This window comes from Schistocerca gregaria, chromosome 3 (assembly GCF_023897955.1).
Source record: "Schistocerca gregaria isolate iqSchGreg1 chromosome 3, iqSchGreg1.2, whole genome shotgun sequence".
NCBI lineage: Eukaryota > Metazoa > Arthropoda > Insecta > Orthoptera > Acrididae > Schistocerca > Schistocerca gregaria.
In genome coordinates this window covers 944,941,179-945,081,435 of record NC_064922.1, presented here as the reverse complement: position 1 = coordinate 945,081,435, position 140,257 = coordinate 944,941,179, and the positions used below count along the sequence as shown (strand labels likewise).

The following is a 140,257-nucleotide window of genomic DNA, read 5'->3' as shown; positions in this document are numbered from 1 at the left end:
GCATAGGCGTAGCCTACACGGCGCGCATGAGTGTTGATAATGCGGAAGCCGAATGATCGCAATAGAGTTCTTACGCTCGTGATGCATACACAGATATTTGGTACCAGTCCTCCTTGACAACAGTAATAAATGTTAACACTGTTCACAAAGTTGAATTTACAGTCCACAGTTCTCAATTGTACGAGCGTGAGCGTAACCGTCACGGCGCGGTTGATTGTTGATGACGCGAACGTGATGACCGAATGCATGTTCTCACGCTCGCTACAAGACACTGGCACTTAAATGCTCTCTTTTGTGGTAAATAGTATTACTGATTCACATTAGTTCATTCAGGGGGACCGAACACGGCGCGGACGATTGATGAACGGTGTGACACGCAATGAGACGGTACATAAATACGTTATCAACAGCACTGCTCACTTTCAATTACATCATTACGCACTTTGGATCGCTTCCATATTCCATCACTTTACTGTAATAGCACTTGCAGCAACACTTGAGCTTTCATAATAACAATGCTTCTTGCATGCAGAGCTACCCACAACACAACACAACATTTCCGTGTCACATGCTCGACTCTGCAAACGCGCTGCCCGCAAAGGTACTCCGCAAACAATCCAGCGATATGACAGTACGCTTACATTATTTCTACGGCGGTTTGAAAGTTAAATTTTAATTATAATTACCCTGTATATTAGAAAAGACCGTGTCAGCGTCCGATGGGTAACATCATTGAAATGACCACCTCATCTCTTTCTTCGTCTTTTCCTGTGACACCACTGCTGTTAACTGGAGAGACCGCTTTAGTCGGAAGCTTCGATTTAGTCACCAGTTAACCGGCTCTGCTGCACTCAAAATTTACACACAGATGTAAAAGTCACATATCACCCTTTCAAGTAAAACACTGCATTTTGAAACTGAACGAATTTTATACACGCGAAGTGCGGTAACTTGGGTGCCTGAGCCATACATATAGCCGTACTGCAAGCGCGACCACAACGCAGCGGAGAGAGCCCAGACTAACCCGACGTTACTAAAATGAGGCAGCTGCGTTTAAATAGTTACTTGGGCAACAGGTTGGACTGAAAACGAGGACAGGCTACAGCTGTTATTTTTCCTGAGGGCATGCAATTTTAGTGGCCAACACAGATAGCATCCTCTTTGGTAAAACAATCCAGAGGTGTGTTTTTAATGCATAACCCTTTTTACGAGTAAATTAAATTAAATATAATATAATGTAATATGACATAATTAATTCGTAAAATAGGCTATGTAATAAAAACATACCAAGTGCACTCAATGTATCCACTTGTTACTAATGTTATTTGAACAAGCAAAATAATTTTTTTCTGATAGCCTTTTATGAACACTAGCAAATTTGGGAATTTACTTAGAGCAATAGATGATTTGTTCGTGTGTCCGTGTGTGCAAGTGAGTTTGACTGCACAAGAAAGACACACACTCACATGTAGAGAGAGAGGAGGGAGGGGAGAGAGAGAGAGAGAGAGAGAGAGAGAGAGAGAGAGAGAGAGAGAGAGAGAGGAAGAAAGGAGAAAGAGAGATAGATATACAGAGAGAGAGAAAGAGAAAGACAGAGGGAGACAGACAGAGACAGACAGAGATCGAGGAAGAGATACTGGCAGAGAAGGAGGATAGACAGAGACAAATAGAGATACAGAGACAGAAAGAGACAGGTAGAGAAAGAGACATATGGAGAGACAGATAGAGAGAGATACAGACAGAGACATAGATAGATAGACAGAGAGAGAGAGAGTGGCAGACAGAGGGAGAAAGGCAAACAGAGACATAGAAAGAGAAATACACAGATAGAGAGACGGACAGACAGCGAGAGAGACAGATGGAGAGACAGACAGAGTGAGAGAGACAGACAGTGATAGACAAAGGGAGAGAAACAGAGACAGATAGTCAGTAAGGGAGAGACAAAGAGAGAGGCAAGACAGAGACAGAGATTCCTCCACAGCTTCACTGTCTGAGTGGGGAGTGGATGTAAATGTAATATAGAATGAAGCTTTCATAGGATACAAGATAATTATTTCATTATTTCTATGCTGACTTCAGAAACTATATTTCTGTGGTTCAGTATCTTTATTTTGTAAATTTGTTGTTATGTATTAAATAAATTAGCTATATATTAGACAACAGTAGATTTCACACAATTTTACACATTTAACCTAATCTATGATCTAAGTATCCAATGTGTATGTATAACAATTGCACAATAAAAATTCTCTTGCAAATCTTCAGGACACACACTTACTATAGAACGTGGAATAATATTATGCTAATTACTGTGTCTAACATTAACTAAATCATTAATATACACCAAGTATTGTGGTAATTTGTGTATGAAAGGAAATGTATTAGAGTTCTTTCGTATGCAAAAGGAATATTTCATTGCATTTATTAATACAACTGACGCACATGTGATTCTCTTTGTCAAAATATTTGACCTCTCTTTCACTTACAAAGTTAAGTACAGCAATAATGGTGAATCCACATACACAGAACAGCGTAACTTGTATACTAATATAAGACTATGTAAATATAAATGAATTTTAAAATTCATATATTGATTAAATAATTTTAAGTGAGACATCTAATTTCACTGTGGAATTATGCAACAACCCTATGATATATAAACTGTATCAGTCGCAAAAGTAAAACAACTGTAAAATATAGACTTGTGCATAGCTCTTGTGTGGGTATCAGCAACGATTAAGTAACTGAGTAATTCAGCAGTCGTACTGGAAAGAGTAAGCATTCAGTTATCTGAACCTGCTATTCACTTCACAGGGTTTCCAGAGAATAGTGATAGATGAGCTCTCGGAAAAGACATATTCAGATATATTCTCATGGTGCACCTAACACTTTTTGACTGCCCTGTATTCTTGCTTTTAATCCTATGAACATATAAAGGATGAACGAATAACCTTTGAGCTCAAGTCACAGGTGAAACAGTAACGTTTTCCGATTTCTGTCACTACAATGACATCCTCTATCTTTTTCAGTTAAATGAATATTCCAAGGAGAAATTAATTCTTGCCACAGTTTGTGTTTATGGCGCTATGGAACTTCGTGCTAACTTCAAGTGTCCTATGAAGGGTTGACATATTTGTGCATGTCTGTGTATTCTAATATCAAGTTTTTATGTCTTTTACAGAATTGTCACTGTTATAATCCGTGTTGTATTCACTATCGCTTTGAAATTTACTTTATGCTAAAGGTTGCTAACGTCAGGGAATTTCCGAGGAGTAGATTCTGTGTAGCTGAAGATTCTGTTAATCACATATGCTGAGGTAGATTGGCTTTTAAAATTTCATTTAAATTTGTGACTCTTTATTAGGTAACTGTTGCGTGTAGAATCAAAAGTAATGAGCTCATTCATGAACAGTCGCATATCATTTAATAATGTAATTTGTCTACTGTGTATAATTTATTAACCAGTCATAGTCTGAACCCTGCTTTTACGAAATAAATTCACACACAGAGAATCATAAGTGCCCAAAGGACACCATCATCGAGGCTGAGATTACGGCATGTATGCATGTTGCTGGCATCTGATGATTGTAAAGTGAACCAGCTTTATCTACGTGTGTAGCCCTACTGTGGTAATAGTAGGAATAGCTCACTAGGCAGTTCAGCTGAAAAAGAATGGATTTCTCTAAAAAGGACAGTTACAGAAGTAGGGAAGAAAAATACAGATGCAAAGGTACAAATAAGGTAACTGCGAAGAAATCATGGGTAGCACAAGAAATAATACAGTTGATCGATAAAAGAAGGAAGTACAAAAATCATCAGGGAATTCAGGAATACAGAAATACAAATCACTCAGGAATGAAGTAAATAGGAAGTGCAGGGAGTATAAGGCGGAATAACTGCAAGAAAATATTTTTAAAAATCGTAAAAAAATTATAGTCGGAAGGACTGACGCGGCAGACAGAAAAGTGAAAAGAAGAAGGAACAAGAAGAAACACGAGTCGAATTAGGAGAGATCAGGAATACAATATTAGAATCAGAATTGAAAAGAGTTTAGGAACAGTTTAGATCAAATAAGGCAGAAGGGATACAAGACAATATTCCATGAAAATTCTTAAATCATTGGGGAGATGCCACCAAAACGACTATTCACGTTGGTCTGTAGAATATGAGTCTGGTGTTATACCGTATGGCTTTCGAAAAAACTTCATCCACACAATTCTGAAGACTGCGAGAGCTGACAAGTGCTATAATTATCGCACAATTAGCTTAACAGCTCATGCATCCACGTTTCCTGGCAAGAATAATTTACAGAAGAATGGAAAAGTAGATTGAGGATGTTTTAGACGACGGTAAGTTTAGCTTTAGGAGAGCTAAAGGCACTAGAGAGAAAGTTCTGACGTTGCAAGACTAAAGAAAAATCAAGACACGTTCATAGTATTTGTCGACCTGGAGAATTTGTTCAAAAATGTCAAATGGTGCAAGATTTTTGAAATTTTGAGGAAATTAGGGGTAAGCTATAGGAAGAGAGGGGTAATCTACAACACATGCAAGAGCCAAGAGAGAATAATAAGAGTGGAAGACCAAGAACGAAGAACATGTACAAGAGCCAAGGAAGAATAGTAAGAGTGGAAGACCAAGAATAAAGTGCTCGGATTAAAAAGGTTGTAAGACAGAGATGTAGTGTCTCTGCCTTACTATTGAATCTATAGACAGAAGAGGCAATGATGGAGATAAAAAAAGGTTCAGGAGTGCGATTAAAATTCAAGTTGAAAGGATTTCAATGATACGATTCGGAAATGTCGGTGCTGTTCTCAGTGAATGTTAAGAAGAATTACATGACATGCTGAGTGGAATTAACAGCCTAATGAGCAAATAATATGCACTGAGAGGAAATAGAAGAAAGAAGAGAGTAATGAGTTATGAGAAGTGGTTCATTCTCTAAGTAGCCACACATAAATTCTAATCTGTGCTCTAATGACCAGTTGGGAGGAAAAGAATGAGAGAATTGATAAAGCCACGCTTGTGGATGAAAATCTTTGCTGGAATTCGTAAATGTTTTCAATTTACATGTAGTAATAAACAGCTTATAGTCAAAATCATCGTGTCGGCGAGTCGCATATCGGTCATTGTAACGTCGTGTCGGCGGTTCCATCTCAAAATTCGGTGCACCTTGCCAATTTCTTTCATAATTTCCGAAATGCCCTGTGTTATTATTTTGTGGCTGTTCCGTATTTCTATGTCCCTCTTCCCGTATTGGAGCGCGAGTGTTCTCTGAAATATGTAATTCTTGTATTACCTGTGTCAACTGATCTTGTACTTCCCCTATTAATTTGATTCTGATTTTGTTTGAATTTCCTAATTTGTTCGTACTCTTCTGTGTCAGTGAAGGCTACGGGTCTTGTGTCATTCAGATTATCATCTACCTTTGTAGATAAGTTAGTGAACTGATCCGAAAGTTCGGCTACTTTCTCCGATAGTGAACTTATTTCGTCAGTGTGTTTTTCTGAACCAAGTTTCAGAGTGTCCATTTGTGTTGAAATCGTATCTACTATGTAATTTAAGTTTTCCTGAGTTTTTGCAAGTTGCGTAACCAAATCGGTAGATGCAGCTGAGTCAATTTTATCCCGCAAGGTCTCGTGATTTTCATGAACAATAGTTTGCAGTTCATTTATGGCTACTTCATGATTCTGTAATGCATTTTCATCCCGCAAAAAAAATAGGCTGAAAATGTTTACTAATTTGTGTTTTTACGTCATTACAGACTTTTTGACATTTCGATTCGATGTTATGTAACTCAGTAGTTAAATCTTCACGTGGTGTCTACCTTTTGAAGTTGTTGCTGCATTTGTCTCTGATTTTGTTACATTGTGTCTATCCTTTGAAGCTTTTGTCCCATTTGTTGCACTAATTGTAATAACAATGCACTGGTGTGTGAAACATGTTCCGCAATGCTATTCGGCAGTGCATTTGAACCAGCAATATTCGCATTTTGAAAAGCAGAAAATGCGTCTTGACTTATTTGAGAAAGCGGTGAGGACCCAAAACCTGAATTTACAGTATTTGCGAGTTTGTGTCCTGTCATTTCGGATGCCTGAGGCGAGCTGTTGCCGACCGATCGATCGATAATGCCTCCCTGTTCACTAATTATTTCACTGTCTACACCATATTTGCAGCCCGCTCCATTTCTCTATATACAATTACCAGATTACTAGTTTGGACATTAGTTAATTCATTACACAGTGGTGCTGATAAGCTATGCTCGTCGTCACTATTATTTCTCAGTTTACTTTGGAGCCTAGTGTTACGTTTTTCACACGCCATTATTGTCACAAAATTTCACACGATAACACAGAAAAGCACAAGTTGAAGAGCAAAATACGAAAACACATTAACATAGCACTGAAAATAATATATCGTTAATTGCAAGCGCAGCTGCGAAATTCCTGGTGCAAATCTACGTCCATGCCACAACTGTTTTACTGTACAACAATGAAAAACTACAAGTACAAAGGAAATTCTCTCTATAATTACGCGCTAGCAATAAACAATAGCTACACTAATTACACAAACTACAAGAAAAAATCAGAAGATTACAGTGAGGTATCCTCGGCTAAGGGCCGACATATGAAACGTCCTCTAAGAAAAATTAATGAATTACTGTGCTGATAAACCTCTTACATTATTTGATTTTCAAATAGCTGAACAGAACTGAACGTACTCAGACATTTCGCTCTTTAGCTATTCTGATCAACACTAAACTGACACACAATATTTTTTAGCGCAACGCAATATGACTTTCAATAATCCCTACAAAAGAATGGCCCTGACGAACATTAACCTTTACCTTTCGCAAATCACATACCTCACAAAAATCTTCGTTACTCGAACTACTGCAATACAGCGATCGCCACTACTGCCAGTTAAATAAAAGATTCTAACTATTGAAGTCACTAACTACTGATAGGCATAGTTAGCAAAGGAAAGATTTTGATAAAGAACAAACAATGTATTTACCTTAATAGTGTTCAAAAGTCATTATATATATATATATATATATATATATACTCCTGGAAATTGAAATAAGAAAACCGTGAATTCATTGTCCCAGGAAGGGGAAACTATATTGACACATTCCTGGGATCAGATACATCACATGATCACACTGACAGAACCACAGGCACATAGACACAGGCAACAGAGCATGCACAACGTCGGCACTAGTACAGTGTATATCCACCTTTCGCAGCAATGCAGGCTGCTATTCTCCCATGGAGACGATCGTAGAGATGCTGGATGTAGTCCTGTGGAACGGCTTGCCATTCCATTTCCATCTGGCGCCTCAGTTGGACCAGCGTTCGTGCTGGACGTGCAGACCGCGTGAGACGACGCTTCATCCAGTCCCAAACATGCTCAATGGGGGACAGATCCGGAGATCTTGCTGGCCAGGGTAGATGACTTACACCTTCTAGAGCACGTTGGGTGGCACGGGATACATGCGGACGTGCATTGTCCTGTTGGAACAGCAAGTTCCCTTGCCGGTCTAGGAATGGTAGAACGATGGGTTCGATGACGGTTTGGATGTACCGTGCACTATTCAGTGTCCCCTCGACGATCACCAGAGGTGTACGGCCAGTGTAGGAGATCGCTCCCCACACCATGATGCCGGGTGTTGGCCCTGTGTGCCTCGGTCGTATGCAGTCCTGATTGTGGCGCTCACCTGCACGGCGCCAAACACGCATACGACCATCATTGGCACCAAGGCAGAAGCGACTCTCATCGCTGAAGACGACACGTCTCCATTCGTCCCTCCATTCACGCCTGTCGCGACACCACTGGAGGCGGGCTGCACAATGTTGGGGCGTGAGCGGAAGACGGCCTAACGGTGTGCGGGACCGTAGCCCAGCTTCATGGAGACGGTTGCGAATGGTCCTCGCCGATACCCCAGGAGCAACAGTGTCCCTAATTTGCTGGGAAGTGGCGGTGCAGTCCCCTACGGCACTGTGTAGGATCCTACGGTCTTGGCGTGCATCCGTGCGTCGCTGCGGTCCGGTCCCAGGTCGACGGGCACGTGCACCTTCCGCCGACCACTGGCGACAACATCGATGTACTGTGGAGACCTGACGCCCCACGTGTTGAGCAATTCGGCGGTACGTCCACCCGGCCTCCCGCATGCCCACTATACGCCCTCGCTCAAAGTCCGTCAACTGCATATACGGTTCACGTCCACGCTGCCGCGGCATGCTACCAGTGTTAAAGACTGCGATGGAGCTCCGTATGCCACGGCAAACTGGCTGACACTGGCGGCGGCGGTGCACAAATGCTGCGCAGCTAACGCCATTCGACGGCCAACACCGCGGTTCCTTGTGTGTCCGCTGTGCCGTGCGTCTCGTCATTGCTTGTACAGCCCTCTCGCAGTGTCCGGAGCAAGTATGTGGGTCTGACACACCGGTGTCATTGTGTTCTTTTTTCCATTTCCAGGAGTATATATATATATATATATATATATATATATATATATATATATATATATATATATATATATATATATATAATCAGTTCATGCCATCCAGTCTTACAAATTTACTGTCTCTGATCGACACACGTCCAGAACTCCACCATTTCTCTCCCCACATCCACCACTGCTGGCGGCTCACCTCCAACTGTGCAATTCTACGCGCTGTTAACATACAACTGCCCAACACTACAATACCGAACAACAATGCAAACCTGTCACAGACTGCACACAGCACAGCCAGTGATTTTAATACAGAGCGCTACGTGGCGTTACCAACATAAAAACCTAAACAGCCTACTTACAGAAGTAGCAGAAATGAGTACCATGAGAAGTTTATCATTAGGAATGATGGTAACGAAGTAGATGAAGTTAAGCAATTCTGCTATCTCGGCAGCAAAATAACCCATGACAGAGGACATAGAAGTCAGACTACCACTAACAAATAGGTCACATCCGGCCAAGTCAAGTCTACTAGCATCAACCACAGGCTTTAATTTAAGGAAGAAATTTCCGAGAATGTGCATTTCGAACATAGCATTGTATGGTAGTGAAACATGGACTGTGAAAAACCAGAAAAGAATATAAGCATTTGATAAGTGCGACTCCAAAAGAATGTCGATAGTTAGGTGGTCTGATAAGGTAAGGAATGAGGCGAGGTAAGGAATATATGGAAAACACTAGTAAGAAGATGGGACAAGATGGTGGACCGTCTGCTAAGACATCACGAATTAACTACTATAGTCTGTCGGTAAATTCAAGAACTAGCGTTTCTAAGGGTTGTTTCACAACGTAGTAATGGACGCGGCGCGCACTTTAAATCTGTGGCGACGCCATGTATAGATACGTCCTATGAGCTTTTATTTTTAGATAAATGCGTTAAGACAATAAGGCATACAAAAGACGATAGCTTCTTCCGAAACACAACATTATAGTGTAAATAATATTAACATAGGAACGGAAATGAGAATTCTACTCAAACGTAAGGCCGGATGCCTGTTCATCTGAATGTATGTTCCTCTGTATAAACCTCATATAGTGCTGTTAATCTGTAGAATTTAAGGCTTGTTCATGTGTTCCTACTAATAGGTGGAAGTTTTCTTTGAAGGGCTGCGTTCAAACTTAGCGATTCTTGTAACGCGAAGACTGTTTAAAAAGCAAATAAACATTTATAATAATTTCGCGTTTGTATTAGACCGATTCGCACAATTTTTTTTTGTCGCTGTCTTCGTAAACATATCTGAAATATATCTCTATAATGTTATGCATTTTCTGTATTTTGTCTATCGTTAAAAGGCCTATATGTGTTTCGGTACTATAAACGATTATTTGTTTTGTATATAAATAGATTAGAAAATCTGTATTAAGTTTTGTTGTAACAACGGAATAAAGTGTAATCAAATTTTTAGGAATGTTAAATACTAGTTTTGACGAGTCTGCTATGAGTAAAACAAGGACTTACAAGTAGTATAAACATTACAGAGCAGACCTTAAAGGGCAGCGCTTTTGCAAGCGTAGATGAGATCAAAAATGCAAAGTTAAGAGAGCTATAAAGTATCCCGAAGAAACAAATCCGAAAGTGTTTTGGGTATTGGAAAAAGCACTGATGTAAGTGTATAATATGTAATGGGGAATATTTTCAAGAGCTTAACATTGCTATATATTATCAAATAAAGTTATTACAAAAAAAGACACATGTCGTATGTCAAGCTTTCTACTTAGAGATCCAGAATCGATAGGTATGTGTCGAAGGAAATTTCAGAACTGTTTAGAACAGATATTGCGTGTATGTGTTAAGAAATATATCTTCGAAATTGGTGACTAGTAAATGAGATAGAGATTTAGTGACAGAATACATTCAAATGGTGCTATTCGATAAGCATAAAAGGCTTCACCTCATTGAATCATATTTTATTAGCGAAAAATTAATTAATTTTACTATGAAGTTCTTAAATTATTGCTAATTTTGTACAACAAGTAATACAAATATTTATTGCTTATACCACATTTGACTGCATTTATCTTGGAAAACTATTTAACATTTTTCCTAGCACATAGTACATTTCTACCAAAACAAACCTTATAGTGTGTGAACGTAGCCAGGTTTAAAAGCATACACAATGTATCTTTAAGAAATTATTCATTGCCTATTTACATAGATCATGTTTTAGAGGTCATCATCAACAGTGTCACTGTCATTATAGTCGGCGTCGTAGTCACTTTGTAAATTATTAACTATGACGTCTATTATGTCTTCAACAGTCCCATTCTTAACCCAGTACTCTCTTTCAAGTTTCTCTGTGTGGAGGCAGTACGCACTGCAGACATCTTGAGTTATAGTTTCGAAAGCTGTAGCAAATTGCACAAGTGTTTGCATATGCTGTTTTCGGTTACTGCAAAGTTTAGTATGGAATAAAAAACAGAAAGTCAGAAGATTCCTTCAGACCTTCTTTCACCATCTACAGTAAATGTCTCCAAGAATATTTCTGCCTCTGACGATATTTTTGAGTTTTCCCATAGTGGTTCAATTGGATTTAAGTCACAGTAACAGCAGGATTGTGTGTCCATGAGCTTCAAGTATTTTATTAAGGGAGGATGTAATGGATTTTGGTCCAAAAAGTGGACTTTAAAAAAATTTTTTTTGATCAGTGGAGATACTAAAAGGTATCAGATAGATTACATAATGGTAAGACAGAGATTTAGGAATCAAGTTTTAAATTGTAAGATATTTCCAGGGGCAGATATGGACTCTGACCACAATCTATTGGTTATGAACTGTAAATTAAAACTGAAGAAACTACAAAAAGGTGCTAAATTAAGGGGATGGGACCTGGATAGACTGAAAGAACCAGAGGTTGTAAGGTGTTTCAGGGAAAGCATAAGGGAACAATTGACAGGAATGGGGGAAAGAAATATATTAGAAGAAGAATGGTTAGCTTTGAGAGATGAAGTAGTGAAGGCTGCAGACGATCAAGTAGGTAAAAAGACGAGGGCTAATAGAAATCCTTGGGTAACAGAAGGAATATTGAATTTAATTGATGAAAGGAGAAAATATAAAAACTCAGTAAATGAAGCAGGCAAAAAGGAATACAAACGTCTCAAAAATGAGATCGACAGGAAGTGCAAAATGGCTAAGCAGGGATGGCTAGAGGACAAATGTAAGGATGTAGAGGCTTATCTCACTAGGGGTAAGGTAGATACTGTCTACAGGAAAATTAAAGAGACCTTTGGAGAGAAGAGAACCACTTGTATGAATATCAAGAGCTCAGATGGAAACCCAGTTCTAAGCAAAGAAGGGAAGGCGGAAAGGTGGAAGGAGTATATATAGGGTTTATACATGGGCAATGTACTTGAGGACAATATTATGGAATTATACAGGTTGCAGTAAGTACTGGGAGATGAAGAAGCTTGCACAGGATAGAGTAGCATGGAGAGCTGCATCAAACCAGTCTCAGCACTGAAGACCACAACAACAACAACAGCAACAACAACAACACAGTTTAATCCATGTTTTGTGTGCATTTTATCTTGATAGCAGCTTTAGAAATGCCTTTAAATTGTTAACCTGATTAACTCTACACTGGCGGCCACTCCCACCTTTTCCAACATTTGGGAAACCGAAATTTTTGTCTGTGTGAAGGCTATTTTCCTTTGATATCCTTGGCTCACATCTATATCTCTGGCTGACATCTATATCTTTGTAGTTGCAGGGGCAACAGTCTGGATGATTGACTGATCTGGGCCTGCAACACTAACCAAAACGGCCTTGCTGCTAAGGTACTGCGAACGGCTGAGAGCAAGGGGAAACTACAGCCGTGATTTTTCCCGGGGGCATGCAGCTTCACTGTATGATTAAATGATGATGGCGTCCTCTTTGGTAAAATATTCTGGAGATGAAATAGTCCCTCATTCGGATCTCTGGGCGGGGACTACTCAAGAGGATGTCGTTATCAGAGGAAAGAAAACTGGCATTCTACGGATCTGAGCATTGAATGTCAGATCCCTTAATCAGGCAGGTAATTTAAAAAGGGAAATGGATAGGTTAAAGTTAGATTTAGTGGGAATTAGTGAAGTTCGGTGTCAGGGGAAACAAGACTTCCAGTCAGTTGAATACAGGGTTATAAATACAAAATCAAATAGGGGTAATGCAGGAGTAGCTTTAAAAATGAACAAAAAATTGGAGTGCTGGTAAGCTACTACAAACAGCATAGTGAACACATTATTGTGGCCAAGATAGACACGAACCCACGCCTACTACAGTAGTACAAGTTTATGTACCAACTAGATCTGCAGATGATGAAGAAATTGAAGAAATGTATGATGAGATAAAAGAAATTATTCAGGTAATGAAGAGGGACGAAAATTTAATAGTCATGGGTGATTGGAATTCGACAGTAGGAAAAGGAAGAGAAGGAAACGTAGTAGGTGATTATGGGGGTAAGAAATGAAAGACGAAGCCACCTGGTAAAATTTTTCACAGAGCATAATTTAATCATAGCTAACACTTGGTTCAATAATCATGAAAGAACGTTGTATACATGGAAGAACCCTGGAGATACTAGAAGGTTTCAGATAAAATATACCTGTTTAATGGTAAGACAGAGATTGAGGAACCAGATTTTAAATTGTAAGACATTTCCAGGAGCAGATGTGGACTATGACAACAATATATTGTTTATGAACTGTAGATTAAAACTGAAGAAACTGCAAAAATGTGTGAATTTAAGGAGATGGGACCTGGATAAACTGAAATAACCAGAGGTTATTCAGAATATCAGGGAGAGCATAAGGTAACAATTGACCGGAACAGGGGAAAGAAATACAGTAGAAGAAGAATGGGTAGCTTCGAGGAATGAAATTGTGAAGGCAGCAGAGGATCAAGTAGGTAAAAAGACGAGGGCTAGTAGGAATCCTTGGGTAACAGAAGAGATACTGAATTTAATTTATGAAAGGAGACAATACAAAAATGCAGTAAGTGAAGCAGGCAAGAAGGAATACAAACGTCTCAAAATGAGATCGACAGGAAGGCCAAAATGGCTAAGCAGGGATGGCTAGAGGACAAATGTAAGGATGTAGAGGCTTTTCCCACATGGGGTAAGATAGATACTGCCTACAGGAAAATTAAAGAGACCTTTGGACAAAAAAGAACCACTTCTACGAATATCAAGGGCTCAGACGGAAACCCAGTTCTAAGCAAAGAAGGGAAAGCCGAAAGTTGGAAGGAGTATATAGTGGGTCTATACAAGAGCGATGTACTAGAGGACAATATTATGGAAATGGAAGAGGATGCAGATGAAGATGAAATAGGCGATATGATAATGCGTGAAGAGTTTGACAGACCACTGAAAAACCTGAGTCAAAACACGGCCGCAGGAGTAGACAATATTCCATTAGAACTACTGACAGCCTTGGGAGAGCCAGTACTGATAAAACTTCACCATCTGGCGAGCAAGATGTATGAGACAGGCGAAATTCCCTCAGACTTATAGAAAAATTTAATAATTCCAATCCCAAAGGAAGCAGATGTTGACAGATGTGAAAATTACCAAACTATCAGTTTAATAAGACATAGCTGCAAAATAGTAACGCGAATTCTTTACAGACGAATGGAAAAACTGGTAGAAGCCGACCTTGAGGAGGTCAGTTAGGATTCCGTAGAAATGTTGGAACATGTGAGTTAATACTGACCCTACGACTTATCTTAGAAGAAAGATTGAGTAAAAACAAACCTAAGTTTGTAGACTTGTTGACTGGAATACTCTCTTTAAAATTCTGAAGATGGCAGGGGTAAAGTACAGGGAGTGGAAGGCTATTTACAATTTGAACAGAAACCAGATGGCAGTTACAAGAGTCTAGAGACATGAAAGGGAAGCAGTGGTTGGGAAGGGAGTGAGAGAGGTTTGTAGACTCTTCCCGATGCTATTCAATCTGTATATTCAGCAAGCAGTAAAGGAAACAAACGAAAAGTTCGAAGTAGGAATTAAAATCCATGGAGAAGAAATAAAAACTTTGAGGTTCGGGGATGACATTGCAATTCTGTCAGAGACAGCAAAGGACTTGCAACAGCAGTTGAACGGAATGGACAGTGTCTTGAAAGGAGGATATAAGATGAACATCAACAAAAGCAAATCGAGCATAATGGAATGTAGTCAAATTAAATCGGGTGATGCTGAGGGAATTAGATTAGGAAATGAGACACTTATAGTAGTAAAGGAGTTTTGCTATTTGGGGAGCAAAATAACTGATGATGGTCGAAGTAGAGAGGATATAAAATGTAGACTGGCAATGGGAAGGAAAGCGTTTTTGAAAAAGAGAAAATTGTTAACATCGAGTATAGATTTAAGTGTCAGGAAGCCGTTTCTGAAAGTATTTGTATGGAGTGTAGCCATGTATGGAAGTGAAACATGGACGATAAGTAGTTTAGACAAGAAGAGAATAGAAGATTTCGAAATGTGGTGCTACAGAAGAATGCTGAAGATTAGATGGGTGGATCACATAACTAATGAGGAGGTATTGAATAGAATTGCGGAGAAGAGGAGTTTGTGGCACAACTTGACAGAAAGAAGGGACCGTTTCGTAGGACATGTTCTGAGGCATCAAGGGATCACAAATTTAGCATTGGAGGGGGGCGTGGAGGGTAAAAATCGTAGAGGGAGACCAAGAGATGAATACACTAAGCAGAATCAGATGGATGTGCAGTATGTACTGGGAGATGAAGAAGCTTGCACAGGATAGAGTAGCATGGAGAGCTGCATCAAACCAATCTCAGGACTGAAGACCACAACAACAACAACAACAACAACAAATGGGAAGCAGCTCGAAATGAAGAACATAATTCCACAGCTTCAGCATCAACACTTGGCACAGGGAAAGTGTACAGATGTGTGAATGTTGATATGGATTCCACTTACTGATTTAGAGCTCCTCTGTGAGGCTATAACTTTTCATGTTCATATGTTAGCTGTAAAAATATTGATTGATTGATTGTTGTTGAAAAAAGAAAAATTGGGATAGCTTTGTTATTTTGTCTATGAATTTTGATTTTTCTCCTCAAACAAAAATGAAACTGGTACCTGTGAAAGCAATTTTTGGTTACCACATACTCTAAGATGCCTTGGACAGTGTGGGGAAGGAGATAATTTATTGTGTGGTTATCCGAACATGTCTCCACTTTGTGCAAAGTTCGAAAAAACAAAGAAATGTCTGATGCTGTTCGTAAAAATACCAAAGTTTCTATGAAGAAAGCAGTGGAGGACTGGTGGAAACAAACCAAAAATATTTAGATCATGGGGCAGGTATTCATGACAGTGAATCTCCTACAAATGTTACTGACTTGTGTGTGCCTGTAGGTGGCATCTGGATGACAAAGGGTCACACATCTCTGTATGGAGTTACATCTGTTATTGGTATTCACTCTGGTAAAGTTTTAGATGTAGAAATTACGTGTACATATTGCCACCAGTGTGCAACAAGGAAAATGTCCAACAATGAAGACAGTGATAAACTGTGGCGAAAAAGCATGCAGTAGCAAGCTCTAAAAATTATAGTGGCTCACTTGGGGGCATGGAGGCTGCTGCAGTTGTGAGTATGTTCTCCAGATCTGAGGACCAGTATGGTGTTAGATATACTAAATATCTTGGTGATGGGGACTCCTTTTCGTTCAGAGATGTAACTGATAAAAATTCGTACAATACAACAATAGAAAAGTTTGAATGTATTGGCCACATCGAAAAGAGGGTTGGTGGTAGGCTTTGCCGCATGGTGGATGAGAGGAAACGTGAAGTACTTGAGGATGGAAAACCACTAGGTGGAGAAGGCAAGCTTATTCTGAAAGAAATTGATTCTCTTCAGTTATTTTATGGGGGAGCTATCGGGAAAAACACACATAATTTGGAGACAATGATGCGTGATTTGTGGGAAGTTTTTTTCTACACACTATCCACTGACCAAACACCAATGCACAATCTGTATGCGAAAGACGATTGGTGTAAGTTCAACGACAGAAATGAGACGTATTCACATAAACACTCATTAACAGAACCTGTATAAATGCAATTAAGCCCACATTCAGGTTTCTTGCAAACACTGATTTATTGTGGAAGTTTCTTCATGGAAAGACATAAAATGCAAATGAGAGCCTCAATGATTTAATGTGGATAGATGCTCAAAAAGGACATTCTGTGTACTTAAAGTACTCAACATAGGTGTCTATGGTGCAGCTTTATGTTACAAGAAGGGAAATAACGGCAGAACTGAAGTGCTGAAGAGAGTTGGTATAGATCCTGCTGTGTTTGTAACAAAAGAATTTTACACCATCGACGAGAGAAGGGTTAAGAAAGCTAACAGATCGGTGTCTTACTTGCAAATACAGGCCAGGCAGATTTGAAGAGGAGAGAAGAGAAACCTAGAGGATGAGAAGTATTAGTATGAAGGATTTTAAAACTGAGGTAAGCTTATTATGTGTAGAAGTATGAGAAGAATATCTTCGATCCTCATTATCTCTAATTTAAATTTTTTGCAATATTAGAAGCCTTTTCTCAAAAGGTATATGCGCTTAATGCTATGAAATTTTCAGTAACTGTTCCTAGTGGTTTGTTGTCTCCTGGGAACTAAAAAATACGAGATTCTACAATTACTTTCTGATTTTTAGGTGATTGTATGTAGAAAAGAAGTTAATTTTGGATGTGGAAAATTAAAAATTCTGTTAATGATACAATTTGTACGATAAATTAATAACTGTAGTTCATTGGTCTTATAACCATCTCAGGACATTACAATAAAATTTTCAGATTAATTGCATGATTAGAATTTGAATTATGACTTTTTATGAAAAAGACAATAAAAATTAAAAATTCAAATTTTTGGTAAAATAGTTATCCTGCATATTTTATGATCGTTTTCCGTTAAAACACAGCTCTTCAGCTTTACACATGCAAAATGTTAGATTTGCACATTAATAAACATGGCTGTAATGATTTTTTAAATAAATATTTGCATTTTCCGTTACATCTACCCTTACTTTAAACACTTTTTCTACCGGTTTATGCTGTTTAATTCGATCAAATAATTTTGTTTTTCTCATTGACAAATCAACTTCCACCTTATTTTTTAATAACCACTCAATCATTTACCTTTTATTTGAGGACCTTGCTGGTATTTTGTTATACTCCTTGCTGTGGTATGAAGCGTTGTCCATAACAATAGGACAGTTCGACGCAGATTTGGAATTACTTTAGTCGATATCCAGTTTGAAAAATTTTCGTATTTTATTTGCCCATGGTAGTCTCATTTCGCACATCGCGCTTCATGAATTAACTGTGTGCTGGGTAAAAATGCATCTTTTAATCTAATATTGACCAAAATAACCCTATTGCTTCCACTAATGTTGCCCATAATGCCATCAGTGCCAGGACTTTGTCAACATAACGTATAAGTAACGTTGTTGTTCACCCAACTTGCATCAATGTAATAGACGAAATTTCTACCTCGCTCCCTTAATTTCCTCGCCAGGATCAGGCGCTGACGTAGCCAGTCAATTATATCCGTTGTATCTATAAGAGTATGTCGTTTACTTACAGATCTCTTCCAGGTCACTCTCATTTCGCGCACCGTCTTGCGTAAAACGTCTTTCTGCTAAGTAAAATGGATTTTTTTGTTTTACAGCAGTAAGCAATTTACGTAACGTTGGGACTATTTTTCGATTTATGTAAAAGTACTCTATTGTTTGTTGAATGACAGATTTTGTGGAACTTTCTATAACGATGGATTTCCTCCCAAAATTATTAGTTTTCCTTCATGGCGATTCCAGTAAACCATTGAATTAATTTGTTATGTGTCCTGTTGTGGCGAGGCTGACGTTTGCATAAATTGCAACCCTTTGTTTCTGACTGGAAATATTAGCCAACAGTTTGTTTTGTTTTGTATGTCGTCTCTTTAACACATGATGTAATACATCAGAGTCGATCGAAAGCTCGTTACTCCGCAAATACCTCCTCTTCTTTGTATCCTGCACGTTTACTTGTAGTGAATGGCGATTATCCATCACTTCCAGATACCGAAGTATATCAGTAAGTATACAAAGTTAACTGTCTGGCGCTGGCTACTAAGATCCCACGAGCAGAAACGACGCACATCATTACACACCGACCTACACCGATAAACAGGTAACGGGCAACTGATTTTGGGTGCCCCTGTAGGCCAGTGGCAGGATTCTTCCGGAAAAGGCCAATTCCCCCGCCAAAAGGGGTGCTCGCTCTTTCGTTTACAGACTACAGAGGGAGTTGTAGAGAGAAAAAACTGTAGAGGAAGGCAGAGATTGGAAAACATCTAGCATGTAAAGGAGAAGGGGGTTGCAAGTGCTACTCTGGGATGAAGAGGTTGGCACAGGAGAGAAATTCTGGCGGGCAGCATCATACCAGACAGAAAACTGATGACTCAAAAAAAGGAAAGTAGCCCTACGCGGTATACATGAACATTCAAAAAAAGCTCACCCACCGATTTCTGAGATATTCATTTCCATGTGGGCCCAAACCACAAAGTATAATTTTGTTGCTCTGCGCTGTTCAGTTAACTCTTAGGTTTGACAGCATAATTCATTGGCCACGTCGTATACCTACCAATAATACTCCATAATCGGTGATGTATCGCCAGTTTTATCTGAACCCCAAGCCACAGAATGTGCGTAATGAAAATTATGATAATGAGTACTGTGAAAGTTTTGAATAGGACGTAATTGTGTGTGGAGAACTTGACATATGTTATTTATGTTCTGATTCCAGTTTCAGATAAATTACAAACTATACAACAATGAAAAGATGCTATTGTCACTAGCCTACACGTGGAAATTTTGTGAGTCATTATTAATAATAAATATAGTCTTAAATATTAATTAATATTCCATGTTTTCATAGGAAGTTCAGGAACTTGAGACATGGTTAAAAAACAACTCAGACCTATGAAAGTGGGGTTTTATGTATCAATACGAATTGCCCAATCATCTATTTCTCTAAAAACTTTGTTCTTGTGATTTGGTCCTTTAAGGTTCTCAGTCCTTCAAATTAGTGAATTGATGGGACTGAAACAAGTTGGCACATCACTGACAATGAAAGTTTGATTTGGGTCTGGAGATGTGCTCACATAGCCCAGTTGTGCGAAATGTAGTCTTACTTTAGAAGAAAGAATAAACCAGTATGCCGCAAACACCACTGAAAGAACCGCTGCAGTTGGCCGCAACTGTACTATAAAAAGGGAACAGACACCAGCTTCAAAATAAGGAAACAGAAAGCACTGGTATACACTAACAGTGAGCAAAGACATGGACATCACGTAGTAAGACTGTGTCGCTTCATATTCATTGTGTAATTTTGTTATTGTATTCGACAATTTTTTTATTACTTTTATTGTTATTTGACGCCATTAGGGTTGTACGCATCACGTTGCTGCTCTTCAGCATCAACACCAATAAAATATGTACACAGTTTACAACAGTCTAAAAATACAAAATATGTTCGTCTTTGTAAAGTATTAAAACAAGCAATTGTACATTTCAGATTGTAAGTAAAATATTGTCGTCTATTTAAAAACATATAATATAAAAACCGAGGACTTCATTTCACTAAAGGTACGGGAACAGTGGTTGAGGGAAAAGACTGTTTTCAAAAGAATGGGAGTGAAAGGCAGGGGAGGAGGACTCATGAAAGTGGTGGGGGGTTGCCAGCTGTAGCCCAGACACGACGAGCAGGAAGAGGGTTCTGCTAGAGCTAGAAGGATGGATAGATTTCGCAGTGAAGTTGTGGGAGGTGATTACGTCTTGTTGGAATAGGACATGGTAAACATGTAGGTATAAATAACAGGCGGGGCGGGGGTAGAGAGGGTAGTGCGCGTATACAGAGCACGAGGCCCGTTGCGTATAATTTTTTTTTTTGGGGGGGGGGTGTTAAAGGTATGGGTGCGAGGTGGGTGTGAATCCAGACAATTTTAGGATAAGAGGATTACTCGTCAAATTAAGGCTTTGTTAGGAGGACAGAATGTACATTTAATCTATTGTGAGACTTCTCTTTGGAGAGCCCTGTAGGAGCGGTATCCATTTTAGTTTATTTTGGTGTGTGCCGTTTACTGGACAGGACGGTCATAAATGGTTAGACAGAAACCGGAAACCATGAGGATGGACGCTGCAGGTATTTCGTCCTATAATTATTAACTGCGTCTTGAAAAAACTGAGGAGTCACGAGTTGCACCAGTGAGAAATTTATAATCTGCTCCAGGTCAGCCTTAGTTTTCGTGCTAGTGTTCACAAATCAGAAATACAGCAGAAAGTACACTGTTAATCACCCATAGCAGACCGAGCAATTCCTGTGCACCGTCAGAAAACAAAAGTCGAAGATTGCAACCGTCACCTTAATAATCCTTCTAAACTAAAAGGAACTTCTGGAACTCTTTTATCCCTTGGCGTACTCTGGTGTTGGTTTGGGTTTCCAGCTCCAGTAGCGCTGTCCTCTGCCAAAGACGGCACCGTCCCGTAACGTCTCCGGTAATCGCTGCAGCGCAGATTCCGGCAGGAACGACACGGAAAACGCTACCACAAAGTTGAGAGCTTCGAGGATGGCGAAGGGAAGTCGCTTGTCATCCTGCGGAAGGAAATCACAGTTGTAAATAGTGTGAATAAAAGACACCAACCACAGACATGTCTCCACCTGAATCAATACGAATCTAAAACCCCTTGCCAAGCATCCAACAGTAAGTCCACACCAGGCTGAAACTACGAAACCCACTAACTGGGCGAACGTGGGGGTTGCGCCCCTGAACTGTCCTCCACATGTACCATGATACGAACTGTCGTCTGTATGGCAGTGTTGAATGGTTGTACTCTCCACCAACGTTCTATTACTCTCTCTAAATCTTTGAACATCCCTGTAAGGTGTCGGATAAATCCAACACCTTCCATGAAAACCCTGACATGATAAGCAAATCCAGTAGTATGTCACATAGCTCTGAATAAATCGTCGTGACATTAAATTAACCAAAGTAATACAAGTAACGAGAGAGAAAATGGAATAACACAGACTAACAGAATGCCTAAATGCATGTCACACCTTCCCACTGTGAGACAGACGCACTTCTGAGGGGAGAAACGAGAACAGAAGCTGAGAGCAGAACCGTGTTAAGCTAGAAGGCCCTACGATAAGGGACGGACACTCACGTCGCCAGCGAACCACCAGGACCACCCCTCAGCCCATGTTTAAAGCTAGAGCCCTCCAGAAGAACAGTATAGATCTTACGATAACACTAAAAGGGCCACACCAGCCGCAAGTTTTAGCTTGAGAATTTTTCGCGTCTCTGTTACGTTGTAAACTTTAAAAACATTGCCCCACCACGAAAAGTATAACGTTTCTCATTGGATAGACAGAATTTTTGTAGGTAGAGCTTAAGGGTAACATTGAGACCCTGACTGGTCAGATGAAAATACAGTCAGATAGTTTTTTTTTTAAACCATCTTCGGTAATATGTAATAAGGAGAACTTAGGAAGGAGTTGCTTCTGAGACGGAGAGCTGTATGGAGCTGCGCCGGCCGCCACCCCCTGAAGGACACCGACAAGGTAATGAACGCACGCGATGCCGCATTTTTGAGTGCATAACGCTTCACTCAGATCTGCAGAACTCTCATCTGTTACATCCCCTTTTTACGTAATACTAGTGTCGATCGTCAATTGAAGCTCATGGAATTGACATTTGCTACGTAAGTTAAAATCTGAAACGCAATGATTTTTCTGTTATACAATTATTGAAAAGCCACATCAGCCACTGTAATTTACAACAAGTTAGATAAGTAATTAAAGATAATTGAGGGTCACTGTAGATCATTTTGATAGTTTTCACTTTTGTGAAACTTAATTTTAACCTAGATTATAGATGTGATAAGGCATAGGTCATCCTTCGATCCATTGTAGAACTTGGAAACCCACTCAGGGAATATTCGTTCACATTTTTGTTGAGCGCAGTTGGATTTTATCATCCTGTATTAAAACATTTCCTTTTATCAATAATGCAATTTATAAACAATATTTTGTGAGTAGAACAAAATTTCCAATGGTAAACTTAACTGCTTTTTCGACGTTATTTTACCAGCTAACTAAAAATAGGAAAGCCTTGAACCCCTTCCACTAAATGTAGTTAGTATTAAGATTCTTTTACAGGGAGTGCACTGGAGCTGACGCTGAAATCGTTAAGTATTTGGTTATATCATCGCTAGTCTCACTGAATTCTTCTGAAGTCTACATGTCATGTGTGGTCTGGGGTCTCCTTACCAGCAACAGGTCCCAGGTACAAACTAGTAAATTCCCTAAAAAACACGCTCAGAGCGTCGTTGCGCGAAAGTGGTAGGGACACACGACATAAAACAACAGACACCACGCAGAATGTTAGATCCCTCATCTGGATCCTTTACCCCCTCATCAAATTCCACACCTCTCCCGACACAAAAAGGGACACAGATCCTACAGTGCCTGCAAACTCGATTTCAGCATTTATATTCCCCCCTCTCTAACTCGCAGACCCAGTACATCCCTAGACCGACATTCAGTGCGATCGATATAAACCTGAAATCTTTTAATGAGTCATAACATTTGAACCAATAATGGGACACATTTGCAATTTTTGGAGATAAGATACAAGTGAGAGATTACATACACACATACATGCACACATATAAAGTCCTAACAGCAAACGCTGGAAGTGCCCTTCACCAGCGTTGATGCTCAACTGTACTCGTTTCACCATATCCTGCGTGGTACTGTGACTTCCATCCTCGCCAGTGTTGCTTATTTCGTGCGAAAAGGCCTTACGAAGTTCTGCAGTTGTCCGTGGTCTGCTCTTGTACACACAGCTTTCGCGATGCCCCACATTAAAATATCTGGGGGGGGGGGGGGAGGGGGAGTGGTTAGTCAGGTGACTGCTCATTGGGGAGTTGGCGATGGGCAGAAATTTTTTGAAATTATTTGGTCACAATAGAAACTTGTTACAAGTTGCATGAAAGCGCTAGATGTCTGACACGTTGCTCCATCGTGTTGTAAATAATCTTCTGCGAGTTCGAAGTCACCCACCTGCTCCAAAAATCTATTGAAGATGCCATGTAGACTGTAGTGTCTACGGAAAATGGGAACAACAATCCTGGAAGCTGGCATCATGCAATGATGTTTCACGAATTATATGAGGGCTTACACCAGCCCATTATCTCCTGTTTGGTGTGTTTATCTGACAGATGGAACCATGCATCATCTGTAAACTAAGCCATGGAGAGATTTTTGAATAACAAACCCCCAAAACCATCGACAGTAACGTTCCTCTTCCTCATGAGCTGTATCACATGCACTCTGTATGGTCGCAGTGTCGATTTCATCGGAGCTCTCTGACACGTGCCAGCCATGTCATATGCCTGTCTCCTGGCGCAATCGACGCAACGATTTCCTTGGAGAGTATTTCAAGCGCCTCCGAACATTATCAATGACATCTACACTCGATGATTGTCTATGTTTACAACTGTGACCGTTTAGTTCAACAGTTGTCTACTACTTTCTAACAATTGATGAAAGTTTTTAGTTTTGTTGGAACATCGCGCACTTTGAATCCTCCCTGGAATGTCCGTCGTGCCGTAACCAATGAGTCTATCCTCCAGTGTGTTTTCACAATAAAAACCTGCTCTCTAAGTGTGTACTGAATGTTTATACCAGCTAAAGACTGCTAACGAATCACTAATTTGCTCGTTATTGTCGCGCGACCTGAACTACACACTCACAGCGGCCAACGAGGCTATATACTTGTGCTAACATGAGCCGAGTAAGCGTGGCAAAGGGCAACATGCGCAGAAACAAGAGTCAACTTGCTAGCATCGAGCAGTACTTCAAGTTGTCCCAGAGGCGTTCAGATCATTAAAACAACTTCCCCGTATCTACGAACTTCCAGACGAAGACCAGGTGTATATGAATCGCTCTGTATTTCATAACAACATAGCCCCATATCCATTCCCAAACAAATTTTCGAGGCAATCTCTCTCTCTCTCCCAGAAAATAAAACCTGCCACTAATATTTATCCGACCTAACAGCTACAATTCTTCCGACATATCGCACCCCACATGAGGGCTCCGCCTACTTGGTTCTGTATCTTTCCCTACCCCTTCTCCTTTTCATACTATGGCCCTACCGACGCCTCATGCTCCTCCTCTTTGCCTGTCTTCCGCCCGTCCAACGCAACACTTACCTTCCCCTCCATAGACGCCATCAAATGGTAAGTTATTCTTACAGGCATACCTACAACTGAACAGAGCATCTAAAATTCTCCTCTCTAAAAGATTATTCATGGTTCACATTTTTCAACTTTTTAGTGAGAGTGCAGTACTCATTGTTAATATCTTCACCTGTCATCAAATATTACCGTTGTTAAATTTTGTTATAATGATTTTTCCAATGGCAGGTATTTTAGATTTTTAAGTTTTGTTCCATAACCATTATTTTTGAATTTATTTCCTTTTTTAACTTGTGTTACTATGTTTTAAATTTATTCTTTCATTAATACCCTCATTACCCCTGTATTTATTCTTTTATTCATACGCTCATTACTACTGTATTTACGTTACTGTTGCCATTTTCTTCTTCTGTACATTCAGAGTCTGTAATGAAATGTTCTATTTTTCATTCATTTGCTGTAGACAACAGTGTGTAGCAAACATTTGTCAAAGAGCAGTCGTTCGTTTTCATTCAGTGTTACATCTATAAGATTCACCACCTTTAGATACAAATCATGTGTTAAATGTGTTTGTTGTTATGTGGTTTTGCATGGTGCAGCATGAGATTTGCAGTATTTATATAATGCTTTAATGACACAATAATATAATTTTGAAATCAATCAAGAATACTACATACAAAAAAGTTTACCTATGGCTTCATCTAATTAAGGGGCAATGGCCAACATTCACATGCCTCCCAAAGAGAAATTAGTATTTCAAGATGTAATAATAATAATCTGCTAGTACAGATATGTGGACAACACAATAAGCATGGTAATTGAGCCTAAAAATACAATACATAAACTACATCAAGACACAAATACTGCATACAAAAACATAAATCTCACAACAGAAGGAGAACAACAAAGCTCACGCAACTCTCTAGACATAACCATTAGAAAACACAACATCAAACACACATTTGACATATGCAAAAAAACCACAACAAGTGACGACAGAACGAGAATATATGTATTTCGTTGGAACAGAAGTATGGGACTGTGAGTTCGCTTGAAGCAAAACACCTTTCTTATTTACTTATTAACTCCCAAACTATTTTTAGCGACAATATCGCCATCATCAGTGGGTTCTTTGATTCTAAAACATGCAAAAATAGTATACTTATAAATCTTGTGAAACATTACTACACGTGTTCTGTTTGGCTCTAAATACTGTTTCAGTGTATAATATTTCCTTTGTGCGATATGTTTATATATTGGAATAAAGTATACAGTTTTTATTATGGGCGGTCGAAAACTTTTTACCGACAGCGTAGTTTCAGAATAAATTCCAGTTCATGCACTAATAGTCAATGCTATGCAGGTTCTGGATTCCTGCTTTGCTATAGACAACAGCACCATCTGCAGACAGCTTCAAAGAGGTTCCTATGTTGTCCTCTAAAACATTTATACACATTGAAAGGAGTAATGGCTCTATAACACTAGGTACTCCAGAAATTACTTTTCCATTTAGGTCTATTTTGTCCTCTTAAGAACCATATGCTGAGTACAACTTGCAAGTCCTGAATTAGGTCACAAAACTGGTGCTATACCCGGTAAGCTCGTTTTGTTGTTCACGATAAGACATTGCGGACATATATAGAGTGCCTTGTAGAAATCAGTGAAATGGGCTCAACCTAGACACTCTGGATTTCATGACGGAACAGAGTGTGCTGTGTCTCGCAAGATGTCCACTTACGGAATATACGTTCATTTTTAATCAGCAGAGTTTTGTTCTCCATAAACGTCAAAATGTGCAAGGATGAAATGTGATTTACAGTGGTGCAATAGACTGCCGTCAGCAATATAGCACTATAAATTTCTCGTGATCGTTTATGCGAAAGTGGAGCGTGGGTAACTTTAGATGATTTTTGCTTACAAGCAAGCCTTTGATTGGTTACCAGAGGTATTCTTGAAAGATAATATGCCAGACGGAATGAACATGCGCCAACGGCAAGCTCACACATCGTTAAGAATGGTGCGTACCATTCCAGTTTTTGTACTAGTGTACAACTTTTTAAACTAGTCTCTCTTACACAGAAAATTTTCCAGATATGATTCGCTTCTAGTGGGTAGTTACTCATCTTACGACAGATGGACATTTCATGGATCATACTTATAGTATGAGGCTAGGGGTATTCGGAGACACCAATCACAGGAAAAACATTTTCAGCCTCTACTTTTGCACGACATGCTCGGTATCACAGTGTACCAGACAGAACCGATGGACGAGCTTTCAACCTGAGTAACATTCAGTTTAAGAGAACTAAAGGCAGAACTAAGTTTCAACTTCTGCGGCGGTTTAGCTGTTGTAACCTCTGGCAAGTGAAGTGACATTCCACGTTCGAGGTCATTGAATTCTTCTGACAGTACGGTTCTGCTGATCTTGCTTCTCTACTGTAAACACAAAAACTCCCACCTCGTTTAACACTGGATCGTCCGTCTCTCTTGATATCTAGTGGTCAATTTCGCATTACAGAGGGGTGTCGCGATAGTTCAGGTAGTGTCTGACGGAGGAACTAGCATTGTACTTGGTGCTTCTTCGATCGTGTGCTCTCAAAATTCTAACAGTATATCTCTATTTGATTCAAAATACCTCTCCTGCACCATCTGGGACTGAACTTGGATGAGCAAGTTTGTAATAGATCAATAGTGTTTTTTTACAGCTACTGATGTGCTACACCTTACATTTCACGTACCATCAACGCCAAGTAGGGCAGAGCAGACATGACAACCCCGGCGACAGCCCATTCGACACTGGTTGCGATCTGGCGAAGGCACGTGGGGTGCAGCTCGATGCTCTGCAGGTTGGTCATGCTCATGTTGGCAGTGGTGCTGAACTGCATCAGCAAGGTCCCCACCACGACGGGTGCGCCCTCGACGTGTGCTGTGCAGAAAGAGGATTTTTGTACATTCAGTTCTGAGAAAGAGACTGTAAAAGGTCCATGAATAAGGCATTTATTGCTAGCGCACTCGAGCAGATGTAACTTCGATGGAAAGCTCACGCGCTGCCTGCGATATGTAAGCTACAATAGAATCGCTGACCAGAGAGCAGTGTCGGCAGCAGTACGAGAAGTAGCTCGCAGTCGGGAGAGCGATGGCGCCGCCTGGGCGATGTAAAACCAAGAATTACTATTCATAGCCGTGAGCATATGTAATTTGTAACAACTGATTTTGTACTATTGTCATATCAAGTCCCATTTAAATGATTTTAAAAAATCTTTTAATAATAATCTTTCTTACAAAAATAACTTTTGACCATCATTCATCTCAATTTAAAGATTTTACTAATTTCTCTTGCCCATGGTCATCCCGACTATCGTAAATAAAAAACGGTTGTTTCTTTTTATACATGACAAATCTAGGGGTCAGCATTGCACTGGGCTGTGCCAGTAAAATTTCTTATACGAGCAGGTATATACGCGTTATTCGACGACTTCATTGAGGAAAGGACTTTCAATTTATTCAGAATGATCTTCCAGGGCCATGACGCAGCACTGCTGATGTCCAAAATTTGCCAGTTTAAATTCACAGTCAGTTAATTATTGAAAGGTTACATGTGAGCCACAATTTTTATTGAGAAGTTAGTCACATTTTATTATTCTGAGGTTACGGAAGTAAACTGTTGGGAGGTTACAAGACATACATTCTGCTATGGTTCAGAGTCAGGCTCTGGCATGCCAGTCGAGAACGATACACCAGAGATGGCTGTGAGAACACGTCAGCCAACACCATGCTGACCGACCCGTGTCCAACATGACAACGTGACAGCAGCGGTCTCTATGTGAAGAGGACATAAGTGCCGCACCCGACTGGTGACGGCCATTTCAGTAACGGCTTAGAGATTAGCAACTTGAACAGAAGTGTTAACGCTCATTACTTGTTCACTCTATGTAGCAAAGACTTGGGACTGTTTGTACTGAAGAAGACTGTTTATTTTGTATATCGCTTCAGTAACGGCTTAGAGATTAGCAACTTGAACAGAAGTGTTAACGCTCATTACTTGTTCACTCTATGTAGCAAAGACTTGGGACTGTTTGTACTGAAGAAGACTGTTTATTTTGTATATCGCTCTTAGCATGTGACTCATCTGTTTGATTGTCAGAGTTAAGTGTTGTCCTTTACTTTTTGTAATAAAACTCATTAATGCGATTTGTTTGAATGTTTATCTAACGAACTGAGGACGCAGGTTTCCTAGACACCCCATATTTGACGACGAGCATAGAGAGATAATACATTCAAATGCAGCAATAGAGCGAGCTATCACATTAACGTTTAGATCCTTCCCTGGAAAAGCGATTTATCTGGAACACCACAATCTTACTCTAGTAAAGTAGGAGACATGTCATTTACACCATTGTGAGAACTTTGGAGACTTTGTTTGTGCAATTACGTTTTTAGCTTTTTGTGTTGCTCTATTTCTAATGTAGATGTGTAAATCTGCCCTGGCATAAACATACACAAGTGTGAAGAAATAGCTGAAAATTGCACTCACACTGTAATTCATGATGTATGTAAGTCTTCTTGACCCTTTATTTCACTTTTCTACAGTTTATGATGTATGTTCATAATTTAATGATAACAACTGAAATATGATCATTACAGATTTGTTAAACAAATTTCATATCTAAGATTCCATAGTTCGTTAAATGGCTGCATTCCTTTGTTGATGTAATACATCACATCTTAATTCACTTTGCTTGAAATTCTCCAATTTTTTTTTTTTACATTTATATTATATTGTGTCTGTGGCATTGGCAGTCATAGTGGAGACTGTTTCCTAAAAAACTTAAAATTAAAGCAGGTGTTCCCTTTCACTTCTTCTCCATTTTTACTTCAACCAATACATCTCTGTTTTTACTTCAACCAATAAACTAAGTTATTTAATTCTATCAAGAGCTCCAAACTCTGAGCTAAAAAGACATAATTATCTAAAATAAATATTGTGTTCATTGAACTACGCAATTAATTTGTAAGTATAAAACCTATAAATTTATTATATTTGTATTTCAATGCATAATAAAGTTTAAAAAATTGTAATAACAGTGACTGGAAGAAACTATCTTTAAATGTATTTCTGACAAGTGTTATTACAATGTGAATAAATAAACCTATGATCGAATGATGTAGGAATAACATATAATCTGCATAGATTCTAAAGCATTTTTAATATTAAAAATAGGTACAAAGGAACGAATTGTAACATTTAGTTCTTGTAATTTTATTGTGTTGTTCTCCCATATTTGATAACAATTTTTTGTTTCAGCTCACATAGTGAGAATGAGCCTCTATAAATCTAATGGCTTAGTGTGATGTAATACACAATGGATATTTTGCATCTTTTAAACATAAATTACCTTTATACTTTTATTAACTAAAGTGTATTCTAAAATAAAATAGGTTCCAATGTTGAGAAGTTAGCTGAGAAAATTTATTACTTTCGAGTATGTATATAATTGATTGTCATAGCAAGTTGGATGTGGTAGTCGTTATTTTCAAGCAGATGCATATTACGTGAAAGGTTAATGCTATATGTGAGCATTTATTCTTGGTGATAAGCAAACCACTGCTTAACTCGTAAAGTAGAATAACTGTTGTTCATCGCATCAAATAGAATTTCTTACTGTTTCTTAAACAACCATTTTATGTATAGTTATAACAAGCGTCCTCAGCAGCTTACAACAGAAGTAACTTAAAATTATTCGTTTTTGTACAATTTCTCAGCAAGGATTTTTGGGTTGAACCCATGGTTCTGGGTTTCACTTTAATTATAAGCTGAGGATGGTCTCTACTTTTAATACTTGTTAGATTTTGCAGCTACAAATTGTGCTCACGTCAAACAGTTACTTTCACAAACGCCATGCTCCCCTGACAATGGACTAGAAAATTATAGGGCTGATTATGGTAAATTATGCTGTTAATTCAAATAAATCGTATTAATGAGTTTTATTACAAAAAGATTTCGTTTCATGTACAAGAATATCTGTGTGCACAACAGCAGGCAACAAGCAGAAATTGTAAAGCACTAAGACTAACATCTAGCACCACAAAATGGCCTTTTTCCATAACTGGTATGTTTTTACTTTTATTTTTTTGCCGTATGGTTGTTCTCAACAAAGTGGCCGAATACTGACGTAGCACTTACTTGCACTTGCAATTTAGATCAAATCTCAGCAGCTTGTCTTTATTTCACTGTTGATCATATTGTCGGCATTTCGGCCGTCCTACTCGTGCTGATTAAATGTATGGATTAGCTGTAGAACTGTACACTGCATTTATCAGCATATTTGAGTATTTATTGTGTCCATTTAAGGCAGTATATCGTTTTCTCACTTGTATTGTATCCTGCCTCCTCCATCCCCTAAAGATCTGCTATCCCATTCATGATCAAGCCAGTTACTCACAATGAATTATTCCTCTAAATAGGAAACTAAGTGTATTACTCTTTGCTGAGAGCAGAATAGGTTTCTCCACTACGCTATTATGCCAAGCAGGATGAAAGACAGGAGAAACCTTCCACCTTACCAAATTTGTGCAGGGGTTGGCATACTAAACCTTCGATTATGTAACAGTGTACATTAATCATGACCACACGTTACTGTACTTGGCCATTTATAATTGAATTCTGTCAGTGTCTAACGTCTGGCATTAGTTGTTGTCACAGTCTAAGAGCAACAAAAAAGCGAACATTGTCTAAAAACAAAGGAATCTGTTCATTTCTCTTTCCGTTTTACCAACCTCCAATCTGTCATTATCACTCCATCACAGGTTCTACACAAGATGGTTGTATGTTGTCTTTTCTCCACCTCTCCTCAGCTCATTGTTGACCCAGCTGGTTACCACGGCAGTCCAGTCTGAATGTTAGACCACTAACTAACTGTAATCTCTTACGATTTTCATCCAATTTTTAGATAAGATAGAGGCTAAATCAGCAGAGACACATGGACGCGGCTCACCAGTGAACAGGCAGAAGATGAGGACACAGGCCAGTGCGGCCAAGAGTGCACTGGCTGCACTGGGCCAACGGCGACCGAACCTCGCTCCAAAGTAGTTCACCACGTAGAAGGCAGCGAAAACGGCCGCCCCTTGAGCCACTATCCCCAGGAAAGGGTTCGCGCTCAGTTGGCTCACCGCTATCACTGGTGAGAACATAGTCAGCAGGTACACCGACCTAATAACAACAAGAAATGCGCACATGATATCCACTTACAACTATCAACATGCACAGACCCCTTTAAATGGACTTATGACACATTATTTAATGTAAAGTCTGGTTAAAAATTGTCATTAAGCTATAATTGTATAAAAATTGAACTTAAATATACGATTTTACCACCATCATACAAAGAAAATTGGGAAGCTTCTACACTGATTTTAGATGCAGGTCCAGGTATAATATGACAGACAGATAGAAATAATGAGATTTTCACTCTGCAGCGGAATGTGCGCTGATATGAAACTTCCTAGCAGATTAAAACTGTGTGCCGGACCAAGACTCGAACTCGGGACCTTTGCCTTGGCGGGCAAGTGCTCTACCACCTGGGCTACCCAAGCACAACTTACGCCCCGTTCTCACAGCTTTACTTCTGCCAGTTCCTAGTCTCCTATCTTCCAAACTTTACAGAAGCTCTCCTGCTCAGTTGGTAGAGCACTTGCCTGTGAAAAGCAAAGGTCCCGACATCAAGTCTTGGTCCGGCACACAGTTTTAATCTGCCAGGAAGTTTCAGACAGATCGCCAGTCTGAAACTTTTTTCTGAACAAGCCCTCTTAATTTGATGTTCTTCGTAGCTACAGTAATGTGGATGATCAGTTCTATTAATTTAAAGCTGCTCCATTTCCTTCTATTTATATATACATTAGTTAAGTTTGTGACGGAATTCAGCTTTCGCTTCCAGACTATTTTCAAGTGGATCTGAAAGTCGCGTTGCTGTAAAACAGCTTCAAGCATGCAGCATGAAGTATTCTTCGAACATAGAGAAGCTAATACTCATCGCTTCTGGCAGTGTGACGTCGGAAGGTGGAATCTCTACCTTGACACTGCCCTATTGGAAGAAATCGCATACTGCACGACTGTGATTAGGTTGTCCATGGTCAGGAAATGTTGTGTGTAGCTGATAACTGATCGGTTCATCAGCCTTGCAGGTGATAACGTGATGGGAACCTATCGTGTCTCAAATGAGCCCCTTCTTTTTCTTCTTCAGAGCAAGTTATATCACCTAGTAGTCCTCCAGTATGATTACATACACATATCTCATTAGTGTCCCTGATGACAAAAGAGATGGGACATGCATGCTGTTGTATCCCAGATGGACTCGGACAGGAATTAATAATGTCGGGTTGAGTGAAAGACCATCATGGTGGTTAATGTAATACGTCGCGCATACCGAGCCAGCAGTAGAGGGACACGTGCCCAGATGCTAAGTCCTATCCATGTACTGGCTGCTTTAGCTAAAAGTCCCTGTTTACCACTGATAGGCTATGTTGATGCTATTTTTTGATGCCATTTTCATTTACTGGTCATTGCTCACAGACCGATTTTTGGTCATTTTTGTTACCATGAGTAATTTCTTTCTAGTTGTCCTAGTACGAATGACCATTTAGTGTAGTTGATTTTATTAAACAAATTATTAGGTTGACATCTTGGATATTCGAGAATTCAGCCGAATATTCACGTCGCTCTCGCACGATATTTCAACAGCGTGCCTCGCTGTCTCCTTCGGGTGCTATCTGAGACTGGTCTTTGGGTCGATCGAATGCAGTATTTATGCCTGGAAGGAGCTGGGCGTTCCGTCTTCGGTCCGCGCCGAGTCGAGTGTTCCCTCTGTGGTCCGCGCCCGCCAGACTCGCCTTCAACGGACCCCCGCAGTCGCCGGTGTTCCGACCGCCGTCCGCGCCCGTCCAGGCCGTCTTCTGAAGAGGAATTCATGAGCTGGGGTGTGTCAGATCTGGTCTCTAATGTCCGACACCTTGTCTCACGGCTGTTCTCTCGGTCTCCGCTTCTATTTCTTGTAGAATCTCAGAGTGTCCTGCATTGAGTTTTCACAAGCTCAATTGCTGTATTCCAGGCAATGCTGATTTTGTATCCTGAGTCACGGTTGATTTGATTGTCTGTGGCCTTAATTTCAATGGCTTCTTTAATGACACTGTCCCCAAGTCTTGAGGTCTGTGTCACAATCTTGGTGTCATTGCAATCCACTGAGTGACCAAGTTCCAGACAATGCTCTGCTATGGTTGACTTAGTTGTCTGTCTGAGTCTGGTGTGTCTTTGGTGCTCTTTTCACCTGATGGCCACAGTTCTGGTGGTCTGGCCAGTGTATGACATCCCACACTGGCATGGTATGTTGTAAATACCTGGCTTGCGTAGCCCCAGGTCATTTTTTACATTCCCCAGCATAGCCCCAATTTTGGTGGGTGGGCAAAATATGTTCTTGATGTCATATTTCTGGAGAATCCTGCTGATTTTGGCAGAGATAGGTCCGGCGTGTGGCAGGTATGCCATCTTCATTGCCTCTTCTGGTTCTTCTTCTTGATCCTTTGGCTGATTGGCAGGTTGAACTGCCTTCTGGATATCTCTAGAGGAGTACCCATTCCTGCTGAACACTGATCATAAGTGTTCTATTTCTGTGGTCAAATTATCAGGATCTGACAGAGTTTGTGCTCTGTGGACCAATGTTTTGAGCACTCCATTCTTCTGTGCCAGATGGTGGCAACTGCTGCCTTGTAGGTATAAGTCAGTGTGCATAGATTTGCGGTACACACTGTGTCCAAATGTGCCATCTGCCTTTCTCTTCACTAGAACATTTAAGAATGGAAGTAGTCCACCCTTCTCCACTTTCGTTGTGAGCTGACTATTAGGATGGCAAGAGTTCAGATGTAGCAGGAATTAATCTAACTTCTCTTTACCATGGGGACAGATGACAAAAGTATCATCATAAAAAAGCACTAGGGTTATATGTGGCTGAAGAGAGTGCCTCCTCTTCAAACCTTTACATAAATAGGTTGGCCACCACTGATGATAGCGAGCTGCACAATGCCACCCCTTCTGTTTGTTCGTAAACTGGACCCCCATATAGGAAGTATGTCAAGGTCAGCACATGACTGTATAAGTGAAGGAGAGCCCCACCTAACTTCTCTCCAATAAGCTCAAATGACTCCTTCAGTGGTACCCATGTGAAGAGAGACACCACATCGAACCTAACCATGATGTCTGTGTCTGTGATGTGTTGCTGGCTCAGCCACTGCTGCAAATCCTCTGAGTTCCGGACATGATGTGCACATTTACCGACATGTGGTGTCAACATCTTCATCAGGTATTTCGCAGTAGGGTAGGTTGCTGCGCCAATATTGCTGACAATAGGTCGCAGAGGAACCCCATCTTTGTGAACCTTGGGGAGTATATAGAGTCAAGGTGGTGCTGGCGCTTTGGGGTGCAGCTTCTTGGTGACTTGTTCAGGCAGGCCCATCTCCTTCAACAGAGCCCTGGTCTTTTTGTCCACTTTCTCTGTAGGGTCGCTTGCTATTGACCTGTATGCAGGATCATCCAGAAGGTGTTGCACCTTTGTGCCACATTTTGTTTTCTTTAGGATGACTGTAGAGTTCCCCTTGTCTGCGGGCATCACCACAATGCTGTCATCCTCCCGGAGTCGCCTCAGGCCACCCTTTCATCACCTGAAATGTTGGATTTGGATGGCTTGGTCTTGGTGAGCGCCCTGCAGGTCTCTTTCGGATCTCTTCAACCACACTAGAAGGTAGCATGTTGGCCATTTGCTCAACTGCACTGACGAAGGCTGCGACAGGCACGTTTCTAGGTATCACTGGGAAATTGAGGCTCTTACTTCGTACTTTTAAGGTGGTCTCATCAAGCTGCTTGTCACTAAGATTTACCACTGTGCATGTGTCCCCACTCTGTTGCACCTCTGTTGCACCTTGTTGTTGAGGCGCTCTAACTTCGCTAGTTGGCATGGTATTGACTTCTTTCTTGTGGATTCTGCTAGAGACCAGAAGGAATCGTCAACCTGGTGCCAGTCTTGAGCGGTCAAGGAAGCTGCTATAGTTAGGTGAAGATACAGCAAATTCCTGGACTTCACATCCAGTCGGTGGCGCAAGTCGCGCACTATCTCTCTAACCAGAGGAAGACTAGCTCGGTGTTTGATCCTGTGTGCTGCTCTGGAGTTAACGTGATGCTTGATCCTGGCAAACACTGGAGCTACTTGCCGCTCTCGGCATCTCAGGAGGAAACTGAGAGAACTCAACACCCTCCCTTTCCTTTGTCGAAGCTTATCTAGCTTCTTGATGTTGCGGTACATCTCCTCTCCACAGACTATTCTGATGTAATTCTTCATGCTTTCCCGGCGGTCTGTTGACATCTTGGACACTCGGAGATCCAGCCGGATACTCGCGTCGTTGTCGCACGATATTTCAACAGCGATCAGAAAGGGCCAAAATAGCCGCGTCTGGTGGGCGCGGACCGCAGACAGAACATATGACACACTGAGGACCGATTATGGAGCGCCCAGCACGAAACGGAAGTGGAAATCATAGTATAAGTCATGAGACAGAGTACCCAACATCTCAGATCGGGTCTGCCACACCACAGATGACGTCCACAACCGTTGGGGATGGCCAAAACGGGCGCGGACGGCAGTCGGAACATCAGCGACTGGAGAGGTCCATTGAAGCCGAGTCTGGCGGGCGCAGACCTCAGAGGGAACACTCGACTCGGCGCGGACCGAAGACGGAACGCCCAGCTCCTCCCAGGCATAAATACTTGATTCGATCGACCCAAAGACCAGTCTCAGGTAGCACCTGAAGAAGAGAAATACCGTGCGAGACCGACGCAAGTATCCGGCTGGATTCCCGAATATCTAAGATGTCAAAAGATCGCTGAGAAAGCATGAAGATTAAAAATTATTAAGTTGTTTGTAGTTGTTTTTATTTGCAAGAAGGTAGGCGAGTTATAGTCATTAGTACCTGACCTAACTGGCACACTGTCACAACCAAAGGCAGAAAAAATAATCATAAACTTTCCGTAATTCGGTAGCGTCATTTACATCACTGTAAGTGTGCAACCCCCCCCTCCCCCCCCCCCCCCCTCCCCATGAACAACGGACCTTGCCGTTGGTGGGGAGGCTTGCGTGCCTCAGCGATACAGATGGCCGTACCGTAGGTGCAACCACAATGGAGGGGTATCTGTTGAGAGGCCAGACAAACATGTGGTTCCTGAAGAGGGGCAGCAGCCTTTTCAGTAGGTTGCAGGGGCAACAGTCTGGGTGATTGACTGATCTGGCCTTGCAACATTAACCAAAACGGCCTTGCTGTGCTGGTACTGTGAACGGCTGAAAGCAAGGGGAAACTACAGCCGTAATTTTTCCCGAGGACATGCAGCTTTACTGTATGATTAAATGATGATGGCGTCCTCTTGGGTAAAATATTCCGGAGGTAAAATAGTCCCCCATTCGGATCTCCGGGAGGGGACTACTCAGGAGGACGTCGTTATCAGGAGAAAGAAAACTGGCGTTCTCCGGATCGGAGCGTGGAATGTCAGATCCCTTAATCGGGCAGGTAGGTTAGAAAATTTAAAAAGGGAAATGGATAGGTTAATGTTAGATATAGTGGGAATTAGTGAAGTTCGGTGGCAGCAGGAACAAGACCTCTGGTCAGGTGACTACAGGGTTATAAACACAAAATCAAATGGGGGTAATGCAGGAGTAGGTTTAATAATGAATAGGAAAATAGGAATGCGGGTAAGCTACTACAAACAGCAAAGTGAACGCATTATTGTGGCCAAGATAGATACGAAGCCCACACCTACTACAATAGTACAAGTTTATATGCCAACTAGATCTGCAGATGACGAAGAAATTGAAGAAATGTATGATGAAATAAAAGAAATTATTCAGATAGTGAAGGGAGACGAAAATTTAATAGTCATGGGTGACTGGAATTCGAGTGTAGGAAAAGGGAGAGAAGGAAACATAGTAGGTGAATATGGATTGGGGCTAAGAAATGAAAGAGGAAGCCACCTGGTAGAATTTCGCACAGAGCACAACTTAATCATAGCTAACACTTGGTTCAAGAATCATAAAAGAAGGTTATATACATGGAAGAATCCTGGAGATACTAAAAGGTATAAGATAGATTATATAATGGTAAGACAGAGATTTCGGAATCAGGTTTTAAATTGTAGGACATTCCCAGGGGCAGATGTGGACTCTGACCACAATCTATTGGTTATGACCTGTAGGTTAAAACTGAAGAAACTGCAAAAATGTGGGAATTTAAGGACATGGGATCTGGATAAGTTGAAAGAACCAGAGGTTGTACAGAGTTTCAAGGAGAGCATAAGGGAACAATTGACAGGAATGGAGGAAAGAAACACAGTAGAAGAAGAATGGGTAGCTCTGAGCGATGAAGTAGTGAAGGCAGCAGAGGATAAAGTAGATAAAAAGACGAGGGCTGCTAGAAATCCTTGCGTAACAGAAGAAATATTGAATTTAATTGATGAAAGGAGAAAATATAAAAATGCAGTAAATGAAGCAGGCAAAAAGGAATACAAACGTCTCAAAAATGAGATCGACAGGAAGTGCAAAATGGCTAAGCAGGGATGGCTAGAGGACAAATGGAAGGATGTAAAAGCTTATCTCACTAGGGGTAAGATAGATACTGCCTACAGGAAAATTAAAGAGACCTTTGGAGGGAATAGAAATACGTGTATGAATAACAAGAGCTCAGATGGAAACCCAGTTCTAAGCAAAGAAGGGAAGGCAGAAAGGTGGAAGGAGTATATAGAAGGTTTATACAAGGGCGATGTACTTGAGGACAATATTATGGAAATGAAAGAGGATGTAGATGAAGACGAAATGGGAGATACGATACTGCGTGAAGAGTTTGACAGAGCACTGAAAGACCTGAGTCGAAACAAGGCCCCCGGAGTAGACAACATTCCATTAGAACTACTGACGGCCTTGGGAGAGCCAGTCATGACAAAACTCTACCAGCTGGTGAGCAAGATGTATGAGACAGGCGAACTATCCTCAGACTTCAAGAAGAATATAATTATTCCAATCCCAAAGGAAGCAGGTGCTGACAGATGTGAAAATTACCGAACTATTAGTTTAATAAGTCACAGCTGCAAAATACTAACGCGAAATCTTTACAGACGAATGGAAAAACTGGTAGATGCGGACCTCGGGGAGGATCAGTTTGGATTCCGTCGAAATGTTGGAACACGTGAGGCAATACTGACCTTACGACTTATCTTAGAAGAAAGATTAAGAAAAGGCAAACCTACGTTTCTAGCATTTGTATACTTAGAGAAAGCTTTTGACAATGTTGACTGGAACACTCTCTATAAAATTCTGAAGGTGGCAGGGGTAAAATACAGGGAGCGAAAGGCTATTTACAATTTGTACAGAAACCAGATGGCAGTTATAAGAGTCGAGAGGCATAAAAGGGGAGCAGTGGTTGGGAAGGGAGTGAGACAGGGTTGTAGCCTTTCCCCGATGTTATTCAATCAGTATATTGAGCAAGCAGTAAAGGAAACAAAAGATAAATTTGGAGTAGGTATTAAAATTCATGGAGAAGAAGTAAAAACTTTGAGGTTCGCCGATGACATTGTAATTCTGTCAGAGACGGCAAAGGACTTGGAAGAGCAGTTGAACGGAATGGACAGTGTCTTGAAAGGAGGATATAAGATGAACATCAACAAAAGCAAAACGAGGATAATGGAATGTAGTCAAATTAAATCGGGTGATGCTGAGGGAATTAGATTAGGAAATGAGACACTTAAAGTAGTAATGGAATTTTGCTATTTAGGAAGTAAAATAACTGATGATGGTCGAAGTAGAGAGGATATAAAATGTAGACTGGCAATGGCAAGGAAAGCGTTTCTCAAGAAGAGAAATTTGTTAACATCGAGTATAGATTTAAGTGTCAGGTAGTCGTTTCTGAAAGTATTTGTTTGGAGTGTAGCCATGTATGGAAGTGAAACATGGACGATAACTAGTTTGGGCAAGAAGACAATAGAAGCTTTCGAAATATGGTGCTACAGAAGAATGCTGAAGATAAGGTGGATAGATCACGTAACTAATGATGAGGTATTGAATAGGATTGGGGAGAAGAGAAGTTTGTGGCACAACTTGACTAGAAGAAGGGATCGGTTGGTAGGACATGTTTTGAGGCATCAAGGGATCACAAATTTAGCATTGGAGGGCAGCGTGGAGGGTAAAAATCGTAGAGGGAGACCAAGAGATGAATACACTAAGCAGATTCAGGAGGATGTAGGTTGCAGTATGTACTGGGAGATGAAGAAGCTTGCACATGATAGAGTAGCATGGAGAGCTGCATCAAACCAGTCTCAGGACTGAAGACAACAACAACAACAAGTGTGGAACGTTGTTCAATTCTACTACGACAGCAGTTACATATTAAAATCACAGACGTACATCGTACAAACTCACACTCCATGGGCTTGGCGAATTATTACCAAAGGTTTGCACATACATTTTCGGAAATAGCACAAATATTCATTAAGAAAGGAGTGAATTTTAAGTGGTCACTGGAGTGGGTAGTTGCTGTTGTTTTTGCTAACTGAACATAGCGATTAGATTGATAAATTATTGAAGCTGTCTGGCAGCTGTTTCACAGTCAACTAGAACACGTGGCCTCACCTCATTCATTGCTGCTGTCTTGACTGTGGACGGCAAGGGACTCACATTTCGTATATCGGGGTGTTCTGATGTCTAAAAAGAGCATTTATAGGAGGCAGGAGGGGAATTCAGAAGACGGGAAGTGATGCAGATCAGGTAAAAATATAAATACATTGTTCCAAAAACACAAAGAAATCGTAGTTAGCCCGTTAGAATAAAAAAAAGGTTACTCCAATCGTAATTAAGTCAAACCTGGCATAAAAATGTCTTGCTGGTAGGTCAAGAAGAAAAACAAGTTATTAAACGTAAACGATTGTTTGAGTAAGTCCTCCTGCTGTTTAGAGGGAGAGGGACAGAGAGAGATAGAGTGCATTGAGAGTTATGTTAAAAATATAAGTGGCCAAGAGGACTGAGTTGGCTGAGGGCCAGCCAGATAGGGGCTGCACAAATTATTTATAGCGGAGGCATGCTTAATGTTTCTTGCCTACCACGTGGGATGCTAACAGTAGTATCTCTACGCAATCACAACCGAAATACTTCTAACTGTATTACTGATCAAAGTTGCACCAACACGTACTGTGCATTCTATAGCTGCTACCAAGCACAAGAGGCATGTGTACAGACATGAAAACGGCGGGAACTGCGCTAGTGAGAAAAACGACATGCTGCAACCTTTTGCGTAGCTAAGTAACTTCGTAGCGTTCTTTCATTAGTTTCATAAACACAACAGACACACTTAACAGAGAGTTTAGTCATCAATAATATATTCTTATTCGCTATTTACAACAGTCTGCGGACGCTGGGGTAATATTACGATTACGTGTATGTAGAAATAACGTGGTTTCGAGGCGATCGTGTAAGCATATTGACATATCGCTGGCTTAGTTGTGGAGTATCTTTGCGGGCAGCCGCGTCTGTAGTGAGTCGAGCACGGGACACGAAACTGTTATGTTGTGTAGTGTGTAGCCGTGCATGTAGAAGCATTGGCAGTACTCAGGTTGAAGTGTTGCTACAAGTGCTATTATAGTAAAGTGATGACATATGGAAATGGTTCAGAGGAAAGTGCGTCAAGAAGTAATTGAAAATGAGCAGTGGCGTTACTAACGTGTTTATGTATCCCCTCGTAGTATCGATCATCCACGCCGTGTTCGGTCTCCAAAAATGAACAAATGTGAATCAGTAATACTATTTACCATAAAAGAGTGCAGTCAAGTGCTAGTGATTTGTAGCGAGCGTGAGAAGGTGCGTTCGATCATCGCGTTCCGCATCATCAACAATCAGCCGCGCCGTGACGGTTACTCGCACGCTCGTACAAGTGAGAACTGTGAACTGTAAATTAAACTTTACGAACAGTGTTATAGCATTACTAGTGACAAGGAGGCCTATGACCTGATATCTGTATTTGTGACGAGCATAAGAACTTTAGTTCGATCGTTCGGCTTCCGCATCGTGTCGGTTACTCGTACGTTCGTCTGAGTTATATTTTGGACTGTTAATCATCAAGATTGTTAATTGGGATAAACATTTACGATTTAGAGTGTAAATAGTGCAACCTGTGGTTTCCATATAGTCTCAGAATATAGATGTCCATACCAGACATAGGGCAGTGTTGTGTTCAAACGTTGAGTGGCACCCCTAAACCCGCTTGCATTTTTTCTATAGATAATTTCAGGCAAGCCAACAGCCAGCTGTGGAGCAGAACAGTACGACAGCCGTGGGATTTTCAGGTACGTGGTGTGGACAGGGCGCGCGGCACGAAATGAGAAGTCAGTATAAGGTACCCACCCATTCGTACTCCCGTGCATGTTACAAATGGTAAGCCGTGTTAGGAGAGCGTTTTCATCCGGATAGGAAGTTCTCTGAAGGTTCTTCGATAAAAAGCAGAAGAGTTGAAAATCTGAGGCTGCGAGATCAGGCAAATAATGTGTGTGTGGAATGATTTCTCAACCCACCTCCTGTATATTTTTTCTTGTCAGTCTAGCAGAACGAGGGCAGGCGTCATCTTGGAGTAACATAACTCCACGCAGTCTTCCTGGTCGTTGTTTTTGGACTTCGTCTGCTGGACATCTCAGTTGTTAACAGCAAATGTCAGCAGTGATGGTTACGCGTCGGGGAAGCAATTCGCAGTACACCACACCGTCGCTGTTCCTCCGGATGCATAACGTTATCTTTGGTGAATACGCGTACGTCTTTGTATCGGGCGTTACTGCTTTCTTTGGCCTCGGCCATCCCTTTATTTTCCTTCTGTTAGCGTAAAGACACCACTTCTCGTCATCAGTAGCGATGCAAGGTAGGAATGGTCGGTGTCGTTCACGTCTCAGCTAATGACGAGGAAGCAGAGATACACATTATCTCTACGGAGGTCGGCGTCAGTAAAAATGTTCACATTCAGAGAAGAAAGTTGGTGATTGAAAATTCAAGAGAATATCCTACCGCAAGGAGACCCGCCTTTCTTTTAACGATGTGTATCCCAAATCCTGTATCATGTCCATGACACTCTCTCTCCTATGTCTTGATAATAAGAAACGTGCTTCTCTTCTTCGAACTTTCTCCATGTTCTCCGTTAATCCTGTTTGGTAAGGACCCCACACCGCCCAGCAATACTCCAAAAGAGAACAGACGAGCGTAGTGTGGGCATTCTCTTTAGCAAAAAATGGTTCAAATGGCTCTAACCATGTGAGGTCATCAGTCCCCTAGACCTGGGGTGAACTACTTAAACCTGACTAACCTAAGGACATCACACACATCCATGCCCGAGGCAGGATTAGAACCTGCGACCGCAGCAGCAGCGCGGTTCCGGACTGTAGCGCCTAGAACCGCGCGGCCACAGCGGCAGGCCTCCCTTTAGCAGATCTGTGGTATCTTCTAAGTGTTCTGCCAATAAAAGGCAGTCTTTGGTTCGAGTAACCCACGTTTTCTGTGTGTTCTTTCCAACTTGAATTGTTCGTGAAACTTCCTGGCACATTAAAACTGTGTGCCGGACCGAGACTCGAAATGGGGACCGTTGCCTTTTGCGGGCAAGTGCTCTACCAACTGAGCTACCCAAGCATGACTGACGCCCCGTCCTCACAGTTTTACTTCAGTCAGTACTTCGTCTCTTACCTTCCAAACTTTACAGAAGCTCTCCTGCGAATGGCAAAAGTCCCGAGTTCGTTCTCGGTCTGGCACACAGTTTTAATCTGCCAGGAAGTTTCATATCAGCGCACACTCCACTGCAGAGTAAAAATCTCATTCTGGAAACATCCCCGAGGCTGTGGCTAAGCCATGTCTCCGCAATATCCTTTCTTTCAGGAGTGCTAGTAGTTCTGCAAGGTTCGCAGGAGAGCTTCCGTAAAGTTTGGAAGGTACGAGACGAGGTACTGGCAGAAGTAAAGCTGTGTGGATGGGGCGTGAGTCGTGCTTGGGTAGCTCAGATGGCAGTCTGCTTTCGGCTGCGGTGGGGCGAGGACGTTCGCTGGGCCCCGCCGTGCGCGACCGTGAGCGCTTGCTTGTGTTTACCTTCTCGCGGCGCGAGTTGTATTGGTTCCAAGTTCAATGCGACTATGGCACACACATGGCGCCACGATACGATCAAAATTACTTTCCAACCAGATCACGCGCGTCCTCGAGCCTATGAAATAGAACAGTTCACACTCGACGATCTACGTTTGGATCCGGCGACTGTCGTCGGAATACATTTTTCTATAACGGCGATCGTGGTTTAAGTTAAAATGACCAGTGCAGAGGTCTGCGCGATAGTGGTGTCTAAATACTCGAACTCTTTCAGATTCAAACATTCTGATGGGCATATTGGTGCAGTGACGGTGGGTCGTGCAGGCATGGGCCTAAGGACTGTAAGGGTTTTTGAGCTCCCCTTCAAGGTCCCAGAGGAAGTTGTCAAGGACGCCTTCCGACCATATGGCAATGTTATCAGCCACGTTGCAGAAAATTGGCAAACTTTTTCGACATTTAAGATCTACAATGGTGTGCGCCAAATTAAACCTTAGCTCAAGGAACATGTGCCGTCCTATTTGAACATCGGTGGCTGTCGCGCAATCATCTTGTACGACGGTCAACCGCGTACCTGTTCCGGATGTGGGCAGGTAGGCCATGTTCGATCGAGCTGCTTACAACGTCGAATTACGCAGATACCAGTGGGAGACTCCGTTTCCCCGACGGGGACGACAATCCTGCCCCTCACGTACGATCAGACGACGATGCGCATCATAGTTGAGGACGAAACGTGCGTTCAGACACACCCATCGACGCCAGAAGTACCAAGGGAGGAAGAGGAAGGACCCCCGATGCCAACCCATATGTCGCCCCCTCCACAGCAACAACAGCAGCAACAGTCTCACGGACTCCAAACGCAACGTAACATTCTGAACGCGATGGACGTGGACGCGGACATTGTCCCGACTGCAGCTTTCCTAGCGGAAGGTGATACGACGCTGGATTGCCTCCCACATTCGGATACGGATGTCCACGTTCGAAAGCAACGTTCGCCTCGACGACGGAAGCGACGTCGGTGGACCCCTTCTAACGATTGCCTCCTACACACGGCCAGTCAAGAAGGCGACGTCTCATCAGACGGCATGGATGCTGCGCGTGCTGAGGATCTAAGTGGTGTAGACGGTTCACTTGACCATACCACGAGTGCTCAGTTACTTCTTGCGCCACAGATGCAGCAGGTCGCGTCGGTGGATGGCGCTCCGTCTACCTCTATCAAAGACGACGTACGTGAGACAGATTTAGGTGCCGATCAGCTACACAGCATCATGTTGCCGCCATTGTGGTCGGACGATGTTGAGGAACTTCCTGAAGAGGGCACGAGTGACAGGGGAGGGGGTGGCATTGGAGATGCCACTCCTAGCGTGAAAGACTCATAATTTGTAACGGGTTTGATGGATCCGACATCTCTTGCGGTTAGCTTTGATTGCCATGGCGGTCTACCCTAGGTGAAGAGGCTAGGCAGCACACCTTTCGCCTTGTCACAATCAATATCAACGCGATGAGGGCACCACACAAACTGACAATGCTACAACGCATGCTCGATGCAGCGGACGTCGACGTGGCCCTCTTACAGGAAGCATGTGTCGCTAGTTTCCCTGATTTCAATGGATATACCGCCCACATCTCCCACACCTCTTCTACCGATTGTGGTGTGGCTGTTCTGCTACGGGACGGTTTGGCGGCTATGGACGTACTGTACTTACCGAGTGCAAGAGCCATGGCAGTAACTGTCAACGGTGTACGACTCATCAATGTATATGCCCCTTCAGGATCAGGGAGACGGAGAGATCGGGCCCGCTTTTTTTTCGGAAGATATTACGCCTCTATTTATGGGCCGCATATACGATATGGTGATCGGAGGAGATTTTAACTGTACATTATCTTCGTCTCATCAGCAGCCACATTACGTCCCTTGTGCGGAGTTGGAAATGCTAGTGCGTGACCTCCACCTGATTGACACGTGGTGCCACATCCAAGGCCCAGCTCCTGGATACACCCATTATACAAGTCATTCATCAAGTCGGTTAGACAGGATTTACGTCACAAGCACCCTTTCGATGGCGACGAGAGGAGCAGAGCTCTGACCCACTGCATTCACCGACCACACAGCCTATATTTGCACCATTGCCCTCCAACCTGCACGTGTGTGGCGCAGTAGGCCCCCATGGAAACTGAACGTCGCCCATCTGGACGAGCCGGCATGTAAAGGTGCTATCGAAGAGTCGTGGAACGCGTCCTTACAGCGTCATGGTTGTTACCGATCGACCCTCAGTTGGTGGATTGAATGTGCGAAGCCTTCATGGCTTACGGCCGGGAAGCGGCGGCATGGAGGAGGAGCACCGAAAACTTTTATTACACCGTCCTACGGGAACGTCTTGCTATGGAGCTCTTACCTGACCGGCAGATCACAGTCAATCGCGCGAAAGCGCAGCTCGTCTCCTTAGCACTCCATCATTTACAAGGCGCTGTTATACGGTTGCGTGCTCCAGACCTGATACAATCAGAAAGGCCATCTATGCACCACGAGCTCCTAGAACGCAGGAGGCGCCGTAGGGCACTGATAACCGACATGATAACGGACAACGGACAACACGTGGCAGAACAAGCAGATATAGCAGAAACCTTCTATGGGCATTACGCTCAACTTTATTCAGCAGTGCTCCTTGATCTGGCGACGGTAGACACCGTTTCAGCACATGTCGACGGTACAGTTCCACCAGACATGCTATCGACCTTACTGGGAGAAGTGACAGAAGAGGAAGTGCTCGACACCATTGGTAAAGGTGCTCCCCATAAATCACCAGGAATCGATGGGTTACCATTAGAGTTCTGTCGAGCATTTAAACAACTGTTGCTACCGTGTTGGCTTGAAATTTGTCAGGAATTGGTGTCCCTGGGTATACCGTTGCCTGCACCGTTCTTGGAAGGACTGATTGTCCCCATCCATAAGCCGAAGGGGCGGAATCATGTCCGCGATTATCGCCCCTTAACGTTATTGAACAGCGACTTCAAGATCTTTTCAAGGCTGCTATCAGAAAGTCTTCGAGGTACACTATTGCACCTCCTGTCCAGCGATCAGATGTCCTGGGGGGGGGGGGGGGGGGGGGGCAACAACATCAGAACTGCGTTATGTCGTTACAGAGATCTCATCTCCCTTGACGGGCGAGACGTTTGCCGGCAGCCCTGGCGTCTATCGACTTTAACCAGGCTTTTGACCATGTGGCCACACTTTCCTCACGGTCGTTCTACGGCGCATGGAATACCCCGACCAATTTATCACAGTGTTGACACTCCTTCTGCATGGAGCTACTTCTCGAGTTCTTGTTAATGGAAGACTGACAGCACCCATGCCGATCCGCCGATCAGTACGACAGGGATGTCCATTATCAACATTGTTATTTGCGTTGGCCTTAGAACCTTTGTTGTGTGGTCTCCGAGACAGGCTCGCTGGGATACAGTTCGGCGCCTCCATCTATCGCCGCACCGCATATGCGGATGTTTTGATGATCGTCATACGAGGAGCTGACGATATGGCCGCAGCGTTGGACTGGATTGCAACCTACGGTACAGCTTCTGGTAGCCAAATCAACGTTGACAAGCGTTGAGCATCGGGATTGGGCTACCGCAGGAACACATTGCCCCCTTACGCTTCAGTGATACTGTCCGCTGCTTGGGCTTAGATTTGATGAACGACATGCGACGCGCGACGACGCTCAATTATCGACGCCTTCTTCACCAAATTAGGGCCGGAATTGCAAATTTGCGCTTGCGATCCCTCAACATCGTTCAGCGGGCGTATTATGCCAACGTATACCTTGCGTCCCGCATACCGCATGTCGCCCAAACGCTACCCATTCCGAAACCCTTAGCTCGTAGCATTATGGCAACGCTGAGATACTTCGTCACCGCTGGTATGTTACTGAAGATCAGATACGTATCTCTTACCCTCCCCAAGGAGAAAGATGGTCTCGGCCTAGTCTACGTCCATGATAGGGCCATTGCCCTCTATGTTAGCTCACATTTATGTCTGCTGCGCCGTTGTCCTACGAGCCTCACGAGTCTGCTTCTGACGGCGCTACGACCTGCTTCACTAAGAGCGCCGGTGCCACTACAGGACGTCCCAGCGCCCCTCTTTTATATAGGACGTTTCTATTTAGAACAAAGTTATTGCAGTGTAGCGCTCACGACACCACAAATGGTCACGACTCGACGTCTATATCACGACATGCCGCAACGCCGCCCCCTAAATGTGGTCGAACTAAAATATCCTGACGTACGGTGGCGCGTGGTGTGGAAGACTGTACACGATGCCATGCTTGATTCCGACATTGTTTCCCAATTGTATGTAGTCGTTAATGGGAAGCTGGTGACGCAAGAACGTCTCTACAATATCCACATGGCAGAATCTCCCAATTGTGTGGGTTGTAACACAGTAGACTCTGACGAGTACCGCCTCAGCTGTCGGAACCGGTTTGGCACCTAGTGCGGCAGATGCTGGCTTGTCTCCTGCGAGTTAGGCCGGAGCATATATCTGCGCGCACTTTATTGTTTCCGAATGAGACATTTTACCCCAAGACTCGAACCAACTCCGTCACCTGGATACGTGGACATGAGGTCCATTACCTCTGTCGTGACGGACACAAGAATTTCCTTGACTTCTGGCTCTATTTGCAAGAAAGACATCATGCTATTTCCGGGCATACCACATATCGACAATGCTTCGCAAACTACCTATGGACTGCTTTTCACAGCCCTCCGTGCAGCTGGAATGTTCCAGGCAGTGGCAGGTGAGGTCAGAACGAACTGCAAACGAGCATATATTGAACACTCTTTATCAGTGGGCTCAGTCGCTGGGAAGCCTAACTACGACGTGGTAGCTTTCTTTTCATGTTATTTATGTTTAATATCTTCGATGGTGTCTTCAGTCTGTTTTAGTTTTCCAGGCTTGATTAACTATGACTGTTCGCACATTGATATCTATATAAATAGAAAAAGTGGGCAGGAGACCTGCGTTCGAATCCAAATAAATACACAAATATATATATATATATATATATATATAAGTTGGCAGAGCACTTAAAAGGAGTGCAAAAAAAGAAAAAACATAAAAAAGAAAAAAGTAAAAAAAATGGTAGAGCATTTGACTGCGAAAAGCAAAGGTCCCAAGTTCGAATCTCGGTTAGGCATACAATTTTAATCTGCCAGGAAGTTTCATATCAGCGCACACTCCGCTGCACAGTGAAAATCTCATTCTGAATTGTTCGTAATTGTAATTCCTAGGTATTTAGTTGAATTTACGACCTTAAGAATGGACTGATTTATCGTGAAACTGAACTTTAACGGATTTGTTTTAGCACTCACTCGGATGACCTCACACTTTTCATTATTTAGGGTCAATTTTGAATTTTCGTACCACACAGATATCTTTTCCAAAGTGTTTTGAAATATGTTATGATCTTCTTTACTAGACAATAAACGACTGCATCATCTGCAGGCAACCTAAGGCGGCTGATCAAATTCTCCTAAATCGTTTATACCGGGTGATTCACGAAGATATGCGAATATTTTAGTATGTTATTCTACAAGTAAAACTAGAGAAGAAAGTTCATATAAACATACGTCCGCAAAAGTTTAGTTACGAAGTTACGGCTAATAAAAGATTTTGCCTGAAATTTAGCAACTTCGCTAACATGAAGCCATCGCAAAACTGTACGAGGTTAAAGTGAAGCACGATTTCCATATATCTTGTTGCCATTGATCCAGTGAATCTAATAAAATATATCCCAGACGTATATCTGCAGTTGTTCTCCAGGACCTCCAGAGAAGCAAAGACGTAATTTCGTAACATTTTTCATTTGTTATCTACTTGGCCCAATTTATTTTTTAAATTGCACACAATTGCACAAAATTTTCAACAGAAGTTATAGAGAATAAAATTTTTGTACCGCTGCCAAGGCTATGTTGAACTGCATGCATAATCTCCTCAACATCGTCTTCAGGTATCGAGAGCTCGTACTGATTATGAACGCTAGGCAGAGAACCTGTCTGCCGTAACATTCGAAAGACTCCGCTAATGGTTCGTGAATTCGGAATCCTCGCAGTTTGATAACGTACGCGATATTCGTTAACTGCAGCCTTAGCATTACCATCACATTTGCCATAAATAAACACCACAGCCGCGTATTCCTCCGTCGAAAATTTGAAAGGCATCCTTATTTCATAAATAATCTGCAAACTACTATAGTTACTGTGTAGTTTCCCTTAAATACACTGTTGTTATGATGCTTTTTCACTAAAAAATGCAGAAAACTAACTCATTTCAAAGTCATTAAATGACAAACAACTCACTAACGGTTGCCAACAATGACATAAACATTTCAACATTGTTAATGGAAAGTAAACAAATTTACTAGTATAACAATCTTTGCTTATATGGATATTCTGGAAAACTAATGGCAGATACACGTCTGGGATAAGTATTATTAGATTCACCAGATCAATGACAACAAAATAAATGGAAATCGTGCTTTACTTTAATCTTGTACAGTTTTGCGATGGCTTCATATTATCGAAGTTGCTAAGTTTCAGGCAAAATCTTTGATTAGCCGTAACTCCTTAATTAAACATTTGCGGACCTATGTTTATATGAACCGCGGGACTGCCACGGTCGCAGGTTCGAATCCTGCCTCGGGCATGGATGTGGGTGATGTCCTTAGGTTATTTAGGTTTAAGTAGCTCTAAGTTCTAGGGGACTGATGACCTTAGATGTTAAGTTCCATAGTGCTCAGAGCCATTTTTATGTTTATATGAACTTGTAGAATAACATATTAAAATATTTCCATATCTTCTTGAATCTCCATGTATAGAGGAGGAACAGTAAAGGGCCTATAACACTACATTGGGGAACGTCAGAAATCGATGACTTTCAGTCAGTTATTACTAAACTGCGACCGCTCGGACAGGAAATCACGAATCCAGTCACAGAACTGAGACGGTATTCCATACGCACGCAGTTTGATTACAAGCCGCGTGTGAGTTACAGTGTCAGAAGCCTTCTGGCAAACTAGAAGTACGGAATCAACTTGAAACCCCATGTCAACATTTCGTGTGAGTAAAGGGGTGCTGGGGTGCTTTTAGGTGTGGAGACGCACTAACAAGGTTATAAAATGGATGAAGACAGAGTACTCCATCTCATTCGTTGCTCAGTCACGCCTCATTCCATCCTCGTTCGTTTCTCACGGCTTATTCGTCTTGTGTTTATGGGAACGTTGGCGTGACAGAGTGCAGCCGTGCTACGAACAGCTTGCTAACCTCCATTACCTTTTCAGTTAGACTTGTAGGGTTCAGCTTTGCTTTTAATTTCATCACATCATGAGAATATGCTATAGACGGACGTCAGAGTTTAGGCCACAGCGCCTGGCGTCAATGCTACGAGTTGCTGTCGAAAAGGTGGTGAGCGCTACGGTCTATGGAGCTCCTGAAAGGAATCTCTAGAATTCTCGTGGCTACTTAATTCCCTTGACCCCTTAGTGCATTTGAAATTCGAACGTGTTCCTTGTTTCCTACAAAAGCAAGGTAGGCAGCTTTACCTGCTACCATCTTGTCATTCCATTTTAAAATGCTACGTGTTGCAATAAGCGAACTTGTCTGTTTCTTTAAAACTTTTTCAGTTCAAATATTTTCGGGTGCGCAGCAGGGCTACTTCCATTGACAACGCAGCACTGTGGATTAGTCGCTCCCATAATTGAAACACTGCCTCAAATTTCATTTGTGTTGAAGAATATATCTAAGTTAAAAGTTTCGTAACTGTTTCCTGCACGTAATTCCAGCCCGTAACCGTGCAACCTCTCCCAATACATTTGTACAGCACGCTTTGGCATAAACACTCGCAGTACGACGAGAATTCCAACGCTTCCAGAGTTACGGAAGTAAGAAATTATTTACCTGAGAGTTTTGAAATGGCCTGGGAGTCGGGACAGGTTCCATCAGACTGGACAAAAGCAGTAATCACACCAATCTTTAAACATGGAAACAGAAAAGATTGTAACAATTACAGAGGTATCTCTTTAATCAGCGTTGTGGTAAAATCTTCTCAGGTATTGCTGAAAGGAAAGTGCGAAAATTAGTTGAGGGCCAATTGGATGAAAATCAGTGTGGGTTTAGGCCTCGTAGAGGTTGTCAGGACCAGATCTTTAGCTTACGGCAAATAATGGAGAAGTGTTATGAGTGGAACAGGGAATTGTACCTATGCTTTATAGATCTAGAAAAGGCATATGACCGGGTTCCTAGAAGGAAGTTATTGTCTGTTCTAAGAGATTATGGAATAGGAGGCAAACTTTGGCAAGCAATTAAAGGTCTAGAGTTGACGGTAAATTGAGTTCATGGTTCAGAGTAGTTTCAGGGGTAAGACAAGGCTGCAACCTGTCTCCACTGTTGTTAACATTATTTATGGATCATATGTTGAAAACAATAGACTGGCTGGGTGAGATCAAGATATGTGAACACAAAATAAGCAGTCTTGCATATGCGGATGACTTAGTTGTGATGGCAGATTCGATTGAAAGTTTGCAAAGTAATATTTCAGAGCTAGATCAGAAATGTAAGGACTATGGTATGAAGATTAGCATCTCCAAAACTAAAGTAACGTCAGTGGTAAAGAGTGGTAAAGAGATTGAGTGCCAAATAGGAGGAACAAAGTTAGAACAGTAGGACGGTTTCAAGTACTTAGGATGCATATTCTCACAGGATGGCAACATAGTGAAGAAACTGGATGGTTCAAATGGCTATGAGCACTATGGGACTTAACATCTATGGTCATGAGTCCCCTAGAACTTAGAACTACTTAAACCTAACTAACCTAAGGACATCACACAACACGCAGCCATCACGAGGCAGAGAAAATCCCTGACCCGCCGGGAATCGAACCCGTGAACCCGGGCGTGGGAAGCGAGAACGCTACCGCAAGACCTCGAGATGCGGTCAAAGAACTGGAAGCGAGGTGTAGCAAAGCTAATGCAGTGAGCGCTCAGCTACGATCTACTCTCTTCTGCAAGAAGGAAGTGAGTACCAAGACTAAGTTATCTGTGCACCGTTCAATCTTTCGACCAACTTTGTTGTACGGGAGCGAAAGCTGGGTGGATTCAGGTTACCTTATCAACAAGGTTGAGATTACGGATATGAAAGTAGCTAGGATGATTGCAGATACTAGTAGATGGGAACAATGGCAGGATGATGTCCACAACGAGGAAATAAAAAAAACTGGGAATGAACTATATAGATGTAGCAGTCAGGGCGAACAGGCTTAGATGGTGGGGTCCTGTTACACGCATGGGAGAAGCAAGGGTACCCAAGAGACTCATGGGTTCAGCAGTAGAGGGTAGGAGGAGTCGGGGCAGACCAAGGAGAAGGTACCTGGATTCGGTTAAGAATGATTTTGAAGTAATAGGTTTAACATCAGAAGAGGCACCAACGTTAGCACTGAACAGGGGATCATGGAGGAATTTTATAAGGGGGGCTATGCTCCAGACTGAACGCTGAAAGGCATAATCAGTCTTAAATGATGATGATGATGATGATGAGAGTTGGTCTGGAAGCGATAGTTAAGAAAAGACTAAACACCCGTCTTGCAACTTCATTTTCAGGTGACTCATCGACATGTTAAGGCACATGAAAATTCCAGTAGTTTTAGTAGGAAGGTATGTATGAACGATGTGAGGGTATGGCTTTTGCAGAATGACAAAAGGCACAAGCTGCTGAAGTGGACAGCCAGCTATTTGCAGCGCAACCACTGTACACTGGGCGTGAAAAGTCATATGTAAAGAAACAAAACTCGGACCTTGTATTGTGGTACCAGTCACGCGTGGAATGAACTGTATAAAGGAAGCGCATGATTTTGTGATGGCCGGACGCTGAGCCTGTACAACAAAAAGGTGACGTATAGCCCAACAGCACCGGTGGTGGACACATAGACAGGACGTGTTGCAGTATGTGAGGAACTGTGTACCATGCATACTTCAGGCCGATGCAGTCATCATAGTATTCTGTTGCGGAGACTTTAGTTACAGACTAAGGTACTATATTCAAGTTCGAATTAATAAAACATCTTGGTCATTAATTACGAATGGCACCAATTATGGACAAGCGTTGAACACCAACAAGTAAACTGCAGAAGATGACAAATTTCTTATTGTTCTATGGACCTGACATAACGATAGGGAAGATGCTGAGTAATAATGTCACAATAATTACTGGAATACTCTGGTGCCTTACGCAGAAGCGGCATACATTTCGAAGGCACACGAGTGCATCAAGTTCTCGGCATACTAGATAGCTGAACTGGAAGATATTATCACCATTTGAGGAAGCTGTAGGAGGTAAAAACGGAGCAACAGTGCGAAATTTTACGGAAACCATTTCTTACATCCAGGAAGGGAAAACGAAAAAGAGATTTATGCCCGTTACCAGGGCCAGCAGCAAGTAAAAGTTGCAGCATCCTACTCGTAACACAGTTGCCCACATTGCTCTTATTCGAACATTCCACGGCAGGCCAGTCTTTACCACCTGTACAGGTTTCGATCTCTAACTGCTGACGGAGAGGGGGGCGGGCGATAGAGAGGGGAGTGGGGAGGAAGAAGTGGGATGGCAAGAAGTAAAACGTTACCACTTCTGTGTATCCACCAACATCGAGAAATAGACGGGTGTAAAGGAGATAGGAGGGTGATAGGTGTTTACCTTGTTTGGGTATCAATGGTACCTAAGTTGGCCGGAAGGAGCGTCGCCATAGAGGTGATGATGCTACGCCTCTGCAGCCACGGATGGATGGACTCCCTGAGGGGGCGACCAATCGACCACGGAATCCTGGCGGGAAAATGACGTCATGATAGGTCACTAGTGGACATTAAAACAGACGAGCGCCTGCTCATTCTGTGCTAGTCACCACGGACTGTGGGAAACGCGTGCCAGCTTATCTAACGGGGTCTGTTAGGAGAGCTTGTGAACCCTGCAGCCCGTTACCCCAGACCTGCCGTGGTGGCCGAGCGGATATAGGCGCTTCTGTTTGGAACCGCGCGACCGCTACCGTCGCAGTTACGAATCTTGCCTCGGGCACGGATGTGTGTGATGTCCTTACATTGGTTAGATTTGAGTAGTTCTAAGTTCTAGCGGACTGATGACCTCAGATATTAAATCCCATAGTGCTCAGAACCATTTGAAGCGTTACCTCACGTATATTTCAGCAACTTGATTTCTCGAGTTCATAACCGTTTTTTCTGTAGATACATGTCTTGATGAATTTTGTCAGTAATTAGTGTTTATGAAAATGAAAGGGTCTAGTGAAGCAGTGGATACAACCCGTCGACTTTGACCAATGACGTCTTACATTATTCATAGATAATAATGTCTTAACTTTCGGCCATAGGTAATAAAACAGTTCTGTGTTCCAGATAAGCGCTATCATTGTACATTAAAATAAATGAATGTGATTTTAAAAGAGATCGCCACATATTGCTCAAAACATTCTTGGTGTGCATTTATTTAAATAATTGTTTGTTTGCAGTTCATTCCGTACTTACTTTCATTCTTAGTGATATTGAGGTAATTTGGAATATTAGTTTCTTATTTTAGGACAATTTTTAGTATCTCATTTTCCTTTGTAGTTATTGATTTATCTGTTCCTATGAACACAGATGATTTGAGAGAAGCTATGGGTGTAGACATGTTGGCCACGATTCGTTTTTTACGAATGTGTAGTCTCGCTGCCGAGTATGTTCGATGTCGTTAGAGCGGCGAACATATGCGCCTCACAAGTGTATCTCCTCGCCGTACTTACGACTTATTCGTATGGCGCTACAGGAAAGGTCGGTTGTGGCGGTCCATTAGACGAGGGACGTGGTTAGAAAAATCTAAGCTCGCCTTGAGAGACATTATGAAAATCACGTACTGATGGTGTTTGAGATATCCTGTGTGGCTGTGTGTCCATGAATGTTGTGTGAGTTAGCGTACAGTTGTGGATTGGTACTCTTTTTGCAGGGAATACACGAGATATAGGGGGCCGTGTGTTATGGTCTAAAATGACGAGTAGCATTTTGGCAAAAGGAAGTACAACAGGGGGGAACCTCTGGCTGGCTGTAGATTCAGGTTGTGAGGATGGGGTGTTGAAAGTAATACCGGTACCCGTATGTTAGCTAATTTCACATTAGGATGGGGGTAGGGAGAATGTGTGTGTGTGTGTGTGTGTGTGTGTGTGAGAGCGTTTTCGTAATGTTTTGCTTGTTGTGTATGTGGGTATGTGATTTTTGTTGACGTCTTTCGAGGCGAGCTGAGCTTTGGTTCTTTTAAGAAGTTCCCGTCTGGTAAGTTCAGTTTTCTACTTCTTTCTTTTGCTGCATTTGACTGTTTTGACTGATTTCATTTTTTTTATTACGCCATTACTTATGTTATCGTGTACTCCACTACCTAATACAAATTTCGCAGCTGTCGCTTTTCTTTCGTTTCCCAGCCCTGCTATCAGTACAAGTTTTCCGGATCTGTGCTAGCAATACTAAAGGCGAAAGGCCCGACACAACTAAAATTTGTACCCCGTCCTTCAGTTGACGTTTACACTGACGCTACCTATTCGAAAAGAACTACGTATGTAACACTGATGAGGTTTACCTATGTATGTCAACTGGAAGAGCAGGATACAAATGTTGTGTATAGCTATACAGCTCAACTGCAGAATGGGATACTATTGTCACTGCTGTGATCAAAACTATAACTTTCACTTGATACTATTAGCATTAAAGGCGAAAAACAACTGTACCCCTCAGTGAAGTAAGGGATACAAATTCTGTGTTTGTAGTCTTATTGCCTCTTCGTATAGTTCAACTGAGGTACAGGGTGCAAATGTAACGTACGTCCATTTCCACGTTTTCGTTAGCAGTGTACATATATATAGGTCAACGAAAGTATGGGGTACAAATATTATGGACGTTGCTCGTTTTGCCATCGGTAGAACTCATATCTACGTAACAACAGACTGATAGCGGAGGCGAAAGAAACAACACATGTAAAATTTGTATCCCGTGCTTCAGTTGACCTATATAGTTCAACTGAACAACAGAATTAATGCTAATGAGAACGAAGAAATCGACGTACATTAAACTTGTATCCCGTACTGCAGTTAACCAATACAGTTCGAATGAGGTTCGAGATACAACCCACATATATATATATATATGACGTGAGGTACGAATTCTATGCGACCAATATTGCCATACATTTTTCCCCTTCATTTTCCACAGAAATAATACGATACAAACACCCTATATCCTTAACGTGAAAATACTACTTGCCTTGATATATGTCAACTATATTTTTCTACTGTCGTATTCCTTTGTTTCTGAACATTTGTCAGCTCTTTCATCTGTGTAATACATGCTCTCTGGCTAATTCTGACGTCATTGGTTATACCCGCTGCTTCACTAGACCCAAATGTAACGTACTTTCATAGGACAAGTGAGAATTATTCATGTCAAATCATTGTTGTAAATAGGTCGGACACGTCAGGGAAGTTTTTATTGAATATACCATAGAGAATATCTTTAGTGTGAAAATAGCATCGTTGGCGAGAGTGCGTGCAATCGCAGAGTTGAAAACAGAGAATTAGTTGCAAAGCATCTGTAGTGTGGCACAGACGCATGTGTTGGCGTGCAAATACCAGAGTGTTTTGCGTAAAAAATGTTGTAATATGTGGCCATGCAAATTATAAGCGTATCTGCAAGTATGTGGGCAAAGCACATAGTCGCAAGAAGATTTTGGAACTAATTAAGTATATTGTGTGGCCGAAATTAATTAAAGCTACTCGATAATCAAGAAGAACCTCATAGATCTCATGATAAGCACTACTTCGAGACACAAGCAATGCATCGCAAAGTAAGATCCTGCCAGTATCTTGTAGTTGTGTAATCTTAGTAACTTTTTGGAACATTTTACTGTGTTTAGTCAAAGAACAAACTTGTCTGGATAACCTTTACTTACGCGACACGTTAACCTTCAGCAAGATGCTATGCTTTCACCGTAAATTCCGAGAAAGTCGCAAGTGAAACAAATGGTCAAAAGAAGCCAACTCTAAACAAATTTGTAGTTCATTTTCAACTTGTTATAAAAGGCAGTAGTAACTACAGCTTCTAATATACTATTGCACTACTACTGCAGACAGTCAGCTCAAATTAAAAGTGATTTAAAATTAAATTCGTATTCTATGATAGAAGTATGCTGGCTTTCATGTGGTCAAAGTAGTTTTAAAACTGTATGTCGTGTTTTGTAAATGATATTAAAGTTCATATGTTACACTCATTGGTAGTGAAAAATAGTTGTTGCAGTGAATGAAAGTTTTTGCGGCATCTATTTGAAAAGGAATCAGGTGCATAATAACAAGGAAAGAATAATAATCAGTTTTTGTCACCATTAAGGATCTTTTCAGACAGCGTTATCGTAACGTAACAGTTACATAATACAGTACAGTTTCCATAAAGAGTAGCTAGTCATTACTTGTGGTTCGTGATCATTATGGTAACTGAGGTCATTGGATTCCAAATTAACGTCTTTTGTCTTCATGTCAACGTGTCTTTTACATGTAAGCAAGTGCTCCTGCATTTTGTCAAGTTACTCCTTTGTCTTTGTCACGCGATATTCACATCGCGTCTAAGTCATTACAGTCATTTACTAAAATTAACTTTCGCTCGTTTTTGGTGCTGGCGACCATTTTATTCTTCAGTTTAGATTCATTAAATTCTTTCAGACCATATTTTAGCATTCATAATTACGACTACCTACAGAGAGATTTTAATTTATCACCATTTTTTTTTACATTTAGATACTTGTACGTTGTAACAAACACTCATGCGATAGCGATCAGGTTGTAACTATCCGTATTAAACCGGTAAGTACTGATCGTTGGATTCGATACTTTGTTTCCACCTACAGCGGAATCTTAGGAACACGTGTCGCAATTGAAATGTTACAGACACGTAAAGTATAACTAGTTATAGGCTGACACAGCTCTTACATACTGAGCAAGGTCGCTCGCGCAGTCATCTGCTGTTCCGCGTTCCATCGCTACACACTGTCTGTGAGACAGTGGCCGCACCACGGCATTGCCAACCGTATTGCTGTACGTAGGCATCAATCAAAAAATGAAGTGTAGTTAGCTCTGGACGTTCCTAATTCCAAGCCCGCCACAGTACGGGAAGAAACATCCCACACGCAGCACTGGAGTTGGAAGTTGTCACCCGGTGACACAACAGTTCCGGTCATTTTTTACTCTGAACAGACTGCAAGGAAATTAAGAAGGTTTCGTGTGTTTCATGACACCGTAGTACTCCCCTTGAAGCAGCAAATTGGAAAGACTGCAGATAATGTGTGCTAGCCATTAGCTGCTAGGTTCTAGTAGAACATAGAGGAGTCAGAAAGTTATTTGGTAAGCACCTGGCAACGATGAGGATTACTGTGTTCCTGATGACGTTCCAGCTGGAGAAGGTGCACAGGAAGCCCCTCCTGTCTGTCTTGCTCTTGCCCACGGTCTGGATCACCTGCAGGGCGAACGGGGGCACCGTGGAGCCGTTGGTGGCTGCTATGCGACGCACAACGGCCAGCGCCTCCTGCTCGCGACCCCTGCACGCCAGCCAGCGTGGAGACTCGGGGAACCACCTGTCACAAAAAAGTACAAGTCTCCTGTAAGTACTAATCACAGTAGTAGTAGTGGAACATTTGTCCACTGGTCAGTTTTACAACAATATTAAATGTGTCAGTTTAATACTGATAGTGACCGGGCCAAATATCTCACGAAATAAGCATCAAACGTAAAAACTACAAAGAACGAAACTCGTCTAGCTTGAAGGGGGAACCCAGATGCCGCTGTGGTTGGCCCGCTAGATGGCGCTGCCAAAAGGTCGAACGGATATCAACTGCGGTTTATTTTTTAAATAGGAACCCTCATTTTCTATTACATGTTCGTGTAGTACGTAAAGAAATATGAATGTTTTAGTTGGACCACTTTTTTCGCTGTGTGATAGATGGCACTGTAATAGTCACAAACGTATCAGTACGTGGTATCGCGTAACATTCCGCCAGTGCGGACGGTATTTGCTTCGTGATACATCACCAGTGTTAAAATGGACCGTTTACCAATTACGGAAGAGGCCGATATCGTGTTGATGTACGGCTGTTGTGATCAAAATGCCCAACGTGCATGTGCTATATGTGTTGCTCGGTATCCTGGACAACATCATCCAAGTGTCCGGACCGTTCGCCGGATAGTTAGGATATTTAAGGAAACAGGAAGTGTTCAGACACATGTGAAACGTCAAGCACGACGTGCAACGAATGATGATGCCCAAGTAGGTGGTTTAGCTGCTCTCGCTGCTAATCCGCACATTAGTAGCAGACAAATTGCGCGAGAATCGGGAATCTCGAAAACGTCGGTGTTGACAATGCTACAATAACATCGATTGCACCAGGAATTGCATGGCGACGACTTTGAACCTCGTGTATAGTTCTGCCACTGGGCACAAGAGAAGTTACGGGACGATGACAGATTTTTTGCACGCGTTCTATTTAGCAACGAAGCGTCATTCACCAACAGCGGTAACGTCAACTGGCATAATATGCACTACTGGACAACGGAAAATCCACGATGGCTGCGACAAGTGGAACGTCAGCGACCTTGGAGGGTTAATGTATGGTGCGGCACTGTGGGTGGAAGGATAATTGGCCCCCATTTTATGGATGACAATCTAAATGGTGCAATATATGCTGATTTCCTACGTAATGTTCTACCGATGTTGTTACAAGATGTTTCACTGCGTGACAGAGTGGCGATGTACTTCCAACATGATGGATGTCCGGCACATAGCTCGCGTGCGGTTGAAGCCGTATTGAATAGCATATTTCATGATAGGTGGATTGGTCGTCGAAGCACCATGCCATGGCCCGCACGTTCATCGGATTTGACGTCCCCGTATTTCTCTCTGTGGGGAACGTTGAAGGATATTTGCTATCGTGATCCACCGACAACGCCTGACAACATGCCTCAGCGCATTGTGAATGCATGTGCGAACATTACGGATGGCGAACTACTCGCTGTTGAGAAGAATGTCGTTACACGTATTGCCAAATGCATTGAGGTTGACGAACATCATTTTGAGCATTTATTGCATTGATGTGGCATTTACAGGTAATCACGCCATAACAGCATGCGTTCTCAGAAACGATAAGTTCACAAAGGTACATGTATCACATTGGAACAACCGAAATAAAATGTTCTGTATTTTAATTTAAAAACCTACCTGTTACTAACTGTTTGTCTAAAGTTGTGAACCATATGTTTGTGACTATTACAGCGCCATCTATCACAAAGCGAAAATCGTGGTCCAACTAAAACATTCATATTTCTTAACGTACTACACGAATATGTAATAAAAATGGGGGTTTCCTCTTTGAAAAACCGCAGCTGATATCAGTTTGACCTATGGCAGCGCCATCTAGCGGGCCAACCGTAGCGCCATCTGGTTTCCCCCTTCAAGCTAGACAAGTTTCGTTCTTTGTAGTTTTTTCGTTTGACGCTTATTTCGTCAGATATTTGGCCCGGTCACGCTCAATGGACCACCCTGTATATACACTCATTCGCCTGACAATTAACATTTTTCCTATGGACTTCAATCTTTGTAACTCTGAAAAATTGTGTAGACATTCGTCAGTAACAAACTTTACGTTGAGCTCAGGATTTACTGACAGAAACAATTGAATAAAAGGAATCAATTCACTTGGTTGTTGGAAAAAGATGCATTCCGTTTTGAGCTCGAATATTCCATCGTTTTGCCATTGTTAAACCTTTATTGTTGACTGCACTCTATTGTCGCTTGTCGTTACCGTTATTGCCTTTCCAGTATTTGCTTTTTATTGGGTACCATTAACTAACTATTGGTTTGGCTCTTCATCAGTGTTTACAAAGAGGCGTTTTCTTAATTGTGAGTTTTGTGTTTGGATCAGAATTCCGAAATGCTCAATGACATGGGGTTGGAATAAACTATATGAGTGGGTAGAAAATGATCTTCAAGACAAACTCAATACCATTTAAAGTATCTGCACAGATAATTCATATTGTGAATCTATATTGATTTAAAAGAATTCGAACAAATTTAACAAATATTTTTCGCAAAAAAAGCCTCAGACGAGAGTCTATATATGTTCCAAAAACAAGTGGTTATGTACCAAACAATTTACAAAATTGTATCTTATATGCTTTATGTTCACATCACCTTAGCGGAGATAGAGAGAGAGAGAGAGAGAGAGAGAGACAGACAGAGAGAGTTTCAATAAATTTGAATACAAAAGCGATTGTTAATTTGTTTCAATACAAATTTATAATGTGTCACCAGTCATTAACCGTTTAAAACCTACCAAAATATCCATGGTTAATGGCATAAAAACGAAAATTAAGTATTTAAGTAAATAAATACTCCAGTCTTAGACATACACTTTTTATTCACCTCTGCTTGAGATAAGGTGCGATATTTGTCTCTATAATAGTTGGCAAGACTAGTAATGAATCATGAGTAATCGAAAATACTGATAAAGTACACACGTGAAATCTCTCAAACCCAGAGACTGAGTAAAAACGTTAATATGACTGGTGTCCCCCCCCCCCCCCCCCAAGAACCATGGACCTTGCCGTTGGTGGGGAGGCTTGCGTGCCTCAGCGATACAGATAGCCGTACCGTAGGTTCAACCACAACGGATGGGTATCTGTTGAGAGGCCAGACAAACGTGTGGTTCCTGAAGAGGGGCAGCAGCCTTTTCAGTAGTTGCAACGGCAACAGTCTGGATGATTGACTGATCTGGCCTTGTAACAATAACCAAAACGACCGTGCTGTGCTGGTAGTGCGAATGGCTGAAAGCAAGGGGAAACTACAGCCGTAATCTTTCCCAAGGGCATGCAGCTTTACTGTATGATTAAATGATGGTGGCGTCCTCTTGGGTAAAATATTCCGGAGGTAAAATAGTCCCCCATTCGGATCTCCGGGTGGGGACTACTCAAGAGGATGTCGTTATCAGGAGAAAGAAAACTGGCATTCTATGGATCGGAGCGTGGAATGTCAGATCCCTTAATCGGGCAGGTAGGTTAGAAAATTTAAAAAGGGAAATGGATATGTTAAAGTTAGATATAGTGGCAATTAGTGAAGTTCGGTGGCAGGAGGAACAAGACTTTTGGTCAGGTGACTACAGGGTTATAAACATAAAATCAAATAGGGGTAATGCAGGAGTAGGTTTAATAATGAATAGGAAAATAGGAATGCATGTAAGCTACTACAAACAACATAGTGAACGCATTATTGTGGCCAAGATAGATACGAAGCCCACACCTACTACAGTAGTACATGTTTATATGCCAACTAGCTCTGCAGATGACGAAGAAATTGAAGAAATGTATGATGAGATAGAAGAAATTATTCAAGTAGTGAAGGGAGACGAAATTTAATAGTCATGGGTGACTGGAATTCGTCAGTAGGAAAAGGGAGAGAAGGAAACATAGTAGGTGATTATGGATTGGGGCTAAGAAATGAAAGAGGAAGCCGTCTGGTAGAATTTTGCACAGAGCATAACTTAATCATAGCTAACACTTGGTTCAAGAATCATAAAGGAAGGCTGTATTCATGGAAGAAGACTGGAGATACTGACAGGTTTCAGATAGATTATATAATGGTACGACAGAGATTTAGGAACCAGGTTCTAAATTGTAAGACATTTCCAGGGCAGATGTGGACTCTGACCACAATCTATTGGTTATGAACTGTAGATTAAAACTGAAGAAACTGCAAAAAGGTGGGAATTTAAGGAGTGGGACCTGGATAAACTGACCAAACCAGAGGTTGTACAGAGTTTCAGGGAGAGCGTAAGAGAACAATTGACAGGAATGGGGGAAAGAAACACAGTAGAAGAAGAATGGGTAGCTTTGAGGGATGAAGTAGTGAAGGCAGCAGAGGATCAAGGAGGTAAAAAGACGAGGGCTAGTAGAAATCCTTGGGTAACAGAAAAAATATTGAATTTAATTGATGAAAGGAGAAAATACAAAAATGCAGTAAATGAAGCAGGCAAAAAGGAATACAAACATCTCAAAAATGAGATCGACAGGAAGTGCAAAATGGCTAAGCAGGGATGGCTAGAGGACAAATGTAAGGATGTAGAAGCTTATCTCACTACGGGTAAGATAGATACCGCCTACAGGAAAATTAAAGAGACCTTTGGAGAGAAGAGAACCACTTGTATGATTATCAAGAGCTCAGATGGAAACCCAGTTCTAAGCAAAGAAGGGAAGGTGGAAAGGTGGAAGGAGTATATAGAGAGTTTATAGGCTCTATATTCTTATATTATATATGCTTATTTCATCTTTCTGCCCTCTTCCAGTTAGGTATGATTTAAACCATTTGAGCGCTGTCCCATTCATACCACAGTACTTGACCTCATCTAGAAGTATTCCATAAAGTACACAATCGAAAACCTTTGAGAGATCACAAAAAATCCCAACGGGTGACTTCCGGTTACTCAGAGCATTTTATATTTCATTAGTGAAAGTATGTATAGCATTTTCCGTTGAAAAACCTTTCTGGAAACCAAACTGTCATTTTGTTAAAACTTTATTTGTACAAAGGTGCGAAGCTACTGTACGATACATTACTTTTTCAAGAATTTTAGATAAGGCAGTCACAAGGGAGACTGGGCGGTGGCTGTTGACATCAGCCGTCAGTCAGTGAGTTTCCAGGCCGTGGACGAGTCCGGACAGCGGTGGGCTACCAGCCTGAGTGTCACCCACCACAAGGGCGGACCATCACGACTGCAATTTCTTTTCATAGGGGGACCACTTTGGTTGCCATCCTTGGCACCCTTAGAGCACGGCAGTACTTCGACGATATCCTACGCCCCCTCCTATCGCCCTCTATGGCAAGCCATCCTAGGCTTACACTTGAAACGTCCCCTTAGAAAAATTTATACAAGACTGTGCTTAAACTGAAACACAATATTTTTGGCGCAACGCAATCTGACTTCCAAAAATCCCTACAAAAGAATGGCCCTGACTAACAATAACCTATACCTTTCACAAATTACTTACCTCACAAAAATCTTCGTTACTCGAACTACTGCAATACAGCGAGCGCCACTACTGCCAGCTAACTAAAAGTTTCAAACTACGGAAGTCACTAACTAATGATAGGCACAGTTAGCAAATGAAAGATTTTAATAGACAACAAACAATGTATTTACCTTTATAGTCACAATATATATATCAGTTCATGACACCAATTCTTACAAATTTCAAAACTCCGCCATCTCTCTCCCCACGTCCACCACTGCTGGCGGCTCACCTCCAACTGCGCAACGCTACGCGCTGTTAGCATCCAGCTGCCGCTGCCCAACACTACAATGGCAGACAACAATGCAAACCAGCCACAGACTGCACACAGCACAGCCAGTGATTTTCATACCGAGCGCTAAGCGGCGTTACCAATAAGAAAACCTAAACAGCCTACTTACAACTGGCGTATTACCCGGCGCGATGGTAAGGGGTGCCACTGGTTACACGTCTCGGTCACCTCTTGGTCACACTGACGGCACTTTGAACAGTGGACGATACATTTCAGATGTGTTACGACCTGTGGCTCTACCCTTCATTTGATCCCTTCGAAACCCTATATTTCATCAGGAGATTGCACGATCGCATGTAGCTGGTCCTGTACCGGCCTTTCTGGATACAGAAAATGTTCGACTGCTGCCCTGACTAGCACATTCTCCAGATCTCTCACCAATAGAAAACGTCTGGCCGAGCAACTGGCTCACCTCAATACGCCAGTCACTACTCTTGGTGAACTGTGGTATTCCTTTGAAGCTGCATGGGCAGCTGTACCTGTCCATGCCATCCAAGCTCTGTTTGACTCAATGCCCAGGCGTATCAAGGCCGTTATTACGGCCAGAAGTGGTTGTTCTGGGTACTGATTTCTCAGGAGCTATGCACCGAAACTGCTTGAAAATGTAATCACATGTCTGTTGTAGTATAATATATTTGTCCAATGAATACCTGTTTATCATCTGCATTTGTTCTTAGTGTAGCAATTGTAATAGCCAGTAGTGTAAATAAGCACATGTGTGGTGTTCGAGGCATTGTTCTGGCAACCCTCAAATCTTATTTGGAAGACAAAGGGCAGATTGTATCAGTCCAGGGGACACTATCACATGAACGGGAGTTGGAATACGGGATCGGTAATAGCCCCCCTCCTGTTCCTAGTATTTGTAAGTGACTTAAGCTCTCATGAAAAGCACTTGCATTTTACAGATGACCCAACTCTGTCCTCGAAAGGCGTTGATGCCAGCAAGGCTCAAGAAGAAGGAAGTACTTTGTGTAATGGTACAAAGGAAACGTTTGATATAAAGGGCGTGACAATAAATAAGAAAAAAAGCAAAAAATGGTATGTAGTTTCAGAGACAATGGATTCCTAAATAGAGCAGGTGCTGTGAAGCTTCAGGGGTTGATGGCGGATAGTAAACTCACTTGGCAAAAACACACTGCACATGTGTTTGACCAACTGTCACGAGTTATGCACCTTCAGACGAAACAGAAGCGTGTGGTAACTGATCAGTATCTGGTGACGGTATATTATTCATCGTTGCACAGCCGCATGAGCTATGGCTTGTTACTATGGGGTTACTCTAAAGGTTGCAAGAAAATACTACTACTACAAAAAAGGCAATAAGGATCATAACATCAAGCAGAAAACTGCACCACTACAAACCCATTTTCCCACGTCTAGGAGTGATGACAATTTTCAGTCAGTATATCTTCACTTGTCTCATTTATGTGAAAGAAAATCATGAAACATTCACCAAAAGGAAAAACGTCCACAGTTATAACACACACAATAATTAAAACACAGACATCCCAAGCTGTCGACCCTCCTTGACACGGGATGGTTTTCCAACAGTAGCTAGTAAAGTGTTCAACCATCTAAATGCTCAAAAACAGTCTTTTAAACTGGTGAAAGTTTTGCAAAAGATATAACAAAAACTACGCCAAAAGCCACGGATCAGTTTAAATAAGTTGTTTGACAATCAGACAGCAAACTGGCTCCCTCAATTACACACTGCTATACCAAATGAAGTGAAAATGAACTTGTTCAAATTTCTCATTCTGTATATCATCAAGTGTTATACTGTACTACTTAAGCAACTTTGTTCTTGTAGTTTTATGCACACTTACCTTATTTCTGTTCTTCATTTATTATGCTTGTGCAATCTTAACCTTGTAACACTGTCTTATCTTGACTGGCGAATGACGTAGCTTTGATAATAAGTGGTAATAACCAGACTGTGACGGGTAGCACTCAGTTCTCAAGGCTTCATGCATCCATGACGTCATTTTAACGCCACGTGCGGTATCGAAGACAGCAAGAACAGCTATCGGCTTTCATTAGCGTGTAACACCCCACCTGTCACTTATCTGGTTTTGGTGTGCGTTCACCCCAGGTAATTGACTAACAGATCTATAGAGAGTGCAAAACTGCCGCAATGTCGGATAACGCAAAGAAAGTAATAAGGCCCTCTGACTCCTGATTGAACTGCAGTGGTAGTGTTGACATTAACTGATTCAGAATTTATGCCTTTTAATTAAAAGGAGTGCACATTGTTGTTATATTCAGCTATTGAACACCAGATGCAAATGTTAAACATAAAATTAATTAAGAAAGTGACTTGGTATTTGAAGTACTTGATTGAAAACAGATGCAGTCGATTAGCACAGACTTATTTTAATTCATAGACTTCAATCATCACATTACATGACTCTCCTAACAGTCAGTGGTAATAAATTGCTTTTGCATGGAGTAATTTAATCAGTGGCCGGAGCGGGCGCAATATCACCGAATTCAGCGTGGCGGAGCGGTGTCGTTGTGAGGATGTTGGCCAGCCTCATGGTGCTGCAAGGCTGCGCTCGTCTATTAACTCCTAGCTATCTTGCTCAGTACATAGCTGAACCAAAACTTCCTATCTCCAAGCTCAATCGTTCCATTTGCTAAGTCCTAAAGTGCAGAGATGCTCACTCTTTCTCAGGCAAGCTGAGTAAAGAGCACCACGTCTGCACTCTAGGCAAGCTGGGAATGGAAGACCTCTACGGGGACTTCTGCCAGTCCACTCTTGGCCTCGGTTTTCCCTCCAGCAAAATCACTTACGCCAATTGCAGCGCAAGTCGCAATAATTATGTGTCGCTTCCCAGCGCTGACCAATGCCTGCTCTGGGAAGTGAACAATTTCCCACAAAATTTCCCTTCCTCTCAACTTCTGCTATTTAGCTCCACCCAGGCCACCCATGAAGGTTAGTGTCTGCACAAAACACCAATTTTTCCGGAATTCTGACTCCCAGGAGAGTACTTCACATTCCTCGGTCCTATGTTCCCATTGGAGGCTGGCGTATTTCATTCTGTCGCTCTTCACCTGATTTACTTCAGACTCTGTGGACCGTGAATTCAGCGTGAAGTTGCTATAGTCATGAACACGCATATTTTGATCTCTGTTGACCGCTCCACCGTAGCTTTGTGCGGCTTTCTCGCATGTTTCACTGAAAAATGGACGAGGGACATTTATCAACAGGTGTATAAGTTCTCCGTCTGCTTTCCGGTACACCAGCATGGGGTCAACCATCCCCTCTCACTGTCACTCATCTTAAGGCAGCTGGAGGCCGCACCCTGTTACTGCTTTCTCAAGAGTTTGAGCCGCCCTAAGCTGCCTATTGTCGCTTCCCTTTGCTGCTCCCCAGCCGCGTGCCGTTGTCAATTCTGAGTACTTCCCTGGGGTAAACTAGCCTCTAGTAAATCGACGTGTCTTCACAAAGTTGTCATGTCGTGTGAATTACTTAAAAACTGACACCCGACATTAATTTTTCCAATACGTCCACACTATACCCTCTACAAGATGCATTGTGCCTTGTCAGTCATTTTTGTTCAGCCATAATAATCGCTCAACGTGAGTTAGGTGATCTTTAATGACTTCATGTAAGGGGCATAGTTCTTGCCATCTTACAAGCGTACGATGTGGGATGCTTGGGAGTCACAGTATTGGATCTTGTAATTGATAATTTCCGTATCATAACTTGCGAGTTATGAAAGTAAGACGTTTCAAGGCAGCGGCACACAAAAGATTTACAAAATCACGTCGTTCTTGTAACGATTTGTTGGAATTAAATGTCACACAACGACATACCGATGGTTAAAACTAGTGCGGAGTTATGAAGTATGAAGTAGCTTGTTCGCGTCCAGCGGTTTCCAAACTGAAATATTGTGGAACTTCTTTATTAATTTAACGGAAGTACATTCTGCTTTATTTGCTGTTATATACGTGCAAGAGTGCTCTCTCAGGAGTTAGTTGTCATTGTCAGTTATTTGATAATTAACAATGAAACACGCAAGTGCGAATAAATATTCAAAACGCGTTGATCATCAGGCGAAGTAAATTACCATTCACAATCAAAAGCATAGAAAAAGACTGACACGCTTCCAAAAGAATTAGAAGGCAACTTAGTCTCAGGTATCTACAAAGTGAGCTAGTTTTTTTAGGACACGTCTTGCCAAAGAAGAATGCATTCGATTAAAGTTAATATTTATCCACCAGTAAGACATTTTTCGTCGTTCTACTACAACGAATTGTGCCAATACCGATGCATTTTCATGAGACCATCAGTTTGCTGGTATTTCGAAAAAGCCTTTACTCATAGAGCAGAAGTGAAATGACCTGCCGCTCTAATTCGTCTACTATAACGGCTCGTCACATTTTTAGTTACAGACCTACACCTCAAACTAGTTTCCAGAGTTCGTAGCAGAAACCTACAATGTTGAAATACGTTAATGAGCAGTGTGGAATATATACATTAAATGAATTCAATACTGGCTCGCTTCAGCTTGTTTTTTGCTTGTAGCTCTCACTTTCGGGGTTGATGAAGGGGTATTAAGTTTTTCAGTAAGTTTCGGAATTGTTCCTGCAAACTTTTAATCTCTCCCTTAACCTCAGCTCAGTGCACATAAATGCAGAACATTACACAGTTATAGATATATAAAAATGTAACTTCGTTGTTTTTGTACTCTTCATTAAAGAGGAAGTGTAACTTCCAGCTCTCTCTAATTAGGCAAATATTATTGTTTTGAAAGTGATGTTCGCCTCACTTGTTGTGAACCGAACGATCACGAAAGTCGACGGACAGCTCTTCCCGTCTGCGATACAGACCGTGACGTCAAAATTACGCCACGTGTGCATGAAGTCCTGTGAACTTAGTGTTACCTGACTGTGATGTATTGTCGGTGTCGTACCGCCTTTTATTTATAGCGGAATTCTGCTTTCTGTGGCCGCTGTGCCTTTTGGATCTCTTTCTTTTTACAGAACCATAATGTTATTCCTTGAAACGAACGCTGTCTCAATTTTTTCCAGCTCAGGTGGATTAGGTGGCCAGCTAGATCTTAATGCAAATGTTAATAAATCGACTTTTGGCCTCCATGCCTTTTTTAACTTGAACTCTCCATATGGTTTATTAGGGTTCAGAAGTATTCATTTCGATAGACTCATTAATTACGCTGTCCCAGGCATACTTTGAAGTAAACGATCTAGAGCACGCCAAGCCCTGACTGATGTGCGTCTACTGTTACTACAACATTACAATAATACCCTTAGCTTGTGGCAGACGGAACCCGCAGAGTCTCCGAAAATCTTAAAGATGTTAGTTGGGCATGTCAGATGTCTAGCGGATGTTATGAGCTCTTAGGCATTCTGAGCGTGATTAGATCCGTGCACCAAGCTTTGTGGACCAAAAAAAAAAAAAAAAATGGAAATTTGTGGTAAGGTTTTATGAGACCAAACTGCTGTTGTCATCGGTCCCTAAGCTTACACATTACTTAATCTGACTTAAAGTAACTTACGCCAAGGACGATACACAGACCCATGCCCGAGGGAGAAAAATGTTCAAATGTGTGTGAAATCTTATGGGACTTAACTGCTAAGGTCATCAGTTCCTACGCTTACACACTACTTAAGCTAAATTATCCTAAAGACAAACACACGCACCCATGCCCGAGGGAGAACTCGAACCTCTGACAGGGGCTTTATGGACGGTTTGCCTCAATCAGACGCACTTAATAATTGTACTTTATTGAGAAGAAGGAAGTTTAGCATTTATTCTAATTGGGAAGGGAACTACTTTCTGTACTGAGACGGTGGCGCAAGCAACGTGTGTTTGGAGAGGACCAGTCACGCGATTCTCGCTCTCTTTCAGTTGAGAGCAGTCCCGGAGTGCAGCCACTGCACAAGTAAACTGCGTCATATGTTTTAACTATGACTTTGTTTTGTCGAGCTAGCCGCAAAGACTTGGAAAGGCCTCGAAAACACGATAACTGATACTGAACGATAGATCATCTCTTAGACCTCAAGACTTTGAGTCAGTAGATAGTTATGTTTCTTTATCGTGATGGATAAGAAGTGCCAGGCACGTCTTAATACGTGGGCTACACATTTGTAATCTGACCTTACGGAACGAAAAATCCTTGAAGAGGTCCTGGAACATTTAAATTCCGTTCCTCCTGATACGAAATTGAAAAAGCTGGCCAGCTATCTTTACTGGGTGTTTTAGTGAAGACAAGACCGCACGGATGCCTGTTTCACAGCATCTACAGAAAACCTCTCAAGCCATTTCCATTCGTCTCAGGACCAAAGTAAGGACTCTTGCCCATTAAGCTCGACAGCAGTGAGACAGGGAGAGCGTCATAGAAGAAATATACCTACCTATTGTTCCGAAGGAATGGATACACAGAGTGTGAAATTGAGCCTGTGTTGCAATCAAAAATCAAGAAACCTGAGAAACAGGTTGAGACTGAGACACAGGAAAAGAACCCAAGGATCGCTTATCTACCTTATGCTGGCCCGATATCCGCAAAGGTTGGTGAGCTCCTTCGGAAACACGGTGTTCAGTGTATTACGTTCCCGTCAACAAAGATAAAGGGCATTCTTTGCGCTGGCCGCTGTGGCTGAACGGTTCTACGCGCTTCAGGCCCGAACCGCGCTGCTGCTGCGATCGCAGGTTCGAACCCTGCCTCGGGTGTTGATTTTATTTTTATTATTTATTTATTGTTCCGTGGAACCAAATTACGGAGAAGTCTCTATGGTCATGGAATGAGTCAATACATGAAATTGTAACACGATAGTAGAAACAGATAAAATGAAATACAAGAAACTTATTCAGGCGACAAATCGTAATTTTAAATAAAGAAAATCAACAATGTAACACTGGAATTTGCTTAATTTTTCAGTTCTTCCAGGAGCTCCTCGACAGAATAGAAGGAGTGAGCCATGAGAAAACTCTTCAGTTTAGACTTAAAAGCGTTTGGGCTACTGCTAACGTTTTTGAGCTCTTGTGGTAACTTATTGAAAATGGATACAGCAGAATAGTGCACTCCTTTGTGCACAAGAGTCAAGGAAGTGCATTCCACATGCAGATTTGATTTCTGCCTAGTATTAACTGAATGAAAGCTGCTAACTCTTGGGAATAAGCTAATATTGCTAACAACAAACGACATTAAAGAAAATACTGTGAGGGCAATGTCAGAATTCCCAGACTATTGAATAGGGGTCGACAAGAGGTTCTCGAACTTACACCACATATAGCTCGAACAGCCCGATTTTGAGCCAAAAATACCCTTTTTGAATTAGAAGAATTACCCCAAAAAATAATACCATATGATTTAAACGTATGAAAATATTCTTAGTAGACAACTTTTCGTGTTCAACTGTCACTTATTTCAGATACTGTTCTAATGGTAAATAAAGCAGCATTTAGTTTCTGAACAAGATCCTGAACATGGGCTTTCCACAACAGCTTACTATCTATCCGAACGCATAGGAACTTGAACTGTTCCGTCTCGCTTGTAATATGTCCATTCTGTCTGATCTAAATATCGGTTCTTCTTGAATTGTGAGTTAGAAACTGTAAAAACTGAGTCTTACAGTGATTTAGCTTCAAATTATTTTCACAAGCTACAAACTTATTTCATGAAGTACATTATTTGATAATGTTTGAATATTACACACAACATCCTTCAGTACCAAGCTGGTATCATCAGCAAACAGAAATATTTTTGAATCACCTGTAATACTAGAAATACCAGAAAGCACATTATTTATATAAATAAGAAACAGCAGTGGCCCCAGCACTGACCCTTGGGGAACGTCCCACTTAACAGTGCCCCATTGGGACTGAACATCACTACCACTCTCAATATTGCGGAGAATGTGTGCGATGTTCTGAGGTTAGTTAGGTTAAAGTACTTCTAAGTTCTAGGAGACTGATGACCTCAGACGTTAAGTCCCATAGTGCTCAGAGCCATTTGAACCATTTTTGAATCAACATTAATATTGCGGTGCAATACCACTCACTGGTAAAATATGCCTGCGGCTCTTGTTGTCGCAATAAACCGAAGGTAATGGATGAGTGCGACTTGAGCAGACGTAAAGGATGCCTCACAGGCGCATGTGGGAACTGTACCGTTAAATCAGTGGGTCTGGAAGATTGCGTATTATCGGCGTGAGAGAATGTGATTCATCCATTCGGGATATTGCTGCTCGTGTGGGACGAAGTGTTTCGGCAGTGCAGCCCCGAATGGTTCACTGAAGGCCGTAGAACAGGACGAGATGAGTTAGGTCGCGACATCCAGACCATCCCACCGAGAAGGTCGATAACTCAAAAGCTGAAAAAGCATGCGAAGTTCAGAAGAACGCGAAATCCCGAAGATTGGCTAAAATTTACTTGGCACGGACTTCAATGCGCAATGCTCTTAATAGGTTCCACAACGAAACATTGTCTCGAAATTTGGTAGAAAATCCGAAGAAATTCTGGCCGTATGTAAAGTACACAAGCGGCAAGACGCAGTCAATACCTTCGCTGCGCAGTGCCGATGGTACTGTTACCGACGACTGTGCCGCTAAAGTGGAGTTATTGAACGCAGTTTTCAGAAATTCCTTCACCAAAGAAGACGAATGGAATATTCCAGAATTTGAAACACGAACAGCTGCTAGCATGAGTTTCTTAGAAGTAGAACCCTTAGGGGTTGCGAAGCAACTCAAATTGCTTGATACGGGCAAGTCTTCAGGTCCAGATTGTATACCGATTAGGTTCCTTTCAGATTACGCTGATACAATAGCTCCCTACTTAGCACTCAAATACAACCGCTCGCTCACCGATAGATCTGTACCTACAGATTGGAAAATTGCGCAGGTCGCACCAGTGTTTAAGAAGGGTAGTAGGAGTAAGCCATCTAACTACAGACCTATATCAATGCCGTCGGTTTGCAGTATGGTTTTGGAGCATATGTATTCAAACATTATGAATCACCTCGAAGGAAACGATCTATTGATAGGTAATCAGCACGGTTTCAGAAAACATCGCTCTTGTGCAACGCAGCTAGCTCTTTATTCGCATGAGGTAATGACCGCTATCGACAGGGGATCTCAAGTTGATTCCGTATTTCTAGATTTCCGGAAAGCTTTTGACACCGTTCCTCCCAAGCTACTTCTAATCAAGCTGCGGGCCTATGGGGTATCGTCTCAGTTGTGCGACTGGATTCGTGATTTCCTGTCGGGAAGGTCGCAGTTCGTAGTTGTTGTTGTTGTTGTTGTCATCAGTCCTGAGACTGGTTTGATGCAGCTCGCCATGCTACTCTATCCTGTGCAAGCTGCTTCATCTCCCAGTACCTACTGCAACCTACATCCTTCTGAATCTGCTTAGTGTACTCATCTCTCGGTCTCCCTCTACGATTTTTACCCTCCACGCTACCTTCTAACGCTAAATTTGTGATCCCTTGATGCCTCAAAACATGTCCTACCAACCGATCCCTTCTTCTAGTCAAGTTGTGCCACAAACTTCTCTTCTCCCCAATCCTATTCAATACCTCCTCATTAGTTACGTGATCTATCCACCTTATCTTCAGTATTCTTCTGTAGCACCACATTTCGAAAGCTTCTATTCTCTTCTTGTCCAAACTAGTTATCGTCCATGTTTCACTTCCATACATGGCTACACTCCTAACCTAATTTTCTCAGCATCACCCGATTTAATTTGACTACATTCCATTATCCTCGTTTTGCTTTTGTTAATGTTCATCTTATATCCTCCTTTCAAGACACTGTCCATTCCGTCCAACTGCTCTTCCAAGTCCTTTGCCGTCTCTGACAGAATTACAATGTCATCGGCGAACCTCAAAGTTTTTACTTCGTCTCCATGAATTTTAATACCTACTCCAAATTTTTCTTTTGTTTCCTTTACTGCTTGCTCAATATACAGATTGAATAACATCGGGGAGAGGCTACAACCCTGTCTCACTCCTTTCCCAACCACTGCTTCCCTTTCATGCCCCTCGACTCTTATGACTGCCATCTGGTTTCTGTACAAATTATAAATAGCCTTTCGCTCCCTGTATTTTACCCCTGCCACCTTTAGAATTTGAAAAAGAGTATTCCAGTCAACATTGTCAAAAGCTTTCTCTAAGTCTACAAATGCTAGAAACGTAGGTTTGCCTTTTCTTAATCTTTCTTCTAAGATAAGTCGTAAGGTCAGTATTGCCTCACGTGTTCCAACATTTCGACGGAATCCAAACTGATCCTCCCCGAGGTCTGCATCTACCAGTTTTTCCATTCGTCTGTAAAGAATTCGCGTTAGTATTTTGCAGCCGTGGCTTATTAAACTGATAGTTCGGTAATTTTCACATCTGTCAGCACCTGCTTTCTTTGGGATTGGAATTATTATATTCTTCTTGAAGTCTGAGGGTATTTCGCCTGTCTCATACATCTTGCTCACCAGCTGGTAGAGTTTTGTCATGACTGGCTCTCCCAAGGCCGTCAGTAGTTCTAATGGAATGTTGTCTACTCCGGGGGCCTTGTTTCGACTCAGGTCTTTCAGTGCTCTGTCAAACTCTTCACGCATTATCGTATCTCCCATTTCGTCTTCATCTACATCCTCTTCTATTTCCATAATATAATCCTCAAGTACATCGCCCTTGTATAAACCTTCTATATACTCCTTCCACCTTTCTGCCTTCCCTTCTTTGCTTAGAACTGGGCTGCCATCTGAGCTCTTGATATTCATACACGTGGTTCTCTTCTCTCCAAAGGTCTCTTTAATTTTCCTGTAGGCAGTATCTATCTTACCCCTAGTGAGATAAGCTTCTACATCCTTACATTTGTCCTCTAGCCATCCCTGTTTAGCCATTTTGCACTTCCTGTCGATCTCATTTTTGAGACGTTTGTATTCCTTTTTGCCTGCTTCATTTACTGCATTTTTATATTTTCTCCTTTCATCAATTAAATTCAATATTTCTTCTGTTACCCAAGGATTTCTAGCAGCCCTCGTCTTTGTACCTACTTTATCCTCTGCTGCCTTCACTACTACATCCCTCAGAGCTACCCATTCTTCTTCTACTGTACTTCTTTCCCCTATTCCTGTCAATTGTTCCCTTATGCTCTCTCTGAAACTCTGTACAACCTCTGGTTCTTTCAGTTTATCCAGGTCCCATCTCCTTAATTTCCCACATTTTTGCAGTTTCTTCAGTTTTAATCTACAGGTCATAAGCAATAGATTGTGGTCAGAGTCCACATCTGCCCCTGGAAATGTCTTACAACTTAAAACCTGGTTCCTAAATCTCTGTCTTACCATTATATAATCTGTTTGATACCTTTTAGTATCTCCAGGGTTCTTCCACGTATACAACCTTCTTTCATGATTCTTAAACCAAGTGTTAGCTATGATTAAGTTGTGCTCCGTGCAAAATTCTACTAGGCGGCTTCCTCTTTCATTTCTTAGCCCCAATCCATATTCACCTACTATGTTTCCTTCTCTCCCTTTTCCTACACTCGAATTCCAGTCACCCATTACTATTAAATTTTCGCCTCCCTTCACTATCTGAATAATTTCTTTTATTTCATCGTACATTTCTTCAATTTCTTCATCATCTGCAGAGCTAGTTGGCATATAAACTTGTACTACTGTAGTAGGTGTGGGCTTCGTATCTATCTTGGCCACAATAATGCGTTCACTATGCTGTTTGTAGTAGCTTACCCGCATTCCTATTTTCCTATTCATTATTAAACCTACTCCTGCATTACCCCTGTTTGATTTTGTGTTTATAACCCTGTAGTCACCTGACCAGAGGTCTTGTTCCTCCTGCCACCGAACTTCACTAATTCCCACTATATCTAACTTTAACCTATCCATTTCCCTTTTTAAATTTTCTAACCTACCTGCCCGATTAAGGGATCTGACATTCCACGCTCCGATCCGTAGAACGCCAGTTTTCTTTCTCCTGATAACGACATCCTCCTGAGTAGTCCCCGCCCGGAGATCCGAATGGGGGACTATTTTACCTCCGGAATATTTTACCCAAGAGGATGCCATCACCATTTAATCATACAGTAAAGCTGCATGTCCTCGGGAAAAGTTACGGCTGTAGTTTCCCCTTGCTTTCAGCCGTTCGCAGTACCAGCACAGCAAGGCCGTTTTGGTTAATGTTGCAAGGCCAGATCAGTCAATCATCCAGACTGTTGCCCCTGCAACTACTGAAAAGGCTGCTGCCCCTCTTCAGGAACCACACGTTTGTCTGGCCTCTCAACAGATACCCCTCCGTTGTGGTTGCACCTACGGTACGGCCATCTGTATCGCTGAGGCACGCAAGCCTCCCCACCAACGGCAAGGTCCATGGTTCATGGGGGGAGGAGTTCGTAGTAATAGACGGCAAATCATCGAAAAACTGAAGTGATATCAGGTGTTCCCTAGGGAAGCGTCCTGGGACCTCTTCTGTTCCTGATCTATATAAATGACCTGGGTGACAATCTGAGCTGTTGTCTTAGGTTGTTCGCAGATGATGCTGTAATTTAGGGTCCAATAAGGTCATCCGAAGACCAGTATCAGTTGCAAAGCGATTTAGAAAAGATTGCTGTATGGTGTGGCAGGTGGCCGTTGACGCTAAATAACGAAAAGTGTGAGATGAACCACATGAGTTCCAAGAGAAATCCGCTGGAATTCGATTACTCGATAAATAGTACAATTCTCAAGGCTGTCAATTCAGCTAAGTACCTGGGTCTTAAAATTACGAACAACTTCAGTTGGAAAGACCACATAGATAATATTGTGGGGAAGGCGAGCCAAAGGTTGCGTTTCATTGGCACGACACTTAGAAGATGCAACAAGTCCACTAAAGATACAGCTTACACTACACTCGTTCGTCCTCTGTTAGAATATTGCTGCGCGGTGTGGGATCCTTAGCAGGTGGGATTGACGGAGGACATCGAAAGGGTGCAAAAAATGGCAGCTCGTTTTGTATTATCACGTAATAGGGGAGAGAGTGTGGCAGATATGATACGCGAATTGGGATGGAAGTCATTACAGCAAAGACGTTTTTCGGCGCGGCGACATCTTTTTACGAAATTTCAGTCACCAAATTTCTCTTTCGAATGCGAAAATATTTTGTTAAGCCCAACGTACATAGGTAAAAAATAAAATACGAGAAATCAGAGCTCGAACAGAAAGGTTTAGGTGTTCGTTTTTCCCGCGCGTTGTTATGGAGTGGAATGGTAGAGAGATAGTATGATTGTGGTTCGATGAACCCTCTGCCAAGCACTTAAATGTGAATTGCAGAGTAGTCATGTAGATGTATATGTAACGCGTCTGAATGCCACTGCAGGACAGATCCCCGTGCTCTCGGCTCTGGCGCAACATCGGAACACATGGTACACTGTCAGAGATGACAGTCTGCCGCCAGTTATTACGGCGTGTGTTATATTTGCGTCGTCCGCCTCTCCGCCTGCCTTTGACGAATGTGCAGGAACTTGCTAGACGGCAGTGGTGTTTGGAAGGACGTCACTGGGGACGGGAGTGAGATCAGATAGCATTTCCGGAACAAGCGAGGTCCTGTTTGTTACAAAATGACGGCCGTATTTTGGTTCGCCCAGACAGGAGGAGGTACATCACAGTGACTGCCTTCGAACACCACATACAGCGCCAACTTAAAGCCTTGGCTGCGTCACACTGCGCGCCGCGCCGAGCCGGTCAGCGAAATGGGGGAAAATCCACTTCTCCGACTTTCATGTTTTAAAAATTCTTAGCGGTATAGAAGACTTCGCCACATCGTTTCATAAACTCATTTTTTGCTTAAAAGCATTACTTACGTCGTGAAAAAAGAAAAAAGTCTACTTTTCGTTTCGCGTGATTTCTTAGTTTCGTAACGCTTCACAACCGATTTTGAAGAAAGTATGCGGCTAAAAAATCTGATTTTTGTGCACGTGGTAGTGTAACATCTTAGCTTCGTATTGAATTATTTATCTTTCCATATTTATTAACAGTCATTGTGAAATGATGCTATTTGTCAACGTTGTGCACTTTACAAATCTTGGAGTTAAAAAGTTATGTGGCGGGTAGCTTACTGTTAGATCCGTTTTAGACCATACATTGTTGGGAATGAAACGTAGCTAAAAGCACTAAAACGTTTTTGAAATGGCAATGATGCTGATATCTGTCTCTGGTCACAAGTAATGCGAGCTATTCAGTGGCGTCATTGCCGCGTCCGCAAGCCACTGAATTCGCGCGATTACAGCTTGGCTTCGTACATGTACAGGTAGAAGTGTCAGTGACATAGGTCTGATAAAATCTGGTGTAAAACTAATCACAAAAACAAACTGGAGATTTGTGATACGCTTACTGCAGAAACTGAAGCGCAATTCTGTACTCTCGTTGTCTACTTTGACAGAAAAAAGTAATGGAGAGTTAATGAAACTACTGTAAATCGACACAGATGAGCGTTTCATTGTTCTTCTTTCTTTTTCTTCCTTGGCGGGCTGCACTGCACTGTCAAGGTAATCCCCACTCTTTGGCTAAATTCCTGCTGGCTGCCGGAGGCCAAATAAATAAATTTAAAAAAAGTCCCCACACTTCGACAGCTGACAAGCAACTCAGCAGAAAACGCAGCTGCAGTCCACAGTTGCTCGCCTTTAGCTAGTCTGTGCTGTCGTGTAGAACAATGTCTTCACTCTTTCATTGGTATTGTTTTGACTCTGCAGTAACTCGTTGAGTTTTGAAGTACAGAAGAACTAGGAGGTTATGGATTCATCCCATAAATAGCGATAGACATTTAGGAGAGTTTTTTTTCTTTACATGAAGAACCTAAAAAACTATCCTGAAAAATTTTATTCATATTACAGAATGAATCATAATACATTTCAGTATGTGCTGCAGAACATTCAATACAAAATTGCAAAACAGAACACAAATTTTCGCAGAAGTATAACAGCAAAAGAAAAATTGTGTTTAACGATAAGGTAAGATTCGTTAGTACACAGTTTTTGGTTTCCAGTAGAACTTTGTGCAGCATTCACTACCTCCAATTAATTGTAGTCATGCTTTTGTGTTTTAAATTTCACAAACGCTCACCTCTGAGGGGAAGAGAGTTTATGGGAGTCCTGAGTATCATTAGTAAGTAATTAGCTTCGTCATTCAGGGTAATGTCTTGCTGAGCCTTTAACGAAGAATCGCAGAAATACTCGTTCAGAATTTTCCAACTTTTTTCTTCTTTTCTCTTCATGATGCAGGGCTTGGCAGTGGTGATGTTTCATCATGTGGAGCCACTGATGACCTCACAGTATTCTTTTCATTACCTTGTAAGATAGATAGATTGATAGGCGAAGAGTTTTGAGATAATGCTCTTTGACCCAGTAGCTGTATTTCCACTGATAAGGAAGTGTGAATAGCTCTCGGAACTTAGAAAAAAAGGAATGACAGAACAAAGCCTGAGTAGAATTGCACTTTAATATACTATTCCCTGGATCACATGACCTTATTTTGCCAAGTTATACAAGTTATTCTCTGTAACTGTCTCTCAGGTCTTTGCATTACGATTTCATTATTTTAATTGAAAGAATATAGAAGGGTGCAAGAAAATGTCTCTTTAATTATTTATTGTTGTATAACTGTGAAATGACATGGACTAAGTAAATATCTACTGCGCAAACAAAACTGTAAAAACTTCTCCCAACACCACACTTGAGAAACACATTTTACGATTTTTTTCTCAGGTATCTGTCCACCGGTATCTCCTTTCATGCACTAGCATCGTCATTCCGATTAGGAGTGTCCACCGAATCAGTGGTGGTGAAAGACGTTTGTATGGCCATATGGGAGTCACTCGCTCCCATTCATTTACCAACGTCAACTGTTTCTCGATTTAAAGAAATTGCCCGTGAAATGCATACGAGATGGGGATTTCCAAACTGTTGGATGTTTAGACGGGAATCACATACGTGTCCAATGTCCTAAGCTTTCTGGAAGCATGTTTTACGATTACAAACAGTATTATTCGATTGTACTCCAAGCAGTTGCTGATGCAAATTACAAATTTATAGGTGTAGATATTGGTGCCTACTGTAAACAATCTGATGCAGGCGTGTTTAAAGAAAGTATGTTATATAAGAAACTTGCAAATGGGGAGCTGTTATTACCGCCACCAACAAGACTTGAAGGAATGTGTCAGGAACTACCGTAGGTCATTTTCGGAGATGAAGCTTACCCCTTATTATAGAATTTGATGAGACCTTTTCCTCGCAGAAATTTGGACAACGAGAAGATTCTATACAATGATATGCACTCCACAGCAAGAAAAGTTGTTGAATGTGCATTTGGTATAATGACCAATAAATGGAGACTACTGAGGAAGGAAATTGAAACATCCATTGACGTAGCTGATGACATAGTCAAGTGCATTTGTCTGCTTCATAATATTGTCATTGACAGAGAAGGATGCAATGTTGAAACTGAAAAGTTTTGTAACAATGCTGATATGCAGACAGCTGGTGCCACAGTCAACAGAAATTCAACATTACGTTCGAAAACTGTCAGGAACACTTTTGTTGAATATTTTGTTAAAATGCAACTTAAAATAATTGAAAAAACCTTTCAAAAATAAATTTTGGAACTGAAAGTACTTAGCTATTTACTGTATTTTTGTGTATCTCATTTCACTGTAAATAAAGCAAATAAAGTTATAAAGGAAAATAATTTATATTTGTGCGTACTATCTGAAACACGCTCCTTGGATACTTCGTTCCACAATCAGGAAACTGCATCATTACTGTCATACTAGCCGAATTTCTGATACCAAATTGATGGACACAAGTTAATGACATGTATATGTTATTCTGCATTCATTAAAGTAAGAACATCGCAAAAAGATGTCATAGACAACAGCTTATAGTAACGTGCCACAGAATGACTTAACAATGCATTGTCATCTGGTAGGGACACATTTCCGTCCCTCAGTGACACACGTATCTGTCTCCGGTTACAAGTAAATGCGAACTATTCAGTGGCGGCAATGCCGCGATCGCTGGCAAGCTATTGTTGTAAATGCATGTAAATACGGTTGATTAAATAAATGAAATAAAAGTAATTTCGCATGTATCATTATAATAAACGTAATTTTTCCTCACTGATTGTGAAATGTGAGGTAACATCTTAAAATAAAAGATGCGTGCAGTCACACAGAAGGGAGACGAGTGATGCGTGTGCTGCAGAAGCTGCAGTGCTGCTCCACAGGCTCGGGCCCGCCGGCCATATTAAACACTCGGGATGTCGCCGGCTCTGCTCCCGGAGCCCCACACGGCGTCGTCTCGGCCCGGCCGGCAGTGTGAACGCAGTCTTATGGTGTGGACTGCTGTTGGGAATGCTAATCTTTTCTGCAGAACATACTAACGTACATGTACTGTGAATATGAACGTCCCGTCTCTAGTTGTTCGAGGAGTTCTACATCAACATGGATACTCCGCAAATCACATTCAAGTGCCGGGCAGAGGGTTCACCGAACCACCTTCACAATTCTCTATTATTTCAGTATCGTATAGCGTGCGGAAAGAATGATCACCTATATCTCGCCGTAAGAGCTCTGATTTCCCTTATTTTATCGTGGTGATCGTTCCGGCCTATCTAAGTCGGTGTCAAAAAAATATTTTCGCATTCGGAGGAGATATTTGGTGATTGGAATTTCGTGAGAAGATTCCGTCCAACGAAAAACGAATTATTTTAATGAATGTCCAGCCCAAAACCTGTATCATTACTGTGACACTCTCTCTCTCATATTTCGCGATAATACAAAACGTACTGCCCTTCTTTGAACTTCTTTGATGTACTCCATCACTTCTATCTGGTAAGGATACTACACCGCGCAGCAGTATTCTAAAAGTTGACGGACAAGCGTAGTGTAGGCAGTCTCCTTAGTAGGTCTGCCTCATGTTCTAAGTGTCCTGCCAATAAAACGTAGTCTTCGGCTTCCCCACAACGTTTTATGTGTGTTCCTTCCAATTTAAGTTGTTCGTAATTGTAATACCTACGTATTTAGTTGAATTTTCGGCTTTTAGATTAGACTGATTTATCGTGTAACCGAAGTTTAACGAGTTCCTTTTAGCCTTCATGTCGATGACATCACACTTTGGTTTTTTTAGGGTGAACAGCCAATATTTCCACCATTCAGACATCTTTTCTAAATCCTTTTGAAGTTTGTTTTGGTCTTCTGATGACTATTGGTCGATAAACGACAGCGTCATCTGCAAACAACCGAAGACCGGCTGCTCAGATTGTCTCCCTAATCGTTTATATAGATAAGGAACAGCAAAAGGCCTATAACACTACAGTGGGGAACGCCTGAAATCACTTCTGTTTTACTCAATGACTTTCCGTCAGTTACTACGAACTGTGACCTCTCTGACAGGAAATGAACAAATCCAGTCACACAACTGAGACGATATTCCATAGGCACGCAATTTCACTACGAGCCGCTTGTACGGTACAGTGTCAAAAGTCTTCCGGAAATCGAGAAATACGGAACCGATCTGAAATCCCTTGTCAATAGCAGTCAACACTTCATGTCAATAAAGAGCTAGTTGTGTTTCACAGGAACGATGCTTTCTAAACCCATGTTGACCGTGTGTCAATGGGCCGTTTTCTTCGAGGTAATTCATAATGTTCTAACGCAATATACACTCCTGGAAATTGAAATAAGAACACCGTGAATTCATTGTCCCAGGAAGGGGAAACTTTATTGACACATTCTTGGGGTCAGATACCTCACATGATCACACTGACAGAACCACAGGCACATAGACACAGGCAACAGAGCATGCACAATGTCGGCACTAGTACAGTGTATATCCACCTTTCGCAGCAATGCAGGCTGCTATTCTCCCATGGAGACGATCGTAGAGATACTGGATGTAGTCTTGTGGAACGGCTTGCCATGCCATTTCCACCTGGCGCCTCAGTTGGACCAGCGTTCGTGTTGGACGTGCAGACCGCGTGAGACGACGCTTCATCCAGTCCCAAACATGCTCAATGGGGGACAGATCCGGAGATCTTGCTGGACAGGGTAGTTGACTTACACCTTCTAGAGCACGTTGGGTGGCACGGGATACATGCGGACGTACATTGTCCTGTTGGAACAGCAAGTTCCCTTTCCGGTCTAGGAATGGTAGAACGATGGGTTCGATGACGGTTTGGATGTACCGTGCAATATTCAGTGTCCCCTCGACGATCACCAGAGGTGTACGGCCAGTGTAGGAGATCGTTCCCCACACCATGATGCCGGGTGTTGGCCCTGTGTGCCTCGGTCGTATGCCGTCCTGATTGTGGCGCTCACCTGCACGGCGCCAAACACGCATACGACCATCATTGGCACCAAGGCAGAAGCGACTCTCATCGCTGAAGACGACACGTCTCCAATCGTCCCTCCATTCACGCCTGTCGCGACACCACTGGAGGCGGGCTACACGATGTTGGGGCGTGAGCGGAAGACGGCCTAACGGTGTGCGGGACCGTAGCCCAGCTTCATGGAGACGGTTGCGAATGGTCCTCGCCGATACCCCAGGAGCAACAGTGTCCCTAATTTGCTGGGAAGTGGCGGTGCGGTCCCCTACGTCACTGCGTAGGATCCTACGGTCTTGGCGTGCATCCGTGCGTCGCTGCGGTCCGGTCCCAGGTCGACGGGCACGTGCACCTTCCGCTGACCACTGGCGACAACATCGATGTACTGTGGAGACCTCACGCCCCACGTGCTGAGCAATGCGGCGGTACGTCCACCCGGCCTCCCGCATGCCCACTACACGCCCTCGCTCAAAGTCCGTCAACTGCACATACGGTTCACGTCCACGCTGTCGCTGCATGCTACCAGTGTTAAAGACTGCGATGGAGCTCCGTATGCCACGGCAAACTGGCTGACACTGACGGCGGCGGTGCACAAATGCTGCGCAGCTAGCGCCATTCGACGGCTAACACCGCGGTTCCTGGTGTGTCCGCTGTGCCGTGCGTGTGATCATTGCTTGTACAGCCCTCTCGCAGTGTCCGGAGCAAGTATGGTGGGTCTGACACACCGGTGTCAATGTGTTCTTTTTTCCATTTCCAGGAGTGTATGTTATAAAATCATACTGCATATCAACGTTAACGATATCGGCCTGTAATTTTATTGGATTACTCCTACTACAATTCTTGAATATTGCTGTGACCTGTGCAACTTTCCAGTGTTTGGATACGAATCTTTCGTTGAGCGAACGATTGTATATGATTGTTAAGTATGGTTCAAATGGCTCTGAGCACTATGGGACTCAACTGCTGTGGTCATCAGTCCCCTAGAACTTAGAACTACTTAAACCTAACCAACCTAAGCACATCACACACATCCATGCCCGAGGCAGGATTCGAACCTGCGACCGTAGCAGTCGCACGGTTCCCGACTGCGCGCCTAGAACCGCGAGACCACCGCGGCCGGCTGTTAAGTATGGAGTTAATGCATCTGCTCCGAAATAACCTAATTGGTATATAGTTTGGACCAGAAGACTTGCTTTTATTAAGTGATTTAAGTTGCTTTACTGTTTTTTCTGAACACGGATATATTAAGAACAGTTAATTTTTAGCGCCTTTGTTTACACCGGTTTGTTTCGTTGCTTCAGCATTATTTTCCAAGAAATTGCGGTTGTGAGAAATGTAGGGGCCGTCAGAAACCATATACCATTTCATTATAGTTCTACAATAACGCTCAGTAGGAAATGCAACGGACGAGAATCGTAAGTGATAAGTAATGTAATGTCTTTTCATGACACAATAGCACAGGATACGTTTTCTGTGAGGCAATCACTGTTCCTTGTGGTGCACTGACGTTGTCGACGAACAGAACTGTCCGTTAGGTTCACAGGCATGTGCAGTGGAATTACTTGGACCTCTTCATTAATGCGTAGCTTCAGAATCTCCAAGTTGGGGATACATGATGCAAAAACACTCGATACTTCAGGAGCCCCCACAGAAGGAAATCGTAAACAGCTCGACGGATCTGGCCGGCAACGGCGTGTCTCCGAAACTTGAGGCGAATCTGCGCAGTCGCCCCATCTTACCGCAAGTAAAATGGAAATGAGCGTACGGCATCGTTGGCCAGGAGGCCCCATCCAGGGAAGTTCGTCCGCCAAGTGCAAGTCTTATTTCAGTCGACGCCACGCTGGGCGACTTGCGCGCCGGTGTCGAAACGATGAGGAGGAGAACACAACACCCACTCCCCGAACGGAGAAAATCTCCAACCCGGTCGGGAATCGAACACGGGCCCGCTTACGTGGGAGGCGAGCACGTTACCACCCAACTGAGCAGACGGACGCTGGAGGTAAACTGATGTCAAGTCAGCCAGCCCATTGTCTGTGTCATTCAGAAATGAGAAATGCCGGCAGTGGGGCTCTGTAACATTCCGAACTGACTGAGACTTCGCTTTCGCGGTGATCTTCGAAAAAATAGGCTCCAATGGTCCTGGATGCCGAACACTGCACCCAACCGTGACTTTTTTAATTATGGAGTGGTTTTCCATGGAGTTCCTGTGGATTTTCATTACTACAGTATCGAGTGTTTTGCAAAGTGTGCTTCTCCGACATATGGGATTGGGAAGTATTCCCCATTCTCGGCCAATAGGGCGATTAAGTCTTTACTGAATTGTTTCCAGGAGGCATAGTAGCGCTTCCAAAACCTAAGGGTCGCCTATATTTTGTACGGACGATAAGGTGAATCACTGTGGATAATATGGCATACAGTATGGAGTGGCAGGTGCAAAACTGGTGTGTGTAGGTTTACTGAACGCCTAGGACTGCTATGAATGGCATTCAGTACGTATTCTGGTGGCCTTACAGTCCTTGGCTTTCCTGATGTCTTCTAATAGGAAACACACAAAATACACCATCGATTTCTGTGCCGTTCTGCTGTCACCGCTTCTCATATACATTTCACCTACGTCCGGCCATCCTGATTAAGATTTTCCCTAAATCGTTTTAGGCAAATGGAAGGATGGTTCCTTTGAAAGGACACGTTCCTCACCCTTCCCTCATCCGAGGGGGCCGATGACCTGGCTCTTTGGTCTCCTCCCCTCAACCAATCAACCAACCAACCAAATATGCTTCAGTCAGAAAAGCGCGATGAGTTGCGGTTCAGTGCTCCATTGTAACCAACGAGGGCATTCTTTGAGCGTAGTTCTACCCCACTCGGTTTTAGTCTCACTGCTGGGCCAAACGAGCTACCAACCGTAGAAAGTGCTCGATTGTTTCTGCCCGACATAGTACATTGTTTGTGAGTTGTGGCCTTAATACAATTGAATTAAATTGTCAACTACACTCCATGAGGACGTGGAAGGATCGTGGACACAAAGCCAGAGGGTACACAAACAAATTGCACACATTTGTTTAGCAATAAATTCCAAATAAATATGGAGTTAGAATAAACAATTCTACAGAATCATAGCTTACACGCTTTACAACACATTCAAATGACGCTGACGTTGCAGATGCAACGCAACGCATAGCGGTCACCATCAGAAGGCGCATACGCCCTTCCTGACAGATGCCTTCGCATACACACTGACAAATACAGTACTCGCGAAATATCTGAAACACACATACAAAATCATTATAGAACATTGCACTAACAGATAAAGCGGTCAATAACGCGGCAATTGGAAAAACCAAAAAACTGCTTAAAAAAGATCAAAATTTATTCGGCCGATCTTGCTGAAATAAGAAAAACTACTATTAATAATACTTAACAATCATGAAATGAACAATATACAGTAATTTTTAGTAAAAGAACTGCGTGAAAAAGAAAAGTAGAAATCTTTAAACAGGAAGACCTTAAGAAAGCTGTATTTAAAACACTTCTTAAAATACTAGTGTTAAACAAATTAAAAACCTAGTAGCTCTTACTGTCGGCTCACAATAATCAACTGACGCAAACTAATCAAGAGTTTAGAGCCTAGCCAACGCTTTGGGTAAGGCTTACTTCAAAACGTGGTGTTGGGCCGCAGTCACGTAGTACTTTTAAATAGAGTAAACGGCCTTTTGACTGTATTAGTGTATTTGTCTTCTGTACTAAGAAGATATCTTTTAAGGCAGCCAGAGCAGTTGAACTGTGGACAGTTACATCTCAAAGACATGTGTTAGTCTTGTTTACCTGCTTTTGCTACCTTAACAGATATGACATAATAATGGTCTAACAACTTTTGGCATTGTGCTTGATAATGGCATAAAAGCCGAAAAGTAGACAGTGCACAAGATAAATACTGTACAGTAGCAAACAGTCCAAATGGCGCTTTACTCTTTTAAAAATACGAAGAAACAATTAAAACCTCATCGTCCCGAGTGGCGGTTACGGGAAACTTGACGGTGCTAGAATAAGTCAGATAACAATTGAACGACCTGAAACGTTACACTAAACAAACCACTTAATAAAAAAGAAGTGGCTTTCCTGGAAATCTTAAAAGATAGACAAAATTCCTAAGCACGCAGGCGTCTTGTGCCCACTGAATACACAAAAAGTTGAAAGCAGAGTAACGCTCCGCAACGTCAAACAAATAAGTCCAGCCACGTGTCCCAATGCGAGCCAAAACTGTTTACAGGCAAACATAACGGTCACCAGTTCCATGCACTCAAGTGTTGCTTATTCTCCGCCGTAACAATCCCTCAGTCATGTTGCAGCCTCTGGATATCGGTGGATGTGACTGTAGCACATTACCGAAGAGGCACCAACTAACACTGTTGCCCAGCAGGTCTCTCACCTGGAGATATTCTGTCCCAGGCGTCGGACTTTGTTCCTTACAGCAGGTGTTTCATCTCCTAGCAAGGAACTGATTTACACTAGTGACCATTAAAATTGCTACACCAAGAAGAAACGTAGATGATAAACAGGTATTCATTGGACAAATATATTATACTAGAACTGACATGTGATCACATTTTCACGCAATTTGGATGCATAAATCCTGAGAAATAAGTACACACAACAACGATCTCTGGCCGTAATAACGGACTTCATACGCCTGGCCATTGAGTCAAACAGAGCTTGGATGTCGTGTACAGCTACAGCTGCGCATGCACGATACCACAATTCATCGAGACTAGTGACTGGCTTATTGTGACGAGCCAGTTGCTCGACCACCATTGACCAGACGTTTTCAGTTGGTGAGAGGTCTCGAGAATGTGCTGGCCAGGGCAGGGACCTGCAATATGCGTTCGTGCATTATCCTGCTGAAATGTAGGGTTTCGGAGGGATGGAATGAAGGCAGAGCCACAGGTCGTAACACATCTGAAATGTAACGTCCACTGTTCAAAGTGCCGTCAATGAGAACAAGAGGTGAACGAGACTTGTAACCAATCACACCGGGTGATACGCCAGTATGGCGATGACGACTACACGCTTCCAATGTGCGTTCACCGCGATGTCGTTAAACACGGATGCAACCATCGTGATGCTGTACACAGAACCTGAATTCATCCGAAAAAATGACGATTTGCCAGTCGTGCAACCAAATTCGTCGTTGAGTACACCATCGCAGGCGCTCCTGTCTGTTACGCAGCGCCAAGGGTAACCGCAGCCACGGTCTCCGAGCTGATAGTCCATGCTGCTGCCTGGACCAGATGCTTTTGAAACAAAATGAATTCCCTCGTCAGTGTGACGTCCCCATGAATTTGCCTCTGACTAACTTCAAATAACTGTTGACAGCTTTATTTTTTCTCAAAAACATTAAACAACGGTGCCGTCTGTGTATACTGGCAGTATCTAGGAATGTTCTGATCGAAATATGGATAAATTTTTCGATGAGGATCACTCTTCAAGACAACTCAAAATATGTTCGTACACCCACGATAACTCCTTATTGCTCGCAAACTGTATGTAAATCAGCGCATTTTGAGCAGGTAATACCTTCGAAATGCGTTGTAGTTTACTAATAGGAGCGGTGACTGGCGATGAAACGCTGTGTTTTTGTTTGTAATTAAGGATAGTCAAAGCTGCAAATGCCACTGCACTAGGGACGAGAATATGGTTAAAACTTATGTGTTACACCTAATTAACGCAACTTTTGTAGTTCTGACTTCCTCAGTTGCGTGTTAAATTACGGTATATTGATAAAAAATTATATATATATATACCTCACCATAACACACATACACACAGCACAAAAAAGTGTATCACACCAAAACACACACACAAACACACACACACACACACACACACACACACACACACACACTCACATACACACGAATGCACAGACAAATGCATACACGAACAGATCACAGATACTTCAATAATTACACTCATAAGTTTGGCAATAACATTCGATCTTTGGCAAAAACACATATCACAGTCAGCAACAGAAAACCAAAACATTGCACTGAAACAAGCGTTCAGTTCATAGTGCTGTGAAATGGGGGAAAAACCGCAAATTGGCATTCATAAGAAGAAGAACAACACCAAAAATGCAACAGGAGCGTAATATGTAAGAAATTGCCCACGCAAACCGGAAGTACTGTTCAAAACATGACTATGTAATAGGAAATCCAACCATCAGACCTGTTTATAACCTATAGGCACAGTGACAAAAATGTAAATTAAATAGCAAACATATGTACATATTCCAGGCCACTGATGATGCCTTGCAGAAAATAAACGCGAAACGCGCATGTCACTAAAATTGTGTTTTATTCAGTTGCTGTCAGACGTTCCATACGTAAAAAATATCAATATACAGTGTAAGGTGTCAGGCAAATCCAACACCTTCCATGAAAACCCTGACATGATAAGCAAATGCAGTAGTGTGTCACATAGCTCCGAATAAATCATGACATTAAATTAACCAAAGTAATACGAGTAACGAGTGAGCAAATGGAATACCACAGACTAACACAAGAATGCCTAAATGGATGTCATACCTTCCCACCGTGAGACAGACGCAGTTCCAAGGGGAGAAACGAGAACAGAAGCCGAGAGCAGAACCGTGTTAAGCTAGAAGGCCCTACGATAAGGGAGGGGCTGGGCACCCACGTCACCAGCTAACCATTAGGACGAAACCACCTGCAAGTTTTAGCGAGAGAACTTTCTCGTCTCTGTTACGTTAGGACAACCCCCCCCCCCCCCTCCCCAGTCCATGTTAAAAGCTAGTGTCCTCCAGAAGAACAGTATAGATCTTACGATAACACAAAAAGGGCCACACCACCGGCAAGTTTTAGTGTGAGACATTTTCGCGTCTCTGGTACAACGTATGAGTGGCCAAGTAAGTGGTCCCGACAGTCAGGATACCAGTTAGTTTGGAATAAGGCTGGGCATCTCGGACATATTCTGAGTTGTGGTCACCTTTGTGCTCATACGGCAAAGACTACCAAATCCACCATTTAGTCCCTCAGCCATTAGGGGTAAAACCTAATGGGACTCGGGGCAAGTAAGGCTAGCAAGCTGCTTCTCTGGTGCTTTAAATATGATGCTGGCAACAATCAGAGCAAAATACCTTGGACCTTTGGAGGTGACAGAGTCCCACCTCTAACTGACAAACCAGGGACTCCTAAGATACGACTTGGCAAACAAATGGTAATGAGATGCGGAGCTATTAATATCAATGGGGGCTATTCTGGGAAGAAGGTAGAGCTGGCAGAGGCTGCAAGTAAGATGGGGCTGGACGTTTTCGCTGTTAGTGACATTCGGGTAACGGGGGAGAAAGAAGAGGAAGTGGGAGAATACAAGGTCTACCTGTCAGGAGTTAAAGCAGGAATAGCACAATCGGATGTAGAGCTTTGCAGCAGGAAAGAAATGGAACCCAGCGTAGTTGCAATAAGGTATGTAAACGAACGACTGATGTGGATAGATTTGACAGTGTCTAGCAAGAAAATTAGGATTGTGTCAGTATATTCGCATTCTGGAGCGACAGATCAAGATAAGATGGACAGTTTTTATGAGGCACTCAGTAACGTAGTTGTTACAGTAAAGGACGAGGACAGTGTTCTGCTCGTGGGTGATTTTAACGCCAGGACTGGAAATCGAACAGAAGGGTATGAAAAGGTTATGGGTAAATTTGGAGAGGATATGGAGGCCAACAGGACCAGGAAACAACTCTTGGATTTCTGTGCTAGTATGGGCTTAGCAGTCACAAACTCCTTTTTTAAACATAAGAACATTCATCAGTATACTTGGGAAGGCAGGGGAACCAGATCTGTCATTGACTATATAATAACAGATCAGGAATTCAGGAAGGCTGTTAGGGACACACGTGTATTCAGGGAATTCTTTGATGACACTGATCATTATTTAATCTGCAGTGAAATTGGGATTGTGAGGCCGAAAGTGCGGGAGATCAGGTCCATATGTAGAAGGATAAGACTGGAGAAACTTCAGGGTAAGGAAATCAGGCACAAGTACATAACAGCGATCTCAGAAAGGTACCAGTTAGTTGAATGTAGTCAGTTACAGTAATTGGAAACGGAATGGACAAGGTACAGGGAGAGAGTACTAGAAGTGGCTAAAGAATGTCTTGGAACAGTAGTGTGTAAAAGTAGGATGAAGCAAACAGCTTGGTGGAATGACACAGTCAAGGCAGCCTATAAAAGGAAAAAGAAGGCATGTCAAAAATGGCTACATACTAGAACTCAGGTAGACAGAGAAAGTTATGTTGAAGAAAGAAACAAAGCCAAACAGATAATTACAGCATCCAAGAAGAAATCTTTGGAAGACTTTGGAAACATGTTGGAGACTATGGGTCAAGCTGCTGGAAAACCATTCTGGAGTGTAATTAGCAATCTTCGAATGGAAGGTAAGAAGGAAATAACAAGTATTTTGGCTTAGTCAGGAAAACTGCTGGTGAATCCTGTGGATGCATTGGGCAGATGGAGGGAATATTTTGAAGAGTTGCTCAATGTAGGTGAAAATACGATTAGTAATGTTTCAGATTTTGAGGTAGAATGGGAAAGGAATGATGATGGAAATAGGATCACATTTGAGGAAGTGGAGAAAACGGTCAATAATGCAGCTGGAGTGGATGAAATTAAGTCAGAACTCATCAAATACAGTGGAATGGCAGGTCTTAAATGGCTACACAGGATAATTGAAATGGCCTGGGAGTCAGTACAGGTTCCATCAGACTGGACAAAAGCAGTAATCACACCAATCTTTAAACATGGAAACAACTACAGAGGTATCTCTTTAATCAGCGTTCTCACGTATTGTTGAAAGGAAAGTGTGAGTATTAGTTGAGGACCAATTGGATGAAAATCAGTGTGGGTTTAGGCCTCTTAGAGGTTGTCAGGACCAGATATTTAGCTTACGGCAAATAATGGAGAAGTGTTATGAGTGGAACAGGGAATTGTATCTATGCTTTATAGATCTAGAAAAGGCATATGACCGGGTTCCTAGGAGGAAGTTACTGTCTGTTCTACGAGATTATGGAATAGGAGGCAAAATTTGCAAGCAATTAAAGCTCTTTACATGGATAGTCAAGCAGCAGTTAGAGTTGACGGTAAATTGAGTTCATGGCTCAGAGTAGTTTCAGGGATAAGACAAGGCTGCTACCTGTCTCCACTGTTGTTCATATTATCTATGGATCATATATTGAAAACAATAGACTGGCTGGGTGAGATTAAGATATGTGAACACAAAATAAGCAGTCTTGCATATGCGGATGACTTAGTTGTGATGGCAGATCCGATTGAAAGTTTGCAAAGTAATATTTCAGAGCTAGATCAGAAATGTAAGGACTATGGTATGAAGATTAGCATCTCCAAAACGAAAGTAATGTCAGTGGGAAAGAAATATAAACGGATTGAGTGCCAAATAGGAGGAACCAAGTTAGAACAGGTGGAGAGTTTCAAGTACTTAGGATGTATATTTCCACAGGATGGCAACATAGTGAAAGAACTAGAAGCGAAGTGTAGCAAAGCTAATGCAGTGAGCGCTCAGCTACGATCTACTCCCTTCTGCAAGAAGGAAGTCAGTACCAAAACTAAGTTATCTGTCCACCGTTCAATCTTTCGACCCACTTTGTTGTATAGGAGCGAAAGCTGGGTGGATTCAGGTTACCTTATCAACAAGGTTGAGGTTACGGATATGAAAGTAGCTAGGATGATTGCAGGTACTAATAGATGGGAACAATGGCAGGAGGGTGTCCACAATGAGGAAATCAAAGAAAAACTGGGAATGAACTCTATAGATGTAGCAGTCAGGGCGAACAGGCTTAGATGGTGGGATCATGTTACACGCATTGGAGAAGCACGGTTACCCAAGAGACTCTTGGGTTCAGCAGTAGCTTGTAGGAGGAGTCGGGGCAGACCAAGGAGAAGGTACCTGTATTCGGTTAAGAATGATTTTGAAGTAATAGGTTTAACATCAGAAGAGGCACCAATGTTAGCACTGAATAGGGAATTATGGAGGAATTTTATAAGGGTTACTATGCCTGAGACTGAACGCTGAAAGGAATAATCAGTTTTAAATGATGATGATGATGATGGTACGTTAGGACAACCCCCAGCGCATGTTAAAAGATAGAGCCCTCCAGAAGAACAGTATAGATCTTACGATAACGCTAAAAGGACTACACCAGCTGCAAGTCTTGGCGTGAGACTTCTTCGCGTCTCTGTTACGTTGCAAACTTTAAAAACATTGCCCCACTACGAAAAGTATAACGTTTCTCATTGGATAGATAGAATTTTTGTAGGCGGAGCTTAAGGTTAACATTGAGACCCTGATTGGTCAGATGAAAACACAGCCAGGTAGGTTTTTTTTAAACCAACTTCGGTAAATGGCAGTAAGGAGAAGTTAGGAGAGAGGAGTTAGTTCCGAGACGGCGACCTGGATGGCTGCTGCGCCGGCCGCAGCCCCCCTGAAGCTGCCTAACCAACGACAAGGTAATGAACGCACGCGATGCCGCACAACAGCGCATAAAGCTTCACTCAGAACTGCAGAAGTCTCATCTGTTACATTTCCTTTTTGCGTAATACTAGTGTCGATCGTCAATTAAAGCTTGTGGTGTTCACATTTGCCACTTGAAGTAAAAATCTGAAACGGGATGATTTTTCTGTTATATAGCTATTGAGAAGCCACATCAGCCACTGTAATTTACGACAAGTTAGATAAGTAATTAAAGATAATTGGGGGTCACTGTAGACCATTTTTGATAGTTTTCTCTCTTGTGAAACTTAATTTAAACCTAGATTATAGATGTGATATGGCAGAGGTCATCCTTCGATCCATTGTAGAACTTGGAAACCCACTCAGGGAATATTCGTTCACATTTTTGTTGAACGCAGTTGGTTTTTACCATCCTGTATTGAAACATTTCCTTTTATCAATAGTGCAATTTATAAACAATGTTTTGTGAGTAGAATAAAGTTTCCAATGGTAGACTTAACTGCTTTTAAGACGTTATTTTACCAGCTAACTAAAAATAGGTAAGCCTTGAAACCCTTCCACTAAATTTAGTTAGTATTAAGATTCTTTTACAGGGAGTGCAGTGGAGCTGACGTTGAAATCATTAAGTATTTGGTTATATCATCGCTGGTCTCACTGAACTCTTCTGAATTCTACATGTCATGTGTGGTCTGGCATCTCCTTACCACCAACAGGTCCCAGGTTCAAACTAGTCAATTCCCTAAAAAACACGCTCAGAGCATCATTGCGCAAAAGTGGTAGGGAGACACGATACAGAACAAACAGACACCACATGAATGTTAGAAAATGGCGACCCTGCCAGGATGATAAAATACCATGATTGAAGGTCGACCACATGCCTAACTAGATCAGAAAAATACCTGCTGAAAAATTTTCGTAGTAAATTTTTTTTTCTAAAGTTAAACATAGTCGAAAACAGTAGCTGCAGCGATAGATAGTAAGAAAGTATTCAATGGAGACATTCTAGCAGAGATGAAAGCATAATTAAGTTATGAATTTTAATATTGTTAGAATTAAATTTTCTCTCCAATGCAAGCACACTTGTGGCGGATACATCGTTGACAAGTTGGTTCTGACCCAACAAGTAAGTGAATTGTTTGTCAAGTCATGTGAACAAAAAGTTTATGAAAAGCATGAGATCGTATGAGCGCATGTTGACTCGAAGTAGGGAGCGTGATTGCTTTTGAAATTCGGAAAGATTAGCAATGGCAGATCCAGACATTGACCGAATTGAGGTAGAGACCCAGCATGAAAATCGACAGAGAATAGAGGACAGTACAGCAGACGATGCAGTATCGCGAGAAATAGGACAGATAACGCACCATAACGAGGATAATGTACGCCAAGGCACAGAAAACCTAGGTCACCATACGACAGAGGAGCAGGAAAGTTGTGAGACTGTCGATGAGGATTCTAACTTGCGTCTTGAATACGTAAAACCCATAGTACAAGTAATCAGAGCAGAGCAAGGAATGCGAGCAGAAACGTGTCACAGCACAGTTCAATGCAATCTGTTGCGAACCAACACTTGGGCGAAAACACAGAGCGTAGGACGTCGGAAGAAAAGGCAATAGGACCCACCAATCTGGCAGAATTAATGCAACAAATTACGGACACCATGACAAGGCAAAATAAAGACATAGCGAACCAAATTGAAATTCAGAATGCAGAAACCACGAGACAAATGCGTGAGATTAAAGAAGAAAACAAAAAAATTCAGTTACACCTAAGTCGTACTGAAGACGAGGCAAAAGAATCTCGAGAAGTGACAGGAAACTTAATAAGAGGTCACAATCAATTGAGAACAGACATTGACAAGGTACAAGCGGACGTACAAACATTGCTTAATGACATTCAGGACGAGATCAAAACATTACCTAACAACACCCACGGAGAAGTCAAGAAACTAGAGAAACAGATAAACGAAATTACTAGACAAGCAGCAGGTACAGCTCGTGAAATTGTTGAAAACAGTGTGTTACACAAACGTATCCCAAAGGCAGCGCTGAAAGGATATGATAACCGCATAGTCAAAATAGAAGCGCAAACGAAGCAACAATTTCAGAAATTGCGAACAGAGTTGTTGCAAACCACTGAAGAGCGTAGTGAACAGGATCGAACAAGCACAGAGTCTGCAACCACATCCGTATCTGTAACAGCACCGGAAAAACAAGCAATTAACGAAAATGTTACGCATTTGCGATTCCAATCACAGGCGGAAAGTAACATACGTGAAATCTACATTTACATCTACATCCATACTCCGCAAGCCACCTGACGGTGTGTGGCGGAAGGTACCCTGAGTACCTCTATCGGTTCTCCCTTCTATTCCAGTCTCGTATTGAACGTGGAAAGAAGGATTGTCGGTATGCTTCTGTGTGGGCTCTAATCTCTCTGATTTTATCCTCATGGTCTCTTCGCGAGATATACGTAGGAGGGAGCAATATACTGCTTTACACTTCGGTGAAGGTATGTTCTCGAAACTTTAACAAAAGCCCGTACCGAGCTACTGAGCGTCTCTCCTGCAGAGTCTTCCACTGGAGTTTATCTATCATCTCCGTAACGCTTTCGCGATTACTAAATGATCCTGTAACGAAGCGCGCTGCTCTCCGTTGGATCTTCTCTATCTCTTCTATCAACCCTATCTGGTGCGGATCCCACACTTCTGAGCAGTATTCAAGCAGTGGGCGAACAAGCGTACTGTAACCTACTTCCTTTGTTGTCGGATTGCATTTCCTTAGGATTCTTCCAATGAATCTCACTCTGGCATCTGCTTTACCGGCGATCAACTTTATATGATCATTCCATTTTAAATCACTCCTGATGCGTACTCCCAGATAATCTATGGAATTAACTGCTTGCAGTTGCTGACCTGCTATTTTGTAGCTAAATGATAAGGGACCTATCTTTCTATGTATTCGCATCACATTACACTTGTCTACATTGAGATTCAATTGCCATTCCGTGCACCATGCGTCAATTCGCTGCAGATCCTCCTGCATTTCAGTACAATTTTCCATTGTTGCAACCTCTCGATACACCACAGCATCATCTGCAAAAAGCCTCAATGAACTTCCGATGTCATCCACCAGGTCATTTATGTATATTGTGAATAGCAACGGTCCTATGACACTCCCCTGTGGCACACCTGAAATCACTCTTACTTCGGAAGACTTCTCTCCATTGAGAATGACATGCGGCGTTCTGTTATCTAGGAACTCCTCAATCCAATCACACAATTGATCTGATAGTCCGTATGCTCTTACTTTGTTCATTAAACGACTGTGGGGAACTGTGTCAAACGCCTTGCGGAAGTCAAGAAACACGGCATCTACCTGTGAACCCGTGTCTAAGGCCCTCTGAGTCTCGTGGACGAATAGCGCGAGCTGGGTTTCACACGACCGTCTTTTTCGAAACCCATGCTGATTCCTACAGAGTAGATTTCTAGTCTCCAGAAAAGACATTATACTCGAACATAATACGTGTTCCAAAATTCTACAACTGATCGACGTTAGAGATATAGGTCTATAGTTCTGCACATCTGTTCGACGTCCCTTCTTCAAATCGGGGATGACCTGTGCCATTTTCCAATCCTTTGGAACGCTTCGCTCTTCTAGAGACATACGGTATACCGCTGCAAGAAGGGGGGCAAGATCCTTTGCCTACTCTGTGTAAAATTGAACTGGTATCCCATCAGGACCAGCGGCCTTACCTCTTTTGAGCGATTTTAATTGTTTCTCTATCCCTCTGTCGTCTATTTCGATATCTACCATTTTGTCAACTGTGCGACAATCTAGAGAAGGAAGCACAGTGCAGTCTTCCTCCGTGAAACAGCTTTGGAAGAAGATATTTAGTATTTCGGCCTTTAGTCTGTCATCCTCTGTTTCAGTACCATTTTGGTCACAGAGTGTCTGGACATTTTATTTTGATCCACCTACCGCTTTGACATAGGACCAAAATTTCTTAGGATTTTCTGCCAAGTCAGTACATAGAACTTTACTTTCGTATTCATTGAAAGCCTCTCGCATAGCCCTCCTTACACTACATTTCGCTTCGCGTAATTTTTGTTTGTCTGCAAGGCTTTGGCTATGTTTATGTTTGCTGTGAAGTTCCCTTTGCTTCCGCAGCAGTTTTCTAACTCGGTTGTTGTACCATGGTGGCTCTTTCCCCTCTCTTACGATATTGCTTGGCACATACTCATCTAACGCATATTGTACGATGGTTTTGAACTTTGTCCACTGATCCTCAACACTATCTTGTCACTTTTGCTAAACAGAAAAATCTTCCTACCTTTTTTAATATATCTACACTCCTGGAAATGGAAAAAAGAACACATTGACACCGGTGTGTCAGACCCAGCATACTTGCTCCGGACACTGCGAGAGGGCTGTACAAGCAATGATCACACGCACGGCACAGCGGACACACCAGGAACCGCGGTATTGGCCGTCGAATGGCGCTAGCTGCGCAGCATTTGTGCACCGCCGCCGTCAGTGTCAGCCAGTTTGCTGTGGCATACGGAGCTCCATCGCAGTCTTTAACACTGGTAGCATGGCGTGACAGCGTGGACGTGAACCGTATGTGCAGTTGACGGACTTTGAGCGAGGGCGTATAGTGGGCATGCGGGAGGCCGGGTGGACATACCGCCGAATTGCTCAACACGTGGGGCGTGAGGTCTCCACAGTACATCGATGTTGTCGCCAGTGGTCGGCGGAAGGTGCATGTGACCGTCGACCTGGGACCGTACCGCAGCGACGCACGGATGCACGCCAAGACCGTAGGATCTTACGCAGTGCCGTAGAGGACCGCACCGCCACTTCCCAGCAAATTAGGGACACTGTTGCTCCTGGGGTATCGGCGAGGACCATTCGCAACCGTCTCCATGAAGCTGGGCTACGGTCCCGCACACCGTTAGGCCGTCTTCCGCTCACGCCCCAACATCGTGCAGCCCGCCTCCAGTGGTGTCGCGACAGGCGTGAATGGAGGGACGAATGGAGACGTGTCGTCTTCAGCGATGAGAGTCGCTTCTGCCTTGGTGCCAATGATGGTCGTATGCGTGTTTGATGCCGTGCAGGTGAGCGCCACAATCAGGACTGCATACGACCGAGGCACACAGGGCCAACATCCGGCATCATGGTGTGGGGAGCGATCTCGTACACTGGCCGTACACCTCTGGTGATCGTCGAGGGGACACTGAATAGTGCACGGTACATCCAAACCGTCATCGAACCCATCGTTCTACCATTCCTATACCGGCAAGGGAACTTGCTGTTCCAACAGGACAATGCATGTCCGCATGTATCCTGTGCCACCCAACGTGCTCTAGAAGGTGTAAGTCAACTACCCTGGCCAGCAAGATCTCCGTACCTGTCCCACACTGAGCATGTTTGGGACTGGATGAAGCGTCGTCTCACGCGGTCTGCACGTCCAGCACGAACGCTGGTCCAACTGAGGCGCCAGGTGGAAATGGCATGGCAAGCCGTTCCACAGGACTATATCCAGCATCTCTACGATCGTCTCCATGGGAGAATAGCAGCCTGCATTGCTGCGAAAGGTGGATATACACTGTACTAGTGCCGACATTGTGCATGCTCTGTTGCCTGTGTCTGTGGTTCTGTCAGTGTGATCATGTGATTTATCTGACCCCAGGAATGTGTCAATAAAATTTCCCCTTTCTGGGACAATGAATTCACGGTGTTCTTATTTCAATTTCCAGGAGTGTATTTACGGCTGAAATCATCGATGCAGTAACCACTTTATTATCGCTGATTCCCTGTTCTGCATTAACTGATTCAAATAGTTCGGGTCTGTTTGTCACCAGAAGGTCTAATATGTTATCGCCACGAGTCGATTCTCTGTTTAACTGCTCAAGGTAATTTTCAGATAAAGCACTCAAAAGTATTTCACTGTATTCTTTGTCCCTGCCATCCGTTATGAACGTTTGAGTCTCCCAGTCTATATCCGGCAAATTAAAATCTCCAGGCAGAACTATAACATGGTGGGGAAATCTACTCGAAATATTTTCCAAATTATTCTTCAGGTGCTGAGCCACTACAGCTGCTGAGCCCGGGGGCTTATAGAGACATCCAATTATCATGTCTGAGCCTGCTTTAACCGTGACCTTCACCCAAATCATTACATAATTCTAATCAGGCAGCCTGCACAGCGACAAACACGTTTCGAAATTCTTGATGAACAAACGTCATCACAAACACATGCGGAACCACAAATGTATGTTTCAAGACAGTTTGGATCGTTCAATGAAGCAGCAAGATTAGCCAGACAAGATACCCAACCAATACCTGACAATGGAAAGCCAGGTCGCGAAGAGTACAGTGCATTGCATTCAGCTACACGTTCACAACCGATGGATGAAAATTATTGCGTACCACTCCAACGATACTACGCAAGGATAGGCGAAAGTTACAGTGGACAATATCCAATGGATCTACCACAACCGGAAAGAACGACGGGAGAAATGATCAGAAACAAAAGGGGCGAAGAATCGCGAATTTCATATTGAACTATGACGAAGTACGACAACGATCATTTCCTCACAGTCAGAAAATTTCAACACTTTCTAGAAGGAAACTCATTACATCCACGAACTTTTATTGATCAATTCCGAGTATGATTACCAGAACACTGGACGCTAGCACACAAATTAGACTTTATATGTGCACACATGTCAGGAACAGTCGCAGAAACCATGCAGAATGTTGCAGCGACATGCCGATCGTAAGAAGATTTCAGAGAGAAGTTTCTCTCACGATATTGGTCCAGCGAAGCACAGAACAGAGTGAAGTACGAATTATTACAGAACCCATCTTTTGAAAATTCAGGAGAGAAGAGTCCCGTGAAATTTTTCGAAGTAATGGCAAACAAAAATCAATGCTTAGATGTACCACACAGTGACGGAGAGTTGATTAAATTATGCGCGATGAAGCTACAACTGGAATACCAGCAATCATTAGTAGGTCACGGAGGCAATGACGTCGAAGCATTTAAAGGTATTCTAAGGCAACTGGAGTTCATATTTTCGGAAGATGACGCAAGAAAAAGACGAAGCGCACGTGAAAACGAAAGCAAAAAGCAGTGGAATCCACAAGACACAGTACGAAGAAACAATAATTGTGAACCACGTGATAACTTCGCACAAAGAAACGACAATAGATTTCAACAAAGAACCGGTTATGGATTTAGAAGAGAATATGGCAATAACTATAATTCACCCAGGAACGGCCACAACTATTACAGAGAGAATAACGACAATCGGAACGGGTACTGGAGAACCAATAGACCGACAAATTATCAACAAAGAAACCACTATCAACAAGCTGAAAAAGAAAAGCGAATACGGATAGAAGAGGTGGGGGTAAGACCACCAAACCCCAATAAACGTTAGAATTGACAGCTAAGCGCCCATGCCAAAGGGAATGACGCACCGACCCAGGACAATTGCAGCACCTTGAACAGAGAAGTAAAAATCTTATCACGAGAAGAGAAGAAGGAAGAAATAAATCCGCAGGGACCAGATGAAAACGAGGACAAGAAAATAAGAATATCGTGTTGGGACGAAATTAATTGGGAGAATACTGACGAGGAAGATGAATTACCAGAGGCATGCACAACGAATGTAGGAGGAAAGGACGAAGTAGTGAGTATTGTAGAGCTATTTGTGATGGAAACCAGGGAAAGCGAATTCAATGAGGATAATGCGCAGTTGACAGAAGTTGAAAATAAGTTACAAGTGGGCACACAACCCAACGTATATAATGAAGGAAGGTATGAAGCGATAATTAGAGCATTTAGATGTGATTATGTGAAAGAAGCGACGAATAAGGAGAAGATAGATGAGGATGAGGAAAATGTAGAGGATGTAGAAGAAAGCGTAAATGAAGGAAGAAATAGAGAAGAGGAAATAAAAGAGAGAGAAGTAGCAGTCGAAGCTTATCCTACAGAAAGTTCTCATTCACAAGGTAAATTCCTAAAAAGACTCATGTATGATCCAGTGGAGGATTCGTTGATGCAAGAAGAAGAAGAACAGAACCAACCCTTTCAAATTCAACCAATTGTGAAGGCCATGGTAAAGCATATCCCAGTTAATATTGCAATGATAGCGGAAGTGAACTGACTGCGATCTCAAAAAATTTATTCAGGCAATGTAATGCCAATGAGGAATTTCCAGTTCTGAAAACATGTAAGATTAAAGTAAGAAGTCCTATTAGAAACAATGCTGCGGAAGTTATGAGACAAACAAGGTTAACTCTTTCGTGCCAAGGTCAAACTATCGAAGCCAACTTCGAGTTATACCTAAACTAACTGTAGATTTGATTACAGGTGCAGATTTTTTAAATGAGAGACGAGCGCTAATAGATATGGGGAAAGGTAGCGTAACATTCGGGAATGTCACACTTTTCTTTGACCAAAAGCTAAAATTAGAAGAAATACCAGTTATAAACAAACAATTACGAATGACATGAGATAAAGAGGATAAAGAATTAGAATGATATGCACAAAAGTGGGAATCGCCTCAACTCATGTTAGAAATCCATAAAGAAATCGACGAAAAATTGCAAGAAGTTCAAGGTATTTCGGAACACAGTAAAAGAGAATTAGAGGGTATTTTACGATATAAAGCAGAGGTATTTTTACCTAAGACTGGCAGTATTAAACACTTCCAGTACAAGTTTGAAGATTAATTTTATTACTGGCAAATAATCAGCACAATATTTCAATATTATGTTGCTGATAAGATCGTCAGGAGAAAGAAGAATGAAGAGAGAGGAAGGCGGGAAAAAGAAAGTAGTTTCAATAATAACACCAATAGTACCATAGATTAAGGTGAAGGTATAAAGTGTAGATAGTCTAACAGCTTGAAATACTAATAAGAATACAGTGAAATACTTTTGAGTGCTTTATCTGAAAATTACCTTGAGCAGTTAAACAGAGAATCGACTCGTGGCGATAACATATTAGACCTTCTGGTGACAAACAGACCCGAACTATTTGAATCAGTTAATGCAGAACAGGGAATCAGCGATAATAAAGTGGTTACTGCATCGATGATTTCAGCCGTAAATACACTCCTGGAAATTGAAATAAGAACACCGTGAATTCATTGTCCCAGAAAGGGGAAATTTTATTGACACATTCCTGGGGTCAGATAAATCACATGATCACACTGACAGAACCACAGACACAGGCAACAGAGCATGCACAATGTCGGCACTAGTACAGTGTATATCCACCTTTCGCAGCAATGCAGGCTGCTATTCTCCCATGGAGACGATCGTAGAGATGCTGGATATAGTCCTGTGGAACGGCTTGCCATGCCATTTCCACCTGGCGCCTCAGTTGGACCAGCGTTCGTGCTGGACGTGCAGACCGCGTGAGACGACGCTTCATCCAGTCCCAAACATGCTCAGTGTGGGACAGGTACGGAGATCTTGCTGGCCAGGGTAGTTGACTTACACCTTCTAGAGCACGTTGGGTGGCACAGGATACATGCGGACATGCATTGTCCTGTTGGAACAGCAAGTTCCCTTGCCGGTATAGGAATGGTAGAACGATGGGTTCGATGACGGTTTGGATGTACCGTGCACTATTCAGTGTCCCCTCGACGATCACCAGAGGTGTACGGCCAGTGTACGAGATCGCTCCCCACACCATGATGCCGGATGTTGGCCCTGTGTGCCTCGGTCGTATGCAGTCCTGATTGTGGCGCTCACCTGCACGGCATCAAACACGCATACGACCATCATTGGCACCAAGGCAGAAGCGACTCTCATCGCTGAAGACGACACGTCCCCATTCGTCCCTCCATTCACGCCTGTCGCGACACCACTGGAGGCGGGCTGCACGATGTTGGGGCGTGAGCGGAAGACGGCCTAACGGTGTGCGGGACCGTAGCCCAGCTTCATGGAGACGGTTGCGAATGGTCCTCGCCGATACCCCAGGAGCAACAGTGTCCCTAATTTGCTGGGAAGTGGCGGTGCGGTCCTCTACGGCACTGCGTAAGATCCTACGGTCTTGGCGTGCATCCGTGCGTCGCTGCGGTACGGTCCCAGGTCGACGGTCACATGCACCTTCCGCCGACCACTGGCGACAACATCGATGTACTGTGGAGACCTCACGCCCCACGTGTTGAGCAATTCGGCGGTATGTCCACCCGGCCTCCCGCATGCCCACTATACGCCCTCGCTCAAAGTCCGTCAACTGCACATACGGTTCACGTCCACGCTGTCACGCCATGCTACCAGTGTTAAAGACTGCGATGGAGCTCCGTATGCCACAGCAAACTGGCTGACACTGACGGCGGCGGTGCACAAATGCTGCGCAGCTAGCGCCATTCGACGGCCAATACCGCGGTTCCTGGTGTGTCCGCTGTGCCGTGCGTGTGATCATTGCTTGTACAGCCCTCTCGCAGTGTCCGGAGCAAGTATGCTGGGTCTGACACACCGGTGTCAATGTGTTCTTTTTTCCATTTCCAGGAGTGTAGATATATTAAAAAAGGTAGGAAGATTTTTCTGTTTAGCAAAAGTGACAAGATAGTGTTGAGGATCAGTGGACAAAGTTCAAAACCATCGTACAATATGCGTTAGATGAGTATGTGCCAAGCAATATCGTAAGAGAGGGGAAAGAGCCACCATGGTACAACAACCGAGTTAGAAAACTGCTGCGGAAGCAAAGGGAACTTCACAGCAAACATAAACATAGCCAAAGCCTTGCAGACAAACAAAAATTACGCGAAGCGAAATGTAGTGTAAGGAGGGCTATGCGAGAGGCTTTCAATGAATACGAAAGTAAAGTTCTATGTACTGACTTGGCAGAAAATCCTAAGAAATTTTGGTCCTATGTCAAAGCGGTAGGTGGATCAAAATAAAATGTCCAGACACTCTGTGACCAAAATGGTACTGAAACAGAGGATGACAGACTAAAGGCCGAAATACTAAATATCTTCTTCCAAAGCTGTTTCACGGAGGAAGACTGCACTGTGCTTCCTTCTCTAGATTGTCGCACAGTTGACAAAATGGTAGATATCGAAATAGACGACAGAGGGATAGAGAAACAATTAAAATCGCTCAAAAGAGGTAAGGCCGCTGGTCCTGATGGGATACCAGTTCAATTTTACACAGAGTAGGCAAAGGATCTTGCCCCCCTTCTTGCAGCGGTATACCGTATGTCTCTAGAAGAGCGAAGCGTTCCAAAGGATTGGAAAATGGCACAGGTCATCCCCGATTTGAAGAAGGGACGTCGAACAGATGTGCAGAACTATAGACCTATATCTCTAACGTCGATCAGTTGTAGAATTTTGGAACACGTATTATGTTCGAGTATAATGTCTTTTCTGGAGACTAGAAATCTACTCTGTAGGAATCAGCATGGGTTTCGAAAAAGACGGTCGTGTGAAACCCAGCTCGCGCTATTCGTCCACGAGACTCAGAGGGCCTTAGACACGGGTTCACAGGTAGATGCCGTGTTTCTTGACTTCCGCAAGGCGTTTGACACAGTTCCCCACAGTCGTTTAATGAACAAAGTAAGAGCATACGGACTATCAGATCAATTGTGTGATTGGATTGAGGAGTTCCTAGATAACAGAACGCCGCATGTCATTCTCAATGGAGAGAAGTCTTCCGAAGTAAGAGTGATTTCAGGTGTGCCACAGGGGAGTGTCATAGGACCGTTGCTATTCACAATATACATAAATGACCTGGTGGATGACATCGGAAGTTCATTGAGGCTTTTTGCAGATGATGCTGTGGTGTATCGAGAGGTTGCAACAATGGAAAATTGTACTGAAATGCAGGAGGATCTGCAGCGAATTGACGCATGGTGCACGGAATGGCAATTGAATCTCAATGTAGACAAGTGTAATGTGATGCGAATACATAGAAAGATAGGTCCCTTATCATTTAGCTACAAAATAGCAGGTCAGCAACTGCAAGCAGTTAATTCCATAGATTATCTGGGAGTACGCATCAGGAGTGATTTAAAATGGAATGATCATATAAAGTTGATCGCCGGTAAAGCAGATGCCAGAGTGAGATTCATTGGAAGAATCCTAAGGAAATGCAATCCGACAACAAAGGAAGTAGGTTACAGTACGCTTGTTCGCCCACTGCTTGAATACTGCTCAGAAGTGTGGGATCCGCACCAGATAGGGTTGATAGAAGAGATAGAGAAGATCCAACGGAGAGCAGCGCGCTTCGTTACAGGATCATTTAGTAATCGCGAAAGCGTTACGGAGATGATAGATAAACTCCAGTGGAAGACTCTGCAGGAGAGACGCTCAGTAGCTCGGTACGGGCTTTTGTTAAAGTTTCGAGAACATACCTTCACCGAAGTGTAAAGCAGTATATTGCTCCCTCCTACGTATATCTCGCGAAGAGACCATGAGGATAAAATCAGAGAGATTAGAGCCCACACAGAAGCATACCGACAATCCTTCTTTCCACGTTCAATACGAGACTGGAATAGAAGGGAGAACCGATAGAGGTACTCAGGGTACCTTCCGCCACACACCGTCAGGTGGCTTGCGGAGTATGGATGTAGATGTAAATGTAGATTTCACGTATGTTACTTTCCGCCTGTGATTGGAATCGCAAATGCGTAACATTTTCGTTAATTGCTTGTTTTTCCGGTGCTGTTACAGATACGGATGTGGTTGCAGACTCTGTGCTTGTTCGATCCTGTTCACTACGCTCTTCAGTGGTTTGCAACAACTCTGTTCGCAATTTCTGAAATTGTTGCTTCGTTTGCGCTTCTATTTTGACTATGCGGTTATCATATCCTTTCAGCGCTGCCTTTGGGATACGTTTGTGTAACACACTGTTTTCAACAATTTCACGAGCTGTACCTGCTGCTTGTCTAGTAATTTCGTTTATCTGTTTCTCTAGTTTCTTGACTTCTCCGTGGGTGTTGTTAGGTAATGTTTTGATCTCGTCCTGAATGTCATTAAGCAATGTTTGTACGTCCGCTTGTACCTTGTCAATGTCTGTTCTCAATTGATTGTGACCTCTTATTAAGTTTCCTGTCACTTCTCGAGATTCTTTTGCCTCGTCTTCAGTACGACTTAGGTGTAACTGAATTTTTTTGTTTTCTTCTTTAATCTCACGCATTTGTCTCGTGGTTTCTGCATTCTGAATTTCAATTTGGTTCGCTATGTCTTTATTTTGCCTTGTCATGGTGTCCGTAATTTGTTGCATTAATTCTGCCAGATTGGTGGGTCCTATTGCCTTTTCTTCCGACGTCCTACGCTCTGTGTTTTCGCCCAAGTGTTGGTTCGCAACAGATTGCATTGAACTGTGCTGTGACACGTTTCTGCTCGCATTCCTTGCTCTGCTCTGATTACTTGTACTATGGGTTTTACGTATTCAAGACGCAAGTTAGAATCCTCATCGACAGTCTCACAACTTTCCTGCTCCTCTGTCGTATGGTGACCTAGGTTTTCTGTGCCTTGGCGTACATTATCCTCGTTATGGTGCGTTATCTGTCCTATTTCTCGCGATACTGCATCGTCTGCTGTACTGTCCTCTATTCTCTGTCGATTTTCATGCTGGGTCTCTACCTCAATTCGGTCAATGTCTGGATCTGCCATTGCTAATCTTTCCGAATTTCAAAAGCAATCACGCTCCCTACTTCGAGTCAACATGCGCTCATACGATCTCATGCTTTTCATAAACTTTTTGTTCACATGACTTGACAAACAATTCACTTACTTGTTGGGTCAGAACCAACTTGTCAACGATGTATCCGCCACCAGTGTGCTTGCATTGGAGAGAAAATTTAATTCTAACAATATTAAAATTCATAACTTAATTATGCTTTCATCTCTGCTAGAATGTCTCCATTGAATACTTTCTTACTATCTATCGCTGCAGCTACTGTTTTCGACTATGTTTAACTTTAGAAAAAAAAATTTACTACGAAAATTTTTCAGCAGGTATTTTTCTGATCTAGTTAGGCATGTGGTCGACCTTCAATCATGGTATTTTATCATCCTGGCAGGGTCGCCATTTTCTAACATTCATGTGGTGTCTGTTTGTTCTGTATCGTGTCTCCCTACCACTTTTGCGCAATGATGCTCTGAGCGTGTTTTTTAGGGAATTGACTAGTTTGAACCTGGGACCTGTTGCTGGTAAGTAGATGCCAGACCACACATGACATGTAGAATTCAGAAGAGTTCAGTGAGACCAGCGATGATATAACCAAATACTTAATGATTTCAACGTCAGCTCCACTGCACTCCCTGTAAAAGAATCTTAATACTAACTAAATTTAGTGGAAGGGTTTCAAGGCTTACCTATTTTTAGTTAGCTGGTAAAATAACGTCTTAAAAGCAGTTAAGTCTACCATTGGAAACTTTATTCTACTCACAAAACATTGTTTATAAATTGCACTATTGATAAAAGGAAATGTTTCAATACAGGATGGTAAAAACCAACTGCGTTCAACAAAAATGTGAACGAATATTCCCTGAGTGGGTTTCCAAGTTCTACAATGGATCGAAGGATGACCTCTGCCATATCACATCTATAATCTAGGTTTAAATTAAGTTTCACAAGAGAGAAAACTATCAAAAATGGTCTACAGTGACCCCCAATTATCTTTAATTACTTATCTAACTTGTCGTAAATTACAGTGGCTGATGTGGCTTCTCAATAGCTATATAACAAAAAAATCATCCCGTTTCAGATTTTTACTTCAAGTGGCAAATGTGAACACCACAAGCTTTAATTGACGATCGACACTAGTATTACGCAAAAAGGAAATGTAACAGATGAGACTTCTGCAGTTCTGAGTGAAGCTTTATGCGCTGTTGTGCGGCATCGCGTGCGTTCATTACCTTGTCGTTGGTTAGGCAGCTTCAGGGGGGCTGCGGCCGGCGCAGCAGCCATCCAGGTCGCCGTCTCGGAACTAACTCCTCTCTCCTAACTTCTCCTTACTGCCATTTACCGAAGTTGGTTTAAAAAAAACCTACCTGGCTGTGTTTTCATCTGACCAATCAGGGTCTCAATGTTAACCTTAAGCTCCGCCTACAAAAATTCTATCTATCCAATGAGAAACGTTATACTTTTCGTAGTGGGGCAATGTTTTTAAAGTTTGCAACGTAACAGAGACGCGAAGAAGTCTCACGCCAAGACTTGCAGCTGGTGTAGTCCTTTTAGCGTTATCGTAAGATCTATACTCTTCTTCTGGAGGGCTCTATCTTTTAACATGCGCTAGGGGGTTGTCCTAACGTACCATCATCATCATCATCATTATTTAAAACTGATTATTCCTTTCAGCGTTCAGTCTCGGACATAGTACCCCTTATAAAATTCCTCCATAATCCCCTATTCAGTGCTAACATTGGTGCCTCTTCTGATGTTTAACCTATTACTTCAAAATCATTCTTAACCGAATCCAGGTTCCTTCTCCTTGGTCTGCCCCGACTCCTCCTACAAGCTACTGCTGAACCCAAGAGTCTCTTGGGTAACCTTGCTTCTCCTATGCGTGTAACATGATCCCACCATCTAAGTCTGTTCGCCCTGACTGCTACATCTATAGAGTTCATTCCCAGTTTTTCTTTGATTTCCTCATTGTGGACACCCTCCTGCCATTGTTCCCATCTACTAGTACCTGCAATCATCCAAGCTACTTTCATATCCGTAACCTCAACCTTGTTGATAAGGTAACCTGAATCCACCCAGCTTTCGCTCCCATACAACAAAGTTGGTCGAAAGATTGAACGGTGCACAGATAACTTAGTTTTGGTACTGACTTCCTCCTTGCAGAAGGGAGTAGATCGTAGCTGAGCGCTCACTGCATTAGCTTTGCTACACCTCGCTTCTAGTTCTTTCACTATGTTGCCATCCTGTGGAAATATGCATCCTAAGTACTTGAAGCCGTCCACCTGTTCTAACTTGGTTCCTCCTGTTTGGCACTCAATCCGTTTATATTTCTTTGTCACTGACATTACTTTCGTTTTGGAGATGCTAATCTTCATACCATAGTCCTTGAATTTCTGATCTAGCTCTGAAATATTACTTTGCAAACTTTCAATCGGATCTGCCATCACAACTAAGTCATCCGCATATGCAAGACTGCTTATTTTGTGTTCACATATCTTGATCTCACCCAGTCAGTCTATTGTTTTCATCATATGATCCATAAATAATGTTAACAACAGTGGAGACAGGTTGCAGCCTTGTCTTACCCCTGAAACTACTCTGAGCCATGAACTCAATTTACAGTCAACTCTAACTGCTGCCTGACTATCCATGTTAAGACCTTCAATTGCTTGCAAAAGTTTGCCTCCTATTCCATAATCTCGTAGAACAGACAATAAATTCCTCCTAGGAACCCGGTCATATGCCTTTTCTAGATCTATAAAGCATATATACAGTTTCCTGTTCCACTCATAACACTTCTCCATTATTTGCCGTAAGCTAAAGATCTGGTCCTGACAACCTCTAAGAGGCCTAAACCCACACTGATTTTCATCCAATTGGCCCTCAACTAATACTCGCACTTTCCTTTCAACAATACCTGAGAAGATTTTACCCACAACGCTGATTAAAAAGATACGTATTATGGACATATTATAAGCGAGACGGAATAGTTCAAGTTCCTAGGCGTTTGGATAGATAGTAAGCTATTGTGGAAAGCCCATGTTCAGGATCTTGTTCAGAAACTAAATGCTGCTTTATTTACCGTTAGAACAGTATCTGAAATAAGTGACAGTTGACCCCGAAAAGTTGTCTACTTCGAATATTTTCATACGTTTAAGTCATATGGTATTATTTTTTGGGGTAAGTCTTCTAATTCAAAAAGGGTATTTTTGGCTCAAAAACGGGCTGTTCGAGCTATATGTGGTGTAAGTTCGAGAACCTCTTGTCGACCCCTACTCAATAGTCTGGGAATTCTGACATTGCCCTCACAGTATTTTCTTTAATGTCGTTTGTTGTTAGCAATATTAGCTTATTCCCAAGAGTTAGCAGCTTTCATTCAGTTAATACTAGGCAGAAATCAAATCTGCATGTGGAATGCACTTCCTTGACTCTTGTGCACAAAGGCGTGCACTATTCTGCTGTATCCATTTTCAGTAAGTTACCACAAGAGCTCAAAAATCTTAGCAGTAGCCCAAACGCTTTTAAGTCTAAACTGAAGAGTTTCCTCATGGCTCACTCCTTCAATTCTGTCGAGGAGCTCCTGGAAGAGCTGAAAAATTAAGCAAATTCCAGTATTACATTGTTGATTTTCTTTATTTAAAATTACGAATTGTCACCTGAATACGTTTCTTGTATTTCATTTTATCTGTTTCTACTATCGTGTTATAATTTCATGTATTGACTCGTTCCATGACCATAGAGACTTCTCCTTAATTTGGTTCCACGGAACAATAAATAAATAATAAAAATAAAATCAACAGTCGAGGCAGCATTCGAACCTGCGATCGCAGCAGCAACGTGGTTCGGGCCTGAAGCGCGTAGAACCGCTCGTCTACAGCGGCCAGCACAAACAATGCCCTTTATCTTTGTTGACGGGAACGTAATACACTGAACACCGTGTTTCCGAAGGAGCTTACCAATCTTTGCGGATGTCGGGCCAGCATAAGGTAGATAAGCGATCCTTGGGTTCTTTTCCTGAGTCTCAGTCTCAACCTGTTTCTCAGGTTTCTTGATTTTTTATTGCGACACAGGCCCAATTTCACACTCTGTGTATTCATTCCTTCCGAACAATAGGTAGGTATATTTCTTCTATGACGCGCTCCCTGTCTTACTGCTGTCGAGCTTAATGGGCAAGAGTCCTTACTTTGGTCCTGAGACGAATGGAAATGGCTTGGGAGGTTTTCTGTAGATGCTGTGAAACAGGGATCCGTGCGGTCTTGTCTTCACTAAAACACCCAATAAAGATAGCTGGCCAGCTTTTTCAATTTCGTATAAGGAGGAACGGAATTTAAATGTTCCAGGACCTCTTCAAGGATTTTTCGTTCCGTAAGGTCAGATTACAAATGTGTAGCCCACGTATTAAGACGTGCCTGGCACTTCTTATCCATCACGATAAAGAAACAATGTCACTGTTTACTGACTCAAAGTCTTGAGGTGTACGAGATGATTTATTGTTCAGTATCAGTTTTCGAGGCCTTTTCAAGTCTTTGCGGCTAGCTCGACAAAACAAAGTCATAGTTAAAACAAATAACGCAGTTTACTTGTGCAGTGGCTGCACTCCGGGACTGCTCTCAACTGAAAGAGAGCGAGAATCGCGTGACTGGTCCTCTCCAAACACACGTTGCTTGCGCCACCGTCTCAGTACAGAAAGTAGTTCCCTTCCCAATTAGAATAAATTCTAAACTTCCTTCTTCTCAATAAAGTACAATTATTACGTGCGTCTCATTGAGGCAAACCGTCCATAAGGCGCCCCTCAGAGGTTCGAGTTCTCCCTCGGGCATGGGTGTGTGTATCGTCCTTGGCGTAAGTTACTTTAAGTTAGATTAAGTAATGTGTAAGCTTAGGGACCGATGACAACAGCAGTTTGGTCTCATAAAACCTTACCACAAATTTCCATTTTTTTTTTTTTTTGGTCCACAAAGCTTGGTGCACGGATCTAATCAAGCTCAGAATGCCTAAGAGCTCATAACATCCGCTAGACATCTGACATGCCCAACTAACATCTTTAAGATTTTCAGAGACTCTGCGGGTTCCGTCTGCTACAAGCTAAGGGTATTATTGTAATGTTGTAGTAACAGCAGACGCACATCAGTCAGGGCTTGGCGTGCTCTAGATCTTTTACTTCAAAGTATGCCCGGGACAGCGCAATTAATGAGTCTATCGAAATGAATACTTCTGAACCCTAAGAAACCATATGGAGAGTTCAAGTTAAAAAAGGCATGGAGGCCAAAAGTCGATTTATTAACATTTTCATTAAGATCTAGCTGGCCACCTAATCCACCTGAGCTGGAAAAAATTGAGACAGCGTTCGTTTCAAGGAATAACATTATGGTTCTGTAAAAAGAAAGAGATCCAAAAGGCACAGCGGCCACAGAAAGCAGAATTCCGCTATAAATAAAAGGCGGTACGACACCGACAATACATCACAGTCAGGTAACACTAAGTTCACAGGACTTCATGCACACGTGGCGTAATTTTGACGTCACGGTCTGTATCGCAGACGGGAAGAGCTGTCCGTCGACTTTCGTGATCGTTCGGTTCACAACAAGTGAGGCGAACATCACTTTCAAAACAATAATATTTGCCTAATTAGAGAGAGCTGGAAGTTACACTTCCTCTTTAATGAAGAGTACAAAAACAACGAAGTTACATTTTTATATATCTATAACTGTGTAATGTTCTGCATTTATGTGCACTGAGCTGAGGTTAAGGGAGAGATTAAAAGTTTGCAGGAACAATTCCGAAACTTACTGAAAAACTTAATACCCCTTCATCAACCCCGAAAGTGAGAGCTACAAGCAAAAAACAAGCTGAAGCGAGCCAGTATTGAATTCATTTAATGTATATATTCCACACTGCTCATTAACGTATTTCAACATTGTAGGTTTCTGCTACGAACTCTGGAAACTAGTTTGAGGTGTAGGTCTGTAACTAAAAATGTGACGAGCCGTTATAGTAGACGAATTAGAGCGGCAGGTCATTTCACTTCTGCTCTATGAGTAAAGGCTTTTTCGAAATACCAGCAAACTGATGGTCTCATGAAAATGCATCGGTATTGGCACAATTCGTTGTAGTAGAACGACGAAAAATGTCTTACTGGTGGATAAATATTAACTTTAATCGAATGCATTCTTCTTTGGCAAGAAGTGTCCTAAAAAAACTAGCTCGCTTTGTAGATACCTGAGACTAAGTTGCCTTCTAATTCTTTTGGAAGCGTGTCAGTCTTTTTCTATGCTTTTGATTGTGAATGGTAATTTAATTTGCCTGATGATCAACGGGTTTTGAATATTTATTCGCACTTGCGTGTTTCATTGTTAATTATCAAATAACTGACAATGACAACTAACTCCTGAGAGAGCACTCTTGCACGTATATAACAGCAAATAAAGCAGAATGTACTTCCGTTAAATTAATAAAGAAGTTCCACAATATTTCAGTTTGGAAACCGCTGGACGCGAACAAGCTACTTCATACTTCATAACTCCGCACTAGCTTTAACCATCGTATGTCGTTATGTGACATTTAATTACAACAAATCGTTACAAGAACGACGTGATTTTGTAAATCTTTTGTGTGCCGCTGCCTTGAAACGTCTTACTTTCATAGCTCGCAAGTTATGATACGGAAATTATCAATTACAAGATCCAATACTGTGACTCCCAAGCATCCCACATCGTACGCTTGTAAGATGGCAAGAAATATGCCCCTTACATGAAGTCATTAAAGATCACCTAACTCACGTTGAGCGATTATTATGGCTGAACAAAAATGACTGACAAGGCACAATGCATCTTGTTCATAGGAACAGATAAATCAATAACTACAAAGGAAAATGAGATACTAAAAATTGTCCTAAAATAAGAAACTAATATTCCAAATTACCTCAATATCACTAAGAATGAAAGTAAGTACGGAATGATCTGCAAACAAACAATTACTTAAATAAATGCACACCAAGAATGTTTTGAGCAATATGTGGCGATCTCTTTTAAAACCACATTCATTTATTTTAATGTACAATGATAGCGCTTATCCGGAACACAGAACTGTTTTATTACCTATGGCCGAAAGTTAAGACATTATTATCTACGAATAATGTAAGACGTCATTGGTCAAAGCCGACGGGTTGTATCCACTGCTTCACTAGACCCTTTCATTTTCATAAACACTAATTACTGACAAAATTCATCAAGACATGTACCTACAAAAAACGGTTATGAACTCGAGAAATCAAGTTGCTGAAATATACGTGAGGTAACGCTTCAAATGGTTCTGAGCACTATGGGATTTAATATCTGAGGTCATCAGTCCGCTAGAACTTAGAACTACTTAAATCTAACCAACATAAGGACCTTACAGACATCCGTGCCCGAGGCAAGTTTCGAACCTGCGACCGTAGCGGTCGCGCGGTTCCAAACAGAAGCGCCTATATCCGCTCGGCCACCACGGCCGGTCTGGGGTAACGGGCTGTAGGGTTCACAAGCTCTCCTAACAGACCCCGTTAGATAAGCTGGCACGCATTTCCCACAGTCCGTGGTGACTAGCACAGAATGAGCAGGCGCTCGTCTGTTTTAATGTCCACTAGTGATCTATCATGACGTCATTTTCCCGCCAGGATTCCGTGGTCGATTGGTCACACCCTCAAGGAGTCCATCCATCCGTGGCTGCAGAGGCGTAGCATCATCACCTCTATCGCGACGCTCCTTCCGGCCAACTTAGGCGCCATTGTTACCCAAACAAGGGAAGCACCTATCACCCTCCTATCTCCTTTACACCCGTCTATTTCTCGATGTTGGTGGATACACAGAAGTGGAAACGTTTTACTTCTTGCCATCCCACTTCTTCCACCCCTCTCCCCCTCTCTTTCGCCCCCCCCCCCCCCTCCGTCAGCAGTTAGAGATAGAAACCTGTACAGGTGGTAAAGACTGGCCTGCCGTGGAATGTTCGAATAAGAGCAATGTGGGCAACTGTGTTACGAGTAGGATGCTGCAACTTTTACTTGCTGCTGGCCCTGGTAACGGGCATAAATCTCTTTTTCGTTTTCCCTTCTTGGATGTAAGAAATGGTTTCCGTAAAATTTCGCACTGATGCTCCGTTTTTACCTCCTACAGCTTCCTCAAATGGTGATGATATCTTCCAGTTCAGCTATCTAGTATGCCGAGAACTTGATGCACTCGTGTGCCTTCGAAATGTACGCCGCTTCTGCGTAAGGCACCAGAGTATTCCAGTAATTATTGTGACATTATTACTCAGCACCTTCCCTATCGTTATGTCAGGTCCATAGAACAATAAGAAATTTGTCATGTTCTGCAGTTTACTTGTTGGTGTTCAACGCTTGTCCATAATTGGTGCCATTCGTAATTAATGACCAAGATGTTTTATTAATTCGAACTTGAATATAGTACCTTAGTCTGTAACTAAAGTCTCCGCAACAGAATACTATGATGACTGCATCGGCCTGAAGTATGCATGGTACACAATTGCTCACATACTGCAACACGTTCTGTCTATGTGTCCACCACCGGTACTGTTGGGCTATACGTCACCTTGTTGTTGTACAAGCTCAGCGTCCGGCCATCACAAAATCATACGCTTCCTTTATACAGTTCATTCCACGGGTGACTGGTACCACAATACAAGGTCCGAGTTTTGTTTCTTTACATATGACTTTTCACGCCCAGTGTACAGTGGTTGCGCTGCAAATAGCTGGCTGTCCACTTCAGCAGCTTGTGCCTTTTGTCATTCTGCAAAAGCCATACCCTCACATCGTTCATACATACCTTCCTACTAAAACTACTGGAATTTTTATGTGCCTTAACATGTCGATGAGTCACCTGAAAATGAAGTTGCAAGACGGGTGTTTAGTCTTTTCTTAACTATCGCTTCCAGACCAACTCTCATCATCATCATCATCATTTAAGACTGATTGTGCCTTTCAGCTTTCAGTCTGGAGCATAGCCCCCCTTATAAAATTCCTCCACGATCCCCTATTCAGTGCTAACGTTGGTGCCTCTTCTGATGTTAAACCTATTACTTCAAAATCATTCTTAACCGAATCCAGGTACCTTCTTCTTGGTCTGCCCCGACTGCTCCTACCCTCTACTGCTGAACCCGTGAGTTTCTTGGGTACCCTTGCTTCTCCCATGCGTGTAACAGGACCCCACCATCTAAGCCTGTTCGCCCTGACTGCTACATCTATATAGTTCATTCCCAGTTTTTTTTTATTTCCTCGTTGTGGACATCATCCTGCCATTGTTCCCATCTACTAGTATCTGCAATCATCCTAGCTACTTTCATATCCGTAATCTCAACCTTGTTGATAAGGTAACCTGAATCCACCCAGCTTTCGCTCCCGTACAACAAAGTTGGTCGAAAGATTGAACGGTGCACAGATAACTTAGTCTTGGTACTCACTTCCTTCTTGCAGAAGAGAGTAGATCGTAGCTGAGCGCTCACTGCATTAGCTTTGCTACACCTCGCTTCCAGTTCTTTGACCGCATCTCGTGGTCTTGCGGTAGCGTTCTCGCTTCCCACGCCCGGGTTCACGGGTTCGATTCCCGGCGGGGTCAGGGATTTTCTCTGCCTCGTGATGGCTGCGTGTTGTGTGATGTCCTTAGGTTAGTTAGGTTTAAGTAGTTCTAAGTTCTAGGGGACTGATGACCATAGATGTTAAGTTCCATAGTGCTCATAGCCATTTGAACCATCCAGTTCCTTCACTATGTTGCCATGCTGTGAGAATATGCATCCTAAGTACTTGAAACCGTCCACCTGTTCTAACTTTGTTCCTCCTATTTGGCACTCAATCTCTTTACCACTCTTTACCACTGATGTTACTTTAGTTTTGGAGATGCTAATCTTCATACCATAGTCCTTACATTTCTGATCTAGCTCTGAAATATTACTTTGCAAACTTTCAATCGAATCTGCCATCACAACTAAGTCATCCGCATATGCAAGACTGCTTATTTTGTGTTCACATATCTTGATCTCACCCAGCCAGTCTATTGTTTTCAACATATGATCCATAAATAATGTTAACAACAGTGGAGACAGGTTGCAGCCTTGTCTTACCCCTGAAAGTACTCTGAACCATGAACTCAATTTACCGTCAACTCTAACTGCTGCCTAACTATCCACATAAAGACCTTTAATTGCTTGCCAAAGTTTGCCTCTTATTCCATAATCTCTTAGAACAGACAATAACTTCCTTCTAGGAACCCGGTCATATGCCTTTTCTAGATCTATAAAGCATAGATACAATTCCCTGTTCCACTCATAACACCTCTCCATTATTTGCCGTAAGCTAAAGATCTGGTCCTGACAACCTCTACGAGGCCTAAACCCACACTGATTTTCATCCAAATGGCCCACAACTAATTTTCGCACTTTCCTTTCAGCAATACCTGAGAAGATTTTACCACAACGCTGATTAAAGAGATACCTCTGTAATTGTTACAATCTTTTCTCTTTCCATGTTTAAAGATTGGTGTGATTACTGCTTTTGTCCAGTCTGATGGAACCTGTCCCGACTCCCAGGCCATTTCAAAACTCTCAGGTAAATAATTTCTTACTTCCGTAACTCTGGAAGCGTTGGAATTCTCGTCGTACTGCGAGTGTTTATGCCAAAGCGTGCTGTACAAATGTATTGGGAGAGGTTGCACGGTTACGGGCTGGAATTACGTGCAGGAAACAGTTACGAAACTTTTAACTTAGATATATTCTTCAACACAAATGAAATTTGAGGCAGTGTTTCAGTTATGGGAGCGACTAATCCACAGTGCTGCGTTGTCAATGGAAGTAGCCCTGCTGCGCACCCGAAAATATTTGAACTGAAAAAGTTTTAAAGAAACAGACAAGTTCGCTTATTGCAACACGTAGCATTTTAAAATGGAATGACAAGATGGTAGCAGGTAAAGCTGCCTACCTTGCTTTTGTAGGAAACAAGGAACACGTTCGAATTTCAAATGCACTAAGGGGTCAAGGGAATTAAGTAGCCACGAGAATTCTAGAGATTCCTTTCAGGAGCTCCATAGACCGTAGGCTCACAACCTTTTCGACAGCAACTCGTAGCATTGACGCCAGGCGCTGTGGCCTAAACTCTGACGTCCGTCTATAGCATATTCTCATGATGTGATGAAATTAAAAGCAAAGCTGAACCCTACAAGTCTAACTGAAAAGGTAAATGAGGTTAGCAAGCTGTTCGTAGCACGGCTGCACTCTGTCACGCCAACGTTCCCATAAACACAAGACGAATAAGCTGTGAGAAACGAATGAGGATGGAATGAGGCGTGACTGAGCAACGAATGAGATTGAGTACTCTGTCTTCATCCATTTTATAACCTTGCTAGTGCGCCTCGACACCTAAAAGCACCCCAGCACCCCTTTACTCACACGAAGTGTTGACATGGGGTTTCAAGTTGATTCCGTACTTCTAGTTTGCCAGAAGGCTTCTGACACTGTAACTCACAAGCGGCTTGTAATCAAACTGCGTGCGTATGGAATACCGTCTCAGTTCTGTGACTGGATTCGTGATTTCCTGTCCGAGCGGTCGCAGTTTAGTAATAACTGACTGAAAGTCATCGATTTCTGACGTTCCCCAACGTAGTGTTATAGGCCCTTTACTGTTCCTCCTCTGTACATGGAGATTCAAGAAGATATGGAAATATTTTAATATGTTATTCTACAAGTTCATATAAACATAAAAATGGCTCTGAGCACTATGGAACTTAACATTTAAGGTCATCAATCCCCTAGAACTTAGAGCTACTTAAACCTAACTAACCTAAGGACATCACCCACATCCATGCCCGAGGCAGGATTCGAACCTGCGACCGTGGCAGTCCCGCGGTTCATATAAACATAGGTCCGCAAATGTTTAATTAAGGAGTTACGGCTAATCAAAGATTTTGCCTGAAAATTAGCAACTTCGATAATATGAAGCCATCGCAAAACTGTACAAGATTAAAGTAAAGCACGATTTCCATTTATTTTGTTGTCATTGATCTGGTGAATCTAATAATACTTATCCCAGACGTGTATCTGCCATTAGTTTTCCAGAATATCCATATAAGCAAAGATTGTTATACTAGTAAATTTGTTTACTTTCCATTAACAATGTTGAAATGTTTATGTCATTGTTGGCAACCGTTAGTGAGTTGTTTGTCACTTAATGACTTTGAAATGAGTTAGTTTTCTGCATTTTTCAGTGAAAAAGCATCATAACAACAGTGTATTTAAGGGAAACTACAGAGTAACTATAGTAGTTTGCAGATTATTTATGAAATAAGGATGCCTTTCAAATTTTCGACGGAGGAATACGCGGCTGTGGTGTTTATTTATGGCAAATGTGATGGTAATGCTAAGGCTGCAGTTAACGAATATCGCGTACGTTATCCAACTGCGAGGATTCCGAATTCACGAACCATTAGCGGAGTCTTTCGAATGTTACGGCAGACAGGTTCTCTGCCTAGCGTTCATAATCAGTACGAGCTCTCGATACCTGAAGACGATGTTGAGGAGATTATGCATGCAGTTCAACATAGCCTTGGCAGCGGTACAAAAATTTTATTCTCTATAACTTCTGTTGAAAACTTTGTGCAATTGTGTGCAATTTAAAAAATAAATTGGGCCAAGTAGATAACAAATGAAAAATGTTACGAAATTACGTCTTTGCTTCTCTGGAGGTCCTGGAGAACAACTGCAGATATACGTCTGGGATATATTTTATTAGATTCACTGGATCAATGGCAACAAGATATATGGAAATCGTGCTTCACTTTAACCTCGTACAGTTTTGCGATGGCTTCATGTTAGCGAAGTTGCTAAATTTCAGGCAAAATCTTTTATTAGCCGTAACTTCGTAACTAAACTTTTGCGGACGTATGTTTATATGGACTTTCTTCTCTAGTTTTACTTGTAGAATAACATACTAAAATATTCGCATATCTTCGTGAATCACCCGGTATAAACGATTTAGGAGAATTTGATCAGCCGCCTTAGGTTGCCTGCAGATGATGCAGTCGTTTATTGTCTAGTAAAGAAGATCATAACAGATTTCAAAACACTTTGAAAAGATATCTGTGTGGTACGAAAATTCAAAATTGACCCTAAATAATGAAAAGTGTGAGGTCATCCGAGTGAGTGCTAAAACAAATCCGTTAAAGTTCAGTTTCACGATAAATCAGTCCATTCTTAAGGTCGTAAATTCAACTAAATACCTAGTAATTACAATTACGAACAATTCAGAATGAGATTTTCACTGTGCAGCGGAGTGTGCGCTGATATGAAACTTCCTGGCAGATTAAAATTGTATGCCTAACCGAGACTCGAACTTGGGACCTTTGCTTTTCGCAGTCAAATGCTCTACCATTTTTTTTTACTTTTTTCTTTTTTATGTTTTTTTCTTTTTTTGCACTCCTTTTAAGTGCTCTGCCAACTTATATATATATTTGTGTATTTATTTGGATTCGAACGTAGGTCTCCTGCCCACTTTTTCTATTTATATAGATATCAATGTGCGAACAGTCATAGTTAATCAAGCCTGGAAAACTAAAACAGACTGAAGACACCATCGAAGATATTAAACATAAATAACATGAAAAGAAAGCTACCACGTCGTAGTTAGGCTTCCCAGCGACTGAGCCCACTGATAAAGAGTGTTCAATATATGCTCGTTTGCAGTTCGTTCTGACCTCACCTGCCACTGCCTGGAACATTCCAGCTGCACGGAGGGCTGTGAAAGGCACTCCATAGGTAGTTTGCGAAGCATTGTCGATATGTGGTATGCCCGGAAATAGCATGATGTCTTTCTTGCAAATAGAGCCAGAAGTCAAGGAAATTCTTGTGTCCGTCACGACAGAGGTAATGGACCGCATGTCCACGTATCCAGGTGACGGAGTTGGTTCGAGTCTTGGGGTAAAATGTCTCATTCGGAAACAATAACGTGCGTGCAGATATATGCTCCGGCCTAACTCGCAGGAGACAAGCCAGCATCTGCCGCACTAGGTGCCAAACCGGTTCCGACAGCTGAGGCGGTACTCGTCAGAGTCTACTGTGTTACAACCCACACAATTGGGAGATTCTGCCATGTGGATATTGTAGAGACGTTCTTGCGTCACCAGCTTCCCATTAACGACTACATACAATTGGGAAACAATGTCGGAATCAAGCATGGCATCGTGTACAGTCTTCCACACCACGCGCCACCGTACGTCAGGATATTTTAGTTCGACCACATTTAGGGGGCGGCGTTGCAGCATGTCGTGATATAGACGTCGAGTCGTGACCATTTGTGGTGTCGTGAGCGCTACACTGCAATAACTTTGTTCTAAATAGAAACGTCCTATATAAAAGAGGGGCGCTGGGACGTCCTGTAGTGGCACCGGCGCTCTTAGTGAAGCAGGTCGTAGCGCCGTCAGAAGCAGACTCGTGAGGCTCGTAGGACAACGGCGCAGCAGACATAAATGTGAGCTAACATAGAGGGCAATGGCCCTATCATGGACGTAGACTAGGCCGAGACCACCTTTCTCCTTGGGGAGGGTAAGAGATACGTATCTGATCTTCAGTAACATACCAGCGGTGACGAAGTATCCCAGCGTTGCCATAATGCTACGAGCCAAGGGTTTCGGAATGGGTAGCGTTTGGGCGACATGCGGTATGCGGGACGCAAGGTATACGTTGGCATAATACGCCCGCTGAACGATGTTGAGGGATCGCAAGCGCAGATTTGCAATTCCGGCCCTAATTTGGTGAAGAAGGCGTCGATAATTGAGCGTCGTCGCGCGTCGCATGTCGTTCATCAAATCTAAGCCCAAGCAGCGGACAGTATCACTGAAGCGTAAGGGGGCAATGTGTTCCTGCGGTAGCCCAATCCCGATGCTCAAGGCGACAGACTTGTCAACGTTGATTTGGCTACCAGAAGCTGTACCGTAGGTTGCAATCCAGTCCAACGCCGCGGCCATATCGTCAGCTCCTCGTATGACGATCATCAAAACCTCCGCATATGCGGTGCAGCGATAGATGGAGGCGCCGAGCTGTATCCCAGCGAGCCTGTCTCGGAGACCACACAACAAAGGTTCTAAGGCCAATGCAAATAACAATGTTGATAATGGACATCCCTGTCGTACTGATCGGCGGATCGGCATGGGTGCCGTCAGTCTTCCATTAACAAGAACTCGAGAAGTAGCCCCATGCAGAAGGCGTGTCAACACTGTGATAAATGGGTCGGGATATTCCATGCGCCGTAGAACGACCGTGAGGAAAGTGTGGCCACATGGTCAAAAGCCTGGTTAAAGTCGATAGACGCCAGGGCTGCCGGCAAACGTCTCGCCCGTCAAGGGAGATGAGATCTCTGTAACGACATAACGCAGTTCTGATGTTGTTGCCCCCCCCCCCCCCCCAAGGACATCTGATCGCTGGACAGGAGGTGCAATAGTGTACCTCGAAGACTTTCTGATAGCAGCCTCGAAAAGATCTTGAAGTCGCTGTTCAATAACGTTAAGGGGCGATAATCGCGGACATGATTCCGCCCCTTCGGCTTATGGATGGGGCAATCAGTCCTTCCAAGAACGGTGCAGGCAACGGTATACCCAGGGACACCGATTCCTGACAAATTTCAAGCCAACACGGTAGCAACAGTTGTTTAAATGCTCGATAGAACTCTAATGGTAACCCATCGATTCCTGGTGATTTATGGGGAGCACCTTTACCAATCGTGTCGAGCACTTCCTCTTCTGTCACTTCTCCCAGTAAGGTCGATAGCATGTCTGGTGGAACTGTACCGTCGACATGTGCTGAAACGGTGTCTACCGTTGCCAGATCAAGGAGCACTGCTGAATAAAGTTGAGCGTAATGCCCATAGAAGGTTTCTGCTATATCTGCTTGTTCTGCCACGTGTTGTCCGTTGTCCGTTATCATGTCGGTTATCAGTGCCCTACGGCGCCTCCTGCGTTCTAGGAGCTCGTGGTGCATAGATGGCCTTTCTGATTGTATCAGGTCTGGAGCACGCAACCGTATAACAGCGCCTTGTAAATGATGGAGTGCTAAGGAGACGAGCTGCGCTTTCGCGCGATTGACTGTGATCTGCCGGTCAGGTAAGAGCTCCATAGCAAGACGTTCCCGTAGGACGGTGTAATAAAAGTTTTCGGTGCTCCTCCTCCATGCCGCCGCTTCCCGGCCGTAAGCCATGAAGGCTTCGCACATTCAATCCACCAACTGAGGGTCGATCGGTAACAACCATGACGCTGTAAGGACGCGTTCCACGACTCTTCGATAGCACCTTTACATGCCGGCTCGTCCAGATGGGCGACGTTCAGTTTCCATGGGGGCCTACTGCGCCACACACGTGCAGGTTGGAGGGCAATGGTGCAAATATAGGCTGTGTGGTCGGTGAATGCAGTGGGTCAGAGCTCTGCTCCTCTCGTCGCCATCGAAAGGGTGCTTGTGACGTAAATCCTGTCTAACCGACTTGATGAATGACTTGTATAATGGGTGTATCCAGGAGCTGGGCCTTGGATGTGGCACCACGTGTCAATCAGGTGGAGGTCACGCACTAGCATTTCCAACTCCGCACAAGGGACGTAATGTGGCTGCTGATGAGACGAAGATAATGTACAGTTAAAATCTCCTCCGATCACCATATCGTACATGCGGCCCATAAATAGAGGCGTAATATCTTCCGAAAAAAAGCGGGCCCGATCTCTCCGTCTCCCTGATCCTGAAGGAGCATATACATTGATGAGTCGTACACCGTTGACAGTTACTGCCATGGCTCTTGCACTCGGTAAGTACAGTACGTCCACGGCCGTCAAACCGTCCTGTAGCAGAACAGCCACACCACAATCGGTAGAAGAGGCGTGGGAGATGTGGGAAGTATATCCATTGAAATCAGGGAAACTAGCGACACATGCTTCCTGTAAGAGGGCCACGTCGACGTCCGCTGCATCGAGCATGCGTTGTAGCATTGTCAGTTTGTGTGGTGCCCTCATCGCTTTGATATTGATTGTGACAAGGCGAAAGGTGTGCTGCCTAGCCTCTTCACCTAGGGTAGACCGCCATGGCAATCAAAGCTAACCGCAAGAGATGCCGGACCCATCAAACCCGTTACAAATTATGAGTCTTTCACGCTAGGAGTGGCATCCCCAATGCCACCCCCTCCCCTGTCACCCGTGCCCTCTTCAGGAAGTTCCTCAACATCGTCTGAGCACAGTGGCTGCAACACGATGCTGTGTAGCTGATCGGTACCTAAATCTGTCTCACGTACGTCGTCTTTGGTAGAGTTAGACGGAGCGCCATCCACCGACGCGACCTGCTGCATCTGTGGCGCAAGAAGTAACTGGGCACTCGTAGTATGAGCAAGTGAACCGACTACACCACTTAGATCCTCAGTAGGCGCAGCATCCATGCCGTCTGATGAGATGTCACCTTCTTGACCGGCCGTGTGTAGGAGGCAATCATCAGAAGGGGTCCACCGACGTCGCTTCCGTCGTCGAGGCGAACGTTGCTTTCGAACGTGGACATCTGTATCCGAATGTGGGAGGCAATCCAGCGTCGTATCACCTTCCGCTAGGAAAGCTGCAGTCGGGACAATGTCCGCGTCCATGTCCATCGCGTTCAGAATGTTACGTTGCGTTTGGAGTCCGTGAGACTGTTGCTGCTGTTGTTGCTGTGGAGGGGGCAATATATGGGTTGGCATTGGGGGTCCTTCCTCCTCCTCCCTTGGTACTTCTGGCGTCGATGGGTGTGTCTGAACGCACGTTTCGTCCTCAATTATGATGCGCATCGTCGTCTGATCGTACGTGAGAGGCAGGATTGTCGTCCCCGTCGGGGAAACGGAGTCTCCCACTGGTATCTGCGTAATTCGACGTTGTAAGCAGCTCGATCTAACATGGCCTACCTGCCCACATCCGGAACAGGTACGCGGTTGACCGTCGTACATGATGATTGCGCGACAGCCACCGATGTTCAAATAGGACGGCACATGTTCCTTGAGCTAAGGTTTAATTTGGCGCACACCATTGTAGATCTTAAATGTCGAAAAAGTTTGCCAATTTTCTGCAACGTGGCTGATAACATTGCCATATGGTCGGAAGGCGTCCTTGACAACTTCCTCTGGGACCTTGAAGGGGAGCTCAAAAACCCTTACAGTCCTTAGGCCCATGCCTGCACGACCCACCGTCACTGCACCAATATGCCCATCAGAATGTTTGAATCTGAAAGAGTTCGAGTATTTAGACACCACTATCGCGCAGACCTCTGCACTGGTCATTTTAACTTAAACCACGCTCGCCGTTATAGAAAAATGTATTCCGACGACAGTCGCCGGATCCAAACGTAGATCGTCGAGTATGAACTGTTCTATTTCATAGGCTCGAGGACGCGCGTGATCTGGTTGGAAAGTAATTTTGATCGTATCGTGGCGCCATGTGTGTGCCATAGTCGCATTGAACTTAGAACCAATACAACTCGCGCCGCGAGAAGGTAAACACAAGCAAGCGCTCACGGTCGCGCACGGCGGGGCCCAGCGAACGTCCTCGCCCCACCGCAGCCGAAAGCAGACTGCCATCTGAGCTACCCAAGCACGACTCACGCCCCATCTACACAGCTTTACTTCTGCCAGTACCTCGTCTCGTACCTTCCAAACTTTACGGAAGCTCTCCTGCGAACCTTGCAGAACTACTAGCACTCCTGAAAGAAAGGATATTGCGGAGACATGGCTTAGCCACAGCCTCGGGGATGTTTCCAGAATGAGATTTTTACTCTGCAGTGGAGTGTGCGCTGATATGAAACTTCCTGGCAGATTAAAACTGTGTGCCAGACCGAGAACGAACTCGGGACTTTTGCCATTCGCAGGAAGGTAAGAGACGAAGTACTGACTGAAGTAAAACTGTGAGGACGGGGCGTCAGTCATGCTTGGGTAGCTCAGTTGGTAGAGCACTTGCCCGCAAAAGGCAACGGTCCCCATTTCGAGTCTCGGTCCGGCACACAGTTTTAATGTGCCAGGAAGTTTCACGAACTATTCAAGTTGGAAAGAACACACAGAAAACGTGGGTTACTCGAACCAAAGACTGCCTTTTATTGGCAGAACACTTAGAAGATACCACAGATCTGCTAAAGAGAGGCCTGCCGCTGTGGCCGCGCGGTTCTAGGCGCTTCAGTCCGGAACCGCGCTGCTGCTGCGGTCGCAGGTTCTAATCCTGCCTCGGGCATGGATGTGTGTGATGTCCTTAGGTTAGTCAGGTTTAAGTAGTTCACCCCAGGTCTAGGGGACTGATGACCTCACATGGTTAGAGCCATTTGAACCATTTTTTGCTAAAGAGAATGCCCACACTACGCTCGTCTGTTCTCTTTTGGAGTATTACTGGGCGGTGTGGGGTCCTTACCAAACAGGATTAACGGAGAACATGGAGAAAGTTCGAAGAAGAGAAGCACGTTTCTTATTATCAAGACATAGGAGAGAGAGTGTCATGGACATGATACAGGATTTGGAATAGACATCGTTAAAAGAAAGGCGGGTCTCCTTGCGGTAGGATATTTCAATCACCAACTTTCTTCTCTGAATGTGAACATTTTTACTGACGCCGACCTCCGTAGAGAGAAACGATCATAATAATAAAATATGGGAAATCTTAGCTTGCACGCAAAGACATAGGTGCTCGTTTTTCCACGCGGTTTTTCGAGAATGGAATAACAGGAACAGAAGAAGCAAGTAAGAAGCAGAGAAAAAGCAGGAAGAACAGAAGCTGAAGATTTGCTAGATTGAGACCAAGAAAGAAGATAGGTGAATAATAGACAACATACCTTCCCAAATCCCTATCCTATTGTAAACTAGTCGTCTGCGAAGTATTACAACGAAAAACGACCGCTTTCAGCGACACATAACGATGACTATCACGTATACAAAGCCAGTAAACCACGAGATTCTGCACTCACAGCTCCATTCCATTATGGGACCTCCACAACAGCAACACACAAGTGCAAAGCCAACAAGGAACGACGAATGAAGCTGTACATCAAATACTTGCCCATCTCGCTCAAGTCCATCACCTTTGTGCAGAAACATTCGCCAACCTCATGCTTAAACATTCATAGGATTGTGTGAATGTGTGAAATCAAATTACGTGATGTAGGAATTGTGCAAAAGAAACGTGTGAAAAACTAAATAAGTTAAGCACACCAGATGGCTAATAAACTACAAAATAAGTCATTGACTATGGACTTCAGTAAAAAATAGACTATCGATAAAAACAAGTGATTAGTTCTGAAATGGACAGTATATAAAGAAACAATATACCACTTATTTTCTCCTCATAAAAATAAAAGAATAACTATATTTCACTTATTTTCTCCTTATAAAAACAAAGAATAAAAAATTATCTTGTTGGATGTTTTCCCTTTTTTTAAACATTTGTAACATTTGTTAGGATAATTTCTCAATACTTGTGTATGTGTATTTCTTTGTCAAAGCAATTCTAGGAAAGAATTCTTATTTGTTAGTGTAACAATGTTGAAATGGGTGTCTAGAAACCAAAACATTTTACTTGCACATGATATTTAGAAAATGTGTTAGGAATAGATTTTACTTAATTACTACATTTATAAAAGCAATATTTCTAAAAAAAATTGATGTGAAAGACTCCTCACTTTCGATAACAATCTTCTTAAAAAACAAACTTCACACTTAAATAAAGAAAGAAAATAATTAAAAATTAATAATAGCATAAAATATTCTTCTGTTGTCATTTTTAATTATAATGTGCAAGAATATAAAAATATAAATTAGTAATACAAAACTAGCATAGAACAGAATAACATGGCTGAACAGGATGCAACAAATTAGGTAAACTAGAATCATTTTTGGCTGACTTAGACAACGATTCAATCACCGCCTAACTTCAGTGCAAAAATTAAGTTTGAAGGGTGGTGATATGTAAAGTGTCAGGCAAATCCAACATCTTTCATGAAAACCCTGACATGATAAGCAAATGCAGTAGTATGTCACATAGCTCTGAATATATCGTGACAATAAATTATCCAAAGTAATACGAGTAACGATAAGGGACAGACTGGACACCCACGTCGCCAGCTAACCACTAGGACAAGGCCAGCTGCAAATTTTAGCTTGAGACTTTTTGCGCCTCTTTTATGTTAGTACCACCCCCCAGCCCATGTTAAAAGATAGAGCCCTCCAGAAAAACAGTATAGATCTTACAATAACGCTAAATGGACTACACCACCTGCAAGTCTTAGCGTGAGATTTTTCGCGTCCGTGTTATGTTGCAAACTTTAAAAACATTGCCCCACCACGAAGAGTATAACGTCTCTCATTGGATAGACAGAATTTTTGTAGGCGGACTTAAGGTTAACATTGAGACCTTGATTGGTCAGATGAAAACACAGCCAGATAGTTTTTTTTAACCAACTTCGTTAAATGGTAGTAAGGAGAAGTTAGGAGAGAGGAGTTAGTTCCAAGACGGCGTGCTGGATGGCTGCTGCGCCGGCCGCTGCCCCCATGGACCTTGTCGTTGGTGGGGAGGCTTGCGTGCCTAAGGGATACAGATAGCCGTACCGTTGGTTCTACCACAACGGAGGGCTATCTGTTGAGAGGCCAGACAAACGTGTGGTTCCTGAAGAGGGGCAGCAGCCTTTTCAGTAGTTACAGGGGCAACAGTCTGGATGATTGATTGATCTGGCCTTGTAACAATAACCAAAACGGCCTTGCTGTGCTGGTACTGCGAACGGCTGAAAGCAAATGGAAACTACGGCCATAATTTTTCCGAGGGCATGCAGCTTTACTCTATGATTAAATGATGATGGCGTCCTCTTGGGTAAAATATTCCAGAGGTAAAATAGTCCCCCATTCGGATCACTGGGCGGGGACTGCTCAAGAGGATGTCGTTATCAGGAGAAAGAAAACTGGCATTCTACGGATCAGAGCGTGGAATGTCAGATCCCTTAATTGGGCAGGTAGGTTAGAAAATTTAAAAAGGGACATGGATAAGTTAAAGTTAGATATAATGGGAATTAGTTAAGTTCGGTTGCAGGAGGAACAAAACTTTTGGTCAGGTGACTACAGGGTTATAAACACAAAATCAAATAGGGGTAATGCAGGAGTAGGTTTAATAATGAATAGGAAAATAGGAATGCGGGTAAGCTACTACAAACAGCATAGTGAACACATTGTTGTGGCCAAGATACATACCAAGCCCACACCTACTACAGTAGTAAAAGTTTATATGCTAACTAGCTCTGCAGATGACGAAGAAATTGAAGAAATGTATGATCAAATAAAATAATTATTCAGATAGTGAAGGGAGATGAAAATTTAATAGTCATGGGTGACTGGAATTCGGTAGTAGGAAAAGGGAGAGAAGGAAACGTAGTAGGTGAATATGGACTGGGGCCAAGAAATGAAAGAGGAAGCTGCCTGGTAGAATTTTGCACAAAGCACAACTTAATCATAGGTAACACTTGGTTCAAGAATCATAAAAGAAGGCTGTATACATGGAAGAAGCCAGGAGATTATAACTGAAGAAACTGCAAAAAGGTGGAAATTTAAGGAGATGGGACCTGGATAAACTGAAAGAACTAGAGGTTGTAGAGAGTTTTAGGGAGAGCATAAGGGAGCAATTGACAGGAATTGGGGAAAGAAATACAGTAGAAGAAGAATGGGTAGCTTTGAGGGATTAATTAGTGAAGGCAGCAGAGGATCAAGTAGGTAAAAAGACGAGGGCTAGTAGAAATCCTTGGGTAACAGAAGAAATATTGACTTTAATTGATGACAGGAGAAAATATAAAAATGCAGTAAATGAAGCAGGCAAAAAGGAATACAGACGTCTCAAAAATGAGATTGACAGGAAGTGCAAAATGGCTAAGCAGGGATGGCTAGAGGACAAATGTAAGGATGTAGAGGCTTATCTCACTAGGGGTAAGATAGATACTGCCTACCGGAAAATTAAAGTGACTTTGGAGATAAGAGAACCACTTGTACAAACATCAAGAGCTCAGATGGAAACGCAGTTCTAAGCAAAGAAGGGAAAGAAGAAAGGTGGAAGGAGTATATAGAGGGTCTATACAAGGGCTATGTACTTGAGGACAATATTATGGAAATGGAAGAGGATGTAGATGAAGATGAAATGGGAGATACGATACTGCGTGAAGAGTTTGACAGAGCACTGAAAGACCTGAGTCGAAACAAGGCCCCCGGAGTAGACAACATTCCATTGGAACTACTGACGGCCTTGGGAGAGCCAGTCCTGACAAAACTCTACCATCTGGTGAGCAAGATGTATGAGACAGGTGAAATACCCTCAGACTTCAAGAAGAATATAATAATTCCAATCCCAAAGAAAGCAGGTGTTGACAGATGTGAAAATTACCGAACTATCAGCTTAATAAGTCACAGCTGCAAAATACTAATGCGAATTCTTTACAGACGAATGGAAAAACTAGTAGAATCCGACCTCGGGGAAGATCACTTTGGATTCCTTAGAAATGTTGGAACACGTGAGGCAATATTGACCCTACGACTTATCTTAGAAGCTAGATTAAGGAAAGGCAAACCTACGTTTCTAGCATTTGTAGACTTAGAGAAAGCTTTTGACAATGTTGACTGGAATACTCTCTTTCAAATTCTGAAGGTGGCAGGTGTAAAATACAGGGAGCGAAAGGCTATTTACAATTTGTACAGAAACCAGATGGCAGTTATAAGAGTCGAGTGGCATGATAGGGAAGCAGTGGTTGGGAAGGGAGTGAGACAGGGTTGTAGCCTCTCCCCGATGTTATTCAATCTGTATATTGAGCAAGCAGTGAAGGAAACAAAGGAAAATTCGGAGTAGGTATTAAAATCCATGGAGAAGAAATAAAAGCTTTGAGGTTCGCCGATGACATTGTAATTCTGTCAGAGACAGCAAAGGACTTGGAAGAGCAGTTGAACGGAATGGATAGTGTCTTGAAAGGAGGATCCAAGATGAACATCAACAAAAGCAAAACGAGAATAATGGAATGTAGTCGAATTAAGTCCGGTGATGCTGAGGGAATTAGATTAGGAAATGAGACACTTAAAGTAGTAAAGGAGTTTTGCTATTTGGGGAGCAAAATAACTGATGATGGTCGAAGTAGAGAGGATATAAAATGTAGGCTGGCAATGGCAAGGAAAGCGTTTCTGAAGAAGAGAAATTTGTTAACATCGAATATAGATTTATGTATCAGGAAGTCGTTTCTGAAAGTATTTGTATGGAGTGTAGCCATGTAGGGAAGTGAAACATGGACGATAACTATTTTGGACAAGAAGAGAATAGAAGCTTTCGAAATGTGGTGCTACAGAAGAATGCTGAAGATTAGATGGGAAGATCACATAACTAATGAGGAAGAAGGGATCTGTTGGTGGGACATGTTCTGAGGCATCAAGGGATCACCAATTTAGTATTGGAGGGCAGCGTGGAGGGTAAAAATCGTAGAGGGAGACCAAGACATGACTACACTACGCAGATTCAAAAAGATGTAGGTTGCAGTGGGTACTGAGAGATGAAGAGGCTTGCACAGGATAGAGTAGCATGGAGAGCTGCATCAAACCAGTCTCAGGACTGAAGACCACAACAACAACATAGTTATTGAGAAGCCACATCAGCCACGGTAATTTACGACAAGTTAGATAATTAATTGAAGACAATTGAGGGTCACTGTAGACCATTTTGATAGTTTTCTCTCTTGTGAAACTTAATTTAAACCTAGATTATAGATGTGATATGGCAGAGGTCATCCTTCGATCCATTGTAGAACTTGGAAACCCACTCAGGGAATATTCGTTCACATTTTTGTTGAACGCAGTTGGTTTTTACCATCCTGTATTGAAGCATTTTCTTTTATCAATAGTGCAATTTTTAAACAATGTTTTGTAAGTAGAATAAAATTTCCAATGCTAAACTTAACTGCTTTTTCTACATTATTTTACCAGCTAACTAAAAATAGGAAAGCCTTGAACCTCTTCCAATGAATTTAGTTAGTATTAAGATTGTTTTACAGGGAGTACAGTGAAGCTGACGCTGAAATCATTTACTATTTGGTTATATCATCGCTAGTCTCACTGAACTCTTTTGAATTCTACATGTCATGTGTGGTCTGGCGTCTCCTTATCAACAACACATCCCAGGTTCAAACTAGTCAATTCCCTAAAAGACATGCTCAGCGCGTCGTTGCGCGAAAGTGCTAGGGAGACACGATATAGAATAAAACAGACACCACCATGAATGTTAAAACCGTAATTAACACAAGTTCTTCTTTCTTTCTTTCACTGGTGCCATGTTCTGCAGCTTCACAGGGTCGGCATTGTTAGGAACGGATTTGTCGAGGTAAGTATGAAGGGGTGGCTGGATGCCCTTCCTGCCGCCACCCTGTACCTCCCTGGATGGAAGCAGTGTACCGCAGCTTTCTGTGCCTAGTGTAGGTCATGAAATAGTGCGAACGTGTTCAGATATCGGCGAGTCGTGTAACGGAAGCGGAGCGTGGGGACCACCCCGGTATTCACCTGGCGGGATGTGGAAAACTGCCTGAAAACCATATCCAGGCTGGCTGGCACACCGGCTCTCGTCGTTAATCCGTCGGGCGGATTCGATCCGGGGCCGGCGCGCCTACCCGAGTCCTGGAAGCAGCGCGTTAGCGCTCTCGGCTATCCTGGCGGGTAACTAATTAACGCAAGTTATTCAGTGATAATAATGACGTACAAGGCAGTAAATAATTTATTGATATTTCATTTTCACAATGTTGTACTTAACATTTAATTTTTACAATGGAAGGCCCCATGTGGGGGAGTTTGGGTGCCGTCCTGCAAGTACTTTTTAAGTGACCCTACATAGACGACTTGCGATTCAATGGTGATGAAGGACACACAACACAGAGTGCCCTGTCGAGAATCGAATCCGGCCCCCTGCGTGGTAGGCGGTAACGCTACGACTATGCCACGGACAATGTTTCGTGTTTAGTGTTTTCACTGACACCTGTTTTTGCTATACTTTCACTGACCTTTAAATTAACTAACTTTATATTCAGTTGTCTTAGAACTTTACCTCTCTGATCCAAGAGTATGTTGTTGTTGTTGTGGTCTTCAGTCCTGAGACCGGTTTGATGCAGCTCTCCATGCTACTCTGTCCTGTGCAAGCTTCAATCCCAGTATTTACTGCAACGTACAGCCTTTTGAATCTGCTTAGTGTATTCATCTCTTGGTCTCCCTCTACGATTTTTACCCTCCACACTGCCCTCCAATTGAAAATTTGTGATCCCTTGATGCCTCAGAACATGTCCTTCCAACCAGTGCCTTCTTCTTGTCAAGTTGTGCCACAAACTCCTCTTCTCCCCAATTCTATTCAATACTTCCTCGTTAGTTATGTGATCTACCCATCTAATCTTCAGCATTATTCTGTAGCACCACATTTCGAAAGCTTCTATTCTCTTCTTGTCTAAACTATTTATCGTCCATGTTTCACTTCCATACATGGCTACACTCCATACAAATACTTTCAGATACGACTTACATAAACGATTTAGACTGCAGATAAAATAATGAGTTTTATCACAGTAAGAAAATTACAAATACTGATCTTTGATAAATGTGCCGCATGCAAAGGGCGACATACAGGATAATCAGTCTTCATCAGAACAGGCAACCACAAGCCTGTGCTACATAGAGATATCTAATGAAGCAACCAACGTTGACACTGCTACAGAGCTGGAACGTGACCGTTCGGTCGCGGCGCTTATGTCCTCTTCACCTAGGCGCCCCTGCTGTCGCGTTGTCGTCCTGGAAGGGACTGAGTCAGCGTGCGTTTAGCTGACTGTTCCTCACAGCCGTCTCTTCTTTGTCGTTCGCGACTGGCGTGACGGCGCTCGGCTTCAGGTCATAACACTGTCGACCCAGTTTGTAAATAAATAACTGCACAGTAACTGCAGTGAAGTGTTCCTGGGCGAGATAATTGCACAAACTTTCGTTAGTAGATACATGCGGAACCAGAATAAAAATGTAGGGTCAGACTAAATTTCTTATTTGATTAGAATACTGTGATACTTTACCACTAGCTTGAAGTTCCAAACCCTCATTCAAACAGATCCGTTACATTTTCGCTGTTTAGCATACCAGAAGCTCAATTACGTATTTCTTCAAACGGGTAACTCAAGTTTGGCATTGCATTGTTGTTCGTTTGTGTGCCACATTCTTCTACAGTAGAACGTTTTCTGCTTGTACACAGTCATATTATGCTTTCAGTTTTTATTGGACTTGGAAGGAGCTACACTATTGCCCATTAAAATTGCTACACCACGAAGATAACGTGCTACAGACGCGAAATTTAACCGACAGGTAGAACATGCTGCTATATGCAAATGATTAGGTTTTCAGAGCATTCACACAAGGTTGGAGCCGGTGGCGACACCTACAACGTGCTGACACGAGGAAAGTTTCCAACCTATTTCTCATACACAAACAGCAGTTGACCGGCGTTGCCCGGTGAAACGTTGTCGTGATGCCTCGTGCAAGGAGGAGAAATGCGTACCATCACATTTCCGACTTTGATAAAAGTCAGATTGTAGCCTATCGAGATTGCGGTTTATCGTATCGGAACATTGTTGCTCGCGTTGGTTGAGATCCAATGACTGTTAGCAGAATATGGAATCGGTGGGTTCAGGAGGGTAATACGGAACGCCGTGCTGGATCCCAACGTCCTCGTATCACTAACAGTCGAGATCACAGGCATCTTATCCGCATGGCTGTAACGGATCGTGCAGCCACGTCTCGATCCCTGAGTCAACAGCTGGGGACGTTTGCAAGACAACAACCATCTGCACTATGGACTATCAGCTCGGAGACCACAGCTGCGGTTACTCTTGACACTGCACACTGCATCACAGACAGGAGAGCCTGGAATGGTGTAATCGACGACTGAACTGGGTGCACAAATGGCAAAACGTCATTTTTTCGGATGAATCTAGGTTCTGTTTACAGCATCATGATGGTCGCATCCGTGTTTGGTGACATCGCGGTGAACACACATTGGAGGCGTGTATTCGTCATCGCCAAACTGGCGTATCACCCGGCGTGATGGTATGGGATGCCATTGCTTACACGTCTCGGTCACCTCTTGTTCACATTGACAGCACTTTGAACAGTGGACGTTACATTTCAGATGTGTTACGATCCGTGGCTGTACCCTTCATTCGATCCCTGCGAAACCCTACTTTTCAGCAGGATAATGCACAACAGCATGTTGCAGGTCCAGTATGGACCTTTCATGGATACAGAAAATGTTCGCCTACTGCCCTGGCCAGCGCATTCTCCAGATCACTCACCAATTGAAAACGTCTGTTTAATGGTGGCCGAGCACCTGATGAACTGTGGTATCGTGTTGAAGCTGCATGGGCAGCTGTGCCTGTACGTGCCAGTCAAGTTCTGTTTACCTCAATGGCCAGGCGTATCAAGGCCGTTATTATGGACAAAAGTGGATGTTCTGGGTACTGATTTCTCATGAACTATGTACCCAAATTGCGTGAAAATGTAATTACAAGTCAGTTGTAGTATATTTGCCCAATGATACCCATTTATCATCCGCATTTCGTAGTGGTGTAGTAATTTTAATGACCAGTAGTTAACTGTGTTTGTAATAAATAGGCGCACTAGATACCAAATGAATGGATTTGCACCATAAGATTATAAATACAGTTTTGCTCCATAAAAACCCAAAATTGTCGGAATCCGTCGGTGCTGATTTGAACTCTTTGTACTCCTCTTAATGCTCGGACCGGCGTGGAAATGGCGGCCGAGTTAACGTTGGTTGCCGCAGGGAGCGATGTAAACTGTGTATTAATATCTGTGAAATTTTAACTTGTTGCTCGGCCGCACATCTTTGCCTGTCGATAGTGGACGTGCTCAGTTTGAAAAACACTCGCCCGAAAATTTGTTTAGTATGTGTGGCATGCAGTTCGTTTGAGAACTATAACAGAACGAAATTTCCACAACTTTAGTAACATTATAATTTACGTGATATAATATCTAAGATCACTCGCACCATTACCAATGGTTAATTTAACAAGTCCGCAGTCTATGGCTATGTGAACGTGTAAGTGGGTGGGTGGGGGTGAAGGGTGGATAGGGGAAGGGTAACGCCGTTCCTCAGTAGTTTTCGCCTCCTTCCATGAAATGTAATCTCCATCCCCTTACTGATGTACCTTTACCACTCTGATTAGATTGGATTAGTACTTGTTCTATATATCATGAATATGACACTTTGTAACGATGTGGAACGTGTCAGATTAATAAAAAGTGTCAATACAAGATATTACATTACACAAAGACACTCTTTCTTTTTTATTTATTTATTTATTTATTTTTGCAGGTTGGGAATTACCCACTTACTATATCCAAAAATTCATCTAATGATTATAAGGAGTTACAAAATTCTTTTAATTTCCTTTTAAATGCTATATGACTGTCAAACTTTTGATGCTACTAGGTAAGTGACCAAAGACTTTTGTGACAGCATAAATTACCCCCTCCTGAGCCAAAGTTAGATTTAACCTTGAGTAGTGAAGATCATTCTTTCTCCTAGTGTTGTAGCCATGTACACTGCTATTACTTTGGAATTCGTTCGGATTGTTAATAACAAATTTCGTAAGTATATATATATATATATATATATATATATATATATATATATATATATATATATATATATATATATATATATATATTGTGAGGCTACAGTGAAGATTTCTAGCTCTATAAATAAGTGTCTGCAGGATGATCTTGGATGAGTTCCAGCAATTATTCTGATTACTCGCTTTTGTGCAATGGACACTCTTTTACTCAATGATAACTTCACCCAGAATATGATGCCATACGAAAGCAGGGAGTGAAAATAGGCGTGGTAAGCTAATTTACTCAGATATATATCGCCAAAATCTGAAATGACCCTAATAGCATAAGTATTTGAACTCAAACGTTTCAGCAATCCTCAGTGTGTTTATTCTAGTTCAACCCCTCATTAATGCATGCACCTAGAAATTTTGAATATTCTACCTTAGCTACCGATTTCTGATCGAAGTCTATATTTATTAATGGGGTCATTCCATTTACTATGTGGAACTGTATATACTGTGTTTTGCCAAAGTTTAATGAGAGCCCATTTGCAGAGAACCACTCAATGATTTTCTGATTAACATAATTTACAATTTCACCAGTTAATTCTTGTCTGTCGGATGTGATAGCTACACTTGTATCATCGGCAAAAAGTACCAGCTTTGCATCTTCGTGAATATAGAATGGAAAGTCATTAATATATATTAAGAACAACAGAGGACCCAAGACAAACCTTGCGGCACCCCATTCTTGATTGTTGCCCAGTTTTCCCTTCCTCAAATTCCCTCGGTTTGCCGGTTCTGCTTTTGAACTATTCGAATCTCTTCTACTGCAACTCTTTGGTTTCCATGTTTTTGAAGGAAATACGAGAGTAAGTCAGTTATTATCCGCAATTTAGTTATATTTTCGTTTATTTTGGTAGTACTGTCGTTTTGCGTTGTTATATCTTTGCAGTTTCAAGCCGCTCGCCTAGTTTCGTTATCGCTCCCGCGCTGTTAATCATGGCTGCTCAGCTGTCTATTTGCACCAAAGAAGAGAAACGTTCAGTGATCCGTGTTTTTTTGGAAGGCATATCAGGGCCGAAATTCATCGAAGACTTTCGGTACAGTGCGGGAACAGTGTTTTGCCACAACAGAGTGACTACGACTCGATTGAAAAATTCAAAAATGGTTGCACAAATTTAATGCTCGACAAAGGAGCCGGACGACCGTTTACCGCCACAGATGAAGATACCATACATTCACGTGAAATGATTCTCTTAGACAAACGATTAATTATTAACGAAGTGGCACATTTTCTGCAAATTAGTCACAGTTCTGCCTACGAAATCATCCATAACAGACGAAATGATTATTTTAGACAGACGATTAACTATTGACCAAGTAGCACATGGCCTGCAAATTAGTCACTGTTCTGCCTACGAAATCATCCACAACAGACTTGGGTTTCATAAAGTTTGTGCAAGATGAGTCCCAAAACAACTCACACAATTTGTAACGTCCCCCTCACTTATCGACCTTAATGACAGTGAAAAATTGAACTGTGTGCACCTAATGGAAATTTGGGAAAAGCGATCGTCACCGAAGTTAATCTGTCGATAAAGAGGGAGGAAAGGGTTACATCTAAATGAAAGGAAAAATGCAAATGAAACTGGTGGAAATTAAATTTGAAAAGGGGTAAAGTTAATAATGAAAGTAAATGTGC

At 42.5% G+C, this 140,257-nt stretch overlaps 1 protein-coding gene across 1 annotated transcript; it reads right to left on the bottom strand.

Moving 5' to 3' along the window:
* Nucleotides 1–20,719: 20,719 nt before the first annotated feature.
* Nucleotides 20,720–123,107, bottom strand: LOC126355720 (carcinine transporter-like). Its single transcript, XM_050006087.1, has 5 exons — nucleotides 122,950–123,107; nucleotides 59,393–59,614; nucleotides 31,745–31,959; nucleotides 27,488–27,675; nucleotides 20,720–21,138 (listed from the first exon to the last, which is right to left on the bottom strand). The coding sequence occupies exons 1-5, from the start codon at nucleotides 123,105–123,107 to the stop codon at nucleotides 20,950–20,952; spliced, it is 972 nt and encodes a 323-aa protein (XP_049862044.1). The 3' UTR covers nucleotides 20,720–20,949.
* Between the last annotated feature and the right edge of the window lie 17,150 nt (nucleotides 123,108–140,257).

What these genes read in the sequence shown, in the direction of transcription:
- LOC126355720 (XM_050006087.1), bottom strand. Translation starts at nt 123,107, where the DNA reads ATGCTTGATTCCGACATTGTTTCCCAATTGTATGTAGTCGTTAATGGG. An exon ending in GTAATCCTCATCGTTGCCAG is followed by an intron (nt 31,960 to 59,392) that starts GTGCTTACCAAA and finishes TGTTGTTATTAG; the next exon opens with GTCGGTGTACCTGCTGACTA. An exon ending in TGCCCTACTTGGCGTTGATG is followed by an intron (nt 21,139 to 27,487) that starts GTACGTGAAATG and finishes TTCCTTCCGCAG; the next exon opens with GATGACAAGCGACTTCCCTT.